The 133,737-nt window shown below is 37.1% G+C and overlaps 12 protein-coding genes, 1 non-coding gene and 1 pseudogene across 14 annotated transcripts; 9 read left to right on the forward strand and 5 right to left on the reverse strand.

The window, feature by feature from the left end:
• Nucleotides 1–266: 266 nt before the first annotated feature.
• Nucleotides 267–686, forward strand: LOC133860597 (uncharacterized). The gene has a single exon (XM_062296175.1). The coding sequence runs from the start codon at nt 267–269 to the stop codon at nt 684–686; it is 420 nt and encodes a 139-aa protein (XP_062152159.1).
• A 2,350-nt stretch (nt 687–3,036) lies between these two features.
• On the forward strand, nt 3,037–9,296 carry LOC133860931 (pentatricopeptide repeat-containing protein At4g35850, mitochondrial). The gene is made up of 13 exons (XM_062296603.1): nt 3,037–3,161; nt 3,246–3,381; nt 3,516–3,678; nt 4,492–4,557; nt 4,666–4,763; nt 4,882–4,999; nt 5,082–5,291; nt 6,346–6,422; nt 7,161–7,254; nt 7,823–7,888; nt 7,982–8,059; nt 8,234–8,335; nt 8,970–9,296. Exons 1-13 carry the CDS (start codon nt 3,134–3,136, stop codon nt 9,054–9,056), a joined length of 1,323 nt encoding a protein of 440 aa, XP_062152587.1. The 5' UTR covers nt 3,037–3,133; the 3' UTR covers nt 9,057–9,296.
• A 1,472-nt stretch (nt 9,297–10,768) lies between these two features.
• On the forward strand, nt 10,769–15,771 carry LOC133859931 (uncharacterized). 2 transcript variants are annotated; one of them, XM_062295522.1, is made up of 8 exons: nt 10,769–11,300; nt 12,440–12,933; nt 13,036–13,099; nt 13,211–13,278; nt 13,639–13,728; nt 13,813–13,943; nt 15,318–15,470; nt 15,553–15,771. In XM_062295522.1, exons 2-8 carry the CDS (start codon nt 12,441–12,443, stop codon nt 15,568–15,570), a joined length of 1,017 nt encoding a protein of 338 aa, XP_062151506.1. In that variant the 5' UTR covers nt 10,769–11,300; nt 12,440; the 3' UTR covers nt 15,571–15,771. The 2 variants fall into 2 exon arrangements, with proteins under 2 accessions (XP_062151506.1, XP_062151505.1); XM_062295521.1 differs by having other exon boundaries at nt 10,770–11,300; nt 12,436–12,933.
• A 1,349-nt stretch (nt 15,772–17,120) lies between these two features.
• On the reverse strand, nt 17,121–20,302 carry LOC133859933 (ras-related protein RABB1b). Its single transcript, XM_062295524.1, has 6 exons — nt 20,084–20,302; nt 19,845–19,984; nt 18,885–18,967; nt 17,993–18,197; nt 17,797–17,865; nt 17,121–17,454 (listed from the first exon to the last, which is right to left on the reverse strand). Exons 1-6 carry the CDS (start codon nt 20,127–20,129, stop codon nt 17,362–17,364), a joined length of 636 nt encoding a protein of 211 aa, XP_062151508.1. The 5' UTR covers nt 20,130–20,302; the 3' UTR covers nt 17,121–17,361.
• A 1,726-nt stretch (nt 20,303–22,028) lies between these two features.
• LOC133859932 (proteasome subunit beta type-7-B) lies at nt 22,029–25,619 on the reverse strand. The gene is made up of 9 exons (XM_062295523.1): nt 25,481–25,619; nt 24,873–25,036; nt 23,921–24,062; nt 23,675–23,771; nt 23,520–23,589; nt 23,328–23,432; nt 22,856–22,954; nt 22,648–22,735; nt 22,029–22,295 (listed from the first exon to the last, which is right to left on the reverse strand). The coding sequence occupies exons 2-9, from the start codon at nt 25,014–25,016 to the stop codon at nt 22,219–22,221; spliced, it is 822 nt and encodes a 273-aa protein (XP_062151507.1). The 5' UTR covers nt 25,017–25,036; nt 25,481–25,619; the 3' UTR covers nt 22,029–22,218.
• A 3,451-nt stretch (nt 25,620–29,070) lies between these two features.
• Nucleotides 29,071–33,078, reverse strand: LOC133861314 (cytochrome P450 724B1). Its single transcript, XM_062297064.1, has 9 exons — nt 32,786–33,078; nt 32,333–32,657; nt 32,079–32,231; nt 31,759–32,004; nt 31,552–31,638; nt 31,309–31,387; nt 31,094–31,200; nt 30,638–30,756; nt 29,071–29,576 (listed from the first exon to the last, which is right to left on the reverse strand). The coding sequence occupies exons 1-9, from the start codon at nt 32,986–32,988 to the stop codon at nt 29,483–29,485; spliced, it is 1,413 nt and encodes a 470-aa protein (XP_062153048.1). The 5' UTR covers nt 32,989–33,078; the 3' UTR covers nt 29,071–29,482.
• A 4,213-nt stretch (nt 33,079–37,291) lies between these two features.
• On the forward strand, nt 37,292–40,478 carry LOC133861163 (uncharacterized). Its single transcript, XM_062296887.1, has 2 exons — nt 37,292–37,892; nt 39,967–40,478. The coding sequence occupies exons 1-2, from the start codon at nt 37,344–37,346 to the stop codon at nt 40,282–40,284; spliced, it is 867 nt and encodes a 288-aa protein (XP_062152871.1). The 5' UTR covers nt 37,292–37,343; the 3' UTR covers nt 40,285–40,478.
• Nucleotides 40,479–43,095: 2,617 nt separating this feature from the next.
• Nucleotides 43,096–45,855, forward strand: LOC133859935 (28 kDa ribonucleoprotein, chloroplastic-like). The gene is made up of 4 exons (XM_062295525.1): nt 43,096–43,781; nt 43,892–43,993; nt 44,739–45,017; nt 45,567–45,855. The coding sequence occupies exons 1-4, from the start codon at nt 43,281–43,283 to the stop codon at nt 45,636–45,638; spliced, it is 954 nt and encodes a 317-aa protein (XP_062151509.1). The 5' UTR covers nt 43,096–43,280; the 3' UTR covers nt 45,639–45,855.
• Nucleotides 45,856–46,589: 734 nt separating this feature from the next.
• LOC133859936 (uncharacterized) lies at nt 46,590–55,624 on the reverse strand. The gene is made up of 9 exons (XM_062295526.1): nt 55,512–55,624; nt 51,564–51,901; nt 50,534–50,659; nt 49,645–49,689; nt 49,480–49,533; nt 48,816–48,905; nt 48,596–48,654; nt 47,571–47,721; nt 46,590–47,499 (listed from the first exon to the last, which is right to left on the reverse strand). Exons 2-9 carry the CDS (start codon nt 51,882–51,884, stop codon nt 47,428–47,430), a joined length of 918 nt encoding a protein of 305 aa, XP_062151510.1. The 5' UTR covers nt 51,885–51,901; nt 55,512–55,624; the 3' UTR covers nt 46,590–47,427.
• A 6,368-nt stretch (nt 55,625–61,992) lies between these two features.
• LOC133860126 (uncharacterized mitochondrial protein AtMg00810-like) lies at nt 61,993–63,263 on the reverse strand. The gene has a single exon (XM_062295789.1). The coding sequence runs from the start codon at nt 63,222–63,224 to the stop codon at nt 62,019–62,021; it is 1,206 nt and encodes a 401-aa protein (XP_062151773.1). The 5' UTR covers nt 63,225–63,263; the 3' UTR covers nt 61,993–62,018.
• A 5,760-nt stretch (nt 63,264–69,023) lies between these two features.
• Nucleotides 69,024–72,656, forward strand: LOC133859937 (protein SIEVE ELEMENT OCCLUSION B-like). The gene is made up of 7 exons (XM_062295527.1): nt 69,024–69,809; nt 69,913–70,017; nt 70,155–70,603; nt 70,687–70,799; nt 70,916–71,058; nt 71,167–71,658; nt 71,746–72,656. The coding sequence occupies exons 1-7, from the start codon at nt 69,120–69,122 to the stop codon at nt 72,394–72,396; spliced, it is 2,643 nt and encodes an 880-aa protein (XP_062151511.1). The 5' UTR covers nt 69,024–69,119; the 3' UTR covers nt 72,397–72,656.
• A 3,658-nt stretch (nt 72,657–76,314) lies between these two features.
• Nucleotides 76,315–79,916, forward strand: LOC133859938 (protein SIEVE ELEMENT OCCLUSION B-like). Its single transcript, XM_062295528.1, has 7 exons — nt 76,315–77,029; nt 77,144–77,248; nt 77,353–77,804; nt 77,966–78,075; nt 78,190–78,332; nt 78,434–78,928; nt 79,013–79,916. The coding sequence occupies exons 1-7, from the start codon at nt 76,514–76,516 to the stop codon at nt 79,661–79,663; spliced, it is 2,472 nt and encodes an 823-aa protein (XP_062151512.1). The 5' UTR covers nt 76,315–76,513; the 3' UTR covers nt 79,664–79,916.
• A 13,452-nt stretch (nt 79,917–93,368) lies between these two features.
• On the forward strand, nt 93,369–103,602 carry LOC133861728 (protein SIEVE ELEMENT OCCLUSION B-like; annotated as a pseudogene).
• Nucleotides 103,603–125,742: 22,140 nt separating this feature from the next.
• On the forward strand, nt 125,743–125,814 carry TRNAT-UGU (transfer RNA threonine (anticodon UGU)). Its single transcript has one exon. It is a non-coding gene; the product is annotated as a tRNA-Thr (tRNA).
• The last annotated feature ends 7,923 nt before the right edge of the window (nt 125,815–133,737 follow it).

The raw sequence follows: 133,737 nt of genomic DNA on the forward strand, positions 1-133,737 counted from the left end.
TGAGGTGGTTTGTCAATTGCCACTCCCCTTATCATTAAATAAAAAACAGAGAAGAATAATAGTGATAATAATAATAAGGATCAGTACACCACTGCTCACCAGCTTCCTTGTCCCACATTTAATGCACTCAACAGTTTCTGCAAACCAACCACTTCCTTACCTGCAGTATTTGTAGATCGATCAGAAAATCAACAACGATCGAGGGAGTATTACTATTAGCTCTAGCTCCTCAGAATCTTTATCTTTACTTCTAAATTAATAGCGCCATGTCTGTTTCTGAGATTGCCTTAGTTCCCAAGTTTCCTTACCAGAGGCTTGGACATGATCAAGAAGGCGGCTTTGATGATTACGATGAAGAAGGATATCACAGAGACATGGTTGTGAGATCGAGGAACAGCTGGTACAGCAGGTCCAAAAGGGTGCCTTCAAGGAGGAGATCATTCAGGCTTAAGGTCCCAAGCTTGAGGAGATTCTTGAGGAGGAAAGTTAGGCTGCTGTCTTCCGTCAGAGTTTCTTGGGGTAGGATGTTGAAGAGATTGAAGGAGAGTCAGGCTCACTTTGGTGATCTTTTCGTTGGAAACTATCTCTTCATTCAGGTTAACCCTACTCCATTGAAGTACCTTAAGAAGGATCATCATCACCTCAATGGTTTGTCCTCAAGGTACTCTCTTCCAAGAGTTGCTTAATGGCTCATCTAGCTAGCTATCTTCATATATATATATATATATATATGTGCTCTTGTAATGTTACAATTGTAAGTTCGTATGTAATTCGTCTATGAACACTTCTCTGGCTTTTTCGCTTAATTATATTGTCTATTTTCTTTTCCATGAACTTTAATAATTGTTGGTAGAAGGTTTAGGAATCAATGTAGATATGAACCTTCTTCAAGATTTGGAATAAAAATGAAATCTTATTAATTTCCTGGAATCCAATTAGGTAGTTGAAATATATTACTTGTACCAAATATGATTTTGGAACTGTCAAATTAATGGAGAAGCATCAGCATTTGTTAGGGAAAGAGAGGAGAGCATATGCAATTATTTTGAGCGAACACAAACAAAAACTTTGCTTGATCCTGGCTCGAGCAAACACAAAACAGAAAATTCGCTCGATTATAATGTGACGAATAGTTCGAATAAATACGAAACAAAAACTTTGCTTGAGCCTTGCGCAATGGTTGCTCGAACGAGCGCATGCAACAGTTACATTTTTTTTTTTATTCTAGTTGGGTAGCGTTATGCGTTTAAAATATTAATTAAATAATTTTATTTTTATCAAAATAATAATTAATCTAACGTAATATTAAAATAAAGGTATTCAAATCGAACCATATCTCTATAATTTACAACTTTCTTCAATTAAGAATTTTACACGATTAAATGAAGCCACAAAATTAATAATTAAGCACTATCATGCACATGCATTAATGACACAACACAAATAAATGGAAGGTACATGTCACCGACAATTTAACTCTGGCAAGTCTAAAGCATTAATGTCCTCGAACCGTAAGTGAACTCACGTGGGTTTCATATATATTGGCTATAACATGATCTGTGGTATATGGATCTCAGTAAAAATGCTGGAGAAAGTTTTTCTTTAAATTAGGCTGAAGAATTATTTTCAACTTAATTTATTAAATTAATTAAAATATATGTGATTTTACCTGCATTTTTAATATAGTACATGATTCTCACATGTGTTTTGAATATATGTCGGTGTGATAGATTGTGTTGAAAGTCGTATAGATCTTTCCACTTCAATCTGGTAAATTAAATTGATATATGTCCAAAATGAATGTAATTCTTATATATATTTTTAATAAAAATACGTAATTCTCATATGCATTTTGAATACATGTTAATTTATTAGATTGGGTTAGCTGAAACTCTGAAAGTGGTAAGGATCTTTATAAAAAGGATCGACAAAGTTTTTATTTATGCTGGGTTTAAAGAATTTTCTTTAATCTAGTCTATTAAATTGACATTCCACATTAATTTTTAATAGTGCATTTTGAATACATATCAGTTTAATAGATTGTGTTGCAAAAAATTATTTTAACCCAATTTAAAAGAAAAAAATTTGTCAAAAAAGAGTAATGCTATTTAGTAGACAGCTATACAACTTAACGAGGTGACAATAAAAATCAACATTTGGATCAGCATTTGTAAGATAATAATGCTATATATCACACCTCCATTTTACTGGGCATCAACCTTTGTGTTTTTTTTTTTTTTAAAAAAAAAAAAGCCAAGAGTTGATGGTTACAACCACAACAGTCCAGTGAGATGTGGGTTTTGTATAGGGCTACACATGCAGATGCAGATGCCGTTATGAACAATATCTGCATTTACATAATGCGATTATCACTTTTAGGTAACCCCATTCGCATTATGCGATTACTAACCGATATCCACATGGCTATTGAATGTGGTTATTAACCACTATCCGCATATCAATTAATGATCATTTTTTGACCTTATTTGAGTTTATATTATAGCCTATTTTAAACGATTTTTATAATAGTTTGGGCTTATTTTTAGTTTTGGGTATATTTCGGTGTTTTTTTTTAGTCCTAGTATTTTAAATGAAATTTATGTCCTTGCAAGAGGAAGACGATAGTGGCTTCACAAAGTGAGTGTGAGTTTGTGAGATATGAGATGATAAAATAAAATAAAAAAACCATTATACCAAATTAAAAATGATGTCATTTTGATAAATTTGTTTATATATTAATTTTCAATTGTACGACATTTGTACTGCAGTAAACTAAATAACATTAAAAAAGAAAAAAGAAAGAAAGAAAGAGTAAACTCATGAACTTGCACATAAACAACTATTTATGTGGCAAAGCCTAATGCAATGTATATACGGCAAATGAGGACCAAAAAGTGCCCCACACACACACACAAAAAAAAAAAAAAAAAAAAAAAAAAGGGACCAAAAAGTGATGCAGCAAGCTCAGCCCATCCTTCCATTGGGCCTAATACGACATAAACAAACGGACCAAAACGGTGCTCTTAATAACACCCAAAAAAAAAACCCAAAGCAAAGTGACTGAGCTACAGTCGCAGAGCGCAGGGTTTTGCTGTGAGAGAAACCCCCCATACACAAACACAGAGTGATCCGAATGAAGCTCCTGCTCCAATCTCTCAATGGTACACCATCCTCCATTTCCCATTCCCAAGCTTCCCATTTTTTCAATTTCAAATTTTGTTTATTAAATTATATATATTTTTCAGGGCACTACAGGTCAGTGGCTCGAGTTCTGGGACGCCGGTACTTCGCGGCGTCCACTGAAGAATACGCCAAGCGAAACTATGCCAACAATGCCTCCGAGTACGACACTGTAGTCGGCGCCCTCACCGCCCAGAGAAGGTCACCATTTTTTTTTGTTAACAGATTTTGTTGGGAAGAAAAAGCTAATTTTTATAGTATATGACTCTGTGCGTGTGTCTCTCCTCTCTGTCTTTTTTTGTTGGTGTGTGTGTGTGTGTGTGTGTGTGTGGTAGGTATTTCTTGTTGAGGGATGTGTACGATGACATGATGCTGGACGGGGTGCAGCCCACGAGGGACGTGTTCCACTCGCTGATAGTGGGGGCAATGAAAGGCGTGCGCTTGGAGGATGGTTTCTACTTTAGGGACCAAATGAAAGTCATGGGTTTGCTTCCTGATGTATGTTTCTTTGTTCTTTACGATGGGTCGTGTGGTTTTTATGAAAGATATTTACTTGAATTGGATAATTGAGGCTGTGTATGGGATTTAGGTGGTGATAAAAATATATTGTATTTGTAGATAACAAGTTGCTTAATTGTGATCCTTATTGAGGAATTGAAGAAACCCTTTTTTTTTTCTTTTTTTTTTAATGCGAAGGTCGTGTTTGACTGCTGTCGTGAATGAGAAAATGAATTGGTAAGAAAATTCTGAACCTTTTATTTTCCTGTTTAGAATCTTGCAAGAAGGAGAAACTTGCCGATTTGATGTTTGTTTTGTGCTATAGTTTCTCCTATATGACCCAAGAATACGGGGTTTGGTTGATTGAACTTTTGAATAGTAGTGTGAATTAGGTTGTGCATACTCGTGCTTTATTGGATCTGCTAGACTTTTGAGGGCATTGTGTTTGAATATGATGTAGTGTGAGCTTATATGGTCAGTGTTAGGGTTTTGCCTGTGCTTGTTCTGTGAATGTGTGTGGAAGCAGGTCCCTGCATTCACCTGTGCCAAATCATAAATTCCTGTCATTTTTAAGTTTCTTTTTCCTGCTGGCAGGGAGACTTATTTTTGTAATGTTGTATTTATGGTATGCTGAATTTTAATATGTTTTTAACTGCATGAATTCCCATTAGTCCAGTAAATAAGTTGATCCAGACTTTGTGTATGTGCTTTGTTTTCTCTCTTCGTGTTGAGGTTTCATATCTGTAAGTCACAATTGTTATTAATCAATTTTTAATTGTAACAACTGTGAATGTGTGTTCATTTATGTTACAGGTTAATTTATACAACATTTTGATCTCATTATGCGGGAAATGCAAAAACTCAGACCATGCAATCCAGGTATGTATGTTGCAGCATCAACTTGTACTGAAGGCCTTATTTCATTTTCATGCCATTAGAAGTTTAATTAGACCAATTTATTAATGAAGTTTGCTACTTGAATAAAAGATGTTGGAGGAAATGAAGAAATCTGAAGTAAAGCCAAATGCGCAAACTTTTATCTGTTTACTCAATGCATGTGCAGCAGCAGGCCGATTAGATCGAGTGTATGCTACTTCTTGCTATGAGTTGTCTTATTAAGTTCAGTGGATTGTCTTATTAACCCATCTAGGTGCATTTTGGCAAAAAATACTCTTAATTATAGTCTGCACTTTGGTGTGACAGGTATGCAATTGTCCGTGATATGACTGCTGCTGGTGTTGGGTTGAACAAGTTCTGCTATGCAGGACTTATAGCTGCACACAAGAACAAGACACCTGTAGCAGATGATTTCGCCACCAAAGTAGTTATCAAATATGTTTCTCTGCTTTAATTAGTTTATATTGTTTCATTTTTAGAGTTTCCTTAATATTAAGCTTTTGTAGGTCATTGAGTTTGTTGAGCGGTCCAAGGATTTTTTACCAGTTGATAAAACAAGGGTCACTGCTGAAAATTTGATGATGGGGATTTCAGAAGAGGAGTTTTATAATATACCCACTGCTGAATATGTTCATAGGCGTGGACTTTTTTTAAATTGGCAACTAACTGTTTATCATGTTGCACTTCATGCTTGTGCAGACCTCAAGAACGTAGAGGTACTAGCTCACATCTCTGATTATGTCTTGATTTCACATGTTAAGCAAGACTGAAACCTTCTAGCTCCTATGTGTCTGTCTGTTCTTGCATATTTGGATGCTGACAATATGAATTTTGTCTGACAAGGTAGGTGCCATGTTTGTGATGATGAACCAATGCAAGATCATTGATTTCTATTGAGAATTGTTGCTTTACCTATGGTTATACAGAATCTTTACTCGGGAAACTCCAGTTGTGGAATTAGCTGAAACTTCACAGTGACATGTTACTTACCTAGACCTATTTCAAACATTTATTAGCTTAGTTGACATTCTTGTTGCTCTAGTATATTTTGAACTTTTTTCCCCCTTTTCACATATATCTTTTATTCATCCATGATGATATTTTGAGGACCGAGAGGACTCTGGAGGATATTGCGTCCTTGTTTTTCAAAACTTTGTATATTTGGACTTTTGTTTATGTATCTCCTTTGTCGATTAGTTATAGTGATTTCCTTGTTCTTTTTGCTCCTTCTAGCTAGGTGTTTCATTTTGTGTACTTCCTATGTTTTTACGGGTGCTTTTATGCTTTTAATGATATTTTCCGATTACTTCTCAAAAAAATCTTTTATTTATCCATGAAACAAAAAAAGAAATTTTTTACATCATTTTGAAAGGTGTTGTTATCATGGCTGCAACTGAGTTGGCTTAATCCTTCATTTTTACTGGACAATATGATTTCACGACTTTCTGTTGCATGTTGCATTCTGCAGTTTGTATCTATAATTCTAAACAGAGGACAAACAGAAACCCAGACAAACATTGTAGATTTTTTTTTTAATGAATAAACGTTGTAGATTTGAAATGTAAGTATGGAATTTCCTTGGTTATCAATAATAAACTTTTCTGTATAATTTTGGGCTTAGTGATTTATGATAACCTGAAACTATAATTTTGTTAATTTCATTTTTTTTCTTTCTGTTTTGTTGGTATTAAAGATTTTTTTTTTTTTGTTGAATGCTGCATAAAGTAATTTTCTGTTCATACATGTGTGCTTTGTTAACGTTCGTGGCAGTTGATGGAAACTCTGTTGGAAATGCTAAAGAATGATGGAAAAACTCCTGATGTCTTCATCGTGATGCAAGCTATGAGGTAATAAAGTAATTATTGCTAAAATGATCTGTGGACTTCCATAGATGCAGAAAGGTCTCATGCACATGTCTAAGTACACGTTTATTTGTACAATAAATAGATAATTAAGGGTATGATTTAAGGTTCATTTCTTAATCCATGTGTACTTTTTATGTTGTGGTTAATACTTGCATGGTTAAGTGAGCTTTCTCTCAGTTTAGCTGATCTGTTCATCTTTGTGCATGCTCTTTTCTATGTTGTTATATTATTACTTCTGTGCAACCCTGGCATAAAAGTGAAAAATATATGAGAAGAAAACATTTGCATGTGAACTATTAGGAGATTCAGCTGTCCTAGATGCACAAACTCCGGCTAAAAAGGTTTAGAATCTCAATTTCCTTGATCTTCCTGATAACTGCTCAATATGGGTATCCTTGCCATGGAACATTTGGTGCAGAGCCTACTTTAATCTCTAACCCAATTCTGATGTTAGTGAGATGATATTCTCTTGTTGGGTGGATTGGATGAATTTTGTAGAATGCAACAGTTCATATTCCTAAACTAGTCAATACATATGATGCGTGTGTCTCTTATTTAATTATGTTAGGGTGTCCTTGTGGGTTTCCCTGTGTGGGTGGTTGGGTCTACGCACCCTCTGGTGCTCTTGATGCTGCTTTTACCATATGTTACTGTTTCTTTGTTGTTGGCCATCTCATGGCAAATATATGTATATTGTCTTCAACTACCATTTATATGCAGGTGCTATCTACAGTCTGGAGACATTGATCGTGGTCTTAAAACTTTTGAAGACTACATCAATTCAGGGAAGCCTCATTCAATAGAACTATATGTGGTAAGTTTTTTAACAAATACAATTTCTGCTCTATGCTTAGACTTTCATTCTTCTCTATATCTGAATGCTTTTACATTTTTAAATGTTGACAAAGATGAGGATTTACGTTGTGCTTTGTTTTTATTATTATTATTATCATTATTATTATTATTTACTTATCAAAAAAACATTGTGCATGGTTTTAGACAACCTGATGTCTAACATGACTTTGCTGTTGATACTGCATTAATTTATCTGAGTAATTTGTGTGAAGATCACTTTTTTCTTCTAGATATAGAACACAACTTGTTAGAACGTTGCCACCCTTTTGTAAATTTCCTCCATCCCATGATTGTTTGTTACAATGTAGAATTGTCTAGATGCCGCAATGAATCTGCAATTGACCATTTCCTGGAGTAAAAATATAATTTTGTAACTTAATATTTTAATCTACATTGCTTTTCCTCCTGTCTGTTCCTATAATTTGGTTTCTTGCCTGTGAAAAGCTGATTTTTATATTTTATGTAATGTGCAATCAATTTGAGATGATTGTATGGAAGTTAAATCACTGTAACTTATGTGGTTGTAGATACTTGTCGAGGGAGCCATGGTTGGGTATACACCCAAGGGACTGCAACTTGCTCAAGACACACTGGTCGGTTGAGTTGATGTAGCTTCTTAATTGAGTCCTGATTATGATCATTATATTGATCTTTATTATTCAACTAGTTTCCATGCTCTAATGCAGGTAAAAATGAATTCCAGGGGATTCTTCTTGAGCCCAAAAATGGGGAGTGATCTCCTCCTTGCAGCTTCTGGAGAAAAGGTTCGGAAATGCTTTGTCTAATTATTTGATTATAACCCTGTGGTTGGTTGCTAGGGAGGAGGAGGGATTGTGTTCTTTGTCCTGGTTCTACATATTCTCTATCATTCTTCCTAGCGTATATAGTTTGGTTTATACTGTATATTTTAAACTTCAAGTACTAATATTTCTCTGCAGACTGGTGGATATACTATTGCCAACTATATATGGGATATGATGCAAGCTCACAAAATTCCCCTTTCATTTCCTGCCGTGGAAGCATATTACAAGGGCTTAAGAGTGAGTTTCTTGCCTAAAGAATCCATAACAAATTTTAGTTTCTCGTCGGTGGTTTTTTTTAGAACGGCTTTTTTACCCCACACCCCCCTCCTCCCCTCCCCTTTTCAAAGAAATTAGACTTAGCTGGTAAACTGCAAATTACTCTGGATTTTAATTAAGATATCTCTAGTGTTAAGTATTGTTTGAAAAGGTAATTGAAATCTTTAACTTATCAAAAAAAAGAAAAGGTAATTGAAATCTTTAACTAAAAAGAGCTAAAAATTGTTGTTTGAGTGGGAGGGGAACATTAAGTTTATATTACTAATGCTAATGCTTAAGCTAGAAGTATTGGTTGAGCGTTGAAGAGTTAGCCAAAAGAGGGCATAGACATCATTTCCTGTCATGTGTGTGAGGCATTTTCCATAAATGCAAAATGTGAGTAATATGAACATAGATTGTTTTCACCACAACATGATTAGAACTTGAAATGTTTCACAGGAGAAAGCTAAATTTGTTCCTTGGTCTTCTGAATGCATCCAAATGCTGCCTGTTGCTTCCATGTCTGGCCATGCTGACCCTCACAAATCAGAACATCTCTTAATATTTTAGTTATGTGCATATTAATATCTGTTTCCGTTTTGTTTCTGAAATTCAGGATCGTGAGATACCCGAAGACGATCCGCGACTGTTAGTAGTCTCTCGGACTTACAACAACCTTCGCCCGAGAGCCGGACGACCTTAGTTGGATGATAAGAAAAGATCCTTTTGGATTATTTCAGATGGAATCCAAGGAAAGATTTGTGCTGGCCCAACCTCTGTTGTATTAAGGATCTTGTTGAATACGTTGGCATGTGGCACTTTGAAATTGTTCTTAGCCTCATACACTGATTTGTTCAAATTTTAGAAGAGAAACATGTTTCAATGACATGTGATCTCGATGTCTAATCTTTAATATTTAATAAGAAAATAATTGCATGCAGAAGCTAGACCCTAGACAAACTCTTGAAGGAGTGATGAGTACCAGTAAGTTAATGACTATTGATAGTTGTAACGTAGATTGAATATGATGAAAACAACGTAGTAATTGGATTGGTTATCAATTTAAGTAATAACATAAAGCTTAAGATTTTACTCAACCAACTATTTGTATGGAGAAATGATTCTCCAACCTACCTTTAACCCATCTTGGTACAGTGGATGGGGGTGATTATCATTAGATTTGTAGGACTCACATTTGGGTCCTATAAATTCAATGATGAATTTGCAAAACGAATGGTTGAGAAATGGGATGGATAATTAAGTATAACATGGCTCATTTGTATGTGAAATCCTAATGATATTCACTTTAGAGCAATATTATTTAGTAAATTATTGTTATATGATTGTCATGCAATTTGATGATGTGACAGTGAAAATTACTTTTTATTAAAAAAGAAAAATTAAGGATTAGTTTTCACTGTCACGTCATCTCAGCTCTATAGTAATTTACAAAATTACATTAATTTTCACTGTCACGTCATCTTAATAACCTTTAATTATTATTATTTTATAAACATGGGTGGATCCAAGGGTTAATTGGCACTATTACGACAATAGAGAGATAAAAAATGTAGTTTTGAATTTTCAAACTATCCAATTCGGTCCTTATTGAGATATGTTAACTGCGTAATAATTTTGCACAACGATGCTGATGTGTCTAGTATTTTTTTTAATTTTTTTAATTTAATTTTTTTAAAAAAATGTTAGGCACATCAATATTATTATGTAAGAATTGTTTAAATAACATATCTCTTAATAAAAACCATTAGACAATGTCATAGCCAATCAAATAGTGACACATCACATTATCACATCAAAAAGTTCTAAAAGTGACAGGTAAGCATCACGTTAGCATTCTGTCAAAAAAATTGAGTAATGATTCACTACCACCTAAATATACAACTTTCCATCACCTTGTCTATGTGGCAAGGTGGTCCCCCACTTTAATTTATTTTTAAAAAATAAAAAAATTCAAAAAGTAGTGGGGGACCACCTTGCCACATAGGCAAGGTGGTGAAAAGTTGTATATTTAGGTGGCATTGAATCATTATTCAAAAAAATTTACATGTTATTTATTTAGAGTAATGATTGAATACCACCCAAAAATACAACTTTTCACCACCTTGTCTATGTATCAAGGTGGTCCCCCACTACTTTTTGAATTTTTTTATTTTTTAAAAATAAATTAAGGTAGGAGACCACCTTGCCACATTGGCAAGGTGGTGAAAAGTTGTATCTTTGGGTGGTATTCAATCATTACTCATTTATTTATGAGGGTAATTATTAAACAATTAAATTTGCGGGTTAAAATTTGGTGGTCAATACTTTTTGTCTATATTATGCCACGTGGCATTCAAGTGGGCTGCCAACAATAGAACCGACTGGTGAACAAAACCCTAAAAATTCTCAGATCTCCACCATACACGAGCCTTTTGACCGTTGGGTTCTTCAATCAACCAGTTATTCTTCAGATAGATTGCAACATTGGGTTTTAGAGTATTCATTCATTGTTAATGAATCCGCTTATTTTTGTTCGAGTTGTTGTGATCTGGTGCACAACACGATTGTAGAATATTTGCATAAAACACAATCTTTTCCCACCACAAAAGTATTATTGTGTTGCACAAAAATATTTTCCCTTTTTGTTCACTTTCTCTATTCCTGCGCAGCACCTCTCTCCCAGACTCCCAGTACCTGTAAAATAAAAGCAAGAGAGGACTGAAAATCCCCTAATCTCCAAAACATCCCCAGAACGCAGACGACAAAGCTCCCCCTTTGATTTACTCTTCAAAAGTCTTTGCTTTCAAGACAAAATCTAAGTCGGCCTAAATTTCTATTACTGCAATACCCATAAACCAGACCCTTTTCCAGTCTTGCTAGAACAGGACCTTTTCTGGGTTGATGAGGAGCTAGAACGCAGGTGCAGTGAAAGCCTCCTCAAGCAACGGTGGGTTTGTTTCTTTTCTTTTCTTTTCTTTATGCAGATATGGGTTTGTTTTTTTAAATATAATGAACTGAACGGTGAATTTTTGCACGGGTATTAAGACCTCCAGTAAATGAGAGCTCTTTCCTTTTGATTTATTTCTTTCTTTCTTCTTTTTTCCATTTGATTGAATTCTGTACAATGATTGTTGGTTTGGATTTGTGGGTCTCTTTTTGGGAGATGTGTTCCACGTTGTGTAGCCGATGCGTTTGATGATTTTCCGCTGCGGTTTTTTTTTTTTTTTTAAAAAAAAAAATTTTTATTTAGGGTTGCTGGGTTTGGAATTGAATGGTGATGGCCAGGTTGCCTTTTTAGGAACCATGTTATTCAAATGACAAAATCGATGAACAAAAATAAAGGTCTTTTCTTTTTGGGGTCTTCCCTTTTTTTTTTGTTGGTCTAGAGTTATTTGTTTCAGGCACAAGGATTACAAAGAAAGCAAACTAAGAGTTCTCTAACATTAGTGAAGACATCTCTGTATGGACTTTGTGAATTGCTCTGTTTTTTTTTTTGTTAGCTTTGTACCCTTTGCTTTACCTTTTCTTTTTTATCGTTGTGACATTGTCCTTGTTTCATGTGGTTTTGGAGGTAATTTTGGTCATTTATGTGTGCAATGTGGCTTGATTGAACTGTACCCATTTGTTGATATTCTGCTAATCATGGATTGGGTTTCAGAAACTAGTTCTAGGATGTGAGATCTGTAGGTTTTTCCAAGAAAGGAAATTTACTGAGAAATAGGTTTTCTAATGAAAAAGAAAATTGTTGAAAGGGAGTGGTTAATGTGGACGCTTGCTTCAATTATATGTTGGGAGGGTGTTTGTGCTGTTATGGGGATTGGATTGTGTAAACCATGGTTGAGTATGATTGATAGGATACTTGTGACTTGTCATGAGCTAAACTCAACTTCGTAGCTCATGACAAGTCATATACTGGTTCAACAACTTTACCTGTTAAATTCACCAACAACCAACAACCAAATACGTAAATACACACACATATATAATATGTCCGTGTGTGCGCGTTTTCTGGTTGTGTTTTTATGTTACCTTTTTGAACCGTGATCATTTAATTCTGATTGTTTGTTTTGTTTTTTTTTTAGCTAGAATGGCTGGGGAAGAACATGAATTTAACATTCCAAAATCCAAAAAGGAAAGGCCAACAGAACATAAAAACAAAAAGAAGCGATTATTAGATGAAAAAGAAGAGGTTTTCAAAGAGAGGTCCCCAGCGGATGTGAATCCAAAATCCAATGATGCAAGCACAATAAAAGAAAGAAAGAAAAAGCAAAGGCGTTTATTGGTAGAATCTAGGAAGGTTGAGGATGCACAAGAAGTTAACAGAGAGAGTCCTCATGAGGAAGAAGAACAAGAGGTTGATAGAATAGGAGTGGCAGTTGATGGGAATTTAGAACTGAATGGTGAAATTGCCGATATTAGGAAAAATAAAAGGAAGAATAAGTTATTGAAGGAAGCCGCGGAGGCTGACAAGCGCGGCATTTGTTACTTGAGTCAGATTCCTCCTCACATGGATCCTTTGAAGCTTCGGCAGATTCTCTCTCAGTATGGTGAAATACAACGGATTTATCTCACACCTAAAAGTAAGCAATCAATTGAATTTTTCAGATGGTTTGTGTTTGTTTGTTTTTTATTTTCCGGCAATGCCTTTTTTATACATGTTTGAATTTTGATTTATATAACAGAACCTTCTACTCAAGCACATCGTAAGCGAGCTGGTAAGTTTCAACATCAACTATTTTCAGAAGGGTATGTGTGATTGATATCTCTTCAATATCTCTCATTTTGGTTAATAAAGTTTTTTCTGTATTGTTATTGGCAGCATCCAATTATTTGATAATTGTTTTTTGCACTGTGTAGATGGGTTGAATTTAAAGATAAAAGGGTTGCTAAGATGGTCCCTAAGATGTTAAATGGTGAACAAATTGGTATGTATTTGAACAGGAATGTTCCACTGCTCTTTCCTCTTTCTATTAAATTCTTTATATTTTAGGATTAGTTGTCCCTTTTTTTCTCCATATATTTTGAACAACGAATTGACATTAGCTCTATTGTGTGAGCAACCTTCAAAGTGGGTTATATATAGAACACAAACCATCTGTAAAGACTTAAACAAGGCCTCAGAAAATTTATTGAGGCATTGTTTAAGTCTTTCTGTGTTCCTTATAGAGCACAGTTTAGAGAATCTATTTGTTTGAGTTTGCTCGTGCATATTATTTATACTTTATAGTAAGAGCATTTTCTCTTGTAATTGAGGATCAACTTTTTACTTGTTTTGTTCTGTTTAGGCGGGAGGAAGAGGTCATCCTTCTATTATGATCTTTGGAATATCAAGTATTTGAGTAAATTCAAGTGGGATGATCTTACTGCAGAGACTGGTATTCACCTCTATGAATTGTGTTGTGATATGTATCATAGTGCTTAAGCAATTTATCTGACTTGAGATGTTCTTCTTATTGCAGCTTACAAGAGTACCATTCGGGAGCAGAAACTAGCTCTAGAGATTTCTGCTGCCAAAAAGGAACGGGATTTCTATCTCTCTAAAGTTGATCAAGCCCGTGCTTTGAGTGCTATAGAAGAACGATTAGAGAAGGTATAATGTCTTTTGTCCAAACTAATATGGTCGCTTGATCATTATATTACTGTCTTTATGTTCACTTCCAAATTATTTTAACGGCCTAAGGTTCATGCTTTGGAAGTATTTGACCAGACTATTTGCTGATTGACATGGTTATTGTGAATATTCAGCTTTGGATGCCCTTCTTTTTTCAGGATTTTTTTTTTTTTTTAAGTCTTCTACACTTGTGCAGTATTACTTCTTTTTTTTTTTTTTTTTTCTTTTTCTTCTCATAGACTTGAATACTAAATAGAATATCCATGTTGCTAAACTTGCTAGCAGGCATGATCTTTGAATAGCTTTTGGCAGAATTTTACATGTTTTAATAAACAAGGGTTGGAGAGTTAGGTCTCTAGATCAATGGGTGTGGGAGTTGTGTTTCCTATAGAAAAACTCATGTTTGTTAAAGTTTTTGAAAAAAAAACAAAAAACCAATTTTTTTTTTGGGCCTGTCCGGCTGGCCTTCACGGGTGGCGGCTGACACTCCTTGTTTCTAAGGGGTGGAGCCAAATAGATTCGGTGGCTGCCAAACGGATCCGTGGCCACTACAGTGGCTGCTATGCTGGATTGTCATGCAAAACTAACGGGTTAGACATATCTAACATTGGTTCCTATTTTTTGTTTTTTAAAACTAGTTTTCAGACCAGTTACCGAAACCATGAAAAGTGTCTTCTGTTTTGAGAAGTGTTTCGAAAACGAAAATTGAAAATTTTTTTTTTGTGGGGGTTACACATCAAAAAACTCATTTGGATAACTATTGTATCTTAGGTTTCATGTGGGTTTTGGGTGTTGTGGGTATGTAGTTTCTTATGGGTTTTTCATGTGGGCTAGCTGAGTTGCTTCTGTATATACTTCCTGTGTATTTAAGGGCGCCTTACGCTTTTTTAATGAAATTTTCTTACTTATCAATTTTTTTTTTTTGTCAAAACACCCCCTATGAATTTGACCAAGCTTTTGCCAGAATTTTGCATTTTATTCGTTCTTTAGATTATCCAAAATGTTTTGGTATCATTGATATATTTGAGTTCAATTAAGCTAATAAACTTCTCATCATTATATTGTATTGTCAAACAAAAAATGTGTTTAATTTTCATTAATGAATTTTGCTATCTCTTCTTTTTGAAGAATCTATTGGGAGTTTGCCAGTTCAAGCTTATGCTGCAATTGGTGGCAGTTATATATTCTTATGTGGAATTGCTCAATCATTTTGACTTGTACATTTTGCTTATTAAGCATAGTATTTTTAGACAGAAAGTCCGCTTAAACGTGGGACATTCAGTTTATGCATTTTCTTGGTTTAAGAAATCGTACTTCAGTTCCACATGATCTTTGTTTATCTGCTATTCACAGAAGCGAAAGGTCCAACAGGAGTCGGGAATGAATTCTGAGCTCCCTGTTAGCCAGCAGGTACGGAAGGTGATTAGGCAATTTCCACAAAAACAACCGGTTGCAGATAATGCAGGACAAGCCAAACCTCGACTTTCTATGGACGTCCTTGCTGGGGTGAGTGTCAGTTTGTTTTCAATTTCATTCTATTTTAACGTATGATCTTCTCGTTTATGTTTGCCCTTGATTCTCTTTGCAGGCATTTGGTGATTTTTAGTCCCAAGTTCAAAAATCAAGTTATGCAGTCGAATGCCAAGTAGAAGAATTAATATCATTTTTGGTTTTTTGTTGTTTTCTTTTTATTAATGCCCTGACCATTTGCAGAGAGAAGAACAAATACAATCATACTTTTAATGATGTTGGGCTTCAAACGATCGAGTTTAAACATCTCATTGAATTATTGAAACATTTGGTTTCATTTTTTTTTTTTTTTCCCTATCTCTTTGTCCATTTCCGTATAAAAGATGCACAAATTTATTATTGAATATGTGGGATTTCGTATAGGTTTTACGGATTTAATGGAATAATAAATTTGTAAAAGAGATATATGTAAGAGTATGACACTAGGAGAAACAACCTTGTATGGATTTAGATCCCCTCCCCCCGACATCACCCAAAGCCTATTGGAGGCTGTTGAGTGGAAACACCACCTTCGTTTACCGATTACGAACGTTAGCTCCAAATCGACCGGAGGAATTTGGGGTAAGAATAATCTCCAACGGCGAACAATTATGGGAATATCAAGCAAGCATACTCGTTTTCCAAAATACATAAGAATTACATGTACTTTTTCAAACTAACTTTCAATTAGCAATCCCCTTCAAAATAAATATTGCATAAATTTCCTTTTCAAACTGTCAAAAATTTGTAATGTTCTCCTAATGACAACAAATATTTTTAATAAGAAATTAAATTAAAAATTGAAAAAAAAATGACAGACCCATGGCAGCCATGGGTCTTCACACCTCACTCACTTCGTTTTTAAAAAAAAAATAAAAAAAATTCTAAGAGTATTTTTGTCTTATTAAAAAAATGAAAAATTTCACTTGATCCTCTTTTAACTTTCATCATTTTTGCAATTTCTTTCCAAAATTTAAAAACTCTCAATTTAATGTATCGAAGTTTCAATTTTTTGCAATCTCACCATTCCGTTAAGATTTTTTCATTAAATTCTAATGGAAGCCTTAGAAATTTCCAAAATATCCATTTTCTTTTTTTAAAAAATAATTATTTAATTAAGGAAGGTTAAATCCTATCGAACGCTTGGACATTTTCAAAATACCCATTTTTTTTCTAAAAATAATAATAATTTAATTAAGTTTATTTTATAAAGTTTATGGAGGTATAAAGGTCATTTTACCTTTTGACCATCTGCTTTAACCCAAAACTCTAACTAGAGAAGTGAAATTGCAAAAAAATTAAAAGTTCGATTCATTAAATTGAAAATTTTTAAGCTTTTGCGGGATAATTGTAAAAAGATGTGTTATTTGTATGGACATTGTATACACTCACATTTAGTGTGAGACCCATACATGTGAATGAGAGTTCTACACCAAATATGAGTACAAAAAAATGTGTACAAATATCGTTTACAAATTGTAAAAGGGACAAGTTAAGGAGGGTTAAATGAAGTTATAAAAAAAAAAAAAATAAACAAAGCGCATCTTGTCTTTTTGTGAGACAAAAATGACGCATTGCAAAATTAAAGCAATCTTTAGTGCGGGAGATATTGAAAATTAAGTGTTAGTTTGAGAAGGATATATATGATTTTCTCAACATAATAAGAAGATAGCATTGACCAATTTTGTAATGGTGCGCTAGAAAAGAGTTGATTTACTAACAGAACCAAATCTGTCCAAAGGAAAAGGACAGTTGAAACCAAATCTATACATCATAATGTTCTCCATAAGTCACGTGACAGTTGCAAGAGCGTGTTTGTAGCAGGAATGAAGAAAAGAAGAAATTAATTGCACAACAAGGTAAAATACAGAAGCAATCTCTGTTTCAATTAGCCGCAACATCCACCTCTCTGAGCAACTGCTCCATCTCTTGCCCCTGATGGACCTTGGGGGCGCCCATACCCAACCTTGATGCCAGATGACTGCAGTTATTGACAAAAGGGTATCAATACAGGATAATATCAAATATGGGGGAGGTTGTAAACTCAAAAATTTTACTGCCCCAACCATCTAATCACATGTTTTGCAATTCTTAAAGTGCCTATACCAACACAAAACCACAAGAGAACAAACTTAAATAGCCTAGTTAATACAAAACCACTCGTTATGCATTCATCGTCTTTTCCATTATTTCTGTCAAGAAGGGGTAGAACTTTAATACTGTTATGTAAAATTAGGGCAAGAAGAAATAGAAGGGATTCAAGATAATGTCCCAACTCCCAATTGCCTAACATTTCCCTCCAGCAGCAGGACATAAGAATTACCTCATTGGATACATCAAATACACCTTCCTGAATATTCTGAAGGATTTTTGCAGCAGTCCTTATGAAAGCCTGAAAGATATGCGCTATATTAGATTAAAGCTATCGAAAAAAGTTGACAGTTTAACTTGTGCTGCTATAAACCGTAGTATAACACCATGAAGTAGAGGCCTTTTTAAAAAAAAATTGGTTACATCACCTCTTCAACATTTTGAGCTGTTCTTGCAGATGCTTCCAAGAATAGAAGTCCATTTTCCTTTGCAAATTGTTCCCCTTCCTCTTTGCTGACAGCCCTCCGATGTGCAAGATCACTCTTGTTCCCTATGAGCATGATTGTCATGTTGGGATTTGCATGCTGCCGAGCATCCTCTAGCCAGCTTGCAAGATGATTAAATGTCTCTCTCCTGGGCAAGAGACCAAATTTATGGTTTTAGTTGAAGGTAATCAAAATTGTCTTGAGAACAGGGGATTGGAGGCAGAACAAATATAACCTCATGGGTTAACCATCAGAACATTGGCATGAGTGATTTCACATATGGGGCATAGGAATAATTAGAAGTCCACCTGAGCATGTACTATATTTTTGGAGAGGGGTTCCTCACCCTCCTGCAAGATGCCTCTCATAACAAAACAACCCTCCCCCCAATGCCGGGGGACAGAAAACCAAAAACTAAAAGGTGGGCTCTGCCACCCATCCCAATAAAGCTTTCCAAAGGAAATATCTAGTTTGAATCCGGCAAAATTGGAACTATTTGGACTTCGGACCAAGAGATTATCTGCTGTAGCAGTTGCTCTAGAAACTCAAAAGGCATAAAACTACAACAACATGGACACCAAATATATCTCCAAGCCATCACCAAACTCCAACAACTTCCAAATAAATACCACATTATTCTATGGCAACCCATTACTATTTTAGACAAATTTCCCAAAGCTTTTCACTGCTCACCAAAGACTCTGCTAACAGCAAGCATGCAGATGCTACAGTGCATTTCCTACTAAGGAAGGATACATGAATATACTTACCAAAAAAGTATATGTAAATCTAAATTTTTTGGCCAAAAATTATACGTCTTTGCTCTCACACACACCTGGTTATGTCATATACCAGAAGTGCTCCAGCTGCTCCTCTGTAGTAAGATCTAGTGATGGACCGGAAAGATTCTTGCCCAGCCTGAAAGAAAAACCACAAGTTCCTTGGCTTATGACTACAATCAGCATGCCGCTAAAGCACAGCAATTAATTAAAATAAATTATGTCCTTGATTAAATATACGAGCTTAAAACTTAACAATCTCATATACAAACTGGTGAGAAAACATTCTACCAAAAGACGACATACAAAAAAAAAAAAAAAAAAAAAAAGACCGGCTAAATTGTCTTAAATGTCCAAAAGGACAGAGCAATCTGGCCCTGATTCCTTTCCTGATTACAACACCTTCAAGGCTAATACATACGGGCCAAGTAACATAATTCTCAAATCAAACCACATAAAGTATCAATAAATTCCAAGATATTGCATTAACCTTAAATCCTTTTCAATCAAATGCTTGTTTAAATGTTTCTTTAACCTCCCTAATTTGGGTTTTTTTTTTTGTTTACTTCCTATGTACTTGGTTGCACTTTTAATGAGGCTGATTTTCTTATAATAAAAAAAAAAATGCTTGTTGAAGATCCAACCAATTGAATCGATTGGGTCCGAAAAATAATGAAAACAACACAATTTTGTGGAAAACACTTTCTTGGTGGTTAAGAAATGCAAAATAGAGACCAAATTAAACTCTAAAAATACCCTTTCCAATCAAATAACCACATGACTCGAACTTAATCGTAACAATTCAACAAAAACCCAAAAAACCCACCTCGCAGCACAACCACCCACTAAGCTTTACTTGCCCCTATGCATGCCAAACCTTGTAAGATTTTCTAATTGCTGCTAAGTTAATTTCTGATAGTATTTTTTTCAACTTAAAAAATAAAATAAAAACTGAAAATTTAACTAAGCCAAAAAAGAAAAAAAAAAAAAAAAAAAAGCTTAAAACAAAGGCTTACGGTGTCCCAAATCTGGAGCTTGATGGGACGGCCGTCGATGGTGACCATGCGAGCGCCGAATTCAACACCAATGGTGAGATCATGCACAGGCTGGAACCTCTTGTCCGTGAATTGCAAGAGCAGGCACGATTTCCCTACGCCTGCACCACACCCAATCACACCCCTTTATCATCCCCCCCCCCCCCAACCAAAAAGAGAAAAACATAAGAGTTAGGTTTTTAAAGGAGAAGACCTCAGACCTGTGTCGCCGATGATGATGTACTTGAAGAGGTAGTCGTAGGACATGGCTGCCTTCTACCGATACTACACGACGTCGCGGCGATGAAGAGCCTCTTCGCTCGGAGTTTTGGTTGACAGCCTGAAGATACTTTCGACTTTCGACCTTCGACAGAAAAGAGAAGGGAACGGAACGGAACGTTAAATGTTTGTGTTTGCAATGTAATTAATAGGAGAGCCCAGGAAGACACGGTGGCGTTTTGGTTACATAGCCGGTAGCCCGACACGCTAAGGTTTGCTTCACCCTTCTGGACAGCGCATATGATTAGGACTCCGCTTACATAGTAATGGCATAAAGTTGGATTTTTGTTATTTTTTACCTGTTAAAAAGTTTATACTTCGTAATTATATTTGAGACGGTTACTATTAGATTTTGATTAACGGTGATATATTTAAAAGCCACGTCATCGGTAAGAGATAAAAGCCTTAATTACTTCGAGCATTACTAATGCTTAGACGGGTGTAGTTTTGTAATTTTAAAATGTAAAATTTAAAAAGTGGTGATTTTAAAAATGCAATTAAGTTTTTGACGAAAACTTGGTTTGGCCTTTAGAATCGTGCGCAATTCAAACAATAAATTTTAAGGAATTCCGATTTGTCAATTGATATTATGCAATTTATTTAAATAAACAGTTTGAATTGAACCACATAAGTGTGAGTAGATCACCTCTTTGAGGTGGTTGGCCTTTGAGATTACTGTTTTACCCTTTGAATGTTGACGATAAAATATTGTTTTGTTATATTATGGTTGTGGATTGCTTGGCGTCGAAGATTTTGGTCTTTTTATCTTTTATGAATCATAAATTGATATAAACTCTCTCCTATTGTAGGTATAATTTATGAAAAGACAAAATTCTCATTTAATTAATAGAATGATTATCATAATAGATATCTTGTTTACTCATTTAATTAAAACAGTATCAAATTTTGAGAAGGATTAGGATTCTCATTTCAAAAAGCAACTCGTATTGTATTTGTGACGATGACCCTTTTTTTTTTTTTTTTTTCTCTCTTTCGGCTTGCTTGCTTGCTTCAGACACAGGCCACGTATCGCTTTTAGGACTCTGAATTCGACGTTCAAGGGAGGTCAATATGTGTCCGTTGATAGGACTTCTTGAAGTTAAGTGACTCCGAAGAATGGTATATTCTTCCTGTTATCTTATTTTTATCTTTATCTTTATTTTTGTTCTATTTTTCTATTCAATGCTGGAAAGGGGGGAATCTTATCTGTATCTTTATCAGCACACTATTGACTATACTACTAGCTTTGGCAGCAAAAATATTTTCACACAATTATATGTTGGAAGCACCCTTATGTATACTACCCCAAAAAAATTACCCATAACTCAAGGCGGGCGGAGAGATTTGACATGATTAGTCAAATGAATCGGTATCGTGACAGTGTGACATATCTATGACTCGACACGACCATGAATCTGAGTTGCCACTCTTAAGAACTAGATCTAGTTTTTCCCTAATTGGCATGGTTATCGTGGTTTTATCAGTGAGCCCTATTACCCTAACTGGTGAAATCATGAATAAAATAATCATGTTGTAAGGTTATCATAGGAATCATCCTGCACCATCTGCCCTAGACCTTCATACTTGAATCTGCCTTAACGTTCTTGATCAACAAAAATCACATCTTCAAGAAAAAGCTAATATCTTTTGGATTTGAATTAGATGCGGTAGTTTTTTCAACGGTCTAGATTTAATTTCTCTCTTTTTCATAGAAAACTTGAAATTAAATCTAAACCGTTAAAAAAACTATAGCACATACTGTAGTTTTTTTACAGCACCTATGCCAAATTCATATCTTTTAACTAGAGATTACTCAAATGTAATTTAAAGTTGCTGTCAAGTATGAACAAAAGGCACAATTTAAGTGACAAGATCCAAGACCAAAACAGTTAAACGCACCCGCATGTGAGTTTGGAAAAAATTGAAATCCAAGATAAGTTTTAATGTCTGGACTCTGGACCTATTGAGATTTTGAAACTGGAAACTGAAAACAATATCATTGATCCACTTAATACAAAGATTATAATGTAAGTTGGAAAAACAACTCAAACCCATATTGCCGACTGCATGATGATTTTCACTCTTCCATTGCATCACCTCCTTCAATCACTTCCACCTTCTCCTTCAATGGAGTAATCTTCGTTAAGAGAACTTCTGTAACAACATTAAACACAACATGACCAAATAATCAAAAGAGTAAGCATCATATTTCTTCAAAAGTGGTAAAAATAACATAAGGGACTAAATATGTAAATCTCAGTCTTCGAATAAATAAAAGAATGCAAATAAAAAATAAAGCTTCCTAGCAAAGAGTTTAAGATGTACCGTCTGAAAAAATGTTACTTAAATGACATTAACAAGTAAAATTATGCTAGTTTAATCGTACAATTTTCAGTTGTCTGATAACCAAGACCAATCAGCCATTAAATAGAGCAAATGATTTCTATGCTAGGAATGTTGCCATGTAATTGTATAATAAATAAAATTTGGGGAGTATGTCACTGACCAATCTTCTTAGGAAAAGTAAAGCCTTTTGGATTGACATAGGTACGTGGATTTGGCGTGAGATGGTTTCTAAGGTACTCCTTGTGCCCCTGTGCCAGCAGTTCATGATTAGGAGAAACTTGCACCAAAATTAAATTATGAATTACTTTTCCCAGAAAAAAAAAAAGAAAAAAAGAAAAAGTGGTGGAAACTTGTAAGGAACAACAAACCTTGGTTATCACACAAACATCAACATTGCTTCCACTTCCCAAATCATTAAATATACCAGAGCATATAGCTTCAACAACAAGATTTATTCCTTCATCCCTCTGTAAGCAAAAAAATAAAAATAAAAAGATTTAAGAGAAAATGTACGCATTTCAGATTCAATCAAGAATGTTGAAGCAGAAAGCAGGTCTTGATAAAACCATGTCTAACTTCTTCTTTGTTGATGAGTAAAACCATGTCTAACTTCGTTAAGTTATTAGTTGTTTGATATACCATATTAACCATCTTGGCCACTGAAATGGGCATTCGACCATCTAAGTACATACATCAAATTTGAAGATGGAAAGGTACTCCTCATTGTAATAGATGATAATGAAATGTAAGATGTACCAAGGTTGTCTATATCTTTATACTACTGCATCGTACTGCTAGTCAACTTGTTACAAACTTTACAAATGCAAAACACTAACTTACAGTCAGGCCTTCTCTGTACTTGGACTCGAACATGGCCATAGCAGCAAGTGAACCAGATCCCATCGTTGCAAATGGCAGTGTGTCAGTTGATCCATGGGGGTATATCTGCAAAATTGGATAGTTGCAATCATAAGTAATCAACCAATTCAAATAAAGTTAATGCCAAATCTAAATGCTTGAAACCATACTCACAGTATGTAGATGAGGTCCAGTAACATCAACTCCACCAAGAACCAAAGCAGCTTGGACATGTCCTTGGTAGCTGGAAAACATATTGGGCAGTTAGAATCAAACAATGATTATTTAGAGATAACTTTGAGAAGTTTTAGAAACAGATGAAACTTAACTTGAAAAGGTGTTTCTTAAGAAGGGTCAGAGCCGTAATAACCCTTGATTCTCGACCAGTATGGTAGCGATGCAGTTGCAGCTGTGAGCTGACCATGTCTAAAGTACACAAACACCAAAGCAGCGCATTAGCCATGGTCATACAAAGATGGTAAAACAATTTTCTATTCTCCATGTTCCAAGCAGCCATGAGGAGTATAAGAACAAGAGTGCAACGTCACCACATTGAACTTCGACCTAACAAATACCTGTTACTGCCTCTGTATCAGCAGCAGTTCCTGCTCCACAGCAATATATGTTTGGTGCCATATAATGAATCTTTTCACAGTTCTTATCACAAACTATGGGTCCTTCAGTGGCTCTTGTATCTGCTCCAAGAATGACGCCATCCTGAACAAATTGTTGAAAAAGAGCAAAATATAAGTATATAAATCCTGGAAAGAGTTTCTACCAGAATACAATAGCTAAAACAAACAAATAACTATACAGTTCGAGCAAACTTGGAACACATGAACATGGATGATGTGTATCTCATAACAAAGTCTTCCAATACTTTTATTTAATTATTTATTTTTCTATTTTACCAGTTCTAACTAATGCCCCGTGATTAAAGAAAAGAAACAAGTACAGTCAACATCCAAATGCTTATAAGAAATGAATGTGTTCAAATGTACCACAATTCTTATATGTCATATACATGCATTTGAATGTGTTCTCAATAGTCTGACAAACAAAAAAAGTCTTCTCAATAGCAAATATTTCAAATTCTAGAACAAGATTATAGTAATTCTACATTTATTGTGAAACACAAATTAGATAATGTAAATTGTGAATGATAAAACATGCAATTAAATCCTTGCAGAAGCAATCCATATCTTTGCATGTGCTTATGATCAGTATATTTGAAAATATAGACTTTATCTACATTATCCACTTCTTATTTAGTTCCTTCATCTACCTGCCAACTCGCCAACCAATTAATATCTATTCATAAACTTTTACTTTGTGAATCTAACATTAATATCATTAGCTTGAAAGTCTGGAAATATTTTCTGTGAATAATATGACTCAATCCCTCCACTCCCCCACCAAAACTCCAAAAAAAAAACTCAATTGACAAGCCATTAACTAATTTCCAGCATCAATATTTCAACATTTAAATAAAAAATAGCTGATCGATTGTACATCAAACTGTCCTACCTGGAAAATTAAACCAACAATTGTAGTTCCCGTCTTCCGAAAAGACGGTGGCTGAACTCCCTTCTTAGCGAGCATATCATTTCTTCTGCAAAGATCGAAACTAAATCCACCCTTGGGAGAAACATCTATACCCGAGTTAGACATGTTAAAACTTTGAAATTAACCTGCACATAGACAGCGAAAGACTTATCACACCCTACACACCATAAAAAACCGATCACTACAACAAAAAAATAAACAAAGAGCAAAGTTTACAGCCCAACTACAAAATATTTGCATTGAGTTCCAACGAGTAAGATTCTGATGCAGCATTTCACCGGTCCAAAATAACTAAAACCCTAAAATCTACCTCAAAATCTCCTAAGCAACCAAATGGGCCATATCAGATTCTGATTTTCAGAAACCCCCCAAATAGGTCATATCCTAGAAGTTTCTTTAAGTTAATAACCTAGAAGAAACAGGATCTGGGTTAACGATTTATAAGTTTAATCTAATCGTAAATCAAACCAAAAGGGCAAAAGTCGCAGTAGAAATCGGAAAAGATCGAAATTTCGGAGCCTAGGCTAACGAAAAACAACAAGGGAGTAGAAGAAGAGGAATCCGCTAACCTGCGGTTGAGATTTCCACGGATACAGAGCAAAAGCTACGCCACTGAATGTATACTGAATAGGAGAAGAGAAGGAATTACAGCTTTTTCGGCTTTGCCTCTCTTTATTTTTTATTTTTTAAAAGGCTCGCCGTGACACGCAAAAAAAAAAAAAAATTAATTAATTGCCCTGATGCTCGATACTTTTATAATTAGGGGATTTGATTCTTACACTACACTATTATAACAACTGCACAACAACCCCTCACATGAGGGTGGGCTCCAGTATATGGGGTCCACCCTCATGTGAGAGGTTGTTGTGCAGTTGTTGTATTGGTGTTATAAATCTAACATTTTTCTATAATTATATCCTTGGAGTTGGAAAAGTTGTAATATCAAAATTTTATATGACTTTTAGTTTTGTAAAATATATAAGTAGAGAGAGGGGGAGATTTATAACCAAAAAAATAAAATTGATTCAGAAATATGGGCAATAGGGCAAGGTTAATTTAGTCCCCAAGAGATAGCTCAATCGATTGAAGACCACCCCTCATGAAGCGGAGGTCACTAGTTCAAATCACTCTTCCTCCTCTTGTATGAACATGTTAAAAACAAAAATTAAGGGTTAGTTGACTTCGTTTTATAGAGAGAAAAAGAGTGTTTATTTTGAATGCTGCTTTGCCAGGGGAGGGAGGCTATACGCCTCCATCCTCAAGGTGGTTTTTACCTCTTAGCCCCTTAGGACTATGGAGTATTTTTTTGTCCTTTTTTGGTGATAACCAGTGGAGGTTAGGTTTTTTCTAGTCATTAGGACTGTGAAGTTTGTTCCCCCCGGTAGCTATGGTGGTGGCTAATCTTCTCATAGTTCTCTCAGGGCAATGGTGGTTTGTGTTTTCTTGTTTTCTTTTTCTTTGCTTTCGTTCAGGCACGAAGACTCTCTTCGAGATGTCAGGTGGTGGAGAGTTGTTCTGGTTCGTGTTGTCAGCGGGTGCATGGCTGAATTTTCATCCACTTTTTATTTTTTGAAGCCAGATCTACACATTTCTGTCGACTTTTGAGAGACACGCGCCCCTCAGTCGTGATCACTGTTGTCCTCTGGTCCTGCCACCGAAAGCTACGGTCGTGTGATTCACCAGTGACCAACGCGTGGTCATCACGTGCTTGAGAGTCTTCTTTTCAGACCGTGCAAGGTGGCGCCCGGGGATTATGGAGTCCGATTTGCTACAGGGTGATTCCGGGGATGGCGCGTGTTCTACACGCGCCGTTTTCCGGAGAAGACAACCCATGCTGCTAGTTTGAGTTGGGTTTTTCTGTTTTGCTATGTTTGTGTATTTACCTTATTTATTCGGTCACAGTCTGTCTGTATATTACTTAAATTTTACTGAAAGATTTTTTGGCTTGTATCTAGATAGGCCATCTTTTTTTTTTAGAGTGTGCGTTATTGTAAAGAGAGACTCAAATGTTGTTTTTATAAAGTTTATGTTCTGCTTAGACAGCTGTTTTTTAAGTCAGATCTTTCTGACTTAGAGTGTAGGGATCATGCTCTTATGCCTTTGGACTTTTCAACAATATATGGTAGCATATATTACATGTTCTTTTAAAAAAAAGGGTTAGTTGACTTCGTGATTTTTAGAGGATAAATGCCCCTATTTAAATAAAATCGTGAGAAATATTCTTGTTTCGAAATGAGTTTGAAAAAAGAAAATTGGCAAACGTGAAAAATATTTTATGTTTTCAAACTACAAGCAATGAGATGCATTTTAAAAAAGGCACAATTTTAAATATTGAACTACAATTTTAATAAACACTGAATTATATTTTTTTAAAAATCATATTTTTATTAAATATATTTTAAAATTACTATTTTTTTTAAACGGTACATTTTGAAGTTGTTAAACCCAATGGTCACTAAATAGCTTTTAGGTTAGCAGTAATTGGAGGGGCCCATAAAAAAGTGGTCTTAGAGGACCTTTCGAGCTTCCACCTAAAAATGAAAAAAACGATATAGTTTTGAAATTATGTTGAGTATTATGGCGATATTGTTTCGTGTACAATTTAAAAAAGAGCAATGTTACATATCTTTATTTTTTTATTTTTTTTATTTTTAAATTTTGGCTTTTAAATGATGTGTCATAATCTCATGTGATCAGAAAAATGTGTATTCATTTTATGAGATTGTGACACATCATTTGAAAACTAAATTTTAAAATTATTTTTTTGAAAAGTCTAGCATTTCTATTTAGAAAATGGATCGTATCAATTTTAAAGTTGATGTATCTAATGCTACATTATCTAAATTTTTTAAAGGAAAATTTTCGTTTACCACCCTTGATATTTCATAATTTTTTTGCAATCATATTCTTAAACTTTAAAAAGTATCAATTTAGTGTATTCATCTTTCAATTTGTTTTCAATTCATCAATCTGTTACAATTTTTCGTTAAATCATATCAAAATTCTCAAAATACTCGTCTTTTGTTTTTTTTTAAAAAAAGCAAAACAAAAATATGAAAAAATTTAAAAGATTCAACGGTATTTTTACAAATTTTGTTAAATCATGATCGACGCCTAAATTTTTACAATTTTTTTTCCTCCTAAAAAAATGAGGGGTATTTTAAAAATTTTAACACATTTTCTTTAGGATTTAACGAAAAATTATAACATATTTGTGAAATTAAAAAAAGAAAAAGAAAAAAAAAAGAAAGGATGGAACGCCTTTTTTAACATCAACAACAAAAGAAGACTAAAAAGGCGCCGTTGCAGCTTCAGATACAACCTGCTTACTTTTGTGATGTCGTTTAAAAAGGCGAAAATGAATCGCCGTAATAACTTTAACAAACGACTTTATGGATTTTCTTATGTATTCAATTAAATTTCTTCCTCCTTTCCCATCCACGAGTTAAGAGCTTTTGTTTTGTCTTTGTTTTTTGTTTTTTTGCTTCATGACTCATCAGGCTTTCGAAAATGAATTAATGAAATATTCAAATGATTTTATTTTTATTTTTATTTTATTATTGTTCACATATTGTATTTTCATGTAAATATGCGGAAAAATGTTATTTAGTAGACTGTTATACGATTGTCATACAACTAAAATGACGTGGTAGTGAAAAATAAACTATCGATTTTTTTTTTTTTTTACAAGCTCTTGTTGATCCAAATGCTAGTTTTTATTACCATGTCATTCTAGTTGTTTAACAGTCGTAAAGCAATCAACTAAATATCATTACTCTTACGAAGGATGGTTCAATCCGATACAATCCAAATAAACGTTAAAATACTAGTGTAGACCAAGTAAATCTATAATATAGATAGAAACACTCTTAGTTGGAGCGATTATGAGAACACTCAATGGGTTAGTATGAGAAATATACAAAGGATTACGTACGGAAAATATTGAAATTGGGTGTGTTTGGTAACCAACACACGATTTCCTTCTCTTATTTTCACTTCTTCCAAAAACAGTCAAATTTTAAACATTATAACTTTTGTTTCACTCTTTATATCATGCACATAAATAATTTTTTTATTACTATTCAAATAAAAAAAATTCACTACAATACAAATATATATATATATATATATATTTTTTTTCATTTTTTCATACAAATTCTTTCTACTTTATATTACATCAATCACTTCTTACTACTACTCAAAAAAAAAAAAAAAAAAAATCAACTAAATAATCTTTACCAAACACACCCAATAGTATTGTAGCTTTTTTTTTTTTTTTTTTTTTTTTTTTTTGGGTGGCTTTTGTTTTTGTTGTTGGAACTACGCGATTTGGTTCTTCAACAAGAAGTGAGTTATTTATCGGCCAAGCATTTTTCTTAGAGAAATACTATATACCACAATTTATATCACTTTACTGATATGATACTACCAATCAATCATTTTTTTTAAATCACATCAGCAACGTGAGATAAAATTATAGTATATAACATTAATCGTCCTCTTATGACTAGATCCAATCATCTCTTGGTCCATGCTGAAAATCCAATGAAGGTTCCATTGAGCCACAATGATCATCCTTGTAGGTTAGTCAACTCCAGTAGCAAGCCTCTCCGGAACAACACATAAGGGTGAGCAAGTGGGCAGTCATCTGCTTTTATTTTCCACCTGTTGCAATAACACATATATAAGATGATACCAAAAACAGTACCAATTAAGTCACACATAAATTGATTCCTAGAGCTAGCTGCTTTAATAATTAATTTAAAGATAAAGTTTTTCTTTAACCCAGTTTATTAAAATAACACGTGTCTAAAATAGATACGATTCTCACATATATTTTTAATAAATTATATAATTTTCACGTACATATAATTTTAAAAGCACATACGGGCATACGGTATTTTTTAGATACAAATCAGTTTAATATATTGGACTGAAAGAAATTATTTCAACTTAATTTAAAGAAAAAAATTATTCTTAATTAATTTAACTCTATTATTGTGCCCTGCTGACTATATATAAGTCGGGCTAATTCCATCTTAACCATGACCTCCTATATATGCACCTCCCAATGCTATGTACTAATGTCTATAATAAAATGCTTGTTGGGAAATTAACATACGGCAAGCTCAATTTACACATACTAGTAAGGATATAAATTAACTATATTAATGTGACAGTGTCATTTAATTATTAAATTTAAATAGTGATTTAAAAGCTAAATTGTGATTTTAAAGGGTAAATTATAATTTTATCAAACATTAATTAATTACATTTTTAAATCACTATTTTAAAATTTTGAAATTACAAATTCAAACAGATCGTTACACAAATTTCTAAATGTTATTCAATAGGTCACTATCTAGCTTAAGTTACCTAGTGCCATCCATAATCTATGTACAGTTGTGCATGAGATATATTAATTAAATTACTATCATATGTTATTTCATGATTAATTATAAATTATCTATGTTTTATAGGTAATTGAGGCTTAATTCGTTTGCTAATGGGGCTTTATCCGAGGCATGATGATGAACTCCAACTCAAGTGGGCTGAAGCCAATTACCCAAATTAGAAAACCTATATATAACTATAAGATGTGGTTAATATGAATTTTATTAATTGAAAAAAAAAATCGAATTTAATTTAAATATTCGAAATTGAGAGTCCTTCGGACGTGTAAATGTTTTGACCACATGCCATGTTTAGGTTAGTGAAATTTTTACCTATAATTAAGGACAAAATGATGAAGGAAGTAAGCAGTCTCTACTTTTGCTAGTTCTGCACCTGGACACAGCCGTGGTCCTCCGCCAAAAGGTGCCACTTTCTTGCTCGTCGCTTCATCCTGCCAATGGGGACAAATATTGAAATTGGAATTTAGGAGGTTAATTAAGATCGAGGAGAATGTCACAAGCAGAGCTGATTTTTACCATAATTAGGTTACCAAAAATGTAAAACATTTTAGTTTAAATTCTTGAATTAAGTACTAATTAATGATCTTGAAATGTTTATTATTTTGTTCAAAGCTTAATTAGTTGTAATTTAATTACCTGACTTTTCTGAAGCTATTCTAATTTTATAAAAATTTGATGAGCCGTCTAATAATAGGCGAAGGTGATCCGATATATGCAATTGAGTTGGCTGGATTAATTGGTTAGAGCTAGGGAAGAATTGATACGTACAAACCATCTCCAAGGATTAAATTCTGAGGGATTTTCATGAAGGGTTGCATCAAAATGTGCTGCACTAATGATGGGAAAAACCTTCCATCCCGAGGGTATGAGAAAGCCTGCAACAGTGTAAATCACGATCTCCATTAAGTAATTAAGAAGGCTAGCTAATATAAGTATATTCTGTAAATTAAACAGCAGTACTAGTTGATGAAAAGAATATTAACCTTTAAATTTAACATCTTGAAGAGCTTTTCTGTGCACAAATTTGACCACATTCCCACATCTCATAGCTTCACATATAACCTATATATATATATATATATATATATATATATATATATATATATATATATATATATATATATATATGGTTAATTAGTTCAATATCTATATATATATATATATATATATATAATCATTCAGAAAAGTACACGTACGTAGATGCTGTGGAAAAATTAATAACGTACATTGTAAGTGAACTCCATTTTCTTGTAATCGTCCCAGTTCAAAGGTTCCCCATCCTCTTTGCTTTTCCTTATCCCTTGGTGTTCCTCCTTTACACATGTTTAATAAAAAAAAACACCCTCTTTAATTAACATAACATATGTTATCATTTTCTGCAGGCACTGATCGATGACACACATAGAGAGATCGAGAGAGAGAGGAATTTTAACCTCTAGTTTTTGTAAAGCATTTGGTGAATGGCCAAGAAAGTAGACAATCAAAGACATAAGCGTTGCGGTTGTCTCGTAGCCCCCTAACATGAGGTCCAGAACAAGGCTCACAATCTCGTCACGGTTTAGTAGGCACCGCTTTGACAAAATGACATCCAAGAAGTCTCCTCCTTTTACTGGCCCGACCTTCCTTTTTTCCCTCTCTTGTATGATTTCTTCAACAGTGGACGTAAGCCTTGCTCTAGCCTAAAAAGAAGCCAATAAAGGAGACAATTAAGGCATAGTTTTAGCACAGAGATAATTAATTATGAATGGTGTACCTTCACAGCGTTGGCATATCCGGTCCCAGGGATATTTATTGGCAAAGACACAAACCCCCTCATGAAGGTTTCGAAGTTCTCTAACATCTTTGAGGCTAGTGGCTCCTCTGGTTTAATGCTCAAGAGCTGCTTCATCATTGTATTGAGTGCAAACTGTGTTCAAACATCACCAAAAAAAAAGAGAGGTTAATTTAAATTAAATCAAAGATGAAATTAAATATTCAAGTACTCTACCATTTTTCTTGTAACTGTACCGCTTTAGCTTCTTTGTAAAACGAAACTTGTTTGCAGTTTCTCCATGAACCTATCATTGAGACCGACAGATTCTCCACAAAATGAAGGAATTCTGGGGATGACTTGGACGTGGAGATGAAGCTGACAGCAAATCCTCTGAACTTCTTGTGAAGGTCTCCGGACACCATAAGCAAATTATACTTCCCAAGAATGTCATGCATGGCCTTGGGGTAACTGACCTGGAATAGCTTCTCCTCGTTCTGAAGAACAAACATGTTGAACTCATGATCGCAGGAAACTATGGTTGGTGAACCAAGTAGATGGGATTTGAATATCCTCCCATACCTGAATCCAAAGTACTCATGAATATCCCCATTAATTATATAATTAGAAACATACATATTGAAGAGCTGAGGGAGAAAGCGAAATCAAAAGTGAAGGAACTAACTTGAAGGTAGATTAAATTAAATTACCTAGAGCAATGTTCTTGCAGAAAGCTCCCCATGCAGTTTGATTTATGGGGTTTGAGGAACCCAATAGTCTCTCCGAAAAGGAACCATCCCATGTTCCCAGGAGGTAAGTTTGGAGGCACTCGTTTCGCAGAGAAGGGAAGGAGAAGAAAAGCCAAACAGAGTCCTAACCAGAGAGCTAATAAAATAGGCAAAAACACAACCATTGTGCCGTGCCAGCTGCAGCTAGCTGATATATCTCTTGCTGAAGAAATTCACGTGCTTGTCTTGTTTGTTGTCTCTCTAACCTTTGGTAAATTTAAATGGGCGCGCAGACCTTATCGGCCACTCTTTTTTTTTTTTTTAATTAATTAATTAATTTTTTTATTACTAATTGAACGGTGAGAAAAGGGCTACACGGGGTGTCTTTTCCACTATTGATTCGGACGGAAAAGTGGATGAAAAACTTAATGAAAATGCTTAGAAACATAAGTGAGAAGCTGCTCATAACTTACCTAAAGCATGTATTCTAAAAGAGAAATGATCCCTACACTCATTTCTCACAATAATCCCATAACAAGCTGATGTGGTTAGTAATATTTTATTATTTTTTTTGTTTTCTTTTGTTTTCTTTTTGTAAAAAAGTAACAAAATATTACCAGCCACGTCAGCTTGTTGTGGGGCTATTGTGAGAAATAAGTGTAGGGATCATTTCTCATTCTAAAATTAGCACCACCGGAAACTTTCAGCATAGTAACATTCACCTAAAATGACAAATGGTTTGTTAATGCTTTCTAGGATAATTCGAGTGTTTGGTGAGTATTTTGTATTTTAGTTAGTTTGTTAATATATATATATATATTATATATATTTTCTGTTTTTTGAAAGAGAAAACAAAAAGGAGAAGAAAAATTAGTTTTAACAAAGCATGTTTTGTTTGTTAATTAATGTTTTATGGAGTTACTTTTTTTTTTTTGAAAAAATAATATGGTGTGGCATAAATGTAAAAATAGTTTTGAGTGTTATGTATTTTAAGTTGGTTGTTAATCCTTTTGTTTTGAAAACAGAAAATAAAAGTAAAAAAGATAATGGTTTAACGGACAAAGCCTTTTTAACCCTTTTTTTTTTTTATTTTTTTTTTATTTTTTTATCTTAATTTGGTAAAATTTCTTGGCCTTCCTAGTTGGAATAATGTAGTATCAAAAACAAATTCCTCGACCGGCCTAATGTTTGGTTGAGGAACAATTTAAGTGCTCGGAATTTACCAATACGTTAACATAGTATAATCTTGTGCTTTACGTTAACATAGTATATATATATATATATAAAATGAACCTCTAATGATTGGATATTTTTGAGTTTGGATGTGCATGCCCTAATTTATTAACTTCAAATTATGTATGGTATTAATGTTGTTTAAAGTATATATGGAATTAAATAGCAAAAGTCCATAAAGGTGCAATCATCATCATCATATAGTCTCCCCTCAAAATATTAAATAGAAGAGAAGAATATAACAATTGGCAGAAGGAGGCTCACCTAACCCTCCCTCGACCAAAAAGCCTTAACAATTTGCTTTAAATGTCAAACATTATTCTAGTATGCCCTACCTAGAACAAAAAGCCCTCCATCTCAAATGTTTTTTTCAATGTTTATGTGCGCTTATTACAAACACTAGAGGAAGTTGTAGTGAGAGGCTTCAACACGTATAAAAAAATGACAATATGTTCCCCATAGGAGAGCAAATGGGGAACATACTTGGGTGAAATTCAACCTCTTTTGTAACCTATAGAGAACAAATGTTTGGAAACCTTCGATAAGTGATGTCCCTTTATGTGTCGTGTTGATGTCGATGTTAGTGACAAAGTTTTCCTCCATGCATTTTAATGAAAATACTAACAAACAACTTCAAATACAAAATACTCACAAAACATCTAAGACTGTTTTCATCTTTATGTTGTACGTGTCAAAACAATGTCTCAAACAAAAAACAAAAGGCATTAACAAATGAAGCCATAGTGATTCTCACGTGCATTTTTAAAATGCCAGTCTAATAACACGCTTTGAAGGAAAACTTTTTCGATCAATTTTGCATAATGAAGGAGAGTATTTGGGCTTTATGTGAGATCCAAGAGAACATAAAGTGAGAGGCATGATAAGAAGTAGGGAGGCAAGGAAAGGGACATTGGTTCACTTTGTCTGTTCTTTTAACACTGCATGGTGCACGTGCAATGGGGTTTGGGACCCCCAGCGCTGGAGGCTTGCTTGGCATCTAGAAGTTCTAATTAGCTGGAAATCAATTCATATTGCAATCATGGCTTCCATGCCTTTCCAATTTTCAGTTTCTCACCTTGAGGGTGTATGAACAATGTTTTCTTTTTGGACTGTACATGAACATGCATGCACTAGAAAAATCAAAGAAATTGTATAAATAACTAGGGCCATTTCCTGCCTTCCATCTGGATATGAACTATAGCCTACGTGAATCAATAGAAAGAGTTCGTTTGGTCTTGCAATTTCGTATGCTAAATAGGTGCTTTTACACAAAAGTGCAAGAAGGTATTTCATTTAAGAGTGTGTTTGAAGAAAATGACGGTTTTAAAAACGTGAAATTTTACGGTTTTATCTGTTAAAACTTTTTTCTAATTTTTTATTCTGTTTTCTCTTTTCAAAACAAAAATATTAATAAACTAACTAAAATACAAAACACCCAAAACTATTTTTATCTGTATGTCATATCAGAACACCTTTTTTTTTTTTTTCCCAACAAAACCATAAACAAAAAGCATTAACAAATAGACATTTTCAAACTGCAAAGCAAAAAAACACACGATTTTAAAGGTCGAACCGTAAATTTATCAAACATTTAAAAAAAAAAAATACATTCTCATTAACTATATATGTTTTGAAATAACTAATTTTTGAAACCGTAATTCCATCTAAATTAGGAATAATTAATGTTTGGAAAAATTACCACCCTCTTAGTTCGAACAACAATTTTGAAATCCAGTACAGAAAAATCAGTCTTCTTTTAATAAAATGCAACATTGACACCTGTAATAAATCATGTAATAAACTACCACAATATTTCTTGAGTTTTCTATCCGACCACGTTGCACGTTCGAGCAGACAAGTCATGATTAGTGCTGTCTTTTAGTTGGGGATTTGGTGTAATTAATTGAGCTACATTCTATCCCTAGAGGGACAAAATGACTGATTGTCTTTGGTTAAAAGAAAAACCTACACATAGTGATCAAGGCATGGATTGATTTTGTCTTACCAAAGCCGAAAGAGTGGCGGAGGGTGTGACTTTAAACAACAAACTAACAAAAATACTCGAGTACTACAATTTTCACTTTTTTTAAACCGATGACGTACGTTACCCTACCATTCTCTTCCATTTTAAGATCTTGCCACTTTCAACCGGCCGCTGTCGTACCACCACCGAGATCTACTGCCGCACGATAATATATATATATGCCACCATTTGTTTTCACAATTGCATCACCACTGACGTGCAACTAGTACCGCACTAATGTTAGAACCCCCTACACTCACTCGGAAGGTTTTTAGGAGTGGTTTGGCCACCCTTATAGCTACAGAGAATTCGGCTAACTTCAGCGGCCGGTTATGGGGTGATTGAATTACTCCCAATTAATGATCCATTTTGGGGTGGCCAAACGAGCTCTTTAAAGGGGACAAGAATCCTCTCCATTTCATTTGGAAATGAGTAATATCAATTTTATTGTCCGGATATAAAGTTTGCATATCTAACAATGTATATGATGTCATAATATTTTTAAATTTTTAAAAGACGTGTCGACATTGATATCATGTACATGTTGGAAGCTCCAACTTTAAATCTTGGCAACGAAATGAATGCTGCCAATTTCCTTTACAATAGGGAGGATTATATTCTCATAATTAAAAATGTGTCACATGAATAACCCCGTCAATTTATAAAATATTTATAATAAAAATTATAATACCCTAAAAGCACTCGAACAAATATATTAAAGTGACCCATTAATTCTAGTGGGCCACGGGCAAGTGGATCATCTAGCCCCTTTAAATGGAGAGGATCCAAATGCCTTTGATGGACCTCTAGCTCCAATTGAGCTCACGTATAACCACACACAAATAGATAATTGTGGGCCAGAAGCCTAGGCTTGGTACAGCCAAACAAGCAAATGAACCAACATGATCCAATGAATTTAACCGTTAGGAGTCCGTTTGAATTTGTAATTTTAAAAAATGTAATTTAAAAATAAAGTTAAAAGTTTGGCAAAATTATAGCTTGACTTTTAAAATTGTAATTTAACTTTTAAAATTATGCGTTTAAAAAAAAAAAACATTTCATTACCTACAATTTGAAAAGATAAATTTTCTGCATTTTTCAAATCGTAATTTTAAACGTTTCATTCTCTGCGTGTTGGTTTAAAATCAGTCTAAAAATCACGATCGCAAACGCACCCTAAAGAGGAAGCTACAATTTCTCACAACCATTAACAAGTTATCTCCTACAATACAATATGCATCTTCCAAACACAAACAGTAAAGTCTATTTTGATGAACTTTACACATGCTCACCTTTCATCCAAACCCCAAGCCATGGCACCCATATGTTCCAACCAACGCACAGATTACCTTCTCTTCTGTGCTATTCAAAACCAAAATTCTTCCGTCCAAAATAGAGAACACTTTGAATGAAGAGGGCAAGCAAAGTAAACAGTCCTCAGCAGGAAAAATCAAACGCCTTGTTCTCACCCAGGAAGGCAGAGCAAAACTAAACACCTTCCCGGACAGAGAGTTCTATGCTTATCCGCGCTTTGTGACCCATGTTGATGATGGCTTTATATCCGCATTGACCAATCTCTACAGAGAAAAGTTGAGACCTGGGTGGGAAATTCTTGACCTCATGAGCTCATGGGTTAGCCACTTACCAGAAGAAGTGACATACAAAAGAGTGGTGGGACATGGACTGAATGCACAAGAGCTTGCAAAGAACCCCCGGCTGGACTATTTCTTTGTGAAGGATCTCAATCAGGATCAACACCTTGAATTGGAGAGCTGTAGTTTCGATGCGGTGATATGCACCGTGAGTGTACAGTATCTTCAACAGCCAGAGAAGGTCTGATTTATACTTTGATGGAGTCTTTTTGTATTGTTCTAATTATAGCCAGACAAGCATGCCATGCACTAAATAAGGCTTTGATCACTGTCAACGTTAATGCACTTCTCCGCCACTACTGATCTGAAATGTTTAATGGGCTTCTCATTTACAAGAGAAACATGTTCTTCACCTTTTACAGGTAAGCAATTGGAGATGTAAACCCAAAATTTCTACTGTCACTAGCTGATAGGGTTCTACTGATGTAGATGATGGTTTGTGAGTGAATTGTAAAAATAGAAATGGGATTGTTATTTATGGTATTCCACTTAAGGTTGCAGTTCACCAGTACACCAAATGTTTGATCAAATATCTCAATGATCCTTCACTCATTCTGCCTACTCGATTATATAGAGACTCTACTACTCGTGATAACTACAAAGAAACCTACTGATAAACATACTCAAAGCTGATAAACATAACCCATAACCATAGACCCGAAAGTGATAAATGACAAGATAATCTCCACCCCTTATCTCTTATTCCCATCAACGATGATAGAGCTAATCCAAGTATTTAGGATTAGGTCTCCTACTCCTGCGGCTACTATCCCTATCACTGGCACCACAAATATTGTAAAACTACCTTAGACCGCACATACTATTATAGATGATTGATCAGTCCTTCCATGTAACTAAGTTAAAATGATAGTTTCCGTTGACTTATTTTTACTACTATGTATAATTGAGACTGGTTGTGTCTACTCTTTCAACCATAATAGCAATGGCAGAGCCTGATTAGGATGTTTGTTTGTTGCCATAGCATTGCCTAGATCTTCCAAGGCTAGAATATAAGCTTCAACAGCTTTACTCCGCAAGGAAATGCTACAGCACTGGCTGCACAAATCACCATACTCATTCATTAAGAAGATATCCTTTGGGTGCAAGCTTCAAGAATATGGGGTGCTTTCTTTTGTCAAATTGCTCAATTTCTATATCCCAATCTATGGCTTATCTGCGCAGACTCCCAATCCCTGCCCAAAATGAAAAACTGTTGTTTATCTTTGGACCTTCGTCACCTTTTCCCTCACTTGGAATAACATTCTGCTGTTCTGCACATATATCTATCTCTTCCCCCCCACCCCCCCGACCCCACCTCCAAAAAGTATTAGTCTTCTAATTAACCCGGCACATTTCAGTTTCTGGTTGAGTTACACTTTCCCTCATTCTTCAATCTCTGCTGTGGTGACAATGAAATAAGAGTCTTACAGAAAGCTTGGTGCCATTTCATTCTAGCATTTGCTAGGAGATTTCTCCAGGCAACTTTCCCTCTTGTTTACACTAGAGCAGTAAAGCCTCAATCATCTCGAATTGTCTTCTCAGGGGTATCTCAGTCAATCCAAATTTTCAAAGACCTCAATCCAATAGAAATTGGACAAAGTCCTCACGCCTGCATAATCAGATATCTACAGAAGAAAGACCCCTGTAGGCGACAGAAGAAAACTTTCCTTATTTCTCTTAGTTTTCCAGCTTTAGGTGATTTCTCCATCTTTAGGTTGCTAGCGTTAATTAGATTTTCTGTAATTGAGAAATTTCCATGTTCATATTAACTCTAGCAATTAGTTTATTTCCTTTTGAAGCTTTGTAGTTACTATTATAAAAGAGTGGTGAATGTAACGAAAAAATAAACTTTGTGAATCCACTCAAAAAAAACTTTGAGAATGAAATGTTGAGTATTATTGGAATTTTCGGTTTCTTGGTGTTTCTAAGCTAAATGTTAGCTTGTTAATTTTATAAATTTGAAGCCGCTGTACTTCTTTTCTTTTATCAAACGCTTCCGCTACGTCAAATGAAATGTTACTGGAACTGCTCATAAATCACTAGACCCATTTTCTTGAGGGCATTCTTCAGGGCCTAACTTTCAAGAATTTTAAACTGCTTTGCTCTGTCAAGTTGCTCAATCTACATCTTAAGCTACATCTTGGTCCTCACCTGCTTAGCCTGCCCAAGTGCCCAACCCTCTTATCCTTTGGAAGCAATGCCTTCATCATCTTATTTTCCATCCTTTGAAAACTAATTGACTAACCTCTATGCAGGTATTTGCAGAGGTGTTTCGGGTGCTAAGGCCAGGAGGGATGTTGGTTGTGAGCTTTAGCAATCGATTGTTCTATGAGAAAGCCATAAGCACATGGAGAGATGGAACTGCTTATAGCAGGGTGCAATTGGTAGTGCAGTACTTCCAATGTGTGGAAGGATTCACACAACCAGAAACCATTCGAAAGGTACCAGCTCCTGCTGCTCGAGAGGACAAATCACCATTCAGTTGGATCATGAGGCTGCTGGGATTGTTGTCTGGATCAGATCCTTTCTATGCAGTGATAGCTTACAAGAACTTCAAACCAATATATGAATGAACATGAGATTAGCCTCTTTATATGGAAGAACATGGTGCATCGATGCATGTACTATAACTTTGTGGCTTTTATACCCATGTACTCTCCATTTTTTTATTTCTTTGGCTCTTAGTTTACATATTGACATGTCTTCTGCAATAAAAACATAAGAAATAGCTTTTTATTCTAGAAATATATCTTCATAGTTCATATTAGATTAGGTAACATATTTAGTGGTGTATATGTTGCCGTATCATTTAATGACTTTAAAATAGATCTTCTGCATTTCATTTGAAATAAAGACCGATCTCTATTAGAAAATTAGATGCAGTTTCTACATACAATATGATCTCTACATTCTACATTCAATAGATCCTCTCCATTCTACTTCTACAAGAAATTGCAGAAGATATAATTGCTGAATGTGACATTGGACCATCTTAACTGACATTTCACCAATTTTTACCAAATGGATCGATCACATTAATTCCATGATGTAGGCCAGTTTTCAAGCAGGTCAATTATAATAATAATAATAAAAACATAGTTTGAGATTTCAATATTGGATAAAGACAATCTTGGTGGTATTAAAAAGCTTATTCAAAGGACTACAAATTCATATTTCATGAAGATTTTCCCATTCCAACATTTACGTGGTCAAAATGGACTATCAAGAGAAATACAAAAACTATTCCCGAGAGCCTCCGTTGGAGTCTCAATTTTAGTCATTGTATGAACGAGATGTTGCAATATCTTCAATACCTATTTCTGAGGCATCCGGTCAAAGGCCCAATCGGAACTCATCTAGGCAAGAGTTTTTGTAGAGTTATATATCGCATTTCTTGTCCGAACAGGAAAAAAAAAAAAAAACTAAAAAAAACTCGTTCAAATGAGATCGCAACTGTGTTTTAATTTTGTGTTTTACTAGGTTTATGACTTTTTTTTTTTCTTTTTTCTTTTTTCTATATAAACTCAATAAGGACGACTTAAGCCACAATTTATGTGTTATTTTAATCAATTTTCAATAAGAAATTCCTTGAGATCGAGTTCTCTTCAATTTTCCCCTAATTCCTTGATTCTTCTTGATTTTGAAAAGAGTTGTGACACTTTTGTTTATTTGATTTTGCAATCCACCGTATCCACGTGGATAAGGATTTTCAACAATTTGAGCCATACATGTGAGCGCTTACATGAAGAGATTTGATTCTTGTACAACACCAATACAACAACTGTACAAAAATCCTTCACATGAGGGTGGGCCCCAGTATGTAGGACCCACCCTCATGTGAGGGATTGTTGTACAGTTGTTGTATTGGTGTTGTAAATCTAACATTTTTCTTACATGAAACCCACCTGCCCGAGTAGATAATAAGACAATCCAAAATTTTATTTGGGCATGTGAATCTCATATGAAATCTCTGACAATGTACTGTGTAAATTATCAACAATTTGAACAACTAATTGCTAGAGATTCCAATCTTATCCGAGCTCCATATCACATGGGTAGAAAGTGCATGAGAATCACATGTGCACTGTTCATAACAAATTGCCACGTACAATTTTGTCGATCACTAACCAAACTTGTCTATAAAACTAAGCAGACTACTCTCCATGAAGCACAGTATGCTTATGAAACCTCCCTCCCTCAGTCCCTCTCCTCTCCCAGAAGACTGTATTTTTCTCCTCCGGCAATATTATTGTTTCGTGCTATTTTTTTTATTGATTCAATGAAGATTTTTTATTTTATTTTAATGGAGATAAAAGCTATATGGAATATATTCATATATTCATAACATTGCACTTAAAAGATGATAAACATGTTCAAGTCCAATGTTTGGATTCTTACTTCCCTTCCGCGCTACTCGATCTTATTATCATTCTTCTTTTCATTATTTCATTTATTTCTGTTTTGAAATAAATGAATTGAGAAATTACAAAATAAAATAATAATAGTAGAATTAAGGGAAGTGAATTGACAAATTCAAACGAAGAAACTGTTTATCATCTTAATTAAGTGTATTAATGTTACAAATGTATTCTGTATAAGCTTTTATTTTCATTACAAAAAGTCTTGATCGAATCAATAAAAAGAAATATCACGAAACTGTGTTATTTTTATTTCTTTTGACTAATTAGTTGAATTTATTATCGATAATTAAATTTCTGGTCCTCTTCTTCTTTTGCTCGTAGTATATGACAGAGTCACAATACGTACATGTAGAGGGATTACTTGGCAGGGCCAATCGTTTGATCAGATTAGAGTGACATGGCTCATCATTTACATGTAACATGCTGTTCTTTAGATCAGATTAATGTTCTATAAATGTTTTTCAGTTTAACTTGATATAAATGTGAGAAAGTGTTTTTTTTTTAATGAAGTTTACATTTAAACTGTATTTTGTGTTTTAAATTGTTTGTTAATAATTTTGAAAAAGAAAAAAAGAAGACAGAAAATGAACCATATTGCTCTACAAATACGATTTTAAAACGTTATTTTTTAAAATGTAGTCGAGTGTTTGTTAAAATTATGATTTGACCTTTAAAATTACAATTTATTTTTAAAATTACGTATTTTTTAAAACACATCTCTTTATTTGCAATTTAAATTTTTCTATATTTTCAAAACTTTATTTTTTAATTTTATTTAAAATCACATTTTTAACCTACCAAATCGCCGGCCAAATGGACTAAAAAACAAAACACAAAAATAATTTTCACAAAAAAATATTTCACTTCAGAAAAACAATACCCACGGATTAGGCACGATTTTTTATTGTCCATGTATCGCGTGTGAGTTTTTGCATTATCTAAACCCTAATTCCGGAATTTTGATAAAATTATCTCCATCTGCAAATCCTAGGCCGAACTTTGGACCATACCAAGCTGAATGTGACATTGTCACCCGAACAACCTCTTCCCACTTCTTTCCCACAACTCCTTATCTTCTCCCTCTCTCTCTCTCTCTCTCTCTCTCTCTCTCTATTTCTCCAGCCACCGCTCTCCTTAAGCCATTATCAATGGCTGAAAGCTGTTTAATCTCTACACCAGCACTCTTCACCACCAAAAAACAAAACCCATTTCTTTCACTTCCCTCAAAACCCATCAAGCTCTCACCCATCTCGTTCTTATCCTCACCATCTTTCTATTCATGGGTCTCCCTCAAATACAAGTCTTCACCTTTCCATGTTGTCCCACGTGTGGCTCAGACCTCAGACTGGGCTCAACAAGAGGAAGAAGAAGGTGAGCAGAAACAAGTTGCAGAGGACGGAGAAGAGGGTTTGAGTTGGAAGAGTCAAGGGTTGGGGGAGACAGTAGCTAGTGTTGCTTCTGATGGTGGTGGTGATGGTTGGGGAGGTGGAGAAGAGAGTTCTGGAGAAGGGGTTTTGGGTGGGGGTGAAGAATTTTATCCTGAGCCACCTGAAGAGGCCAAACTCTTTGTGGGTAATTTGCCGTATGATATGGACAGTGAGAAACTAGCCGAGGTCTTTAATGAAGCTGGAGTTGTTGAGATTGCTGAGGTAAAGTTTGCATTTTTGTTGGTTTTGTGTGTGTGACAGTGAGAGAGTAAAACTGGAAGATGGGGAATTTTCTGACATGGAATTATGTTAAATTACTGATTTTTTTATAGGTGATTTACAATAGGGAAACAGATCGGAGTAGAGGGTTTGGGTTTGTCACTATGAGTACTGTTGAAGAAGCTGAGAAGGCTGTGGAGTTGTTCAACCGTTATGTGAGTTGCTCTTCTTTTGATGTTGAAAACTTAGTTTATTGCATGAACTATGTTAGCTTTGGAAAATCAAATTCTAAGCGAGTAAATAGCAAATGCTGGCATGTTGTTCTTCATTAGAATTTGCAAGCATGACCTTATGAGTTCAAAGCACCGGCTCTAGCTTGATTTGATGTCTGTCACATTTCATGGGTTCCTTCTATGTGTCTTTGTGCCACCATTTGACTTATTAATCCTTTGCATTTTATAGCCTCGATAGTATTATTACTATGCAAATGTTATTGAGGACACTTGTTTAAATAGCTTAATCTGCGAGTTTGCATGCTCTCATGCACTTGCTTTGAGTTTGGGGAGTGAGATACAATCAAGGGCAACGTATATAACTGTGTCGCCAGTGGTGTAACCGCAATCTAATAGCACACTAGCAGATCATGCTTAATATAAAACAGTGGTACTCTTTTCACTCAAATGGTCTAAGTTAGTGCGTTGCTACCTGCCGAGATGTGTCTCCTTAAAGACGTTTGTAAGAGCCATGTAATGTGGGTGCATGGGAACCAATAGGTGAGTGAAATATGTCAGATTTCTCAAAATCGGAGGCTTATATTCTGAAACTGATAGTTCAACCAATCTTGTTATGTGAGTAGCCTGCAGATCTGGAAGAGCTTCTTATTATTGCCATACTTGCTGAATATCAAATGTTATAATTGTAATATCCAAGTACCTGAGTTCTGCATGCATTGCTAAACAGGATATAAACGGAAGGGTTCTAACTGTAAACAAGGCTGCTCCTAGAGGATCACGGCCAGAACGACCTCGAGTGAATGAACCTTCTTTCAGAATCTATGTTGGTAACCTACCATGGCAAGTGGATGATGCTCGTCTGGAGCAAGTTTTTAGTGAACATGGGAAGGTGGTTAATGCCAGGGTAGTTTTCGACCAGGAAACAGGCCGTTCACGTGGGTTTGGCTTTGTTACAATGTCTAGTGAGACAGAATTGCAAGATGCCATTGCTGCTCTTGATGGACAGGTTACTTCTATACCCTGTTTCATTCTAAAGTTGAATTATATTTTCTGGTGCAACAAAATGAAATCCCCCAAGATTTGAGGTCAATAGTCATATGCTTATTTCAAAATCTTTGTCTGTTATCTTAAAGCTATTATTCAGGCGATCGATCTAATGCTTATCATTTGCATTTTTATGCACCATCTGAACATCTTTGAGTAGTCAAGGATATTCATAGTTAACTTCAGTATAATTTTATTTGGGACATGGCTAACTAGTAGGGAGATCTATCTACGGATGAGTTGTTTCTTTTTTTCTTTCTTGGGTAAGAGATGGATGTCAGTATGTACAAATTCAAGTGCATAGTACACACTGGAATATAGAACTGTATGTTCCCACGCAAAGCTTTTGTTCTGTTTGTTTGTTTCTTTCTTTCTTTTTACCAGGCTTGTGTTTATTATTATCACTATTTTTCTAAAGCATGCCTTTTTCGCATCTGTGGCAAAAATTTAGCTTCTTGTTAAATGTTTTTCTTGATGACAAACAACCTGATAAGTTTCACTGGGGGTGCAGAATTTGGATGGCAGAGCGATCAGGGTAAATGTTGCCGAAGAACGACCAAGGCGTCGTTCATTTTCGATTTGAAAGGATTGCAAGTCAAGACTTAGCCTTACCTCTTCAAGCTTAGTATAATACTTTTGGCAGATGGAATTCCATCATTTTTTTTTTTAATTGTTTCCTTTTCAAGGAGAGTGAGGAAAGCTTTATGTTAGAAGTTTGAAGTTCCCTTTTGCCTGTCTGTTTTGTCACTGAATTGATCTCCGTATTCTCTTGGTAATTACAGCTTATCAGTCCACAATAATTGTCTCTTTATACTCATTTGGTCATTTTTCCCTTGCGAAAAATCATAGTATTCCCGATCTCATGGGAACTGTGATAAGCCGACTTTCATATGGGGTGTTCTGTATCTGTGTGAAGAATTAATTTTACAAAAGTGAATCGAATTATAAGGTGTTTTCGGATAAGGGTACTGAACTAGTAAATGTTTCAAACTGAAGAATTTACGTTTCTAAAAGTTTCACTTAAAGGTACTCTATTAGGATTTCTTGTTAAATTCTAATGGAGTATCCAAAAAAAAAAAAAATTCTAAGATTTAGATATTGGTCAAAATTTAACGAAATTTACAAAAATACTCAAGTATCTAAATTTTTGAAAAAATTTATATAATTTTTTTTAAAAAAAATAAAATAAAAAATACTAGGGTATTTTGACAAAATTTATCAGTAAATCTTAATGGAGTACTCTTAAGTGAGACGTTGAAAAATGTGAATATCTCAATTTGAGACATTTGTTAGTCCAATACCATTATGTGTATAATTTCACCTTCATATAATTGTTCCTTCTCTTCACTCTCTTGCAAGTTGTAATCAGCTCTCTTTGTTCTCCACGCTTTCAGATATATGACCATTCAAAAAAAATTCAACCGGTTATGTTTTACCTAAACATAGTTGTGTTAAATTAGAAGAAAAATAAATCCCCAGACAAGGCCCTCACTGTTCAAATATTGATCAAGTGTTTGGATAATTTGAAACACAGTGGAATAATTTCTTCTTCCATATTGCATAATCATAATTCTTCCAAATGTTTTACTCTGTTGCACAATCAATGAGGAAATGAGAAGACATCCCAGAAAGAAATGCGTTTCCTTTTGCTGGGAAGGCAAACTGCAGTCCAATGGTTACATTTCTGATCATCAAACCATAGTATCCCTAAATGGCCAAAGTTAGGATGTAAAATGAAGCCCTAGCAAACGAAAAAGAAACGGATGCAAATGAATGGGTGTTACAATTGCCAGTCAATACCACTTCGGGCATTTGATAACTAACTCATCATTCCGCAAAATAAACGTGTTATATGCAGCGACTTGTATTCTTCTCACACTTGCTGGTGGTCATGCTCATGTCAGAGCCTGTCCAAGCCTCACCTGCTTGAGCTGCCCATACACTTATCCGAGTAAGTAAAGCATGTGCAGGCTCTCACGTGGACTGTCCTATTGCAGTGCAACAAGATCGAAACCTGCTGGGCATAGATGTTCAACAAATCAAGGCATTTGCCCGCTCTTGGTGCTCAAATTACGCAATTTTGTATGTTTACCAAAAACCTAGTCAGTGTGGAGACTTGTTAGCCTTACTAAAAGTCTCTAAAAAGATAATTCTGATGAGCCATTATGACTGTTAATGCCTTCGCAGATTTTTCGTGGCATGAAGAAGATCTGATCTCTATTGAATATGATTTTACAAACAGAATGTGTTTCGTCTCAAAAAAGGTATGCGCTCTGCTTCGTTGAGATTAAGCTACACTGTGCTGTGTGCGCATTATGTGAATTCACGTGTCGGGCTTCCGAGACTTACGAAAAAAAATGAGAAAGATTGAGCTACAACGAGAGCACTCTAGCCTTTTCAACTGCTTCAATGTAGTAGTACAGTCTCCAAAGTGTTCTATTATCCTGTAGAACATTATTTGAAGAATTAGAAATTCTAAATAAAATCCATATAGTATATGAACATTTTTATTTACCTCTTTTTCGAGGTCGACAACAAACTCATCACGAGATTGTGCTTCTGTCAGCTTGCCATGTTGGATGATTTCCACAACGCGGTCAAGGTTTTTTGGTGGTAGGTTCTGGATCAGTTTACGGAGCTGTTGCTTCTCAGTAAGAGTCATAGGCCTGTAAATTGAAGTTGAAAGTTTGAGGCGAGTATTACATATTGAAGTTGCAACGTTTTATTCATTTTCTGAGGTTATGCACCACGGGTTCGTTTTGGGGGAGGATTCACATTCTGCAACAATTTCTTTCTTGTTCTTGCACAGTCAACAAATAAGAGAGAGAGAGAGAGAGAGAGAGAGAGAGAGGCACATATGGCCTAAGCTGCAAAAAGCATTCAGAACCACAAAATATATAGTTCTTTTTCCTGTTTTTTTTCTTTCTTTCTTTTTTCTTTTTTTTCAAACATAAGCCAGAAATAACATAAGTTAACACTTCAGCTTATATAGCGTGTATTTTGTAACCAGCTTATAATAGTATTATAACCAGAAAGAGATATTACTACATTATTCTAGATCCCATCTATTATGACATTGTGAATGAAGAGAAAATTTCAGTTATGTTTATAAAAGTGCATAGCATACAAGGTTGGAGGGAGACAGAAATCACCTCTAATCTATCAATTATCTTTTTAAGGATAAAAATATGGTCTTAACACTATTAAAAAGAAGGGAAGTGAACATATACTTACTATCAAGTACCCACGCGCACACAACCATCTAAGTTTGTCCTACTGAACTCAACATCCCTCTAGATACACATTAGGATTAGAGTGGTTTTACAAAACCATCCAAACAGTTCCCTAGTCTAATTCTCAACTATTCAAAAACACCTCATAATCCTTGAGGCCAAACATCTTCACAGAGTATTTGAGATGGAATCAAATGCTGCAGTAGCTGAGAGAAATTAAAAAAAAAAAAAAAAAAAAAGAAAAGAAAAAGAGAACAATAATTAAACAACCTTTTTCCCTTAACCCATTAAATGGAACACAACATACCTGCAACTAGACATGACAGTATCAAGAAGCTTCTCAAGCTGCTGCTCCATGTGCCTTAACTAAAAAACAAACAGTAACCTCAACTCAGCTATTATTGAACATAATTTGAATTCAATGTCAAATCCCCAATTTAAAAGTGCTGGTTACATAACCATTATGTAACCATGATTTCAAGAATATGCCTTGCTTTGTACTCTAGAGAAGGATTTCAGAAAAATACTGTTTCAGATAGTTCATCAGAATATTTCTTCACTATCTCCTCAAACTCCAAGCTATCATTCTCTAGAAAGAACTGCAAAACATTATCCACCTGCAAAAAAAGGCATAAAAACTTAATAAAACATGAAACCAATTCATCAAGTTGCTGAACCCCACATCCGCATCCCACACCTAACCACGTGAGCAAATCTTTTACTCTTTCTTCTTCTTCTTTTTTAATACAAGTAAAGTCCTGTTGCATTTTTACTTAAATATCTAAATAAAGGATCTTTTTTAAGCAATGAAGTCCAAGAAAAAGAGTGAAACTCAAATTCTACAATATCCAACCACTAACGCGAAATAGAAGCATATTTAAAATTGCACAAAATAAGTTTGACCTAACAAGTATACAAACATCAAGTTGAACTTAAAGTGTGTACATGGTATATGAATGTGTATGAGTGCCGCGTCTGTGTGTGTGTGTGTGTGTGTGTGTGTGTGTGTGTGTGTGTGTGTGTGTGTGTGTGTGTGTGTGTGTGTGTGTGTGTGAGAGAGAGAGAGAGAGAGAGATCGTGCATTTCCTATCCAATTCTCTCAACCAGATGTAATATATCACTTTAATAGAACATAACATTCCACAGCCAGCAATTTACTCTAAAACTGGACATCAAAGTAAGTGTTGTCACCTCTCCATTGTCATCCTCAGAGCCTATGTTTGATTCCAAATGAGACTCCTTTCCCTGTTTATAAATAATGGTAAAGTCTTACACAGAGCACCAAAATTAATATATATGGGTGTGCATGTCCGACCTTATAGGAGATAAAAGACTTAAAAGGAGAATAATAGTCACCTTAGGCTCCTCCAGAGAAGCTCTCTCCCTAGGGCCTTCTGTAGTCTGGAAACGCAAATCAAGAATAAGCAATCAATACAACTAATTTTTCGTGGGAAACAGAAATCATTAGAACAGAGTAAAAAGAATAAGAAAAAATCTTCCTAAAATAAAAGAAAGCATAGGCAACAAAAACAAGAAATCATGGATAAGTTTGTGATGAAGCATTATTTCCACAAACAAGTCTTTTTATCTTAACTAATTCGAGTATTCAGCCTCTTTGATACTCTTGAAATACAGTAGATCTGTTTGGTATATACATCTTCTATCTCAACAGCAATTCACAACACCTCTGGATTCCCGTGGTCACCCATGAGGGTAGCTATGGAACAATACCTTAAACAATGAACTTCCCAAAACCAATCTCCCTCAACATCCTTCACGCCAAATCTATCTTCCTACTATGATAGTTGATAACATAAACAAATGAATCAGGTAATGATTATTTGGAGTCCCAGCGGGCAAGAAGTTCCAGGTATATAATGCTTCTTAACAAAATCACACCATACCTCTATTGACTTCTCAATAGTCTCCAGACAAAATATAAAGCAAATCATAACGCTAGAGTTCTGACCCCCTTCTAATAATAGTCCCAAGCTAGAATCATTTAGATTTGCAGACTTAGCATGTCTCAAGAACTACCGTAACATTTCAAGAGCATAAATACATGATTGTTTTCATTAAGCAGTTCCCACCATATTTAAGTATAAAAAGGTAGAATCAATACCAAAAAGAAAAATATAAACTACAAGACCAACATATTAAGATAGAGTACAAACTCACGACTAGACCTGTGATTGACAGGACCAACATGCACAGGGAGGCTGATCTAAGAGGAAGAAGAGAAAACCTTTAGTTTCTTATGCAGAACCTGCCCTGCATCACCATCATATGCTGCACCTGTATGACTTGATGGATGCTTTCTTCCTCTTACTTGGGAATGTAACTGGACAAGAGATAGAATAGGATCCAGCATCTGCATTTGCATTTGCATTGCATAGTTATTGCAAAGTTCTACAAAACAACATCTCTACTTGACAGGGCTTTTTGGTATCAAGGGTAGATAAATCCAGTGTGAGAAACAAATGCAATTAAAAAAACCTTTCACCGTTCCAAGTATTACATGATCTACAGAAAATACAGAGCTCAATAATTTTTATAAATACATTGATATCTCTTGCATCTTAAGGAATGAAATCTTGCGTGCCAGGGTCATTATCATCTCAATGAATAAATTTGGAACTTCAAATACATAACACACTCTCTCTTTCATTCAGATGCTTCCACTTAACTTTCTTTCAAATGAACAACAATAAAACTAAATTAGGATAATCATTAAGATTGATGGGGCCCTAACTCACTATCACAAAATATGGTGAGACCTTTATGAAGCCAAACCATTAAATGAGCATACAAATTATAAAGGTGAACATCTTCCCAATTCTGCTTGAATAAATGGAGTACAATAATTTATATGTTTACTTCTATGTGAATAGGTTTTGCATCAATGATCTAGAAAACAATGTTCTCTCTCTATCTCCCTTTTTTTTTAACGAAAAGAAGCATTCAGTTATACTTTTGACCTCATTATCTCTCCTACAAGAGGCCCAATCTATTAAAAAGCACACATTGTTATAAATCCCCACCCTCGTAATTTATGATCAGTGAGACCCTATCAATCTTAATAAGGTGCTACCCATCATAGGTTATCCAAACTAAATTATAACAACTCAAGAACCCAAGCAACATATGACTTGGCGATTGTTCTCAGACATCATTGTACAAAGTCCAAGTTTTTACAGAATCATTTAGTTTAAAGTAGCTGGTCCTTTTCCATCTTTCTTCAATTTACACAAAGTGGAGTAGGAATCCTAACATACCTCATCAACTTGTGGTGACAGAACAATCACACCCTGCCGCAGCAATACCTTCAATCTTTCTTTTTTGAAGTCTGAAAGTCCAGTTCCTATGCTGTTACTAAATAAAGAACCAGAAACATTCGTCCTGGGCTCAGTTGTATCATTCCCTATGACCTCCCCACATGCTTTTCCAGATAAGTCAGATGTTTGGGAAGCAAAAGGCAGAAAATCATCATCATGTGATAAGAGCCCCACTACTTGACCTATATAGTAACCAAAGTAATCTGGTCCTAAATTAGTGTGTTCAGCTCCAGCAAGCATCCCCCTTGAAGCTTCTGACATAACAAGAAAAGCCACTGCTGCACAAGACAACTAGAGTTTAAAGGGAAACTAAATGATGATTGGTCAGGAAAGGGCTCAATGAAAGTCCCTTATACATACATGAAAAAGGAAAAACGCATGAATATAACAAATTTAAAGGAAAATTGCAACACCTTACAATTTATGTCACAGTAATACTCCTACTCAGCAAATATTTTTCTCTGCCAATAACAAACACATACGCATTTCTTACACCCTTTTACAGCACAGACTCTTATGTCGTAATGATGCTCTGTCGAGCACCTGATATCTGCTTCAAAAAATTTACCAATGCTATTTGGTGTCCTCATTACTGGTTAGTGCCAGAATTAATTGCACACTAGAAGTAAACGGTTCACTAGTGATACAGGAGGCAAAAACAGAAAATGAAACTCACACTCAACTTGTACGAGTCATTCTATTAAGCCAGAAAAACATTTTTTTTTACAAGTAATTCAATCTCATTAAAAGCGCAAAGGGGCGTAACCTAATACAAGAAGTATACAAGAGAAACCCTCTAATAAGAAGAAGAAGAAGAAGAAAAAAACCAAAAATTCAGGAAAACTAGAAAAATATGGACTATTATACGCCACTATCAATAAATAAAGAGATTTGAATATGACATTCTTTAGCTCTTCCACCGAAGCCTCACGATCTTCCAAAGCTCCTTGCATTCCACTCTCTCCACATGCACCACATTAAGCACAAAGGTGTCATCCTCCAAGCTAATAAAATGTTATGACTTTCCAACTGACCTCTTCAACATGCTAACAACTCTATTACCCTTCCTTCTAGGCATGACCCATTCTACACCAAAGAGGCGGAAAAATGAAGCCCATAATTCTCTTGCCACTTCACAATGAAGAAGAAGACGATCTATGGACTCCTCACTCCTCTTACATATACAACACTAATTCACCACTAAGACTTTCTTCTTCCTCAAGTTATCCAAAGTCAATATCTTCTATAGTACCATCATCCACACAAAGAACATCACTCTTGAAAGAGCTTTAACTCTCCATATACTCTTTCAAGGAAATGAGGAACCAACATGATAAGACAACGCATGATAGTTCGACCTTACTTCAAACTTCCACCTCTTGGATGGGATACAATATATTTTATCCTCACCACCTGGTCTTAATCTAAGAGAGTAGAGTATATCAAAGAACGCACTAACCAGGTCCACCTCCCAATCCTACATTGGTCTAATAAAAGATATATTCCATTGAAGATTTCTATTAAAAAACTACATATGATCCGTCGCTCACGCCTCCTTACAATGCGCAATACTAAACAATTATGTAATAGTTTCCTTCAGGGACTGGTCCCCACCCACAAATTATGCCAAAACCTGATCTTAATCTCATCTCCCACTTCATAACTAACAAAACTCAAAAAAAACTCCCCACCCCCTCCTTATAGATTTCCACACTCCCCCTCCAAAGGGTTCCACTACCTCCTTAGAACACCAACCTCCGCTCGTGCTATCATATTTGGTTTCCACCACCAATCTTCACAAAGCCTCCCTCTCCGTAGCATAATGCCATAATCATTTTCCCATGAGAGCTCAATTAAAATGAATAAGATTACTTACCCCCAAACCACCAGTTAGCATCAGAGAACAAATCTTCAACCCATTGACGAAATGAAACTTAAACTCATCACCAATTCCACCCCACAAAAAGTCTATATGAAGTTTTTCAATCATTTTAGCCACACCAACGGGAATAGGGGAAATGGACAAATAATTAGGCAAATTGAAAAGAGTGCTTTTAATCAAAGTCAACCTGCCTCCCTTTGACAAACAAAGCCTCTTCCAACCAGCCAAACGGCGTTCTATTTTTTTCAACAATTTCATTCCAAATAGATGTAGACTTACACGATGCCTCCAAAAGAATCCCAAATACTTCATCGGCGAAAAAGCCACCCTAGACCCAAGAATACTAGCCAAACCTTCTACATTGTCCACATCTCCAATTAGAACCATCTTTGATTTAGATAAGTTAACCTACAACCCCGAAACCACTTCGAAACATAAGAAAAGACAATGCAAATGACAGAGTTGTTCATGATTAGCCTAAAAAAAAAATGAAAGTATCTTCTGCAAACAAAATATGAGACACTAGAAGTTCGTCATTATTCCTTGACCCCATTAAAAAAAGCTGATAAAAGTCCCCTATCCACTGTGGCATACATTCATCCTACACAAAAACAATAGAGGAGATAAAAGATCTACTTTCTCAATCCATGAGAACTATTAAAGAATCTAGGGAGAGCACCATTAATAAGAATAGAGAACCGCACCGTAGAATAACAATGAGCTATCCAAACTCTCCATTTTGTTGTTGAAGAACAAGTTTAACAAAGGTGACAACTATTTAACGAAGCTGTCGTCTATATAACAAAGTTGTTAACAGGAAGGCTACAAAGGTAGCATTCAACCTCCCTCAAAATACTATATTTGAAAAACAAAACAACAATAGATGAACAAACAAACAAAAAAGAAAAAAGAAAAAGGAAAGGGAACCTTCTGCATCCAAAGAGTTGTTCTCTACCCATTCCCTCCATCCAAGGGCGGAACTAGCTTAGAGCTTGGGGGGGCTACAACCCACCCCCCCCCCCCCCCCAAAAAAAAAAAAAAATTTCTTTTTAGTTTTGCACTCCAAACACTAAAATTCCTGGTTGCGCCCCAGCCTCCATAAATTAGCATATCTCCAAGTGCTTGATAGTTAAAACTCCAAACATAATGAAAGATTCAACCAGCTAAACTTTTACTTCTCATCAATGAATTTCCATGTAAACGACAAACAATTTCAATTCAATTTCTGCATCTCTAATAAACTATGAGGAAGGTGATTGAAGCTGATGTGTGCCTAATATCTAAGCATATAATCTACTCAACTGCTCACAAAAATAAATAAATAAATCACCGAATCACTAGTACTCAAAATTCTAGCTCTGAAAATTCGCATAACCCTCCATTACTGAACTATCCATGTTCTTCTTGACCCTGTACTGTCATAGTAGAGTTCATACTTCAATTCTTCTCTAACAACAGCCACTCCACACGCACAAAAAATAAATAAAATAAAAAAATCCAACAAATTGAGAAGAAGATGCAAATATCGATAAACCCCATATGACAAAACATTTCATGAAGTTAAACTACAAATTAACTAGCGTTTCTAGGACTTGATAGTGCTCAAAAGACGCAAGCGAGAAAGAGATCAACAAGAAATTAGGGTTTATTGGAGAACACATTTAATGCAGTAATATGCATTAAAAAAAAAAAAAAAAAAAAAGGAGTACCCGAACATGCACATATTCATACCCTCGTGAGCCCTAACTCTCCGTTTGGTTGCTCAGAAAATGCAGGAAACATGAGATAGCCTAACACTTTGTTCAACGTGAGAAAATCAATTTATTCATCCCAAAAACAAAATCAATTCAAAAGACAAAAAGTAAACCAAAAAAAAGGAAACAGAAACTCTTCTAAATTTTAGTTCACTAGAAGCCATTTTTCTCGGCAACCAAGAAGAACTTCAGCTGAGAAAAAAATCACCCAATCCAAACCAAAACATATAACGGAGAGAGAGTTTACGTGACCGGAAATGTTAACGGAGAGTTTGGCCAACGGAGACACGAGCGAAGTTCTGGCCTCTGGGTTAACGGAACGGAGTTCGGTGCCTCTGACCTCTGTCTCACAAAAGCGTACGGGATTTCAAATTTTCCCAGTAGTACTTATAGTAAGGGAAATGAATTTATCATTGGACGACAGGCCGTATTGTACAAGTAAAAAAATTAACCGACAGTAACCGCTACTCTGAAAAAAAATAAATAAATAAAGATAACTGCCGCAAAAAGAGTAAAGAGAAAATTGTGACAAATCATATAAGGGGACTTTCGATGGATTATGGATTTACAACTTTAAGATAGAATAGATAACAAAAGTATTAAAAAGAGACTTCATCAGCTTATGTATTCAAATTCTATAATAGATTTTTCTTAATTTCATAAATAGTACAACTCTATAAGTAGAATTATACTATTAATTTATCTATTTTTTTTATTCTTTATCTCCACCTTTTTAGCTTTCTTTTTTTTCCTTTTTCCCTCCACCACTCCACATTCTTCCTTTATATTAAAAATTTAAGGGAAAGTGTGTAAAGTAGTGGAGGTATCAAGCGGGACCCACGTGAAAGAAAAATACTATAATGAAAAAAATTAATGAAAAATAATAAAAAAAATAAGAATAGATAATCGGATATATAGTGTATTTTAAAACTCATTAGTTAAACTAGATAAAATGGATTTTGATTAGCTATTCTACATTGAAAAATACATAAGCCATTGGGAGTGCTCTAAGAGCATTCCTAGTAACCTCACCAAATTTTACTCACCAAAATAACTAAAAATTACTTTTTTCTATTCTGGTAAGCCACTTTATTAAAATTTTCCCAGCAGCCTCACCATTTTAACTAGTCAATATACTATTCCATTTAAATAATAATTTTTTCATATTTATTTATTTTTTTCTCTATATAATATTTTTACAAAAAATCATTCATATCCATGAAATAAGGACATTATCGTGTGAGAGATGGGAGATGGGAGAAGAAAATGAGAGAAAAAAGAAAAAAAGTGTAGCGCCCCAGTTTTTAAAACATATTTTTAATAAGATTAAATAATAAAAATGATTATTTATGTGAGTAAATAATCATTTGATTTATAAATTGTTTTATAAATGTTTTCAATTGATTTAATGAACTGCGTTTTAATAAAACTGATAATTATTTTATATCCGAAAATTACTGAGTTAATAAATAGACAAAATAACTAATCATTAGATTAATTAGCTTTATTTTTAATTGTGCAAAATATTATTTGACAATTTATTATTTAGTGTAATAATAATATGTTTATTAATGTTCATAATAAAATATCTTGATTTATGAAACGAACTAGACTCAAAACGGATTTAAAATTACACTCTAATGAATTATTATTGATAAAGACCTAGTGTAAAAATACCTGCTGATTAACTTAATCTGGAGGAGATTCAAAGCCTTATTTCTGCTAAATAATTCAACCCAACTCGTCCTCCACTGATTTTATTAAACCTTCAGCCCACCTCACCAACTTCCCCACTCTGCTTAAATTAAACCCATCTAGTCCCTCCACTCATCACCCTCACACTTTAATAATGACTCAGTGCCTCCAACCTACCGCATCTTCTTCAATAATACATATATATAATTGCAATTAGTTTACTTTTATATTCCATTTTTATAATATATATTTATATGTAGTGGCCAACTTGCCCGTTAGACATCATTATGTTGTTCATTTTCTTTATTTTTTTTCATCCTTTCTTTTTTCCAGCACTTGCTTCTTTTTTAATTATTGTTTTCTTCTTCTCTTTCTCCCTATATTCTCCCTTCTTCTGTTCTCCTTCTTCACCGAGGCAGAGAGACACAGAGATTGTCAGATGTTAAGAGAGAAAGAGTGAGATGTGAGGAAGAGAGGCAAATAGGGAGAGAGATCGGTTGTGAGATTGAAGAGAGAAACAGAGTGAGTGAGAAGGTGTTAGAGATGAGAGCTAAGGGAGATTGTAGAGTGAGTCAGAAAAGGAGAAACCCGGAGGACCCCGACCCAAGCCCAGACCCAGAATTCCAGCCGAACCCGTAGCCGCGTGACCCAGACCCCAGCAAGCCCGGACCCGGATTCCAGCCGGACCCGTAGCTGCGTGACCCAGGCAGGACCCGTCAACACCGTGACCCAGACCCCAGCAAGCATGAACCCAGTGACCGAACCCAGACCGTGCGTGCATAAAACCGTGACCCAGACCCAGAAACGGTGCAAACCCGATCGATCCGTGGACTGGAGACCCGAACCAGTGGCCTGAACAGTCGATCCGCCAACGCCGTGAAGCCAGGACCCGAACCAGCAACCCGGAACCCACGAACCCGAACCGTGAAGACCCCAATTCAGAAACCCATCCCAGTTGTAATTCGGACCCGACCCGTGAGGACCCGTGAACCTCGGCCCAACCCAGACGACCCAGCTGAACCCGTGAGCTCGAACCCAATCCGGGAGGACCCGTAGCAGACCCGTAAGGCACGAACCCAGAGGCCAGAACCCCGTGCTGGATGGCATTTTCCGGCGACAAACCCGACCACTTCAGGGTATTAATTATTGTGAATTAAATAATGTGAGTGGAATAATATGAATTAAATAATGTGAGTGTGTGAATTAAATAATGTGAGTGGATTGATATAGATTAAATAATGTGAGTGTGTGCAGCCAGCCCGACCCGGCAGCAACCCGATCCGTCAACCTGCGACCCGAACCCGGAAATCCAACCCGGTAGTGACCCGTTTCCGGCAGCGAATATCCGGCAACTTCCCGTGACCGAACTCACTGTTTTCACTGGATTTTCTAGTAAAAATCCTTTATATGATGAACTGAGAAACTGTACAAAAAGGACTGTGAGTATTTCTTACTCACTCAGAGTAATACACGTAGAGCTTTCCATAATGTTTTGATATCTGCTTTATTTAATAGTATGCAACTTGTTTGGAGCATATTGTTTGTAATATGACATGTTTTAGTATTAAGGCATAGAGACAGATAGGAAGCTCTGAGAGGGATAGACAACCCAGTTGGTGGGTTTGAAGCTCTGAGGGATAGACATTCTTAGATTTAGGAGAGATAGACATCCTCGATTTTGAAGCTCTGAGAGAGATAGACAACCCAGTTGGTGGGTTTGAGGCTCTGAGAGAGATAGACATCCATGGATTTAGGAAAGATACACATCCTCGGTTTTGAAGCTCTGAGAGAGATAGACAACCCAGTTGGTGGGTTTGAGGCTCTGAGAGAGATAGACATCCATGGAGTTTTGTGGGATTTGAGGCCCTGTGAGAGAATAGACAACCCTAGTATGTGGGTTTGGTACTCTGAGAGGGATAGACAACCCAGGACTGAGGCCTTAAGAAAGGACCCTCAGTGAAAAGCCCGTAGAAAGGATAGTGATTTTTGGGTTTGGATCCTTGGCGTTATGTGTTTATAACTGTCATCATATTATGGCATTTTGTTGCATCGCATATATTTAATTAAGTCAGTAATCTTATTATTATTGAAAGCAGTTGACTGACCCATATTTTTATATGGGCGGTTTAGCCTATTATGCAGGTACGAAAGTATATAGAGCTCAAGGATTGGATTTTGTTAGCACTGAAGAGTTAGAACGGCTAATTAATGTAGATAAAGATTACATTGGCTTATTGTATTCAGTTTGGAATGTAATATATTATTTACATTTGTCTTTCAATAAACTCTAATGTATCTTTTAAAATAAACAAAAAAATATTCCGCTGCGAGAGTTTATCTCTGATGTAGTAATGTCACGTGGAAACTGGAGGTTTCTGCTTACGAATTTGCAGGCTCAAATTCGGGGCGTTACAAAAAGTGTGCTAATCATGTGAGAGAGAAAGGTGAAACAAAATTTGGTGAGTGGGTTGTTGAATGAAAATGTCTCATCTTGGTTAGTAATTTCAGTCATCAAATTTTTTTGGTTAAAATGGTGAGGCTACTGGGAGTGGTTTTTCAGGATTTTCATCAAATTGGTTCACCAAAATAACTAAAAAACTATTTTTGTGAGGCTACTAGGAATGCTCTAATATAGTTGAGTAATTTTAGACGTCATACTCATATCTATATCTATTTTTTATTGAATTTTGATCAAATAGTGATTTTAAAAATTATATTATTATTAGATAAACACGTACGAGAGGGACATGAATATGACATCTATAATTACTCGATATAGCGTGCTTTGATTTCGGGGAAAAATATAAAATTAGTCCGAGTTCTTTTTGGGGTTTAAAAAGTGAAAATACTTTATAAGTTAAATAAGATAATTAAAAAAAATTGTTTTTGTTGTTATGATGTACCACATCAAGTCTTAAAATAAAAATGTGTTACATCAATACCAATTATATTGTGACACGTATTACTTACAATAATAATAAAATAAAATAAAAAACTAAAAAAAAAAAACCAGCTACCCCCTTTGACCAAATAAGGGGTGCCCGTGTTAGAGAATATATTTCCTATATTACATTTTGTAGGATTTATTGCAATCGGGTTTGATAGTAATAAAATCTCATTAATTTGATTATTATACTTATTTGTATTAATTATTTTATAAATATGAGTCTTTTGTATTGTAAATAATCAAGAAAAATAATAACATAATATAGTTATTTGGGCTTTACTCATGTGGACGTATGTCATAGACAGAACCACATAAAATCTATTGTCTGATTGCCTCTATTTTATTATTCCGCTATTTGTTTTTATTTTTTCTTTCAATTATGTTTTCTTTCAACCCGAACCACCCCTTCTTTATATATATATATATATATATATATATATATATATATATATATATATATATTATATTTGGTTTTAATTTTTTTTTTTATTGTAAGTAAAACGTGTCACAATATGTTTGGTGTTGATGTAGCACATTAACAGATTTTGTCAACTTTTCTAACGGTAATGACCTTTTTTTTTTCTTACCCCAATGTGTTTTCTTTTTCTTTTTCTTTTATTTATTTATTTATTTCTTTCTTTCTCTCTCTCTCTCTCTCTCTCTCTCTTTTTTTTTTTTTTTTTTTTTTCACTTTTTAACCCCAAATAACTATTTGTCAAAACCCTAAACTATAGGGACCAATTTAGCGTTTTTCTTTATTATAGAGAAATGTTATACACCACATCAATATCTCATAAATATTTTACTATGATGACATGATTTGGTACATTGACCCTTGTATCAACCCTTACTAAAATGTATATATATCCAATAACTATTAGATTCAATTCTGTCACATCTGCATAAAGAGATATTAGTGTAATATTATATTACAACAATTATAAGTCTTTATTTTAAAACATTGTGTTATAATCATCGTGACCTTGGGGAAGGCTTTTGGCTAAGGCCGGGTTTTTGAATTGAATAATTTTAGACTTATAATTGTTGTAGAATTATTTTATAACTTGTTTACATATGTCAATGACTGAAATTGTAAACCAGTTTTTGATCTAACATTATTCTTTCAAATAGTGTGTAAAATAATCGTTAATTCTCCATTATATGCTCGTTGATATATAAAGGTTGGAACGTGTTGCCTCCATGTGCTACGTGTGCTACATGTACGTTGAGTTGGTTGGGACTAGCCAGGAGTACGTTGTTTACGGTTATCACCATCAAAGCAAAAGAATTTGGTCAATGAAAATCAAATTTGACTTGGGCCCAATTATTTTAGTTGTAGGAATTTCAATGGATCTAATTAATCCTAACTAAAATCTATATCCAAGTGGAAAAAAATCTACCCCATGACATTAACCATAATTAGAGACGGAACTAAGGGCACCAGCCCCACCTCTAAAATAAAATTTTAAAATTTTAAATTTATTACAAAAATATTTTTCTTCTTCTTCTTATTGTATCCCTATTTTTTTAAAAAGTTCAAATCTCTTAAAATTGAACTTCTATTTTCGTCTCAAAAAAATCGAAGGCGGAGCCACATTAGGGCTAGTGGCGCCGCGAGTGGCCCTCACAATCCCTTTTGAAAAAAAAAATAAAAATATTAAAGGAAATTTTGAAGTGGCCCTGCATACTTGCTAATTTTTTATTTTTATTTTTTTAAAAAAAAGCTTTTAATAAAGTTTATATTACTCATGAACCATCTTCTTTAATGGTGAGTTATACTGTTTTGGCTTCATTAAGCATTATTTGTTATTTTGAGAATAATATAAGATAAATATAAAATTAATTTCTAAAAATTTCAAGAGATATAAGTATAAAGAAAAAAGTTGGAAAGTAATACTACATGTATATTTTTATTCCACAATAATGATACGACAGTCTCAACTAACCATTGAATATATATATAATAAGTGTTGAGAGAAATAATATATATTGAATCACAACACAATACTGTACATGAGAGGCCTATATATAGGCTAGTACATAAAGGACAAATATACAACGTAGCCCATGTGGGACAATGGGACAATACGAATATAATCTAACACCCCCCCTCAAACTCAAGGTGGAGTGCAAGAGACCATCTTGAGGTTGGACACAAGATCGCGGAACCGCCCTGGAGGATGAGACTTTGTGAAGAGGTCCGCGAACTGATCATGAGACGTGACAGAATGAAGTTGTAGAGAGCCCTGAAGAAGGTGATGACGGACAAAGTGACAATCAATCTCAATATGTTTGGTCCGTTCATGAAAGACATCATTATGGGCAATCTGAATAGCACTTCTATTATCACAGTAGACAGGAGTAGCAGAAGAAAAAGTGACACCCATATCCTGCAATAGCCATCGCAACCAAAGGAGCTCCGAGGTGGTGTCAGCTAAAGCACGATATTCTGCCTCAGTGCTAGAGCGAGCAACAACAGACTGCTTCTTACTACGCCAAGAAATAAGAGAAGTGCCAAGTAGAAAACAATAACCAGTGGTAGAGCGACGATCTGTAGGATCACCTGCCCAATCAGCATTAGTATAAGCATACAACTCAAGAGGAGACAGAGAGGAGAAGTGGAGCCCATGAAATAAAGTCCCCTTGAGGTAGCGAAGGATGCGAAGGACAGCAGAGAAATGAGTAGAACGGGAAGCAGCCATAAACTGACTCACCTGATGTACAGCATATGAGATATCAGGTCTAGTAACAGTAAGATAAACAAGGCTACCAACCAAATGCCGATAGAGAGAGGGATCACGGAGAGGCTCGCCATCCTGTAGATTGAGGCGGATATTGAGCTCAGTCGGTGTGTCGACGATCTTACAGTCTGTGAGATTGGCCCGTGAAAGCAGATCAGATATATACTTGGCCTGTGTCAAATATAGACCATCAGAAGAAGAAGAAATCTCAAGACCAAGAAAATAGCTGAGAGTGCCAAGATCCTTCATCTCAAAATGCTGACTGAGAAACTGTTTGAGCTTCAGAATACCAAGAGAATCATCGCCAGTGATAATCATATCATCAACATATAACAACAGAAGAATGATGCCTCGATCTGTGCGACGAATAAACAAGGCAGAGTCATACGAGCTGATGGAGTAGCCAAGACCAGAGACAGTGGCGCTAAACTTAGCAAACCATGCCCGTGGAGCTTGCTTTAGACCATAGAGAGCCCGGCGAAGACGACAGACCTTGTTCGGAGGAGAAGAGAGGCCAGGAGGTGGCTGCATATAGACTTCTTCACTGAGATCGCCATTAAGGAAGGCATTTTTGACATCCATTTGAGAAAGTGACCAATGGCGAGAAGCGGCAACAGCCAAAAGAGCACGCACAGAAGAGAGGCGAGCAACAGGAGCAAAAGTCTCCTCATAATCCACACCATACTCTTGTGTAAAACCTCTGGCCACAAGACGAGCCTTGTATCTGTCAACAGAACCATCAGAACAAGTCTTGATTTTGTAGACCCACTTACACCCAACAACAGACTTTCCTCGAGGCAAGTCAACCAGATCCCATGTATGGTTCTTGTGTAATGCATCAAGTTCCTCTTTCATCGCGTCCTGCCAAAGAGGGTTAGTGGAAGCCTCACGATAGGAGTGAGGTTCATGTAAGGCAGCTAAGGCATGAAAACAATGAAAGTCTTGGAGATGAGATGGAAGAGACTTTACCTGAGTGGATCGGCGAAGAGCAGGTGGGGAGGCAGGAGCCGGAGCCTCAGATGGAACAGAATCTTGAGACTCAAGCGTAGCGACATCATGAGCATTTGAAGACTGCGGCTCAAGTGAGGAAGACTCGGGACAAATTTCACCAGAGGTAGAGTGAGAGAGAGGCGTCTCGAAAAATGTGGTAAAGGGAGGAAAATAGGGCATGCAAAATTTCCCAACGTCGTGAAATAACTTATGCTCCCAGAAGACCACATGACGGGAGATGCGAAGGCGGTGTAACACGGGATCATAACACCGATAACCCTTTTGTTCTACCCCATATCCAAGAAAGCAACATAATCGAGAACGAGGCTCGAGTTTGGTACGTTCATGAGGTTGGAGCAAAACAAAACAGGCGGAACCAAACACACGGAGTTGATGGTAAGTGGGAGAAGAGCCAAACAACCGCTCGTGAGGGGTACAATTTGCAAGGAGAGGGGTAGGCAACCTGTTGATAGTGTAGACAGCTGTGAGAGTGGCTTCACCCCAAAAAGGAGTAGGAACCAAAGAGGAAAGAAGAAGAGCACGAACAGTGTCTAGAATGTGCCGAAGTTTACGTTCAACTCTTCCGTTTTGCTGTGAGGTGCCTGGACAAGACAAGTGAGGAACAGTGCCATAGTGTTTTAAAATATTTTGAAAAGCTTGTTGAGTATATTCTAAGGCATTATCAGAACGAAAAGCTTTAATGTGTTTAGAAAACTGGGTCTCAACCATTTTTGCAAAATTGCGATAGATATCCAATAATTCAGAGCGTGATTTCATTAAAAACACCCAAGTATAACGAGAAAAATCATCCACAAAAATCACAAAATAGCGTGAGCCACTCATACTAGGAACAGGGGAAGGTCCCCAAACATCAGAATGAATTAAATCAAAAGAAGTAGATGCAATAGACTCACTATTATTAAAAGGCAAAGCTGGTTGTTTCCCAAGTTGACAAGAAATACAATCAAAAGACTTATTGGACACTGAACCTAAGAAACCCTTAGAAGCTAAAATCTGTACCCGAGACAGAGATGCATGACCAAGACGCGAATGCCAAAGAGCAAGAGATGGCGACGATGAAGTGACAGCAGCAGAGACACCGGGGATGGAAAGGTGTAAGGAGGAAAGCTCAAACAATCGCCCAATTCTACGCCCGGTCCCAAGTGTCTGGTCCGTCCGAGGATCCTGCACATACACACCGGAGGAGTCAAAAACAAGTCTATAGCCCAATTCACACAATTGCCCAACAGATAAGAGATTAAAGGATAATTTAGGCACATGAAAGACATCAGGGACAGAAAGGAAAGGCGTATGAACAGTGCCTAAGGATTGAACCGTCATAGAAGAGCCATCAGCTGTGTGAATTAAAGATGTATGTGGGGGAGGGACAGAAGTGGTAAATGAAGAGGCATATGGCGTCATATGGTTGCAGCAGGCGGAGTCAAAAAGCCAAGAGGAAGATTTACCTGGCAAAACGGAGAGGACAGAGGAAGATGCATTACCAGAACGAGCGAGGACCTGGTTGATAATTGCCTCAAAGTCAGCTGAAGATAAAGTGATAGTAGATCCGGTAGAGTCGCCAGAGGGAGCAGCTGGGGCAGCCGAAGAAGAAGCACTCTCAGTAGTGGTAACAGCTGCAGCATGTGTAGAAGATTTGGCCTTGCGCCAACATTTGTCAATGGTATGCCCACGACGGCGACAATAGCGACAAAAAGGATTGTCACGATTCTTGGAGGGTCCATGAACAGACTTGTCAGAGTGCTCGGTCTGAGGAGATGGAGCAGCTAATACAGGATGACTATGCAGAGTGTGCTGAGAGCGCAAAGTAGACAATCTGGTCTCCTCTCGAACAAGCTCACAGACAGCCTGGTCCAAAGTGGGAAGAGGAGAGCGATGCAAAAGTTGCCCACGAACAGGCTCAAAATCATCCCGCAGAGCCATCAGAAACCGATAGAGACGATGCTGGTCCCTGCGGGCAGCATACATCTGAGCATCGGTAGGGTCCCTCCAAGCAGGATCAGAAAGAGCCAACTGATCCCATAAGAACTGCATGTGAGCAAAGAAATCCGTAATAGTCTGATTTGATTCTTGCTTCAGGCGATAGAGATCAAGAATAATCTGGTACTCGCGAGAACCATCAATCGACGAGTAGCGAGAAGCAAGCATATCCCAAGCACCCTGTGCATCATCAAAACTGCCAAATAAAGCCGCAATAGAGGGAATGGTGGAGGCACGGAACCACGTAAGAATCTGATGATGTTTGCTGTCCCAATCAATAAGACGAGTGTGGAAGGCAGCATCAGTTTCGGCATCGACTTTAGTAGGCTTGGGGATATCCCCAGTCACATAAAGCCAGAGCTTGCGGCCTTTAAGAAAGCTCCTCATAGATTGGGACCAAACAATGTAGTTGGTGCCATCCAATGTAGCATGAATATGAGTAAGAATCTCGTTTTGTGCCATCTGGAGATGCCAAAAGCAGAAATAGACCAGAAAAATGAAATCAGAACGAGAAAATAAGTAGAAAACACCTGGTCAGCCAAGTCAACGGTCAAAGTCAACGGCCAAGTCAACGGCCAAAGTCAACGGCCAACGGTCAACGGTCAACGATGACGTGGCACCAGGCTGACGTGGCGCTAGGGTTGACGTGGCACTATGGCTGACGTGGCGCTAGGGCTGACGTGGCACTGCAGAGGTTGGCGCGTGAATGACACGCGCGATGGGTGGCGGCGCGTGGGCGCGTGAACCAGCGTGCTGCAGTCTTCTAGTGGCGCGTGGCGGCGCGTGGACCGTCAGATTTGGACAAAAGAGGTGTCCCCGAGCAGCTAGGCGGCTTGTCTAGGGATCTGTGCTGAAATCGGAACGATCGAACGGCTGGATCGTCTGATGGCGGAGCGGCAGCAGAGGCTGGCGGCGGCAGAAACTTCAGGCGGCGCGTGGAGGCGCGTGAATGGGCAGATATGGCTGTTCTCGACGGCTCTGGCACGGTGGTCTCCCAAGGTTTCGATTGGTATATGAACCAAGTTGAAACAGGGACTGGAAGACAGAGAACCGAGGAAGACAGAGTGATGAGGTACGGCGGAAGCAGCGGCGGCGGCGCCGGAAAATTTCCGAGAAGAGGCCAAAGAAAAAGAATAATAAAATAAATAGGTGATTCAGAACCTGTGCTCTGATACCATGTTGAGAGAAATAATATATATTGAATCACAACACAATACTGTACATGAGAGGCCTATATATAGGCTAGTACATAAAGGACAAATATACAACGTAGCCCATGTGGGACAATGGGACAATACGAATATAATCTAACAATAAGGATCAATCTAAGACTTGACGTGCTTATTAACATTACTCGTGTATATATATATATATAAAAGTTATAACATAACATGCCTACAATGCCTTCCCTCACAATTTCTCTCTTTTGCCTTTATTTTTTATTTTTAATTTTTGTAGTTAATCTAGATATGACAATATCGAAACCGATTTACCAATTTTTTTACAATAATTTATACTAACTTTTTTCTTGTTATGAGCAACATTTTATACTAATATTTTTTATTTTCACAACATATTATACTATCCAAATATTTTTCATAAGTACATGCATGAGCGGGCTCCTAGGCAAGTTTGGTATATTTGACATTGCGATTTTGTAGATAGAAAGTACAATTTTAAATTAAATCGTTAAAAAAATGAGTAGTTTAGAATTGTAATTTTTAAAAGATTACGATTTGAAAACTCAAAAAAAATATGTTTTTTCAAATTTTAAATAATGAGTTTTTTTTTTTTTTTTTGAAACATACAATTTGTTAAATGCTTAATTATGTTTTGAAAAACACGTTTTTAAATCAATATTTTTAAATCGCACTTTTAAAAATCTCAAATCAAAGTGGTCCGTTTTTCTCCTCCTCCTCGAATGGGTTTAGGGGTGTGACTTTCTTCTTCTTCTCGAGCCGGTTTGAAAACCGGTCGGAATTTCAACTCGACTTTTGACAAAATTCATGTAGCTCTTCCTATCAACGATCCAACCTTGATTGGAAGCAGACAATTCAATTGAAAGCGGCGGGTCAAAAGTTCGGATATGCGGATATTTGAACCCCAGCCTAAATTATATTTTAATAAAAGAGAATTTAATAAAATTCCAGAGTTTTCGCTGTGCGACAGATAAGAACCTAAATTTATAATTTTGACAATAAAAGATCTTAGTTTTGGCCATTTGACAAACAGATCATTCTGTCCTATTCTCTGTCCAATTGGTTTAATCGAAAAAGTGCCAATTAATCGTCTTTTTTTTTTTTTTTTCATGCAATTAAGCACAATAAAAACTCAGAGTGTATCAAAACAAAATTATTACTATGCCCATTTTTTATTTTTTATTTGAAAAAAAAGAAAAAGAAAAAGAAAAAGAAAAAGCAAAACAATCCGTAGTTAAACTAATTTGCTTTACATACACATGAAACAGAAATCATGGAATCAAATCCTTCTTTCTCCCTGTTCACGTTTGGTCTGAGAGCTGAGGGACAAAAATTCTCAACTACCATTACAAGCAAAAGAAAGAATCAAGTAAGGAATTGCGAAACACATGCAGCATCGTCCTTCAACCTGTCTCTCTCACTGCTTACAATTGACGGCCGTGATCATTTGAATCCAGTGATACTGTATATTCTACCTAGCTTCAGGGACCATATTGCCCAGTGCTTCTCAAATAAGATAAAGCTAGGGATAAAATGCATGGGCCAAATTAAACCCGACCCACATCCAACATACAACCCCAAGGTTCTGAACCCGCATATATATATATATATATATATATACTTCAATTTAATTCATCCCTCCCTAACGTACGCGCGGTAACTAAATTGGTTAATTTCCATTGATCACAACAACATCATACTTAGAATTAAGTTTACAGTGTTACAATTAAAAGCTTAAAGTGATGTCTAATTAATTACCTGAAATATATATTTAACTGAAATGAAATAAGACGCGGTGTTAAAGTTCAAATCGAAGACTACTATATATTATACTATAATCATGTTAAAAAGGTAAATTTAATATATAATTTAATTAATATAAGCAAACACATGCATGCATGAATTAATTTAGATTTTACCTAGTTATATATGTACGTTCCTGAGCCAACAAAGACCTTGGATCCAGATTTAGATCCTTCTCCAAGCAATAGTACGTACGTACACTAGCTAGTAAAGCTAGCTTCAGGATCCAGGACAAAGATGCCGTGAGACAGGGGGGCCACAAAGGCTAGGCCAGGCTTCCAATTAACGCTCCATGGTTAAACTACAACGGAAGCAAGGAATTAAGTGAATGCAGCTGGGCTTTATTCCATCTGTTTCTGATGGTTATCTATAAATTGGGTAGCCAATGGAAGACGATACAAGCCATCTTCTTCTTCTATCTCCTCTACCCTGAACCTTGACTACTTTCTATAACCTTCGTTTTCGCACTTTTTCTTGCACTACTACCATGGAGAGCAAGTTGGGAGCCGGTGCTTTGCAGCAACCCAATGTTTCCAGCTCTGTTCAGCAACCCTCCCGAGCCAACAATGTGCTGCAGCAATCAAGCCAGGTAGGTTCTTTGCAGCAACCTTCTCAACTGGGTCCGTTGCAGCCGTCAAGCCAGCTGGGTAATCTACAGCAACCCACCCAACTGGGTTCTTACCAGCCATCAAGCCAGCTGGGTGCCCTCCAGCAACCGACCCAACTGGGTTCTTATCCGCAATCAAGCCAGCTGCTGGGATCTCAGCAGCAACCGACCCAACTGGGTTCTTACCCGCAATCAAGCCAGCAGCTGGGATCTCTGCAGCAACCCACCCAACTGGGTCCTTACCAGCAACCCAGCCTGGGCAGCAATGTGTTGCAAGCTGGTCCATTGCAGCAACCAAGCCAGCTGGGTTCTTTGATCCAGCCCACCCAACAACTGGGTTCTTTCCAGCAACCCAGCCTGGGCAGCAAATTGTCACCGAGTTCTATGCAGCAACTGATCAGAAGTGACCGAGGCAGCATGCTAACATTGTCCGATGACAATGTGATGGTGAAGCAAATTCAGGGCACCCATGCTCCAGATGGCCGAGAAGTTGATGTCAGACCCCTTCTCTTTATTGCTGAGGACATTCTTAATCGCGCCACTCTGAATCCTGATGGCCTCCTTGTAGCGGTATAATACTAATTAACCCTTAACTACTAATTATAATAAACAAGAAGCATGATGCAGTATATTGTTTTCATTTCTAATTATTACTGCTTGTATTTTACTGCAGGGCACCCAAGCACAAATTGAGAGCTTGGAGCAGAGGGTCCAACAAGCTGGTTTCCTTTCCTTGTTGGATGCCCTGTCATTTACAATTGACCGAATTTCCCGCGAGGTTACGACAAATGATGATTGCAAATTAAAATCTTCATATATATCCCACACACACACACATATATAGATAGATAGATAGATATATGTATGTATATTAATTAGTACATTAACACTTTTGAAACAATATATGAATTTCAGATATCATACAAGGCTATGGGTGGCACGGATGCACACCAAACGACACTCTCAATATTTAACCTAGTATCATCGTATTCATGGGATGCTAAGTTGGTGCTGACCCTAGCGGCTTTTGCTTTGAATTATGGAGAATTCTGGCTCCTTGCCCAGATTTACTCAACAAACCAACTTGCCAAAGCAATGGCGCTCCTGAGGCAGGTGCCTGGCCTAATTGAGCGTGCAGTCTTACTGAAACCCCGGTTCGATGCACTTAACGATCTACTGAGGGAGACAATGGAAGTGACCCGGAGTGTGGTTGAGTTTAGAGAGCTACCATCCATGTATATCACACCGGACGTACCTGCATTATCCACAGCCATGGCCGTCATTCCAACTGCTGTCTATTGGACCATCAGGAGCATCGTCGCCTGCTCAACTCAGATTAATAGCTTCTCTAGCATGGGTTTCGAGTATATATGTTTTTCCCTCCATCAAATCCTTAAAATATGAGAAATATTTAACAGCTTTTAATTACCATTGGTGATTCCTGCAGGTTTGCGATTTCCGCCACAGAAGCACATTGGGAGTTATCCACCCTGGCTCACAAGCTCAAAAACATACGTGAACTTCTTAAGACGAACCTGGAAAAGTGCCTCCAATACATAGGTAATTAATTAGTCGTTTTTATGCTTTGCAATTAATTAATGCCATTAAATTAAGTAACCGCGTAATTAAGAAGCTAGCATTAATTGAACATATATATATATATGCCTTTCGAGCAGAGGAGAGGATGGACGGTGAATCTTATCAGATTCTTATCAATCTCTTCGAGACGATTCACCTTGACAATATGAAGGTTCTCAAGGCCCTGATTTACCCTAGGGATGATCTGCAGCCGCTTGTTGACGGTTCCTCCAAGAAAAGGGTTCGTTCTTCGATCTGAACGCATGATTAATTAATACTGTTATTACTAGTTGCTTATAAATTGGAAGTTTCTAATTAATTTTCTGTAATTGTCTTTGGAAAAAACCAGGTTAACATAGAAGTTCTTAGGAGGAAGAACGTGTTATTGCTGATTTCAGGCCTGGACGTCTCCCAAGACGAGCTTTCTATTCTTGAACAGATTTATAATGAGTCCAGGATGCACTCGACGAGGCTCGAAAGTCTGTATGAGCTTGTGTGGATTCCGCTTATCGACCGTTCGGTCCAGTGGAGTGACCCCATGCAAAAACAATTTGAGACCGTGCGGTCTGCAATGCCGTGGTACACGGTGCATCACCCTTCGTTGATAGGAAAGCCAGTGGTCAGGTTCATCAAGGAGAAGTGGCACTTCAGGAATAAACCTATCCTTGTGGTGCTCGACCCTCAAGGAAAGGTGGTGTCCCCCAATGCAATTCACATGATGTGGATTTGGGGAAGCAATGCCTTTCCTTTCACCACTTTGAGAGAAGAACAGCTCTGGAGGGACGAGACTTGGAGGCTTGAGCTGCTGGTGGATGGCATTGACCAAACAATACTCAACTGGGTAAGTAATATTGTAGACAATTAATATTGCTCAAATCCATATATATTTACTTAATTAATTATATATTTTGTTGATTTGTGTTAACAGATTAAAGAGGGAAAATACATTTTCTTGTATGGAGGGGACGACACTGAATGGGTTCGGAAATTTACAAACGAAGCACGCGCAGTTGCAGCGGCGGCACGCATACCCTTAGAGATGTTCTATGTGGGAAAGGGCAGCAAAAGGGAGCAAGTCCGGCGAGTGATAAATACCATCACGCTGGAGAAGCTGAGTTCGTCCTACTGGCAAGACCCAGCCATGATATGGTTCTTCTGGACCCGGCTTGAGAGCATGCTGTTCTCGAAGATTCAACTAGGCAAGTCTGACGACCACGCGGCCGACCCGGTGATGCAAGAGATAAAGAGGCTGCTTAGCTACGACAGAGAGGGCGGATGGGCTGTGCTGAGCAAAGGGTCTAGCATTGTGGTGAATGGGCATGGAAACACGGTTTGGACCACCTTGTTGGAGTATGAGATGTGGAAGGCGAATGTGGCGCTGCAGGGTTTTGACGTGGCTTTCAAGAACCACCATGACCTGCGTCATGGTGAGAAATACCCCTGCTGCCGGTTCGAGTTCTCGCACAATGCCGGAAGGATCCCGGAGCGCATGAAGTGCCCTCAGTGTCACCGCAACATGGAGGAATTTACCACTTTCCTCTGCTGCCACGAGGAAGGCGTTCCAACCATACTATACTAAGCAAACCCCACCTACACTGCATTTCCTTATAGCTTAATTAGCTAGCTAGCAGCCATATGTACGTCCGTATGAGTACAATGCATGCTAGCTAGTTCTAAATAATCACAATTGTGTGCATTTTTCTTTTTCTTCTTTTCCTATTTTTTGTGTAGCGAGATTCGAGTGTGAGATCGAGATCGATCATGTGATCTCAGCAGCCACTTTCTGGCCGCTTATGTTTGCCATTTTATGCTATAAATAAAAGTATTAATGTTATTGTACGTATGATGTGTAATCATCCCTATGAATGAAATACATCAAAGGATTTTTACTATATATGAATGATATATATATATTATGATTTATATAAAAGGCTAGCTGTTTACTTTGAATGTTACGGGATCAACACCTTTCGAGAGCTATGATATGGTGATCAAAGGCCAAATATCTCTGCAATTTATAGCATGCACAGGACTGCTACAATTAATATATGTTGCTATAGTACTGTTGCATGCTATATTGCTACATTAGATGATTTGTAGCAAGCAAGGGGCAGATGATAAGCATGTATATATATATATATATAAACATGGCCAACCTCTCACCCTTGGTGCATATTTTCTTAATTGAGTTTTCATTAGTTTTGGGTTTTGGTTTTGGTTTGTTAAAACAGGTTGGACATGTAGTACTCTATAATGACATGCTTACTGATGAGATTAACTTTGTGCACCTTAATTAATTAATTGTATAGGAATATATACGTCCTAAATTAAATTAAACCATATGTAGGACATATATATTCTACTCGGTGTACCTCGTATCGAGGAAACCATATGAATTATGATATTCTTGTATGTGATTGTTTTGTATTATTTATCATTATTGTAGTATATTGCAATAATTGCACAACAAGTATTACCCGTGCTAAGGATAAGTATTTGGTAGCCCTTATAGTACTTTGCGTTATGTGTAGGCCGGTTTCCAATTATTTTTATAAAACGTCTTTGAAAATAATAGAAAAAAAAACTCTACATTAAAGAACGAAAAACAATCATAAAAAATGCACCCAAAATATGAAACTCTCGAAAAGTTTTATCATATTTGACGCTGATTATTGTCATTATAATATTTAAGCTTAAGAAGGTCCTTTAGCTTTCAACTTAACTATTCATCTTCCGATTGTTGCGCTTCTTTTCAATGACTACATTATAATTTATTTATTTATTTTTTGTGAAAGCATGTTAAAAAATAATAATAAAAATATAAATAATAATAATGAAAAATAAAAAAGAAAAGAAAGGTTAGACGAGTTCATTAAATTTAAACAACAGTTGATTTCTATCCTATGGTGACATTTGGGTGGATCGAATCAAATCAACATTAAACAATATAAAACCATCATAATTAAAATGCTATCTGTCACATATTTAACCATTCTAAAACTATTTTATATATTAAACTTTGATTCTTTTTCAACTTACTTTTTATTAACCATTGTTACTAAAAACTTTACACATCTATTTAACATATATGCACCCAAGTATGAAACTACTGGAAAGTTTTAACCTATTTAACAATTTTAACCATCCTAAGATCATTTAAAATATTAAATTTTAGTTAATGGAAGTGTAATATTATTATTTTTAGTACATTATTTAACATATTTTTCTTTAGTACTAACCCTTGTTATTATTATTATTATTATTTTTTTGTAGGTGCCAAACCTTGTAACTGCCATTAGAATATTTGGACTTAAGAAAGAAAAAAAAAAAATAGCTTTCAACTTAACTATTATTTTTCCAATTGTCACACTTCTTGGAATGAGATATTGGCAAAACATGATGAAGTGTGACTAATTAGAGCATTCCCAATGGCTTAGCCATTTTTACTTTTAGGCTAAAATGGTTAATCAATTCACTAAAAAGTCTCTTCATTCGATTATGCAAATCAGATGCAAAATGCATTTGTGATGCATGTAGAGTTGTACTATTCACACATGCATCTCTTTTTTTATTTGTTTCTCTTTCTTTCTTTCTCTCTCTCTCTCTCTCCCCTCTCTCTCTCATCAAAACTCATTTACGCCATGACAATATTCTAATATATCTCTGAATGAGAAATTGTACTTTAGAGTATGTCACACTTATGCAAACCACTTCAGATGAGAACAAAAATTTAACGACTTTATAGCAAATGAATATTCAAAAAAAAAAATAAAAATTACCATGTTAAAAGAAAAAACGACTTATTTGAAAAAAATGTCTTAGAATTAAAATAAAGAAAGATAAGGAGTGCACATCAATGTTGGAAGCAATTGTGTTTATTTTTTATTTTAAACGAAATGCTATTTAGTATTCTTTTAACATTATTTTAGCATTTTTTTAATTGGCTATACATGGCCAATCAATTGTTGATTTATTATTATTATTTTTTCATTTTTAATTAAGATTGATATAACAGTAGATTGAACATGTTACATCAATTAATGTACTGTAAACGTTAAAAAAATGCCAGGAGAATGTTAAATAGAAGAGAATACTTTTTATAAGGATGAGCTGTAAATCTCTTATTTTACAGCAACCAATTATAAGTGAACAAATCATCAAAAACTAAAAAATTGAAATAAACATGAAAACACCTGATACCATCGAATAAAAATTTAAGAAAAATTGCGGCTAATTTTATTAAGATGCATGATATGTTGCCATTGACACATTAACTTTTTTTTTTTTTTTTTTTTATTAAACAAAAAATCACAAAATCATGTAATGGGTCGGAGTCTAGTTTTGTGTTTTTTATATATATATTTTTTTTAAAAAAAGAAATAAGAAAGGTCAACAGTTATGTCTTTGGATGGCAAAATATCATTTATCAATTTTATAACATACTCCTGATGCTTATATGGCATGATTTTCCATAAAATTTAGTGCACGAGAATTCATATTTTAATTGGAATATCACGCCACGAAGGGCCTGGATATGCAACAAATACGTCTGAAGGATTAATTGTAGACTATTTTGTTATAATTGTAGCCTATTTTTTATTATTAGGTTAATTTTAGGCCAATTTTAATAGATAGTTAATTACTTAAGCTATGACGTCATATATTGCCCGAGTATGGAAATGAGTATGTGCTTATATGTATATGCGCATCCTTTTTGACACAGCGCATTTTAAAGTCGTGATGGCCATGAACCTATCAGAATTTCGCAGTTAAGCGTACTTCTGCGAGAGTAGTATCAGAATAGGTAACCTCTCAAGAAGTCTAATTCGAGAGAGCTAAAAAAAAAAAAAATATTGTGTCATTGAGAATAGTCCTTTACACATACCCAATGGAATTGAATTGTATAAATCTCCATAAGTACTGTATGGACCTAGCTAGTACCTGCTATGGTAGAAGCTATCATTGGAGAGTGACTGTCTCTCGAATCTAGACATTCGTTCAATTCATCCAATATTTTTCCTTGGTCACATACTCACAAATCCAAATTACAATCACAAATCAGACAGGTTTAGTACAGGGTAATAGGGTATATATGACCAAAAAGCATATCAGTTTGACATGATTAATGACTATCCCTTTGGTCCTTTTTATTTGGACCAGGTGTACGTTAAAGGGTTAATTAATCTCGTTTATTCCTCTGTAATCTTGCTTTTAGTACTGCTAAACTAAATATCTCCAGTTTAATTACAAAGCACAAGACAGAAGCAAGGAATCAAATCCTTCTTCTTTTTCCCTTTTCACGTTTTGTCTCAAGAGACAAAAATTCTCAACTAGCTAGCATTACAAGTAAAAGTAGGAATCAAGTAAGGAAGCCAACCACAGCATAGGCCTTCAACATATATGTTAATTTCTCACGATCATTTGAGTCTATTGATACTGTATATAGTACTAGTAGTACTGCTTCAGGATCCTGGACAAAGAATCTAGCTAGATAGCCGTGAGACATGGGGACCTCCAAAGCCAAGCTTCTAATTAACGTCGACCAATGGTTTTAACTGCAATGGAAGCAAGGAAGTTGATGCCTTTCTGATGGTTATATATATAGAACAGCCAAACTGCAACAAAAACACAAGCTATCCATATATCTTCTCCTCCTCTAGTACCCTAAACCCTTTGAGTTTTCTTAATTAACCAACATGGAAAGCAAGGTGGGAGCCGGTTCTTTGCAGCAACCCATCGTTCCCAGCTCTGTGCAGCAACCCAGCCCGGGCAGCAATGTGTTGCAAGGTTCGTCCCAACTGGATTCTTTGCAGCAATCAAGCCAGCAGCTGGGTTCTCAGCAGCAACCCACCCAACTGGGTTCTTACCCGCTATCAAGCCAGCAGCTGGTTCCTTACCAGAAACCGACCCAACTGGGCTCTTACCAGCAACCCAGCCTGAGCAGCAATATTGCATTGCAGCAACCAAGCCAGCTGGGTCCTTTGCAGCCCGCCCACCAACTGGGCAGCAAAATGACTCCGCTTTCTACTCAGCAACTGATCAAAAGTGACCGAGGCAGCATGCTAACATTGTCCGATGACAATTGGATGGTGAAGCAAATTCAGGCCACCCATGCTCCAGATGGCCGACAAGTTGATATCAGATCCCTTCTCTATGTTGTTGAGGACATTCTTAATCGTGCCACTCTGAATCCTGACGTCGTCATTAAAGCGGTATAATGATGTATTCTGCATATGTAATTTATTTGATTGAATCCATGATGGCCTAGCCTCGTTGCTTTCTTTTCTAATTACTTATTATTACTGCTGTTGTTTAATTTACTGCAGGATACCCAAGCACAGATTGAAAGCTTGGAGGAAAGGATCCACCAAGGTGGTTTCCTTGCCATGCTTGATGCCCTGTCATATACAATTGATCGAATTTCCTGCGAGGTTGTTATAACAAATGCCATTTCTGATACATGACTATAATATATACTTTTTTTTTTTTCACAGATTAGAACGCTTTCAAATAATGTGTCATGAATGAATTGCAGATATCATACAAGGCTATGGGTGGCACGGATGCACACCAAACGACACTGTCGATATTTAATAGCATGCTATCATCGTATGCATGGGATGCTAAGTTGGTGCTGACCCTAGCGGCTTTTGCTTTGAATTATGGAGAATTCTGGCTTCTTGCCCAGATTTACTCAACGAACCAACTTGCCAAATCAATGGCGCTCCTGAGGCAGGTGCCTGGCATAATTGAGCACGCAGGCACACTGAAACCCCGCTTCGATGCACTTAACGATCTAATCAGGGCGATATTGGAAGTGACCCGGTGTGTAGTTGATTTTACAGAACTACCATCCATTTATATCACACCGGAGGTACCTGCATTATCCACAGCCTTGAACGTTATTCCAACCGCTGTCTATTGGGCCGTCAGGAGCATCGTCGCCTGCGCAACTCAGATTACTAGCTTCACTGGCATGGGTTACGAGTATGTTTTTCCCTCCATCCCAATATTATGCCGTCCTCAAATCCTTAAAATTACTACATAATTAGTAATTAATTTACAAAGAAACTAACCAAAATTCTTTATTATTAGCTTTTACGCACCATTGCAGCAGAGTGGTTAATATTGGCTAGTGATTGCTGCAGGTTTGTGGCCGCCACAGAAGCACATTGGGAGTTATCCACCCTGGCTCACAAGCTCAAAAACATGCGTGACCATCTTAAGAAGCAGCTGGAAATTTGCTACCAATACATAGGTAAGTGATTTTTATGCTGTGTACGTGTGTTACAAACCATGCATGGCTGCATGCCATAAAAATAACTAGATAATTAATTGAGAAGCATTCATCAACATCTGCCGTTCGATGCAGAGGGGAAGAGGGATGAGGAATCTTACCAAATGCTTGTAAATCTCTTCGAGATGATCCACATTGATAACATGAGGGTTCTCAGGACCCTGATTTATCCTGGGGATGATCTGCAGCCGCTTGTTGATGGTTCCACCAAGAAAAGGGTTGGCTCTTCTAAACATACCACTATCAATCTATCATTAGTGTTGCTTGAAGATTCAATTTAAGTTTCTGATGATTTTCTATAATTGTTTTGCAAAACCAGGTTAACATAGACGTTCTTAGGAGGAAGAACGTGTTGTTACTCATTTCAACCCTGGACATCTCCCAAGACGAGCTTTCTATTCTTGAACAGATTTATAATGAGTCCAGGATGCACTCGACTAGGCTCGAAAGTCTGTATGAGCTTGTGTGGATTCCGGTTGTGGACCGCTCGATCCAGTACTGGACTGACCCCTTGCAAAATAAATTTGAGACCGTGCGGTCTACAATGCCGTGGTATACGTTGCACGACCCTTTGTTGATAGGAAAGCCAGCGGTCAGGTTCATCAAGGAGAAGTGGCACTTCAGGAATAAGCCTATCCTTGTGGTGCTCGACCCTCAAGGAAAGGTGGTGTCCCCCAATGCAATTCACATGATGTGGATTTGGGGAAGCAATGCCTTTCCTTTCACCACTTTGAGAGAAGAACAGCTCTGGAGGGACGAAACTTGGAGGCTTGAACTGCTGGTGGATGGCATTGACCAAACAATACTCAACTGGGTGAGTAATATTGTAGACAATTAATATTGCTCAATCCATATATATCTACTTAATTAATTATATATTTTGTTGATTTGTTAACAGATTAAAGAAGGAAAATACATTTTCTTGTATGGAGGGGACGACAGTGAGTGGGTTCGGAAATTTACAAACGAAGCACGCAAAGTTGCAGCGGCGGCACGCATACCCTTAGAGATGTTCTATGTGGGAAAGGGCAGCAAAAGGGAGCAAGTCCGGCGAGTGATAAATACCATAACGCTTGAGAAGCTGAGTTCGTCCTACTGGCAAGATCCAGCCATGATATGGTTCTTCTGGACCCGGCTTGAGAGCATGCTGTTCTCGAAGATTCAACTAGGCAAGTCTGACGACCACGGGGCTGACCCGGTAATGCAAGAGATAAAGAGGCTGCTTAGCTACGACAGAGAGGGCGGATGGGCTGTGCTGAGCAAAGGGTCTAGCATTGTGGTGAATGGGCATGGAAACACGGTTTGGACTACCTTATCGGAGTATGAGACGTGGAAGGAGAATGTGGCGCTGCAGGGTTTTGATGTGGCTTTCAAGAACCACCATGACCTGCGTCATGGTGAGAAATACCCCTGCTGCCGCTTCGAGTTCTCGCACAATGCCGGAAGGATCCCGGAGCGCATGAGGTGCCCTCAGTGTCACCGCAACATGGAGGAATTTACCACTTTCCTCTGCTGCCACGAGGAAGGCGTTCCAACCATACTCTACTAAGTAAACCCCACCTGCACTGCATTTCCTTACAGCATAATTAGCTAGCAGCCATGTGTACGTACGTATGAGTACAATGCATGCTAGCTAGTTCTAAATAATCACAATTGTGTGCATTTTTCTTTTTCTTCTTTTCCTATTTTTTTTTTTGGTCGTGAGATTCGAGTGTGAGAGATCGATCATGTGATCTCAGCAGCCACTTTCTGGCCGCTAATGTTTGACATTTTATGCTATAAATAAAAGTAATTTTACTGTACGTATGATGTATAATCATCCCTGATGATTATATCAAAAGCATTTTACTATGAATGATATATTATGATTATATAAAAGGCTGTTTATATAATATTTTCGGCCAGATCGATCTTCATTGATTGTTATATACGTACCCAGCCGTGCAACACTTATATACCAAATTAAGGAGTCTCCAACCGTCCAACGTGACCATCACAGCAGCTACCAACTAAGCTTTCCTTGTAGAAGAGATTTAATTTATGACTTCCACGATTCCTTGATAGCCAAGTCTTTCCTTATTGTATTTCTTTTCATAGTCTTGTTATATATGTAAAGAATTAATCTTTACGTATTACGTATCATGTAAAGGTTGTACTCTCCATTATATAATCCACGTTATACTCTCAATAGAATTCAAAGGAGCATTCAATTCTTTCAATAAAGAAATGGCAATATGGGTAACTGGGTATAAATGTTGAAGACACTACTGATGGAATTAGATTGCAAATTGTCTTGCTTAGCATTTCATTTGCTCTACAAAAAAACAAGGGATTCGCCACGAGATTCAGTAGCAATTATTGTATCCACATGGCTATATAACGTGTCTTCCAAAACACATTGCTATATGTAGGAGAAAAACCGAGGTAAGTATTTGGCCACGTATAATTTGTACACATATTAATATGGCCGTGTGTAATTATTCCACGTGGCCATGTGGTCACGCGTAATAATTATGTGTGGCCACATGGCCACGTGTACAAATTACACATGGCTATTTTTCAAATTTTTTTTTTTAAAGATTTAAAATTTTAGTCACATGTTTTATTTGCCACATTGCCAACAGGCCATGTGGCTTATTGCCACATGGCTAAAATATAAATATTTTTTCTAATTTTTTTTTAAGAATTAATTAATTAATTACTTTTTTTTTTTTTTTAAGATTTAAAATTTTAGTCATGTATTCTATAGGCCACGTCGCCAATTAGCCACATGTATAATTTCCGTGTCGCCAATTAGCCACGTGGCAAATAAGACATGTGGCCAAAATATTCATATATTTTTTTTTCAAATTTTTTCTAAATTTTTTTTAGGTTTGAAATTTTAGCCACATGGTTTAATTTATTGGCCACGTGACACATAAACCACGTGGCTAAAGTAATTCCCTCAAATCCATTTCTATTTTCCCTCCTTTCCCTTTAACTTTTCATTTCCCCCACCCCTTTAACTTTTCATTTTCTCCTCTTTTTTTTTCATTTCCTCACGCCCCTTTTGACTTTCCTCTTCTTTTTTTATCCTTCTTTCTCCTTTTCCCTTGTATAGACGCCTTTCCTCCTCTCTCTCTTTTTTTTTTCCCCTCCTTTTCTTCACACAGACATGGAGATGGAAAGGGAGACTGAGAAAACTGGAGCGATTCTGAGAGAGAGCCGTGGTCGACGACGGCGCCGGAGTCCGAAAGGTCATGGCCCGACGCCAGTGAAGCCAAGGGGGTGTTTTTCTGGCGTTTTTTGAGTTTTTTTTTTCCTTTTGTTTCTTTGAGTTCTCTTATCAGAAAGTTTGTGATTTTTGGTTTTTGTTGTTGATTTATGGTGATTGTTGGTATTTTTTTGGTGTTTTGTTGGTATTTTTTGGTAATATGGGTCGACAGAGGATTTTTGGTGATTTTTAGGGGATTTCCTGCATTAGATTTCATGGGGGAATGAAGGCAATTTTTTGGTATTTTGTTGGAGATTTTTTGGTATTTTGTTGGTATTTTTTGGTAATGTGGTCGACGGAGAATTTTTGGGGGATTTTCTGAATTGGATTTTATTGGGAAGTTTTGTAGTGATTTGGCCGGCCTTACAGAAATTTTCGGTGAGGGAAAAAAAATTACGAAAAATGTTTTTGGCAAGGGAACTGGTGAAAAAAAAAAAGAGGAAGAAGAACATAAATTAATTTATGTTCTTCTTCCTTTTTGTTTTTTTTTTTTTTTTTTGTTTTTTTTTTAAAAAAATGTGACGTCCCACATTGTTTGGGTATGAGGATGTGCTTATATGTATAAATGCACCCTTTTTGACACAACGTGTTTTAAAGCCGTGATGACGATGAACCTATCAGAACTCCGTTCTTAAGCGTGTTTCTGCGATAGCAGCACCAGGATGGGTGACCTCCTGGGAAGTTTGGTTCGGGGGAGCCAAAAGCAGACAATATTGTGTCATTGTGGGTGGGTCGTTACAAAAAATATGGTGGTTAGCAACGTGTGTTAGTTCCATGTGGATAAAAGTGCCTAATTTTTTTTTTTTCCAAAAATAAAATGCATTTATCCACGTGTGAGTGGCACGTGGCTAAAATCCATGTGGCTAAGTAACTATGTGTATAAAAATACACGTTGCTAAGTGACATTTAACAACAACCAGATTAACTACGCGGGACCCACGTGGCTAACAGTTAGCAATGTGGATGAGCCTCATCCACGTGGCTAATTGCATGTGGCTAAATACCAATATTTTTATAGTGTCAGTACACTAATTATATATATGGTTTGTACATGATGTAAAGCTAAATAAGGAGACTAAGAGCATTCACAGCGGTTTATGGGAATTTTGAGCCAAAATAGATAAGCAAAACCTCTTTTTGCTATCTTAGCTAATCAATTTTCAGAACCCCATCCATCGGCTTCTCTAAAATTTCCTCTACTTTATTAAAATAATCATTTTTGAAGACAGGACCAACTGCCAAGAATTCGCAAATCCCTAGCGGGAGCCGAACGATGGTGGAGACCCAGCCGGCCTCCTCAAGCCACCCGCCTTTCCTCCGTGTGCACGCGATCCACGCACTCCCACTTGGGCACTGCCACCGATCCCAAGCCCAAGATTGCCTTCCTCTTCCTCACAAACTCCGACCTCTCTTTCGCTCCCTTTCTCGAGAAATTCTTCTATGGCAACCAACCGGTGAATCAAAATCAAAATCAACCAACCAGTGAATCAAAATCAAAATTAACCAACCGGTGAATCAAAATCAATCAACCCACCGGAAAATCAAAATCAAAATCAAACTACGGTGAATCATCTTCGTCGGCGGCCCATGGTTTCCACCGACCCCACAGCCACTCTAAGCTCTGACGACGACGACGAAACGCCCAGTTCCTCGACGACGACGACGAAACCCTCGTCTTGTCTCGGAACGTACTGGGTCTTCTACCTAACCCGACCTGGACTCCCCAGCCCGAAACCGCTTCCTTCTATCCCCGCCAGCCTCTTACACGACCGCCCCGTGACCGATCCAGGGCGTCGATCTCTCCGCTCCAATCTCTCAAAATCCCCATTTTCACGCTACCCTTCGTTTGACCGATCCGGCAGCAGATGCTTCAACCGTTCAATGAAGATGATGGAAAGGTAGAGGCTGGCGTCTAGCGTCGGTAGGGAAATGAAAAGGAACAAAAAGAAGGAGAAAGCAGAGAATGAGAGAGAAATGTGCAGACTTTTAATAATAGAATATTCATACATGTGTGAACAGTGCGACTCCACATGTGGCGTCGCACTGTTCACCAATGTCCATCAAATCTATTTTACATATGAAGTAGCGAATCTGATGGAGGAGGTTTTTTCAATTATGTTATGTATTATAGATATACAGTGGGTTATACATAACCCACTGTGAATGCTCTAATACTTATGGTAGCTAAAATGCTAAAACACGTTAATTACAAGAGAGGAAATGTAGAAAATTCAGGAGGCAGAGCATACCCTATGTTTTCTATTGATAGCAGTTTCTGGAGGTGAGTGTTCTGAAAATCTGGGCCAGATCAAGCTCCATGTTTCATGTTGAGAGCCATTGTGATTTTCCTTGAAGTCAGCAAAGGTGGTTTTCTGTGAGATTCAGTCACGTACGTGCAGGGTTGTGGTGAGAGGAGTTCGTTGACACTGGGAATATGATTCTCTCCATTAATTCAAATGAAATAGATGCTATCAATTTTATGGTTAGTATTTAAAGTTAATACATCTAATGGTGTACATGATTTCACATTATTTAAAATTTTAAAAGACGTGTTAACATTAACTTCATATACATCATTATATGCGCCAACTTTAAATTCTGACATTTCATTTAAAATGAATAGTATCAATTTCATTAAATGAAATAAAGAGGATCATATTCCGAGTAACTCTTGGTGCTAAAGTATTTACCATTAATTATTTGTTACTACATGAACTAAAAAATGCAAGAAATCACTCTTCTCTTTATCCCATCTTAGAATTTTGGTTCGCACCAAATTCTAAGAATCATCATTATTAATTTGGGAAAACTTCACAAAACCCATCTGATCGAACTTTCACTCATTCTGAAACTACTCTTAAAGTTTAAAAACTTTCAATTTCAACTGTACCATTAAACTTCTAATTTGATGTAATGTCTCATCTCGTTAGGGTTTTGGAGTTAAATCAGAAGGCAAAAGGGGTGGAATGACCTTTATGCCCTTGAATTTTTTTGTAAAATTTCAAATTTATCCTTAACTTCAAATTAAAAATTAAAAAACTTATTATTATTATCATTATTATTTTTAAAAAAAGTTGACGCACGGGTCTCATTTTTTTTTATTAAATGAAAACAAAAACAAAAAAATAAGAGCATTTTCAAGGCATTTGTAAGGATTTAACGTTAAACCCTAATGGAAGTGGGACATTGTATCAAATTAAAAAGTTTAATGGTTGAAATTGAGAGTTTTTAAACTTTACGAAATAATTTCAAAATGAGTAAAAGTTTACGAGGATTTTGTGAAGTTTACTCTTAGTATTTTTTGTGCGGGCCAAAGAAGATATATAATTAATTATATGATCAGATGATTCTCTTCTAAAGTAGATAGAAAAAAGAAAATGCATATAATATTGAATGGAAATTTTTTATATATGCTTGTTTTGATGATATTGTTTGCAAGGATTTAACGCTGTATTCGTTTTATATTGTACGTGATAAGTAGGTAAAGTGGCCAGTTGGATTTTGCTTAAGCAATAGAAAAATGATTTATCTCCCATATATGCATCCTCCCACTTTTAAAAATTAATATTACTTTTGTTAACAAGATATTATATGTATATATATTATTGCTTTTGAGGTAATTAACTAGCCAACGTACGTAATAAATTAACATGGTTAATTAAAGAAGGCCAGGAACAAACATATATATATATATATATATATATATATATATATATATATATATATATATATATATATATATATATATATATATATATATATATATATATATATATATATATATATGATCATGCCACTCAGGGCTTGTACGTACGTACGTTAACTACTATTTTCTGTTATTTTCAAAATTTTAAAAAATGAAAATGAAAAACAGGAATCACTTTTTGGCCGGATGCATTGACCAAAATTTGATACCTTTCGTAAATTAATTAGCTAGTATAATTTTGCTTTAACGAAATCTGATACCTTGCTTTCGCTAGGGCTTCATGAAAGTTGAAATTGAAGGCTTTTAAAGGATCGTCGGAAATCTGATACCTTGCTTTCGTACCGGCTACTAATATTATTGCTTTGCTACCTAGGACTTGAATTTGAAGGCACTAAGGCCTCGTTTGGTTTGCGGATTAGACCCATGGAAAGGAATAACTATTCCTACTGAATAGCTATTCCTTTGTTTGGTTGTATATTATTTAAGGGAATAGTTATTCCAACGGAATAGCTATTCCCTTACGAAGAGGAATAGGTATTCCACTCAAAAAGGAGTGGAATACCTATTCCTTTCCTGTGGGAATAAATAAAATTCGTCTTTTGCCCAAAAACCCCAACTCTCTCAACATCCAAGTCTCTTATCTCTCTCTCTCTCTGTTTCTCAACTCATGGTGTATTTCGATACGAAATTTTGAAAATAAAATATAATTCTAATTCTACTTTTTTCAAAAATAAATCATATTTTATTCAAGTTTTTCAAAAACAAATCATATTTTATTCAACTTTTTATAAACAAATCATATTTTATTCAATTTTTTTTTCTTCTAAAAAGTCAAATCTCAAAATTCGCAAACAGAGTAAGAATTTAATTCTGATTTCAAAAATTCATTACTCAAATGCATCATCAATATCTCTCTCCATCTCTGCAATTATATTCTCATCCCCCTCTCTCTGTTTCTCAATCCAACTTAATTTGTTGTGGGTTAGTCTTTTTTTTTCTTTTTCTTTTTTTCTCCTATGATTTAGCCTACAGAATGCACTTAGACGTAGCAAAACGAGTATCTCTTAATATCGGGAGGACTCCAATTGCCTGGCGGATGTTTGAGAAAAACTTTGTAAGCAATGAACGAATGTTTGTTGCTGAAAAATAAATAAAAAATAATAAAATAAAAAGGGCTTTGCAGATGATTTATTTTTTTATGCTGATTATGTTTTTTTTTTTTTCTTATAAATCATTTTACTTTGTAAGCAAAGAATGAATGTTTGTTGCTGGAAAACAAATAAAAAAGAATAAAATAAAAAGGGCTTTGCAGATGATCTTTTTTTTTTCTTTTTATTTTTTTATGATGGTGATATGATGATTATGTGTGTGTGTGTGTATTTTTTTTTTCTCCTTACAAATCATTTTGTAGCGTAATTGTATATGAAAAAAAAAAAAAAAAAAGCCATGAACTCTATGAAATTAAGAAAACAAAAAAAAAAGGTCATAGTATGATTGTTTATGTTTCAAAAATAAAGAAAAAAAATGTCCTTAAGAATATAAATTATATTTTTATTATAAGGGTGTTTTAGGAAATTTGATTATAATATGATTCCATTTACCAATATATTGCACTGTACCAAACAAAAGAATACATATGCAATGTTCTATTCCACCGTTACAACCAAACAAAAGAATATGAATAGTTATTCCATTCCACCTTCATCTATTCCCAGGAATAGTTATTCCTTTTCCTAATGGAATAGACATTCCGCAAACCAAACGAGGCCTAATAGTAATATATTCTCTGATAAACATATGACGTGGCATGCATGCATGCTGCTTGCTGAATCTACCCTTAAGTTTTAATTTATTTTTATTTAAGACTGATATAAATTAAGGAGGATTGAACATGCTACGTACCATCCAGCCATACCATTTTGTATTCTAGCTCTCCCTCTCACTAGAAAATAGAAATATAAGACTTGATGATCATAATTAACTCCCACAAGCTAGGCCACAAATTGCTCTCTCACTCTCCCAATTCGCAGTTTATCCGTCCGTCCAGCGCGCGCGCTAGCGTTTTGATCTAAGTGGCCGGGTGAGTTGTCCACACGTACATGCAATTAATTAAGTTTCTATTTCTTCTTCTTTGATCTTTTAATATATGCTTACATATATTTAATGCTGCTCATCTTTTCAGCCTGCGTTCCCTACCTATATACATTACAAATTTACAATTAATATTAATCAGTGAGAAAAAATGTCGATGGCTTACGAAAAAAGTGAAAACCTAGCGGGGCAACTGCAGGCGCCCTACCGGATCCAATTCCTTCACCCACACCCTCTTACCCTAGAGCCAAACTACGGCTTTAGCTGTTGTGCTTGTCATTCAAACCAACGCGAGGGCCTCGTGTTGCGCTGCCATGAGTGCGACTTCAACCTTCATCTTGAATGCGCTTTTATAAATAAGGACGAGCAACTCCGTACGCGTTCTACCCACCAGCATCCATTGATGCGCTTCATTAACGTGCCTAAAGATAGCATTCACTGCCGCTGTTGTGGAAAATACTGCTCGGAACCAACCTATGCTTGCTTCCCATGTAACCTTTTTCTGCATCCATCGTACGTGTTATGACCCAAACTTTCCGCCAGTGATCAAACACTTTTATCATAAGTGCCCTCTCTCCTTGTACGCTTATTACCCAGATCAATCTCATCCTTGCATTTGCAGAGCTTGTTACCAACCCTTGCACACGGGAATCTTATCTTATGGCTGTAGTCGGTGTGGTTTTGAGATGCATCAAGATTGTACTTTATGGGAGCCCACCGGCAAATCATCTCAAGAACATTTCCTCCACGGACATCCATTAATGCCACTACTCTCTATGACTATGAATATGATCAAGGATGGTGACAGTCATGACACTAATGTTAATTGCTATGCATGTAAGAAACGCTGCACCGATGTTCCTACCTACGCTTGTTTCCATCCTTCCTGCAAAAAGGTTTACATTTGCAAAACATGCCTTGAGTTGCCGAAAGAGATTTGCCATCCCTTTCATCCATACCACACTCTCACTCTGCTTCAGCAGTACCGCCCTGATCTCCGACAGATAGACTGGACAGCTCCTATTCCCGGGAGCATATGCAATGCCTGTCGCAAAGATACCAACATTGTCGTCTACATTTGTCAGAGTGATCATAATTGCAATTTCCGCTTGCACGTTGGATGTAGTGAGGCAAGGGCTGCTATACAGTACGAGGGTCACAATCACCTTCTACACGTCAAGGAGATTAATATAGAAGATGGTCATAAACTACTCAAGAACTGTAGTGCTTGCAATTATTACATCGTCCGGGATTCATATGCCTTCAGTTGTCTGAATTGTGAGACGTTCAATCTCCATCTTACGTGTGGTCCAATACCACATACCATTAAACACAAATGCCACATAGATCAGCTTATGCTGACGCATTCTCTTGCTACATATGAAGATGAGACAGAAGATGAATTCTATTGTGATGCTTGCGAGGAAGAAAGAGATCCACTATTGCCCATTTATCAGTGCGTGGAATGTAAGTTCGCTTCTCATGTTCAATGCGTCATCTCTGAGGTAATTGAGCTCATCGATATCCTCTTATTTCATGCTGCGCTTAATTTACTCTTTTTGACCCATTAATCTTTGGTTGGTTTCTAGGTAATACCGTCGCTAAAGGCAGAGCGTGGAGATGTAGAGTTGATAACTCCTAATGGACAGCTTGTTAGGATGATTACCAAAGAGGCAGCAAAACAGATGGTGCAAGAGAAAGAAAAGCAATTGCAACTCGAACCTAATTTGATTTTGTATAAAATTTTAAAATCTTTGAGTGAAGCTGAGAAAAAGGAGTTGGGTACTGTTTTAGAGGCTATAGAAAGGGAAACAGCTACTGCTAAAGAGATATTATTTTATGACCCTGATGAAGCTGTCCTATTTTCTGACAAGGCGTATACACAATTTATCGAGTTTCTTGATCATGACACACAGAATATTCCTACAGATCAATATGATCAGGGCAGTTTTCTGGATTTGATTGAGCAGTTTTCAGAAAAGTTGGATCATAAAGAAGAGGCTGTTAATGTTGGAGATTACGTAGTTACTCAGAAGTTGGCCCCTATCCTCAAGAACTTACTTTCTGAAGGGGATATTAGCGCCGAGTCCTTATTAAGTCGGAGGGTAAAAGTGTTTCTCTTTCACATGTTATGCGAGTGCATATATAGCATGAAAAACATCAGGGTTGTGGATATCACCCCTGAGTTTCTTCTCAAATGGTCGATAGTTTTGAAAACCTTGCAAAGAGCAGGGTTTAGTATTCAATTTGTTGTCGATCATTTCAAGAGAGTCTCATGTGCTAGCATCGGCCTTTATGTTAGAAAGGAAAGAAAAAATGCTCTTGATCAAATCAATAGAGATATTGAGGCACTTAAAGTGAAACGCGAGCGCATAATATCTGCAGAATCCACAAAATCCACTTTTATCAAGGAATGCTTGAGAGAGGTATCGCCACTAAAGCGATGGAAAGCGGGTACTGGACTGCCATAAATGTACGTACGTGCGTGAAGATTCAAACATCTATCAGCACCCAGGTATATATATATATATATATATGTACGTACATTCGTTTCTTTCGTATTAGCTAGTTAGCCTTGTTTATGTATGTATGAGAATGTGAGTGGGTACTCCCTGTGCTGTTTTGTGTATTCAATCCTAGCGCGCCCTTCATTTGCCTTAAATAGAACCCAGGGCTGAAGCAATTTTCACTTCATTCCTTCACTCTTCACCAAAATTCTATAAGCTTTTAGATCGAGAGCGAAGCTCTCACAACCTAGAGAGAGGAAGTGAGTTAGGAAGAGAAGAAAACATCCATATGGCTTAGGATCTTGTTTCATAATCTTCAGTTATTTGATCTTGGTTCTTGGTTAAAGTGTTTAAAGCTTTGTTTCCAATTAATTACCATAGCGACATTGTGATACCCAAATTCAATTAGATATTCCATAATAGTACTGTCATGATGCCCGTTTTTGTATAAAATATATTAGGCTTTGGCTATATTAATGTTGTTGTTGCGCTGCCCATTTTATTTCAAACGTTATTAAGCATTAGCTATATTAATGTCATTATTCTGCTTGTTTTTATATAAAATATATTATGCATTGACTATACTAATTAATGCCATTATTCTGCACATTTTTATATAAAATGTATTAGGCATTGGTTGTATTAATGCCATTACTCTAATTGTTTTTATATTATTAGTATCACACATTAACTACACTAACACCGCCGTAATGCAAGTTTTTCTTCAAAATATATTAGGCATTAACTATATAAATGCCGTAATAATAGCCGTATAAAAATACATGAAAATCAAAATGCTACCTATCTATTTTTAAATATGCCTTCATAATATTTAAGCGATATTATTATGTTTTAAAAGGCTAAAAATGTCAAGAGTTATATTGAGCTTTGCGATAATATTAGACTAACACACCATTACACATGTATGCGATTATGTTGCAATGGACATTGTGTGGAGAATCCTTTTTTTGACTCAAGAATGAAGTTTGTATGTGTGTATAAATTACTTATTAAGACATGATATTGGTTTTAATAAGAATATTACTTATTGTGTTATTTTATGAAGGTTTAGTAAATGTGAAATTTTTTGAGAAATAATGTTGGTTCCATAATATAATGATTGTTGGTTTATTCATCAACTGCTTTAAATGTGTGCAAATAAATATGATAATGCATATTGTGCCTTAATGATAAAACTAAATAATGAATTGATAAAAAGCTGAAAAGTTGTACCTATCGGTGGGCTAGAAAGTTGTAGCTGCCAAGCACGAATAATAATAATAAGTTAGAAAGTTGTAGTTGCTAGTGGATTGAAAAGTTGTAACGACCCATCCCAACGACACAATATTGTCTGTTTTTGGTTCTCTTAAACCAGACTTTCTAAGATGTCACTTATCATGGTACTACTATCACAGAAGCACGCTTAACTGTGGAGTTCTGATAGGTTCATGACCATCAAGACTTTAAAACGCGTTGTGTCAAGAAGACTGCGTTTATACATATAAGCGCATCCTCATTCTCAGGCGATATAGGATGTTACAATCACCCCCCCTCTTGGGATCCAACGTCTCCGTTGGTGACCCTCATGAGATCATCCCATTCTGAGTGTCTCAGCAAGTGCCCCTGGCGACCCTCATGGGCTTGTGTATGTTCCCCCCATCTCAGGCTGGGGAATGATTTTGATACCATTTGTAACGACCCACTCCAACGACACAATATTGTCTGCTTTTGGTTTCCCCAAACCAAATTTCTAAGAAGGTCACCCGTCCTGCTACTACGCTCGCAAAAGCATGCTTAATCGCGAAGTTCTGATAAGTTCATGGCCATTACGGCTTTAAAACACGTTATGTCAAGAAGGGTGTGTTTGTACATATAAGCACTTTCCCATTCTCAGGCAATGTAGGATGTCACAAAAGTTATAGCTGCTAATGCCATAAAATGTGAGGATGATAAATAATAATAAGATAAACAATGATTTAATGGCCTTCGAACGAGAGTATATAAATAAATAATAATTTGCAATTATAAGATTGTTTTTATATTGCATATGAATGTACTAATAATAACCTATATGTCATTACTGATACCATAAGAATTCGATGACCTTTATACGTATGAAACAGTGGACTCACTTATTTGTCTATGTTAATGTGGTAACCCCACATTTACATAGACTATGATGCAGGTTTGGCAGAAGAGGATAAGGATCCTTTCACTAGTTTTAATCATCTTGGATGAGGCTACTTATTGCCTCCTTTTGTTGGATTGCTATGTTTAACTTGTCTTTATTATACTGCTTCTTGTTGATATGTAAATGCTTTCTTTGTTATATGTGTATGAACACTTTTATTTATATTTGTTAATGTGCTGCATGTGGCACTTATGTTTAATATTAATGCACTATTGTGTATTTGAAATGTAAGAACATAATATTTTTATTTATTTAATTGAGGTTTATACAACAATTCTCATGTACCATTATATGCGGGTTACCTTTTAAAAGAAAAATATTCTGTTGCCAGATTTATTATCTTTGATGTATGAAGTAAAATAAAATACTTTCACTTTTGGCTTTGTTAATTAAAAGTTGGAGCATTACCGATACCATATTAAATAATCTCTTATTTCTAAAAAAAAAAAAAAAAAAGAAGAAGAAGCAGCTAATACAAAAGTGTGAATTTAATCATTTAATTATATTCTAAAATATCACGTCACTTGGAAAACCAATGAATTTATCCTACCATTTTACCTATTTGTCAAAAGAGTAATTAATGCTATAAATTAAATTTTTATTTTACAATTATTGTACAGAGTAATGTAAGTTAGAAATTATATTTTTTATCCTATAATTACCCTCACTAGCTCACATTATAAGAAAGTACTGTTAACCAATCTTTGGATCAATTATTTTAAAAAAAAAAACTTACACTTTTGGTTGGAAGTGCTACCTTGGCATTATGGAATAATTAAAAAAAAAAAAAAAAAAAAGCCAAAAAAAGAAAGAAAGTAGTTTTTAACATTAGTATTTTATCTGATCACAATATTTACTTGGTTGTTCCACAATGTTATATCTCATAATTATTTTACAATATTAGCGTGTTAATCTTCTCTGGAACATGGAGCTAACCAACAAGAGAGGTGATTCCCGTATATCGCATGTACAACAAGTGTACAACACCCCTCTCACATGGGGTGGGCCCTACAGTGTGTAGAGCCCACCCCATGTGAGAGGGGTGTTGTATACTTGTTGTACATGTGATGTACATTTATCATTTTCCAACCAACAAAGGGGTGGGGACCCGGAGATTTTTAGGATCTACGGCAAGGACTTATACTAGTGCTTCAGGCTAGGATCCTGGACAAAGAAGCTAGCTAGCTAGCTAGCTGTGAGACATATGGGACCTCCAAAAAGCCAGGCTTGTAATGTTTTTAACTGCATTGGAAGCAAGGAATTTGATGCAGCTTGGACTTTATTCCCTTTCTCGATGGTTATATGTATAGGGAAATGATAAATATACAACTCCATCACAACTTTGGCACAACTCCCACTCACAATGAGGTGAAGCCCACGTGTATGGACCCCACCTCATTATGAGTGGGTTGTGCTAAAGTTGTACAAAGGGGTTGTACCCCAATCATCCCCCATATGTATATACACCCAAACTGCAATAAAAACACACAAGCCAAGCTTCCCATCTTCTCCTCCGATCATCCCTCTACGTACCCTAAACCTTGAGTTTCTAATCTTCGATCATTTGCTTTTGTCTTGAACGACGACATGGAAAGCAAGGTGGGAGCCGGTTCTTTGCAGCAACCCAACGTTTCCAGCTCTGCCCAGCTGATCGAAAATGTCCGAAGCAGCATGCTATCATTGTCCGATGAAGACATGAAGCAAATTCAGGCCACCCATGCTCCAGATGGCCGAGAAGTTGACATCAAACCCCTTCTCTATATTGTTGATGACATTCTTAATCGTGCTACTCCAAACCTTGATGCCCTCATTACAACGGTATAGTATAATACTAACTAATTAATCCTTCTAATATGTATTTTATTTGACTGAAGCCATTCCGATACAACTTTGATCAATCCATCCTCGTACGTTGTTTTCTTTTCTAAATATTACTGCTCTTGTTTTACTGCAGGGTACCCAAGCACACACTGAAAGCTTGGAGGAAAGGACCCACCAAGATAGTCTCCTTGCCATTCCTGATGCCCTGTCATATACAATGGATCGAATTTCCGTCGAGGTAATTATAACGAACGATGATTAATATGAAATTTTCATTAATACTACATACAAAATGACATTTCTGATACCTGATCTATAATATATATAGTACTTTAATTTTCCACAGATTTAATTAATTAGCACTACGTACATCAACGCTTTCAAATAATGCATATATGTATGAATTGCAGATATCATACAAGGCTCTGAGTGACACGGATGCACACCAAAAAACGCTGTCGGTATTTAATATGATATCACACTATGCATGGGATGATAAGTTGGTGCTGACGCTAGCTGCTTTTGCTTTGCACTATGGAGAATTCTGGCTCCTTGCCCAGATTTACTCAACAAACCAACTTGCCAAAGACATGACGACCCTGAGGCACATAACACTTGTTAATGATCTAATCAGGGCAATATTGGAAGTGACCCGCTGTTTGGTTGGGTTTAGAGAATTACCATCCAACTATATCACACCGGAGGTACGTACATTATCCACAGCCGTGGTCGCTAATATTCCAACCATTCTCTTTTGGACCATCAGGAGCATCGTCACTTGCGCAACTCATATTACTAGCTTCACTAGCATGGGTTTCGAGTATGTTTTTCCTGAAATTAATTATTATATATACTTAGTAATTAACTTACAAAAATTATTTATTAGAAGAGCTGGCTAGTGTATATATAGTTATTGGGACAAGAGTTACAAAAAGTGTACAAGCACTCAAGATGGAGACAAGAGTTATAGGATGATAAATTAAATTTATTGTTGTTAATGTAGAAGTATAAGAGACCTGTAACATTCAGACTCTTTCTTTATAAATAAAGTCTTTTATACGATCAAATGAATAAAGTAAATATATAGATAAGAAAAGATTTTGATGTGTGGACATAGACTATATATTGGCTGAACCACCTTAATTCTATGTGTCTCTATTTCTTATTCTCAAATCTAACCTAAATTATGAGCTTTTACAATAGTAAAGGCTTTATATATATACCATTAATGCAGCTGTAGTGGTTAATGCATGTGGCTAATGATTGCTCCAGGTTTGTGACCGCCACAAAGGCGCATTGGGATGATCAGTTATCCACCCTTCCTCACAAGCTCAAAAACATACGTGACTATCTTAAGAAGCAGCTGGATATGTGCTACCAATACATAGGTAATTAGTGATTTTTATGCTGCATGTACGTGTACGTGTACGTGTATGTGTGTTACAAACCGTGCAATTAATGCCATAAAAATAACTAGAGCATTAAATATCTGCCATTCGATGCAGAGGGAAAGAGGGAGGATGAATCTTTCCAAATGCTTGTCGATCTCTTCAAGATTACCCACATTGATAACAAGAGGGTTCTCAAGGCCCTGATTTACTCTAGGGATGATCGTCTGCAGCCACTTGTTGATGGTTACAACAGGCCTAGGACAAGGGTACGTTGGCTCTTCTAAACGTACGTATACGTACATGATTGCGTACTGTTATTACTTACTGTTGCTTGAAGCTTTAATTCAAGTAGAAGTTTCTATTAATTTTCTGTACCTAATTGTTTGGAAAACCCAGGTTTACATGGACGTTCTTTGGAGGAAGAAAGTGTTATTGCTGATTTCAGGCCTGGACATCTTGTTAGAAATAATCAACATATTATTTAATCTAACATGCGCAGCGGAAAACGAATAAACAAGATTCAGGCTTACCTCTAGCCATGTTTGCTCAAGCGTCTCCACGATCCATCTGAAGAACAAGAAAGATTATTTGAGGGATCTTCTAACCTATGCCTATTGCTTGATGGCTGTACTGATGGTGTACACAGGCACTCTATTTATAGGCTAAGTTAGGGACCCTCAAAATGGTAAACACCGTATTTGTTTCCTTCCATCAAGGAAACAATATCGTTAATTGATTTTAAAATCAATTAACCGATTCCATATTTACGGTAATCTAAATTAATAGAAATAACCATAATACCGATTCCATATTTACGGTAATCTAAATTAATGGAAATATCCATAATGCCGTATATGTTTATTGAAAAAATAATAAACATAGTAAATACCGTAAATGTGATATAAAGGCCACAACCAAAAAGGAATAATATATTACATTCTCCCACTTGGACTTTATAACACATGACCATATGGTATTAAGTTCTTTAGTTTTGGCCAATCTTTTATGGAATCCTCCAACTCAGTTAAGAAATGTTTCACACGAATCATGGCGGTAAAACCATTATAAAATTAGGTCGTCCCTTCCATGTATCACGATGTAAAACACTCCTTACATGAGTACCTTATGGATAATCAAGCTTTATGAATGAACTTCCTATAAGTCATTCGGGTCCAACTTTATTTATCCTCATGGATAAAATAACAAATGTGCACAAAAAATCTTTATTACAATAACTTTATGTCTATAGACCAAAAAGAGACAAACCAAGCGAAAATGAATTAATGAGTCTCATATATTCCGCATGACTTTATTCTTTCTTTACCGGTAAACTTTAAGTCATGGGATCCGCAATCATTAATTCAGTACTTATATGCTCAATAGACCCTTTATGTCTCTTAATGTTATCTCTCGTACTGAGATACTTAATGTCGATTTACTTCTGCTTCTACTCTTTATTCTTATAAAAGAAGATTATAGTAGAATTACCACAGAGTATCTTTATGGTCTAACTGTAAAATCGACAAGATTGAGACTTTTAACAAATGTCTCAACCATCATGCCTGTGTACCAAATTCATAGCACGCTAGACTTTTAGCTTTCTTGGTAGACGTAGCAACTATAGTCTGCAAACTGCATCTCTAGGATCTATCCTTCAATAAAAAGATATATACCTTAGAGTAGACTTTCTACTATCTACACAATCAGCAAACTCAAATCTAAACAACTAACCACCTTCAAATGGAAAGTGTATCCTTAGGTTAAGTTGTTCTTCTTGGTTCCTTGCATATCCCGCAAGGCTTTATTTGCAGCACTTTATTGACTCAATATACTTATTGTCAGTCATATGGTTATGTATAATGCAGACGCTTAAAACTTTTCATCTGCCCTTATTCCAATACCTTTTGGGACATTAATCTGTATTTAATTAATCCCTCTTAATTGCTACTGAAGGTGCAAATCCTTCATTCTAAATTTTTTCCAAAACTTTTTTCAATGTAGGCCTTCCGAGACAATGTTAATATTCTTTATGTCTCTGTGAATCTCTATGTCAAAAGACATAAGAGGTTTCACCCAAATCCTTCATTTCAAAGTTTTGTGAACTTTATGTAGCAAACCTAAATCACCACTTGCAAATATAGGACTAGAAAGATTACTGTACTCCCACTGACCTTAAGGTATATATACTAATCAACAAGGTTTTCTATAAACAATAACCTTGTAAAAAGTATCTTACCATTGAGAGATCTATCACAGCCCATAAATAGAATTCTTTAATTTGCAAGCTTTCTGACTGTTATTTATAAAACCTTTTGATTGTTTCATGTAAACCTCGTCCTTAAGATCCCTATTCAGAAAAGTTGTTTTCGCATCCACTTGATGTAGCTCTGGATCAAAAATAAGCTACTAATGCTATGATCATCTTGATGAACCATCCTTAGACACTGGAGAGAATGTTTCACGATAATCAATGCCTTCCTTATGAGTAAAACCATTGGCTACGAGTCTAGCTCGACCCTTCAGCCATGGACTTAGCTCTCACTTCATGGCACTGAATCTCAATGAGGAGTTTTCTCCATTCATAGCATGTGAAAACAAATTTGGATCATCTTTATGTCCAACGTCAACATCAGACTCTGGGAGATATACAACATAATCACTAAGAATTGTTAATCTACTTATTCTATAGGATTTTCTTAATTCTACTTCCTCTGCATTTTGCAATGGGAGAATAGATTTTGAACCTGTTCTGTATGAGTTGGTTGTTCTAGAAGTGATTGTGGCTCAGGATAATCAATCTGATTTTCCTGAATACAATCAATCATCCTCTATGAGGAGGAGATTTGGCCAACTCTAGTGCTTTCTCAAATTCCAATTTATGTGAATGAGCACTCCCACTAGGTTCCGTATCCTCTAGAAATTTTACAATCAACAACTCTAGGCTTATATGAAGGATAATAAAACAGTAAAACCCTTTAAAGTTTACTAGATAGCTTATAAAAGATCCGCTGATTGTCCTTGAATCTAATTTCCTTAGGCGAGGATTATAAATCCTCTCTTTAGCAAGGCAACCCCATATGTGTAAATAATTTAAACTAAGCTTCCATCTATTTCATACTTTAAAAGGTGTCTTATGGACAACCTTAGATGGAATACTATTTAACATATACACAATGGTCTTCAAAGCTTTACTCTATAAGGGTAATAGCAGATTAGTATTACTAATCATTTCCCTTTGTGTGTACCTACCTTAATACTCTATGCCTATATTAGATCTTATGATCTTCATATTGTTTCTCTTCTTCTTCCTTATAGATATTGAAAGCATTCAATACCCCAGCTTTAATATTTAGAAGATAGACATACATAAACTTTATATGGTCATCACTGAAAGAGATAAAAATATCTCTGACCATTTAGGCAATGAGTATGGAAAGGTTAACATATTTCAATGTACATGATCTCAAGAATTTTAAAAGGCTCTCTTTGGCACCTCTAATGGTCTTGTTGGTATGCTTTCCCTTATGCAATCCACACAAGTACCAAAGTCAGTAAATCACCGACTTTTATTTTCTGTATGGAGATATATTTTAATCTCCAAAGCCATAACAAGAGCATTTTTAAATTCTTAAAGACTCTACTTTACGTCAACATCACTATGCAGAAATAAACAAATAATTTTGTTTCAAAAATTGGGACGTAGGTCAATTTTAAATAGACTTTAAATAAACCCCAACCAATATTCCACCAAAAAATAAGAAAAATTTCAAGTTTAAAATAAAATTGAAATTTTTAATAAGCCAAACTAGAAAATAGATTTCAAAAAGATTATGGAATATAAATCATTTTTTGAGGTCAAAATTATAACTGAATTTTAAAATTAACCTATAGATCCCAACAAGCTCAAATTATAAACACGTGTTATCCATTTTAAAAAGGACTCTGCATTTGTGTTGACAATGTGGATTGTTAAACCATAATCAATCCACAATATATTTGATTGAGTCACTAAAAGAGATTCACGACATACTAGATATGGAGATTATCTTTATTTTAAGTCATTTCTTATACTTCATGCAATCTTTCTTTATATGCCCTTAATTTTCCTTATTTCATGAGAAATATGTATCTTGATTGCCATAATACTTTATTGGCACCTTATTCTCATGCTTTAAGTGTTGGACATGATTGCATTTATTGGTCCTTCCTTTGACATGAATAATCATGTGAACACTTTATAAATTCTCTCATATCCTTGAACACACATGGTTAGAAGTTTATTTACTAACCATTTATCCTTACGTGTGTTACAAGATAAAATTCTACACTTAGAAGAGAGAATTCAAAAAATTGAAATAGACCAACAATGACTCAAAAATCTCAATCTTTAGGGACTTAAGCTAATCTATAATATCCTTCATTCCCATAATGGGATTATAAACACTTCAGAAACTGTAAAACGTTTGTCTTTAAAGCTTTTTCTATTAGGGTGCTGGCCAAGTTTTGTTTGAACTTACTAAATGTTCATAAACAACCTTTATAAAACTTTGGCTCTAAAACATTCAGGAATAAATCCCTGATGACTTTAGTGACATGAGATTTCATGAACATCTAACTTAAGTGATTAAATCACTCCCACCGTTCATGCTTAATAATCTCACGTGGCGTACTTAATTCCGCGGACGTGGCGTACTTAATTCCGCGGGAGTAGGTGGTTTGTCCACACGGAGTACCAAAATTTTTAACACCCCAAATGAAAAAGCATATCAATCATTTTTCCAGTCAAAAAAATATTATCATAATGTATTGGAATATAAAACCACCAAAAGGTAGAGTAACAGGAATAGCTGCAATAACCCAAAATTAAAATAAATACTTTAATGCTATGAATTAACTTTATTTTAAATTAGCCAATGCCAATTTAAATAGTAAATTTCAACCTACCTTTGGGCAAAGGTTGCATCACGCATGAAATTTACTCTTTATTGATAAGACTAATAAATTTAAATATTAATAAATAAAATTCTTCGTACCTTTGGGCAACCGAAAGAAATTTTACTTTTAATACTAAATTTGTTATCTCATTCTAATTAAGTCATAAAAATAAAAACTTCCCTTTGGGGATAGGTAATTAAATTTATGAGTTAATTACAATACGATGTTAATTTTTCTATATGAAGTTCATGTGTACGATCCTTATGCAATTATTACAAAATTAGGATGCTTTGGCTCTCCCAAAATCATAATAATCACGCTGTAATTCATGAACATCTAATAAATCTTTATGAGGTTCATGCGTGTGATCCTGATGTAATTATCATACAAAAATGGGATGCTTTGGCTCTCCCATAATTATTATGATAATTACGTGTGTGTAATCTTGATGCAATTGTCATTCAAAATTGGGATGCTGTGGCTCTCCCAAAATTATCATGATAATTGCTACTTCATTAACATCTAACAACTTTATAGATGCCCCCTTAATGGCCTTAGGAATATAACAAACCAATACTTAAATGGGGTAAACAGCATTTTCCAAGGTGCAAGCAGATGAGCTCCCAGGAAAGTGAGGGGGGTCACACCGGACACACTTAAATCCCAAGACTTTCCTTGCCAGAACTTTCCCCGACATTGCATTCTTAGATATTACTGTAAACACACCAGTATATATGGTATTGTTAATTATTCTTAGGTTTAGGCATCAAACAATTTATATTTAAACAATATAAATTTAAAATATATATTCCTCAATTCATGTATTAAATAAACAATAATTTTAATACACAGTACTGTAAATAATAAAGGGAATAAAACTTTAATATGAGGACATAATAAAACACATGGCCTAATGGTTTAGTAAGTGGCCAAGGCTCTTTACACCTGGTGAACCCAGGTTCTAAACACCATAAGGCCTAAATTCCCCTTTTAAAAAGAACTTGATGGGTTACTGAAAAAGGGTTGCTGTATTGGGCTGACCCAATTGGGTTAACCCACTTAATTTGGGTTGGGTATCTGTATTGGGCTACTATATTGGGTTGGGCTTTTGGATCACAAGACTCCAAATGGGCTACTGTATTTGGCAATTAGGTCAACCCACTTAATCGGGTCAGGCCTCTGGGTCTATGTATAGTGCTGGCCCAAACTAGGTCAGCCCACTTAAATGGCCCAAAACTGCATGGGTTTTAAAAAACCCTACCCGAAAATATATCAAACCCAAAAACTTTAATGGGTCGAAACCCTACCCAGTCACCAACCAACCCGACCCGTAATGTTCCAGATGGGTTGAAAACCCTAAAAAATGAAACCCTAGCCGCCACCCCTTTATGAAAATACCCATATCAAGATTACAACAACTCAAAATTAGGCAGTATATCACAATACACAGAATAGTGATAAAACAAAAAATAGTTATATCAAATTTATGGGTTTTCACAAACAGTACGTGAACAACAAATATTCACAAAATAATCGCTAATGCGTTTCTATCATGTCACAAAAGACGAAATATTGCTCAAACAATATTGACAAACAGAAGTGAACAATACCAAATAGAATATACTTGATTCAATATTGATAACCAATAAAAAATACTTGATTCAATATTGATAACGCATAGTAAAATTATATGCTGAGCAAAATAGCACAGAGGCTGGCTCTGATACCACATGTTAGAAATAATCAACATATTATTTAATCTAACATGCGCAGCGGAAAACGAATAAACAAGATTCAGGCTTACCTCTAGCCATGTTTGCTCAAGCGTCTCCACGATCCATCTGAAGAACAAGAAAGATTATTTGAGGGATCTTCTAACCTATGCCTATTGCTTGATGGCTGTACTGATGGTGTACACAGGCACTCTATTTATAGGCTAAGTTAGGGACCCTCAAAATGGTAAACACCGTATTTGTTTCCTTCCATCAAGGAAACAATATCGTTAATTGATTTTAAAATCAATTAACCGATTCCATATTTACGGTAATCTAAATTAATAGAAATAACCATAATACCGATTCCATATTTACGGTAATCTAAATTAATGGAAATATCCATAATGCCGTATATGTTTATTGAAAAAATAATAAACATAGTAAATACCGTAAATGTGATATAAAGGCCACAACCAAAAAGGAATAATATATTACACATCTCCCAAGAAGAGCTTGCTATTCTTGAACATATTTATATGGAGTCCAGGATGCACTCGACGAGGCTCGAAAGTCCGTATGAGCTTGTGTGGATTCCGCTTGTGGACCGTTCGGTCCAGTGGAGTAACCCCCTGGAAAAACAATTTGAGACCGTGCAATCTAGAATGCCGTGGTACACGGTGCACCACCCTTCGTTGATAGGAAAGCCAGTGGTCAGGTTCATCAAGGAGAAGTGGCACTTCAGGAATAAGCCTATCCTTGTGGTGCTCGACCCTCAAGGAAAGGTGGTGTCCCCCAATGCAATTCACATGATGTGCATTTGGGGAAGCATTGCCTTTCCTTTCACCAGTTTGAGAGAAGAACAGCTCTGGAGGGACGAGATTTGGAGGCTTGAGCTGCTGGTGGATGGCATTGACCAAACAATACTCAACTGGGTGAGTAATATTATTGTAGATAATTAATATTGCTCAATCCATATATATCTACTTAATTAATTATATATTTTGTTGATTTGTTAACAGATTAAAGAAGGAAAATACATTTTCTTGTATGGAGGGGACGACACTGAGTGGGTTCGGAAATTTACAAACTCAGCACGCGAAGTCGCAAGGGCGGCACGCATACCCATTGAGATGTTCTATGTTGGAAAAAGCAGCAACAAAGAGCAAGTCCAGCGAGTCATAGCGACCATCGTGGAGGAGAAGTTGAGTTCGTCCTACTTGCAAGACCCAGCCATAATGATATGGTTCTTCTGGACCCGGATTGAGAGCATGCTGTTCTCGAAGATTCAACTAGGCAAGGCTGACGGCCATGTGGACCTGGTGATGCAAGAGATAAAGAGGCTGCTTAGCTACGACAGAGAGGGCGGATGGGCTTTGCTTAGCAAAGGGTCTAGCATTGTGGTGAATGGGCATGGAAACACGGTTTGGACCACCTTGTTGGAGTATGAGATATGGAAGGAGAATGTGGTGCTGCAGGGTTTTGATGTGGCTTTCAAGAACCACCATGACCTGCGTCATGGTGAGAAATACCCCCCTGCTGCCGCTTCGAGTTCTCGCACAATGCCGGAAGGATTCCAGAGCGCATGAGGTGTCCTTAGTGTCACCGCAACATGGAGGAATTTACCACTTTCCTCTAGCTGCCTGCTGCAACGAGGAAGGCGTTCCCAGCATACTATACTATGGAAATCGGCCACTTCTTAATTAGCGAGCAGTCATATGTACGTATGAGTACAATGCAAGCTAGTGTGCAATTTGTGCAATTTTTTATTTTTATTTTTGTGTAATGAGATTTGAGTGTGAGATCATGTGATCTCATCAGCCACTTTCTGGTCGCTTGTGTTTGACATTTTATGCTATAAATAAAAGTAATGTTACTGTACGTATGATGTATAATTATCCCTGATGATTATATCAAAGGCATGTTACCATGAATGATATATTTGTTAGAAGATAAAATCAGCACCTCAACACTAGCTTGAAAATCAGCAAAGGAGAGCCTTCTTACAGCAACAGCTACTTGTCAGACCAGCAGCCGGCAGCCTCCTTTCCCCTGGATTCCTGCTCCATGTCTTCCGGATTTGCTCCTCAAACTCAGCACAAGCCTCTTTCCTCTTTCCTGACTTGCTCTCTCACAGCAGCTGACAACAGGAGCATGCAGCAGCCTAGTCACCTGGATTCCTGCTACAAGCTGAAGCTCCATGTTTCCCGGATCACTTTCTGCTCATTAACACAGCACACACTCTAGTCGTAGCGTTTCCCTTTTCTGCATTCTTTGATTTTTCTGTTTCTGTAAACCTAGTACAATCACTTCTTACTCCTGTAAATGACTTTATAAATACAAGACACTGCACTGGTGGTTTTGGTAAGTTAACCAAACCAGTTCTTCTCCTAAATCTTTCATGGTATCAGAGCCCTTTGGCCAACGCCCTACGATCTGGTTGTTCTTCTTTTTCATTTGACTGCAACACAGCCCGTGTGAGCTATGCTCACACGGGCTGACACTAGCTTGAAAATCAGCAAAGGAGAGCCTTCTTACAGCAACAGCTACTTGTCAGACCAGCAGCTTGCAGCCTCCTTTCCCCTGGATTCCTGCTCCATGTCTTCCGGATCTGCTCCTCAAACTCAGCACAAGCCTTTTTCCTCTTTCCTGACTTGCTCTCTCACAGCAGCTGACAACAGGAGCATGCAGCAGCCTAGTCACCTGGATTCCTGCTACAAGCTGAAGCTCCATGTTTCCCGGATCACTTTCTGCTCATTAACACAGCACACACTCTAGTCGTAGCGTTTCCCTTTTCTGCATTCTTTGATTTTTCTGTTTCTGTAAACCTAGTACAATCACTTCTTACTCCTGTAAATGACTTTATAAATACAAGACACTGCACTGGTGGTTTTGGTAAGTTAACCAAACCAGTTCTTCTCCTAAATCTTTCAATATTATGATTATATAAAAGGCTGCTTACTTTGAATGTTACTGGATCAACACCTTTTGAGAGCTATGGTGGTGATCAAGGCAAAAGCTCTCTGCAATTTATAGCAGAACTGCTGCGATATATATGTTGCAGTCTGCACATTGACTTGGGTGTCGCAGTGCCTTTAGTCTCTGGATCAAAGGCAAGCTGATGACCCCCTTTCCTGTCTTGCAAGTGGTTTACCGCCAAATCCATACATGCATGCACGAATTTTGGATCTAAGAACACCAATAAAATCTGGTAATAAAATTGATGACAAACTATATGAAATGAAAGTAAATGAGAAGATTCGGGAAAGAATCATAGTGGTCCCACAACAATATCAATTGCAGCAACGTGATTCTAATTAGGGGTGGGCAAAATTATCTGCCTACCATTTACTTATCGCTTATCAAACCGAACCGTCATCGACCATCTGTTGACTAATTTTCAATTCGGTAGTCGGCATAAATTTTGTTCCGAAAACTGGTTCAGTAACTAAACCGAGCTGAGCCACCTTTTAATTGGTAATTGAACGGAACCACCTTTATTCCGACTGATTAACCGAACCAACATAAAACGACACGGCGTCGTTTTAGTAAGAACAAAACGTTTGATTTTTTTTTTAATATAAAAAATCAAAAATCAAAAAAAAAAATATCAAAACAACATCGTTTCATACCCATGATAACTGAATGTCGTTAACCGATTTAACCAACTGCCTATTAACTAAATTAATTGACTTAACTGACCGCCTATTAACCAATTTAATCGACTTAACCGACCGCTTATTAATTTTTTAACCGACTTAACTGACCGCCTATTAACCGCTTAACCAACTTAATCGAAATAGATTCACCGACTGCATTCCGACAAAAGTCGGTTAACCGACCGAATTAACCGACTTAACCACCTACCGAACCGATATCCACCTCATTTCTAATTTCCTTGCATTCATTTAGCTGATTCCCTTCTTTCCTACAATATTTTCCAGATCTTCATTGATTAATTGTTGCCCAGCTGTGCAACACATATATACCAAGGAGTCTCCAGCGTGAACCTCACAGCAGCTACTAACTAAGCTTTCCTTGTAGAAGATATTTATGCCCTCTACGTACGATTCCTTGATAGCCAAGTCTTTCCTTTTCGTATTTCTTTTCATAGTCTTGTTATGTAAAGAATCTGTACATTACACTCCCAAAAGATTGAATTCAAGGGATCCGAGCATTCAATTCTTTCAATGAAGAAATGGCAATATGGATATAACTGTTGGTGATAAAGTATTTACCATTAATTATTTGTTACTATAATATCTCATATTTTAAGATATTAAAATATCTTAAAATCTGATTTATGGTCTAGCTAATAAACTCAATATGAATATTTACAGGACATGTTTAAAGAGATCAAATACTTAGTAATAATATATTTAGAGTTTGAAACGGATTGGGATCAATTCTAGCTAAGTTGTAAAGATCAAGAAAAATTAATAAGAATTTAGCATTTAATAAATTGTATTTATTAAATTATGGGACTAATAATTATATTTTACGTGATAGTATTTATGTTAAGAAAATAAAATAGTGGAATTAAAATAATTATTATAGTGGGTCCTAGTTGAATAAAGAGTCAATTACATTAATTAAAGTGTAGTTAAAAATATGTGGGGGTTAAATGTTAATTATTAAAAGATAGGATTCTAATAAATAAGGCCCTGCTATAATTTGTTGTAGTTAGGGGTTTTAAAAACAAGGAAATATCTCCCTGCCACGTGTCGGCATCTGGTTGGCTGGGAGAGGATTGTCTCATCTTCCCCCAACCACCCACATAGTAACACGTCACCCTATCTCTTCTCTTTTCTTTTCTTTTCTTTCTTTTCCTCTCCCTCTCTCCCTCACGCTCGGATCCGTCTCTCTCCCCCTCACCCTTTCTTTTCTCTTCTTTCTCTTTTCTCTCCCTCTTTGTTATGAGCCTAAATCGTTGAAATTGAAATGGATAGAAATAAAGCAGTAAATTGACACTTCAAGGTGCCAGGCCTCCTTTCTTTACTTCTTAACTTTTTTGATACTCATTCCATAATCTGAATCTGTTAAAATACAAGTCGACAATAACAGAAAACAACCCACTACCTACGTGCATCAACAACGCATCTTGTTGTTGCACCCACTACACACAAACTCACTAACACACGACAACATAACTGAACACACAACTCTGCAACTACCTCCTTACTTCTTAGGAGAAGTTGGTTGTGATAACACTGTTTTAGGGAATTCAAATAAGAGACTACAGACAAATAACAAACACACAACAACTACAACTTAAAGTAACATACGTGCACCATAAACTGAAGTGGCACCTAGTTGTCTTCATTGTCCAGCTCTTCAGTCGACAACCACCCATGTGTCCCATGTTGAAGTCTCCTAAATCATCTAGACACTAAGACATCACCAAGTCCTTGTCTACTGCCACACTCGGGATCCTCTTCTTGCACTATCTCCTATACCCTTATTTCTTCTTGTTCACCCAACACAATTCTTTTCAGCAAGAAGAGCCTAGGTTGGCTACATCTATGGCCAGGCTGGAACTTTTCATTAGGGGTGTAAATCCGGACCGGATATAACCGGCTGGGAAACCGGATCGGGGCATTAACCGGCTCCGGAAAACCGGGAAACTGGAAAATTCGGGTGGTACCCGAGTAGCCGGAGCAGGAGCCTGGTATTTATTTCAAAAAATCTCGGATATACCTGGGTACCCGGCTCCGGGTAGATTATTTAATTAAAAAAAGAAAAATTACCTTTTGCCCTTTATCCTAATACTACACAGCTTACTATGGGCTTAAGAAGGGTGATGAGCATTTTGTCATTTTCTTAACAATTTTGTTGCCCTATCATTGTCAAGTATCAAAACTCAAAAGAGTCAAAGACCCTTCAATTTCCTCATTGCCGCCGCTCACTTCTCTGCATCACTTCAAAAATCCATTCAAAAATCAAAACTCTGCATCACTTCTCTGAATCATCTCCTTCTCTCCATCACAATTTCCTCACTGTGCCTCGTTCACGACATTCAGCCCACTGATCCTTTACCGAACCCTTACGCCTCCGTGCCACCCTTCACCTCCGGCTATTTTCCCTCTGATTGCTCCGTTTATCCCTCCACGTACCCTCCGTTTTCTCGAAATCCCGATCCTGTCCCTACCACTGCTCCTCCCCCTCCAATTGCTCCTTCGTACACCCTAACCACAAACCCCAATCTGCCCTGTTCGTTCCCTCCTTTCGAGTCCCACGTGCCCTACCAACGTCTCAATCAGCAGCAGTCCTATTATCCACCGAACGATCAGCATCAGACTGCTCCGAATTATGCCCCTCCTTCAACCTCGATCCTCCCAAAACCCTTCCCCAATTCCGAATCCCTACTCGGCTCTGTACAGCCACGCCAACGCTTCGACCCCTCCCGTATACGATAACCCCTACGAGAGTTCTGTGAAATTCGATTCCACAAGTTTTAATTTTTTTTAAAAAAAAATATACCACCCGGACCGGATAACCGGGATACCCGGGTCCGGGGCCAGGTGTTGAATATAAAAAACCCTGGTACCCGTAGCCGGTTCCTGGTTTTCACCCAATACCCGGGAACCCACTCCGAATTTACACCCCTACTTTTCATCACAATTGTAACAAAGTCCTTTTGCCCTCCTTTCCTACATTTGGGCTGGGTTTAATTTCTTAATGGGTATGCTAGGCCTCTTGTTGAAATTGGTAGGGTATGGAGGGTTGGTGTTTCGGGTCTCAGGGGCTAGATTTGGGGCTGTAATGAGAGGTTGATTAGGCAGATCAGGAGTTGTAGCTAGCTTGGTGTACTCCTGGGAATCGGTTACCCAAGCTTGGTATGTGTGACCTCGACTTCTCATCTTCACTTCTTCTTCTTGCAACCTTGCTAATCCAAAGATTCTGGTTAAGTCCTTTGGTTTGTGTTGGTTTGTGCATGGTAACAGTAATCCTAATCTCTTTTTTTAGGCCACTAAGAAAAGTACTCACCTTGAAATCCTCATTGAGCCCTTGGATTCTACATAGGAATTACATATAAGTTTGTTGGTACAGTTTCCGGTATGGTGACATGTCGCCTAAAGATTCGCTGCTGATTTCTACCGAATACCTCAATCCTGCAAAAAGAACAAACAACTCGTCGGGGGTGCCGACCACGCCCACTCCGATGCCTAAGTCAGTCTAAATCAGTTTTCTGCAGAGTATTCTGAATCTTAATCTCAAGAGCTTAGAGAATTCGTGTCTTTATACCTGGTGTGACGGTCTTTATTTATAGGCCGGACCTTCTTGACACCTAGTTGGATTAGGAATTTGAGTCCTAGCCTGGTTGAACTTTAACTATATCTTCAGGGAATTCGAGTAGGAGTGTGAAGTCCGTAGTTGATCGCGTTTGTACTTCTTTAAACTTGATTCCGTGTCAATAACCATTTTATCCCATAAATTATGGATCTGTAGTTTATCCCTGATCTTCTGGGATTTTATCCTTATCGCACTCTAAGACGAGTGTGGCGCATGGCACCTTTTAGAAGACTGTTGCACATTTCAGCCAACCTCCGAGGCGATGATATCCGAGATGTGTTCGCTCCGACCTGGAGATCTCGGGATATATCCGTACCACAACGGGGTTGTGTAAGTCCGAGATGTTTATACTCCGAGATGTTGACACATCCAATAGATATCACCCCGACTCGATATCACACCGACTCGATATCACACCGAGGCGTTATTACTCTGAGACACAAATATCCGAGATATGCTCGCTCCATTCAGACTAGGAGATCTCGGGATGTTCCACATACCGTAACCTGGAGTGTTAAGACCGAGGTGTCGTTATGCCTCCGAGATGTATTTGCACCGAGACGTCGTTATACCTCCGAGATATATTTATACCTAGGCAATCTTTTCTTTACTGGCCGAAATAAATGTCCGAGGCATAGATCCGAGATGTTTCTGAATCCACGTATTTCTAGGGTTAATTTTATCCCTAACAGTTACCCCCCTAATTCTCTGATTTCAGAGATAAGGGAAATAAGGGAATTACTCTTCGTCTGCCACTCTGTACTTGCTACTGTGAAGGGCGCGTCTTTTCAACAGTTCAAACATTTAAATCTTACCGCTTCTTTTTCCAATGACGACGTCAGCTCTGTACCGCCGCCCTTTTGTCATCATGAAACGGTATTGTCGAGGCAGTGCATTTAATCCTGGAATACGGAAGGCGCGCCTTTTCACCTTCGAAAATTTTGAATCGACAGCGCCTTTTGGTATTTCAGACACGTAGGGGAGGGGGTATTTAAAGTTTTGAACAGTTTACTGTTCATTCCTCGTCACTTACCTACTTTCTCTCTCGATCCCCATTGTTGAACTTTCCTTTCTCTGTATTTTCTGTTTCCACCCTTCTTCTTTCTTCTATGGCTCCCAAGAAGACTGTCTCAACTGCTGCCGCCTCATCTCGGGCTCGGACAAAGAGGTCCGACGGCTCTGTGGATCTTTCTCCTTTGGAGAGCAGGGTCGACACCATCATCTTTGCAAAGCATGAGGGTGTCCTTCGTTCAAACTATGAAATTTCTCCAACAGTGAAGTTGTTTTATCAGGCGCCTGGAGCTCGAATCATCAACGGTGGCGACGTTACCCTGTATGAGAGAATGTTTCTTGCCGGGCTCCGATTACCATTTCCGGAGATTGCTCGTGACTTCGTCCTTTTTCTAATGATCGCACCCAGTCAAATAATGCCCAATGCTTGGCGGTATCTGTTTGCCTCTTACATCCTTTGGAGGCTTGTGTTGAAGAAGGAGATGAAAATCCGGCAATTTTTCAATATCTACAGACCGAGGCAGACTTCAGAGGGGATGATTGAACTCTGTGTTCGTCACCCGCCTGTCTTCATCAAGCTCAAGAGTGGGCTAACGAACAACAAATTCTGGGAGATGCAATTTTTCAGAGTTTTCGGGGAGTGGGAATGCCCCGAAGGCACTCTTCTTCCTGAAGACCGTATGATGCCTCGGACTTGGCAATTGCTACGACCTGACCGAAGCGACCCCCCTTCACTCAGTGTATCCGAACTGGAGGATGTCAAAGAGATAAGTGGGTGGTCGGCTGCTAGGGTCAAGGCCGAAAGGTTTGAAGAAGTCGATTTTGACAGTCTTGTTACTGAGGAGAATTTAAGGCAATTTCTCGGATACGACATCCCGAGAGACAAACAGCTCATTACTAAGAGGGGAGCTATTAAGAAGAGGAATGACGCTCCTCCATCTCCGAGGCCTGCTACTAAGAAGAGGTCGTTCAAAAATTCCGAAGAAGTTCTCGGGGATGTTCCTGTGCAAAAGAAACAGAAAATTCCTTTGGCTGCCTTGGGTGCAAGGAGAACTCCTCATTCGGCTCCGTCGTCTGGAGCGAACGTTGAAGAGGGATCTGCAAGCTTTCGGGGTTTCATTCCCGAGGTTTCTCTCACACCCGAGGTTAGTCCTGCTCCGTCCTTTGTTCTACGGGATGAGTCTGGCTCCGAGGCCTCGTTCCAGGGTGAACAATGTGCGGAAACTTCTTTTGCTGAACCTCCTCTCGGGACTTCGACAACGGATGCCCCGGAACCCGAGTCGACAACGGACGCCCCGGAACCCGAAAGGTCTGGAGAAGGAGATTGGAATGTACCTGAGGCCCGAGACATTCCCGTCGCGCGCAGGGTGAAGCATCCAGCCAGGAAGCGGAAGTTCACAGCCCAGGATCGAATCGCTGAAAAGCTTTTGGAGGCCGAGCGGATGTGGGGCAAGGCGGTTATAAGACCTTCTGATGCCGAGGAAGTGCGCCAAGAGCCTATCGCTTCAAGTGATGAATCTCTAGAAGAGATGGGTGAAGAAGTGGGCACCCCCCGAGCTGAGCCTCTTGTTGAGGAGTTTGAAGTTGAAGGTATTCCCCGAACTCCTTCTTCGGAACGTCCAGAAACACCACCGCTTCCCGAGGAAAACCTTGAAACGGGGCCTGCCACCCCCCAAGCGTCTGTGCAGCTTGGAACTCATAACGGAGTACCTGAGGCTGACAATGTCGAAGAGCCTAGCCCCTCTCGGGAAGTGGTTGATTAGGAGGTGCCGTGCTCTGCTTCTGAAGCTCAAGATGCGGGTCAACCCGAAGTGACTCCCCATCTCGGAGTGCCTGAGGGGTCTCGGATCGGCTCTGAGAGTGTCCTTCCTGAAGCTGGTGTGCTTCCCGAGACTTCGACTAGGAGCGAGTCTAGATTAAGATCTGATGGGTCCGAAGCGGCTCCAAGTGTAGGGACTGTACCTAATGTGGGTCCTAGCTCTTCCTCTAGGGTCTCGGCCGGTTTCGAAGTTTTAGGCAGGGGTCTTCTGGGTCATCCGATGGAGGCTATAAAGAACCTAATCCCCGAAGGGTATCTGGGAAATGCAGGGGCGTCTTCTCCCGAGAAGATCGCTCAAGGCATTCTTATCTCCCATTATCAAGTAAGTTTCTGGAGCTAGGCCTTTTCATTCTGTTTGCATCTTGCTTCTGACTTTGCTTACTTTTCTCTACGTAGCTCCTTGTGAAGATGACCGCCCTCTGGCAGAAGTATGAGAATCGTCTTGCGCCCCCGCCTACTCCTGCCCCCGAAGTGCAAGCTCGTATCTCGGGTTTAGAGAACGAAGTCGCGACGCTGAAGTCTCTTCTTCAGTCCAAGGACGAGGAACTCGCCTCTCGGGACTCGATCATATCCGAGATGCGTTCTGCCAATGCTCGTTTGAGGAACGAAGTACTGGAGGCCAATGATCGGTACACGCGTTCTGTTGCAAGTCTTTCTTCCGAGCTGGATCTCGCAGATCAATTGTCTATCCGTTTGTCGGCCGTGCAGAACGAATGCTCTGAGGCGTGCAAAAATGCTTTGAGCACCGAAGCCGAAAAGGACAAGCTCAAAGATGAAGTTGAAAGACTTGCGGCCGAGAGAGATAAAGCTGTTAAGGCGCAGGATCACTCGGAGAGTCTCTTAATTCGGCTTAGGGCTAGATATGACGCCGATCGGGCAAAGCTCAAGCGTTATTTGAAGCAGTTGAGCTATGCACCACATCTTCGGGATCAGAGTTGGGCTCGGGGTTGCCATTGGGGTTTCAAAAATTTTCGAACCTTGGTGACAAATCCCCAATATAAATTTGACCCCAAGACGGTTGGACCGATGCTTGTGGGTTTTCCTGAAGAAGCCATCCAGGAGATGGAGGAGTTCGGTAAGGACTTCATGCCTGATGTTCCGAATTGGGGTCTTGACGCGCCAGATCCCCGAGAAGATCCTCTTGATGATCCTGCCCGCTAGAAGCTGTGCCTTGTCCTGAACTCTTCCTTCTTTTTTTTTTCTTTTTTTTTTTTTAACCTATACAAAACTTTGAATATGAAATTTTTTGAATGAAACTTTTACCTTTTAATTCTTTCTTTTCTGATTGTGGCATTCGAAGAAGCCTTTTACTTAGGCGTTTTTCTTTTATGTAGTCTTTTCGTATCCTCTGAGGAATAGAATATCTTTTTCTGTTCTCGGTGTTGGACTAGCCGAGAGACTTTTCCTGCTCTCGGTGTTGACGAACCGAGAGACTTTTCCTGCTCTCGGTGTTGACGAACCGAGAGACTTTTCCTGCTCTCGGTGTTGAAGGACCGAGAGACTTTTCCTGCTCTCGGTGTTGAATGACCGAGAGACTTTTCCTGCTCTCGGTGTTGACGAACCGAGAGACTTTTCCTGCTCTCGGTGTTGACGAACCGAGAGATTTTTCCTGCTCTCGGTGTTGACAAACCGAGAGACTTTTCCTGCTCTCGGTGTTGAAGGACCGAGAGACTTTTCCTATGTATGAATCGGATTGATTCTTGGATTTCTACGATTGTCAATAGATACTGGAAGTAGACATTCTTTATTGAATATGAAATTGTTTGTAAAAAGCTGAAAAAGAAAACAATAAATTACATAAAATATTTCTTCAGGTGCTCGGCATTCCATGATCTCGGAAGTATCTTCCCTCTTTCGGTCATCAAGGGATAAGCTCCCTTCTGATGGCATCCTATTACCTTGTAGGGACCTTCCCATACGGGTCCCATTTTGCCTTCCATTGGATCTTTCGTCATTAAGCTCACCTTCCTGAGTACCCAATCACCGAGCTGGAACTTTCTGGGCACCACCTGCTTGTTAAAGTACCGAGCCGTTCGATTCTGATACGCCGCCCATGTGACATGAGCGTCGTCTCTTTTCTCCTGCAACAGATCCAGGTGTACTTTAGCACTCTCATCGTTGAGTCCTGGATTGTAGTGAGCCACACGAAAGCTTGGAGATCCTACTTCCACAGGTATTACCGCCTCGGTTCCATACGTAAGTGAGAATGGTGTCTCGCCCGTTGGAGTTCTTCTGGTGGTTCGGTACGACCACAACACCTCTGGAACGTATTCAACCCATGCTCCTTTCTTCTTATCAAGCTTTTTCTTCAGGATCTTTACCAGGGTCTTGTTCGTCGCCTCTACCTGACCGTTCGCCTTTGGGTATTGTACCGAAGCATAATGGTTTCCGATACGGAGCTCTGAACACCACTTCCGAAATGGTTCACAGTCAAACTGCTTCCCATTATCTGTGACGAAAGCATGAGGAATCCCAAACCGGCATACCACTGACTTCCAGAGGAAAGTTATGGCGTTCGCTGTAGTTATAGCTGCTAATGCTTCTGCTTCGGCCCATTTAGTAAAGTAGTCTACAGCTACAATCAAGAACTTCCGTCCACCTTTTCCTATCGGCATTGGACCAACTATATCCACTCCCCATTTCGCAAATGGCCACGGAGAAGTGAAGGGGGTGAGCTTCTTGGGACTAGCTTTCATGATTCTTGCGAATCTCTGGCATTTGTCACAGGTCTTGACGAGAAGAGCTGAATCTTTCTTGATCGTAGGCCAATAGTAACCTGCTCGGATGGTTTTTTGTGCCAGCATCCTTCCTCCTGAGTGGTCTTCGCACACACCTTCATGAATTTCCCTGAGAACATAATTCGACTCGGCCTTGGAGAGGCATTTGAGAAGGGGTTCGGAATATCCTCTTTTGTACAGTATCTCCCCGAGAAGGCAAAACCGTGCTGCTTGTATCTTCACCCTCCGAGCCGCAACTTTATCTTCGGGCAGCAACCCATGTCTGAGGAACTGGATAATGTCCCTTGCCCACTCTGGCTCCTCTGGTGCTGAGTCTACTTCCATAACCTTGGTCCTCGGGGCTATCGAAGGTTCGGTCAGAACAATAATTTGCCTTCTTGATGCTTCAATCTCTTCCTCTGTTCCTGACGCGATCTTTGAGAATTCATCGGCTCGGATGTTTTCCTCCCGAGGTATTTTTGTGATGACGAACCTTTCGAAATAGGATTAGAATCACCGTACCTCTTCCAAATACCTAGCCATTCTATCTTCTTGTGCTTCGAATTGCCCTTGGACTTGGCCTACGACCACCTGAGAGTCACTCCGGATTTCAACATTAGTTGCCTCCATCTCTCGGGATAATGCTAATCCTGCTATCACCGCTTCGTACTCAGCTTCATTGTTCGTCGTAACGAAATCCAGTTTTACAGCAAAACCGAACTCTTGCCCTTCGGGATTCCTGAGGAGAACTCCTACTCCGCTTCTGCTCTGTGTAGAAGAGCCATCTACAAACACAACCCAGGTTGACTCCTTGGGAAGTTCTTCTGCTTCAGGAATGTTGCAGAATTCTGCCAGGAAATCTGCTAGAACCTGTCCTTTGATAGCCGTCCGAGGATGAAACTCGATATCAAATTGTCCGAGTTCCACCGCCCAGTTGACTAATCTTCCCGAGAGGTCAGGTTTTTGCAACACCTTCTTCATCGGATACTCGGTTAAAACTCTGATAGCGTGAGCCTGAAAGTATGGCCTCAATCTTCTGGCTGAGATGATCAAGGCGAACGCCAACTTCTCAATTCGAGGATACCTCCCCTCCGCGCCATGCAGTGCTTTACTTGTAAAGTAAACCGGTCTCTGAACCTCTGAATCTTCTCGGACCAGCACCGAGCTTACTGCTGAGGGAGAGACTGCCAGATAGAGATAAAGAATCTCCCCTTCGGTTGGGCGGCTCAACAGTGGTGGGTTGGCCAGATATTCTTTCAACTTTTTGAAAGCTTCCTCACACTCCTCACTCCATATAAATGCTTTTCGTAAAATTTTAAAGAAGGGAAGGCACTTATCTGTCGACCGTGATATGAAACGGTTCAAGGCCGCAATCCTTCCTGTCAGCCGTTGGAGTTGTTTTGTTGTTCTCGGGGCTTCCATCTCGAGGACAGCTCTGACCTTCTCTGGATTAGCTTCAATGCCCCTTTGTGACACCATAAACCCCAGAAACTTGCCTGAAGAAACTCCGAAGGCACACTTCACGGGGTTGAGCTTCATGTTGTATTTTCTTAGAGTCTGAAAAGTTTCTCGGAGGTCTTCTATGTGTCTGTTTGCCCGAACACTTTTAACCAGCAGGTCATCTACGTATGCCTCAACGTTTCGGCCAATTTGACTTTGAAACATCCGGTTCACAAGTCTTTGATATGTAGCTCCAGCATTCTTCAGTCCGAAGGGCATCATCTTATAGCAGTAAAGTCCTCGGTCTGTGATGAAAGCAGTTTTATCCTGGTCTGTTTCTTCCATGCAGATCTGATTGTACCCCGAGAAGGCATCCATGAAGCTTAAGAGCTCATGTCCGGCTGTCGAATCCACCAATAAATCTATCCGAGGCAGGGGAAAGCTATCCTTCGGACATGCTTTATTCAGGTCGGTGAAATCTACACACATCCTCCACTTCCCGTTTGACTTCTTCACCAGTACTACATTGGCCAGCCATTCGGGATAATCCACCTCTCGGATGAATCCAGCTTTCAGCAACTTCTCTACTTCTTCAGCAACAGCCATGTTTCGTTCGGCAGCAAAAGCTCTTCTTCTCTGCTTCACAGGGCGATAATTGGGATCCACATTCAGCTTATGGACAATAACCGAGGGATCAATCCCCGGCATATCTTCATGGCTCCAGGCAAATACATCTTTGTTGCGCCTCAAGAACGCCACCAGATCTTCCTTCATGGGTTGAGGGAGTTGTGAGCCTATATGAACTTTCTTTCTCGAGTCGCCTATCTCGAACTCCTCCAAGGCTTCCACAGGCTCCCCCAACGGTGATTGCTATTTTCCATCCTCCTTAGTTTTCTCTCCCCGACCGTGCTGCCTCGGGGTATCTTTCAAGGACAGATTGTAGCATCTCCTAGCTTCCTTCTGGTCTCCTTTTACCTCTCCAACTCCTTCTTCTGTTGGAAACTTCATGCTGAGATGCGGTGTTGAAGTCACCGCTTTGAAGTCGTTAAGAGCCGTACGTCCTATAATGGCATTGTAGGCCGAGACCTTATCAACTATTAGGAATTTCACCATAATGACTTTCTGCCTTGGATAAGTCCCGGCTGTCACAGGTAAATCGATAGAACCGAGAGGCAACACCTTCTCTCCAGCAAAACCCTGTAGCTGGCACGAGACTGGAACCAGCTTTTCTGATGGAACACCCATGTGATCGAAAGCTGATTTAAAAAGAATATCAGCCGAGCTCCCAGTATCAATGAGGATCCGCCGGGTCTGATAATTTGCTATGGTCAAGGTGACCACAAGGGCGTCTGTGTGCGGAAGCGAGACTCCAGCATAATCATCATCAGAAAACCCTATAACCAGAGGGTCATATTTCCGAGACTTTGGGGGCTTCTGGACTGAGTAAACTTCGAAATCATCTAGCTGCCTGGCATACGCTTTTCGAGCCGAGTTGGACTCACCTCCTCCTCCGAATCCTCCCGAGATGGTGTGAATGATAGGGAGATTGCCTTGCTGCGCCCCCCGAGGCCTGCTTCTACTTCTCCCTCTTCTTTCATCCCTCCGAGGCCGAGGTGCTGGCTCTCGGCTTCTTTCTCTTCTTTCATCTTGTCTCGGTTGATAGTTTCTTCTATTATCCCGATCCTCTTCCCTCCTAGGCCTCGGATAGTGATCTCGCTCCTGTTGATTCCTCTCATTGACGAGGAATCGGACTAGCTTCCCATTCTCAATGAATTTCTCGATCAACTGCCTCAACGAGACACACTGCTCGGTCAGATGACCGCGTGAATTGTGGAAGGCACAGTACTTGTGAGCCAAGTGCGGAGGGGGATTTCCTTGAATGGGCCTCGGTCTCTGGTAATTCGGATCTTTCTTGAGTTCCATGAGCACCTCGGTGATGGAGGTGTTCAACGGTGTCCACTTGTAATCTCCGAAATTTTTCTTCGCCTTCTTATACTCTGCGGGACCAGCATTCTGTATGGGCTCAGGATTCTTCTTTTTCTTAGGCTTCTTGGTGGACGGCTGTTGTTGTTGCTGGGAATTATTGAGGAGGGCTCGGAGCGTTTCTTCCTGGTTGATGTACCTGTCCATCTTCACCATAAAGGTTTGAAGATCTTTCGGCGGTTTCAACGCCAATTCTGCCATCAGAGGTCCATCTTTTTTCAAACCTTGAAAAATCGCACCGTAAATGAAGTCGTCTGGTGCACTCTCTGTGTCCAGCTTCTCCTGGTTGAACCTCCACAGATAGTCTTTTAGAGACTCATTCGGTCCCTGCTGTACAGAGAGTAAGTATCCTCGGGGTTTTCTTCTAGCTCTCCCAGATACGAACTGGGCCAGGAATTTTCTTCCAAGGGTGTCGAAGCAATCAATCGACCTTGGTGTGAGATTCCTGAGCCAGTCTCGGGCCTTTCCTGACAAGGTGAGAGGAAAAGCTCGGCATGCCACAGCATCTGGTGTCTTGTGCAGGGAGACATGGGACCGGAAATTGTCCAAGTGCTCCACTGGATCTTCACTGCCTGAGAAGACAGGAATGTCAGGTACCTTGAATTTTCCAGGTAAGTCGCAATTGGACACTTCCTCGGTGAATATGGACTCCTTATGCTGGAAGAGGTTGTCAACAAGGGACTCCTTCCCATCACGCTTCTGGTCAATCGTCTTTGACAGCACGTCATATTTTGCGCCTAGATCCTGGACCATCTTCTGCAACCTCCTTTCTGCCTCCGTGGGTGGAACCGGATTGATGGGCTCTCCATGGTTCTTGTTCCGCCCGTCTCTCTTTCCATGATTCTCATTCCGCCCGTCTCTCTCTTCATGATTCTCGTTCCGCCCGTCTCTCTCTTCATGATTTTCGTTCCCCCCGTCTCTCTCTCCTGACCCTTCGAGGTTTCCCTCAAGGTTTGTCCCATCGGCTGCATCATGATTGAACGGCGGCGGAGTTCGTGCGGCTAGGAGCACAGCATTCTGAGCTAGCAAATCCTCCACATTCTTCTGCGCCTGGGCCAACTGCTGACTCAGTTGGGCTATCCGGGCCTCTGGTCCTGCAGATTCTGCTTCTCCACGAGCATCGTCTCGGCTGGTAGGCGGTACGTCGTTTTGGATCGACTTGGAACGTCTTGTCGTCACCATCGCAGATTTGTTTTTCGTAAGAACAATTGATCGTTCCCACAGACGGCGCCAAACTGTTGGTACAGTTTCCGGTATGGTGACGTGTTGCCTAAAGATTCGCTGCTGATTTCTACCGAATACCTCAATCCTGCAAAAAGAACAAACAACTCGTCGGGGGTGCCGACCACGCCCACTCCGATGCCTAAGTCAGTCTAAATCAGTTTTCTGCAGAGTATTCTGAATCTTAATCTCAAGAGCTTAGAGAATTCGTGTCTTTATACCTGGTGTGACGGTCTTTATTTATAGGCCGGACCTTCTTGACACCTAGTTGGATTAGGAATTTGAGTCCTAGCCTGGTTGAACTTTAACTATATCTTCAGGGAATTCGAGTAGGAGTGTGAAGTCCGTAGTTGATCGCGTTTGTACTTCTTTAAACTTGATTCCGTGTCAATAACCATTTTATCCCATAAATTATGGATCTGTAGTTTATCCCTGATCTTCTGGAATTTTATCCTTATCGCACTCTAAGACGAGTGTGGCGCATGGCACCTTTTAGAAGACTGTTGCACATTTCAGCCAACCTCCGAGGCGATGATATCCGAGATGTGTTCGCTCCGACCTGGAGATCTCGGGATATATCCGTACCACAACGGGGTTGTGTAAGTCCGAGATGTTTATACTCCGAGATGTTGACACATCCAATAGATATCACCCCGACTCGATATCACACCGACTCGATATCACACCGACTCGATATCATACCGAGGCGTTATTACTCTGAGACACAAATATCCGAGATATGCTCGCTCCATTCAGACTAGGAGATCTCGGGATGTTCCACATACCGTAACCTGGAGTGTTAAGACCGAGGTGTCGTTATGCCTCCGAGATGTATTTGCACCGAGACGTCGTTATACCTCCGAGATATATTTATACCTAGGCAATCTTTTCTTTACTGGCCGAAATAAATGTCCGAGGCATAGATCCGAGATGTTTCTGAATCCACGTGTCTCTAGGGTTAATTTTATCCCTAACAAAGTTATTTGAGATGTAAATGAATTGAGTTAATGTGAAGAAGTTAGAATGATCATTTATATCCTATAAATACTCATGTAATTAAGTTATTTTTAATCAAGTTGAATAAAAGAATACAAAGTCCTTTATCAATTTCTTATATTTCTTCCTTGTCATTCTCTCTCTTAGTGTGTGTGGTTTCCAATTTCCAACATTTTTATGATCCTATTATGTATGTAATAATATATATTCGAATGAGAAATGTGATCTCAGTGGCCACTTCCTAGCTAGCTGCTGGTGTTTGCCATGTCAACAATATTTTATTTCTTGGTTTATTCTCTTTCCCTAATTTACTAGGTTTATTTGTTTACCACTCATAACTTCAACATACAAGTCAATATAATTAAGCGTACTTTGGCTCTCTCTCTCTCTCCTCTCTTTCTCTCTCTTTTTTTTTTTTTTTAATTGATTAAGAAAATGGTTACAATGGAAGATCTAACAATAAAATATGGGGTACGCTTCCCAACAATAGACTCAAAATAAACTAAAACAATGTAAAAATAATTACAAATAGTAAAAAATGGATCCAATAGGTAGGCATGTATACGAGCCGAGCTCGGGCGAGTAGTGGTTGCCCAAGCTCGACTCGTTCATAATTTTCACGAGCTCGAGCTCGGCTCGAGCTCGTGACGGGTTTTGATAATGGAGCTTGGCTCGGCTCGGCAAATGTAAAATCATGTCCAGGCTCGAGCTCGAGCTCACTTTTTTGACGAGTCGAGTGTCTTATCGGGCACTCGACTCGCTCGGCTCGTGAGGAAATATCAGTTATAGACCATGTGCCATTGTGAGTAAAAAGAGGGATACATGAAGAACAAAGAGAGACAGAGCACGCAACTATTTTTCTATGGAAACAAGATCTGCAAAGCGCAAGAAGCTTTTCCTCATTGCTGAAACTGAAGCAGAAAATAGCATCGCACCATACTCGCTGTCCTCCACCATACTCTCTTCCTTCTACCCATCAAATCCATCGCACAAACCAGTCGATCTCTTGTCCAAGCGATGGAGATCTCTTTGGTCCTCCTTCCCTGATCTTGACTTCACCACCATTAATCTATATGGCATATTGGCATGCATTTCTTCAAAAACCTCGTATAGTTGGGCTGCTACGGGAATGGACTTCATAACCCAGCTGGCTTTGATTTAGAAGAAGAGGACCTTCCCAACTCGGAAGGTGTCAGAGGAAGAAAAAGTAAAGAAGCAAAATATAATAGAAAGAAGGAGAAGGAAAGATCAGAAGAAGAAAGAAACGTGCGTGAAGTGGATTGAAGACAGCTGGCTTGATTTAGAGGAGTCTAGAGACTTAAGGAAACGCACCGTTTAAGTGCATAAAACGCACAATTTTGTAGGAGTATAATTGTTCATTTGTTTGCATATTTTTAGACATTTTTAATTTAAAAAAAAAAAAATCAAACATTTGAAATTGTGATTATTTTACTGAGACTGGCAGGCATTGGGAGGAGCGACTATGTAGCCTGCCAGCTTGACCATGATCCTATGGTCGATAATAAATCAAAATTTTGGATTTTCCTTGGTAATGTGCAGGCAGCAGGCCTGATGCAAGTCACTGTCATTGAAAAGTAGAGTACGGAGACTCGGAGTTGTTCACCTTTCTGGCGTTTCACCTTCACACCATGCTTCAAGTTCACGCAATCACGCGACAGGCGATTTTATTAATAGCAAAAAAAAAAAAATCTTGTGCTTCATTTAGACGTAGGTCTTGGTAATGGGTATGTATGATCAGATCCAACCGCATGATACACCAATCCTGGGCGTCAATTCTGATGTATACTGTGCGTGCGAAACACTGAATAATTTCCGGTGTTAATCGTACTGTACAGCTAAATTGCACCTTAGCCAATAGACATCCAATTACTCACATTTATTCACATATTTAAATCTGACTGTCTTTAACATAATGATTCAAATTTCAAAAAAAAATAAAAATAAAAACTTAAATTTGACTCATTTAAGCATACAAATTATTAATTATTATTATATTTAAACTATAAATCTAACAGTCTTTACTCTTAATTATTAAATCTGACCGTCCTTGATTATTAATATAAAAAAAATCTTGTGATTAAATTTTATCATTAAATTATATATTATATAGATACTTATAGATATAATTATATGTTGTATCAATTAAAAGCCTACAAATTATTAATTATATTTAAACAATAACAATAATAATAATAATAATTAATCATTATTTTATACATAACCTATAAATGTCAAGTATGTATCAAAATTATCTAAATAACTAAATATTTAATCATTATAATTTATATTAGTTACTTGATGTGAGTTATGATTATGTAGTTATGTAGTTATATTGTTATAAGTTAATGTTACGATTTATGTGACTATGTCATTATGTGGCTATAATAATTTATTGTTATAGCTTAATTTTTAATTATATATAATTATTAATTATGATTAATATCATATGATATAAAATTATTTGTAATATGATATGAAAATTATGAATGTTGCTTAATTACTTATGTATTACTTATCCTAACTTCCTTATGCCTCGTTTGGTTTGCGGAATGACTATTCTATTAAGAGAATAAATAGTTATTCCTATGAATAGAAAGTGGTGGAATTGAATGGTTATTCTTAATATTTAGTTTGGTAACAACTCATATACATTAATCGGGATACAATTAAAATTACTAAAAAAACCCCACATTATATATTTTTTTAAAATTAAAAAAATTAAAAAAAAAAAACTTAAATTATAAAATAAAATAAAATAAATTTGAAAACCATAAGGTGGCCGACCACCCCACCCCGAAATATCACGGCCACCCCCGAGTGACTCTGGGGGTGGCCTGTGCCACCCCCAAATCGCCTCAGGGGTGGTCGCACCACCCCCAGAAATCCTCAGGAGTCCACCACGAGGCTTTCCACGGGTGGTGCGACCACCCCCGGAGTCATATGTGGTTGGCTGACCACCCATTGGGGTGGTCAGCCAGCCACTATTAAGAGGGGTGGGGTTTCAATTTTTCCTTCTTTTTTTTTTTTGAAAAAAAAAATTGAAAGAAAATAAAAAATAATAATGTTTTTTTCTGAATAATCTAGTCTATTCTCATTGGAATAATTATTCCTCTCATTTTTTAGAGGAATATGTATTCCTCTTCATAAGGGAATATGTATTCCAATGGGAATAACTATTCCAAGGAATAGATCCATACCAAGCATAAGAATGACTATTCCTATCATTCCATTCCAATGGTCTATTCCACAAATCAAATGAGCCCTTAATAACATTTATACGATTATTATGATACAATTTAACTATATAAGCATTATCATTATAATTAAGATACATAGGAGATATGACCATAAGATTATTATATTCTATAATACCTAGGAGATACAAAATAAGTATTGTTGATATGATTATTATATTATACATTGTTCCATATAACATGAGATTCAATATCATATAAATTGTTAGATCATACTTAAATTTAATCAAATTAATTGTTAGATCACATCACCTATTGTTATTAGATCATAGTACATTGTTAGAACTTTGATCACACTTAATTATACAATGATACAAAATAAGTATTGTTAATATCATTATTACATTATATAATAAAGATATAACGTGCTATATCACGTAAGATTTAATATTATATAAATTGTTAGATCATAAGCATTTCATATAAATTCTAGTGATAATACATATGATCATATGTATTTGCGGAGCAAGCCTTTTCTGAATGATTTTTTATAAAAGATCTATGATTTCTCAAAATATATATATATATATATATATATATATATATATATATATATATATATATATATTATATGAATTATAACAATTATACTTAATTTGTGATTATAAGAAACACATTGTTGATTTTAATGCTAATCAATTGATTTGGGATTATACCAATTACATTGTCATTGTATATGATATGATTATTTGAATAATACGATTAAGTATCAAGATTTTCATTAAATTATATGATTAACAATTTATTGTTAATTCAACAATTATTAGATATTTAATTATTAGATTTAGAGTCTTAGTCTCTTAGATCATATAAGATATAATCATATTAGTTATCTTTTATAATTAAATTATATATTATATAGATACTTATAAGATATAACTAATAATTATATATTGTATAACAATAATTAATTATTGTTAATTAATAAGTGATATACTAAATAGTGTATTTTATTCAATATATATGTATATATTTATTAATAAATATGTATATTAATAAATATATACGAGTCGAGCTAATAAGCGAGCCGAGCCTTTTTACGAGTATGTTCGCGAACTTTAAACGAGCGAGCCGGGTTTTATACGGGTATGTATCGTTTAATAATCGAATATAGTTTTGTGTCCACGAGTAGCTCATTTAATAATTGAGTCGCGCACGAGCCGAGCCTTATCGAGCCGAGCCCGAGCGAGCTCACGGGTAGCTTTGCTTCGTTTACATCCCTACCAATAGGTGATATTCTCCTCATCATATATTATATATTTCTAAATGCAATTTAATGGATACTATATAAATATATAAAAGTTACATGTGATGTATAACTTATATATTATCCTCCTTTGATAATCAATGGCATTTACTAATTATACATATGAATGATACTATGATCATATATATATATATATATATATATATATATATATATATATATATAGTTAACCAATTCTATGATCATATTAAACGCGGTTTACTTTGAATGTTAGAGCATCTATCAACGCCTTTTCAATTCATTTCCAATATATGGCACTTTTGGTATATCTAATAATTATTTTGTTATTTGGTTGCGTAGCTGTTGAATTAATAGTTATTCCGTAAAAGTAGTTACTCTCTTAAAGTAAGAGATAGATATCCCTCTGAATAAGTAAAATAGATATTCTCCCGAAATGAAATAGTTCAAAAAATTACATTCCAAGAAAAATCTTTTTATTTTTTTGGACAAAAAAATTGTATTCAATCGTCTTATCCTCTATAGGTGGCTAACAACTCTTTAGAGTTGTCGTCCAATTGAACTTCCAAAGGTGGTTGCAATCGAACCTCCGACCACCTTAGAGATTTGGTTGTCATGGCTAGTGATCAAATGATGGATGAATACAAATGGTTTTAATTGTATAGATTAATGAAAAAAAATAAACAATCACGGCATTTAAATCCTAGATGAATCATTATTAAATTTTAAATTCAATAATAATTTTTATTGTCACATCAAGGAGTTTGTACTTAAGAGTGTATGTGAGAGTGAAAGTATGCATACATTTCTTATATAATAGATAAGTTAATTGAATAACTCGTAAATAAATTCAAGTTTGTTTGAGAAATAAACAAAAGAAAGTTTGAATAGATTATTTAGCTTGATAATAAATTTGAATTAAGCTCATGGCCCGTGTTCCACAAAAATTAGAGAAACCAAACTTAAATATCGAGTAGGGTGGTGGTTTTAATGAATTAGTATTATCTTTCTATTAAAGGTAGAGTCGGACAAGCACCATTAGCCCCTATAGCTCAGTGGTAGAGCGTCAGTCTTGTAAACTGAAGGTCTGTAGTTCGATCCTGCATGGGGGCATTTTGTTTGTTTTGAATTGTTTTTTGTACCATCTTTTCACGTTTGAAAATTATCATTGATATATGTAAGGAAGGACAGTCATTTCTCTTGCGTAAGCAGATGTGCTATAAAATATTTGTCGAGTTTCTTCCATCATTTCACCTTTGGAAAATTACCATTAAATTAGGTCGATATAAAAGAGATCCGCATAAACCCATAGTAATTTTCAAAAGTAGGTCCATGTAAGCCTTACCCTTACCCTGGTTAAGGATTTTGGTGACCGAGAAAAGAATAGTCAAATCCCCATTGACAAACACTTCCTTGGCCCTAATCCGAAAAGAAACGTCGTCGCCGTAGGTTGCTGCTTCGACTTTCGATGGCTTCGGCGCTCCACAGGCTACTCAGAAAATCGCCAGCCACGAGAATCATCGCCGCTCTACAGAATCCACAAGCCTCAAATCCCGCAGCACCTCTTGTTTTCCACCAAACCCATCTCGTCGAACCCAACAATGCTAGCCCGTGTCTGGGTTCAGTCAAAGCAGAGAACTTGAACCATTCCCAGTTCTCACAGATTTACCCGAGCTTTCCATTTGGGTTTTACTTGAACCCGATTTGCTCTACTTGGTCAGTCCCGTCGGAGGCGGAGGATGCGGCGTTGCATGATTGGCGGACGGTGTGGGCGGACAGTGTGAAGAAGAAGAGGAAGAGGAAGATGAACAAGCACAAGTACAAGAAGCTGAGGAAGCGTCTCAGGAGGCAGACTTAGGTGGCTTTCTTAGGTGAGAGTGGATGATGTTTTGGGGAATGTATCAGATTTGGTAATCTGTTTAATTTGAAAGTTAGCTGTTTTGAAATGAAAATTCCCCACCTTAATTATTCTTTTTGCAATGATGGTGGAAGAGATTGTTTAAAGCCTAAATGGGGTTATATTGTATTGTCACTTTTCCTTTTTGGCAATAAGAAGAATTTTTGGAGTTCATTTTACTGATAACTATGGTTTATGTGCAGCTGTTTTGGAGCATATTAGTATTTGTTGGTTGTGGAATAGGATGCATGTAATTGGGGTTTATGCTCTTGAATGCCTGCATGTATGTGCAAAACTATGTATTTTAGTGGGGATTGTAGCATATGTTTGTGTAGCAATTCTAGTATGTTTTCCTTATGGTGTACTGTTAATGCAAGCTTCGGGCCTTTTGCTACTTTGATAATGGACTTGGTTTACTTGTCAATAAGCACAACTTGGATCATCTTTTGGGAGTGTGGGTATTGCATGGTGAGACAGGTCTCCCAAACTTACATTTTTGATCAGTTAATAGGAAAGAGTGGTATTATTTCAGTTGGCTTATTTGTTGATTTAATTGTTAATGAGAGGAATTAATTATTGGGTATTTGTGCTTGAGAAACCCTGCTTTCTATGATAAAGTCATCTCGTTGAGCTGTTACACTTTTCTTTTTGGGCCTTTTTTTTGTGGACTGTTGGTTATTTTGTGGCACTCTTAAGATGTCTGCTTATTTTTGTTCTTTGGCCTCTCTTCCATCATTAGTTATTGAAATTGTGGGTTCTCCGTTTTCCAAATTAGTAATTTATAATTTAAAAACTCAAATGTATTATCTGAGGAGGGTATGGGAAACATTTCATTCGCATATATGATGAAATGATGGCAGCATATGTATGTATATCTAAATGCATTTGTTTGTTGATGACCTAAATGATTTTGTTGTGATCCAAGTTCAGCTAAAAACAATAATAAATTTGGAGTCTTGAAAATTTATTAAAAATTAGGACCTTAGCAAATGAGTTGGATTCTAGATCTGCAGCTTTTTTCATTTTACCAATATGAAGATTACAATTGGCAGTTTAAAAAGATATAGTTGCTTCATTTACTAAGGCTTGGACAAAGATGTTGAATCATGAAATATCAACAATAGGATACTCTGAAGAATTATTATGAAAAGGATGAAACTGCCCACTATACAATAAACTTCAGAAATGCCAGTAAGCCAGGTCGTTGAGCAGGATGTTGGCGATGTTAGTTTAGATTTGAATCCTTGGATTTTCAGTCTATTATATTAAGGTATTACCATAGATCTTAGTTATATGGGAAATATGTCCGGAGAAATGCTAGACATCCCAACACTTTTTCCAGAATTTGGTTCCAAACTGATGTGTCACAATCCTATGAGATTGTGGCACACTTCTCAAAATGATAGATCTCATGGGATTGTGACACATCAGTTTGAAATTAAATTCTGGAAACAAGTGTTTGGATGCCTAGCATTCCTCATATGTCCGACATATGGCTGCAAGTTTTATGGTTATTTAGTGGGTTAAGTTGGGGGAAAATTAAAGTTTCATATCTTTTGGAGATCAACGTTGCTGGGAACAAAAACTGCCTTTTGTAGATGAATTAACATTTGTTAGTGCTTTTTTGGTTAGAATTGGTCAGTTTATTCACAACTTCTAAATTTATTGAGTGGCAGAATCGTATGTAGTGTTTGCGAACTCTAGTTTATAGTTCTGTTATTCGATTAGTGTTTTGCAAATTCTAGTTTTAGGATATAGAAGACTGCTTATCTATGGACTGCATCTTTGGTAAAAGTAGGAATGGAAATGAAAGAGTTGTAAATTTATTAACTGGCATCTTCTGGAATTGCGGATGAAATTTCAGCAATGAGAAAAAAGGTGTTGGCGGTTGGCAGCAGGGATTTAGATGACTTTGCCTAAATGAAGTCAGAAGTTCTTCTCGTCTGTCGATGAATACATGGAAAATTTGCATCAAAATTTATAAGATGGCTTTGTGGGGGATGCTACCAAATGAGTGTTGTATAACAGAAGGACTAGAAATGTCTTACTTCCTAGAAGATCTTTTCATTTGTTAATAGATTGGTGTCGTAGTAGTTCTTTGCAAATATAATAAATGGGAGCTGTGAATCATCTTCTTCTCTATTGTGAGGTTGTGAAGGCCTTATAAGATGTTCTCTTCAATCAATTTGGGTTGTCTTGGGTTATGTCTAGACGAGTAGTCGATTTATATGCGTGTTGGTGGATTGTTGGTAGTGCTTGGAGTGCTGTTGTGTGTGAAAGATGGTGCCTTCGTGCCTGTTGTGGTGTTTATGGAGGAGAATAAGGCTTTATTTTTTTACACACTCTATCTTTGGATAGCCACTTTTGTTTTTTCTTTGGTGATTAGTTATCATGAGTTCCTTGTTCTCTGTTCTCTTTTTAGCTAAATGTTTTCTCATGTATATTTCTTGTGTACATGGGGGCGCCTACATTTTTAATAACATCTTGATTACTTTCAAAAAAAAAAAAAAAGGTAGGGGAGCTATGTCAATAAACTCTAGGAGCATTCATTGCCACCTTTGCCCTAGATGTGAGTTTCTAATCACTCTAGGTTGTTTGTCATGTTTACAATCGTAGTGAATGTATTCTCACTATGTTGCTTTCAAACATTTCTCATATTGTGTGACGGCCTATTATTTCTTTTTCCTCTGCTTCATATTCTTTTACCCATGCTTTTGCCGATAACAAGCACAGCTTGATTTTTATGGTTTTCTTCTGATAAATAGATGCTCGAATAACATCAAACTATATCATTTCTGCAAGAATTTCAAGTTTGACCCCAATACATTTAGGTTATTCTTCCTGATTATAAATTTTTTTTGTTCCTTTTCTTTTTCTTCTGGCTTTTCTTTTGGTGTAGTAATCAATCTCACACCATGTCATAACACCTGGAAGATACGTTGTTCAGGATGTGTGAGGCAATTGTGGTTGAAATGATCCAAATGTTTCATGTAACCTCATCCAAATTAAAGTTTGTCTTTGTGCGCTCGGCTGCTCATGTTTTCAACTGTTGTGGCACCCACTGATCTTGATGGAGCGGACAACCCCTCTCGGCTCTTGTCATTGACCAAGTCAAATTAGATGTGCTTACTGCTGACCAGCGCCACCCTAAAATTATTGGGTGCTCCTGCCATAATAAACTGGACATGGCAGAGAAAATTTTGAACTTTGCCTTGTGTTTAGAACACCTCTCAGTTTTTGGTGCTAAATATTTTTTCCGAACACGCATGCTCATGTTGCATCATACATGTTAATGTTATTGGGTACAAGACCACCCAGTGCAGGTTTTTGAAGTGTTAATCTGGTGCTGAGCCCAGACGATTAGCAAAGGACAAAGTTTTTATCTAAATTGATCGAGTTGGAGGAATTTTCTTTAACCCAGTTCTCACATGCATTTTTGGCACGTCAGTTTAACAAACTGGGTTGGAATAGTAAAACGTTGTAATGGTTATCTTTTGCTCTAGTAAGATTAAGTTGTGTGATATGTTTTCTAAAATGATATAAAATAACCATAAGGAAGCAGCCAAAAATGTAATGTAATGTAAACCCTAGCTGTGAGGCATTTTCAACAGTAGTGGTTCAGGCAAGGGACATGTCTCTTCATCCAAACACGATGACAAGAAGATAGGGTTAAGGTGAGTGAGACCCACCGGCCACCAGTGGTTTCTTTTGATTTATATCATGGACCCCATGACAACACAGGCATCCCTTTATTCAGGCAGGCACTGGGCTACCTTCCCAGCCACCCTTCAATTATATATATTAGTTGTTATTAAGTCATTTTTCACCCATAAGATTAGTGCTTGTCTTGTGGCATTGATTCCAAGCACAGTCCTGAAATTAGGGTCCATGAGGTGTGGCTATTATCATGATTTGTTGCATATTTGTATCGGGGTCCTACACGATATTGGTAGAGACCAGAAAATCAACGGGATTAGTTTTGACTAAATCACACTATCATACGTGCAAATCTCATTTTTTTAACTTTTCCTTGGGTGCTGTCTTGGGATACCAAGTATGGGAAAGGTCGATGTGATTTTCTTTGGAGCAATCTTTATTGGGTTGGGAAATCATCCAACAGGCTAGGGTCCCAATTATGCCGTGAATGGCAAATTTTGTTTGTTAAATTTTTTGTTTTTTATCTTTTGTTTTTGTTGTTTTTTGTTTTTTTTTTTTCCTCGAAAGATAAACATTAATAAACAATTCAAACATAAAATAACTCTAAAAACACAAAAGTTTTTTTTTATTTTTATGTCACGTCATAACGCTTTCAACCGAAAACAAAAAATACTTTGGAAAAAGTACACATGTCTTTCTTAAACTACCACACAATTGTCAATGTGTTCCCAAAACTATCAATTGTGTTAATGTACTTTCTTAAACTACCAAACAATGTCAATGAGCCCCACAATAATAAAAATACCCTTCATAAAATTATAAAATTCTTAAAAACAAAAAAAAATTAAAATAATAATAATAAAAAAACTGAAAAATTATCTTTTAGATGTTGTTTTATATCATTTCAGTTTGGGCCACCCCTTAAATTTTCATTTTTTTTTTAAATTTTAAATTGTCTTTTTTTTTTTCAATCTTTCAAACAAAAAATCTTTTTTTTTTTTTTTAATTTAAAAAAATATATAATTTTTTTAGTTTTAGTTTTAGTATTTTTTTTTTGAATTTATAAGGATATATTTGTCTTATTGAAACTTTTTTAGGGTTATTTTTGTCTTTTTGTTGACTTTAGGGGGACATTAACATTTTTTTGATAGTTTAAGGAGGTATATTGACACAATTGGTAACTTGATGACACATTAACAATAGAGTGATAGTTTGAGGAGGATATGCATAATTTTTTTAAATACTTTCTAAAACACATTAATGAACATAGCCTAAACCTTTTCGTTAACGCCATGATTCTCGTATGAATTCGATCTCTAATTAGCTGGCTAAAAAGGGTCGATTCATCTGCGCATAACCTTGCTAAATAAGCTGCTTCCTCTTCCGTTATGTGAAGCTTTCCGACCTCTTTCTCCTCCCTCGACAATGGTTGTCCTTCTGAGTATATCCTCTTCCTTCGTTTGTTGGTCTTGTTCTTTATTTGTATTTACTTTTTGTTTGTTGTTGTACTTCGTAATACTACATTGGCCTGGTAATTATATTTTCAATCAACCTAGACTGTGGAATCAAAATGGTCGAGACCTTTCGGGGCCCTTTGGCCTTTGCTATGAGGCCTGGCTAAAAGCTCAAAAAGAGCTTCACCATTTCATAACATTTTTTTTTCTTCCAAAGTTTAAAAAGAGGTGGCTGGCAAGCCGAGCTTGTGGTGGTGGGGAGATGGCCTTGCTAATTTGGTAGGGAAACCAATGTAAAGACTAGGAGAAAAAGATTGATAAAAACAGCAAGGAAGGAGGGGAGACGAAAACGGGAGGATGGGAGAAGGGAGGTGACTAAGTCCATCTCTTTTATCCCGGAAGACGCGTTGGCCGGAGGCGGTGGAAAACTTCACAAGGAGGAAAATCTAAGAGATGGATGAAAGCCTCTTCTCTCACAAAAACAAAAAATCGAGAGAGAGGAGTGGTTTGTGCGTGGATTGACTTCATTTCATTTCATGAAGTCAATCCATGCAAGCACAAACCACTTCTCTCTATTTTTTAGTGAGAGAAGCTCTAATCCATCTCTTAAATTTAAAACACTAATAATATACTAGTATTTGGCATGGAAATTGAGAAACAGAGGAGTGGGGTACATTTAACAAAGAATGGAAAAGATATGTTAAGGTTTTACCATTACCACTGTCCACTGAGGGACTGACAAGATCCCCATGTCACTTTCCTTGGGTACGTCCGTAAGGTTCTCTTAGGTCCAAAGAGTAGTGTTGTTAAGTTACTATCAATTTTATTACATTCTCTTATGAATTGACGTGGCACTGACACATTGGTACTGCCATGTCAACCACATAGTCAAAATTCTCTTTTTTACATTAGCGGGTCCGTCCATCTCACCTCCTAAGAAGGTTGGCAATTTTTACACCAACCTGCGAATTTGGCACGAACATGACACAAATATATAGGATTTTGATTTAGGCTATAACTCATTTATGACCCGTCAACCTGTTTATAATATATTTACGACACATTTATGACACATTTTTTACCAGATTAGTTAAATGGATTGACACGCTAACTTGACGGGTTGACTCGCCAATCCGTTTTGCCAAGTCTGCAGCAGCCTGCTTCCTCTATGAACATTTCCGCACTCATACTGCCGATGCCAACCACTTAGTCTCTTCTCCTCTAGCGGAGGGTTGGCTCAAGCACCACACAAAAACTTATGACGAGGTTGTGGGTCTCCACAGTTAGAAACCCATGGTATGGCCATGGGATCATTCACCCTAGCGGTTCGTTTAGAGGGTAACGTGGCTTATGTGGGGTGAGGGCTAACATGAGTGCTTAGTGGACTACCACATCAGTTTTTAGGTCTAAATTTTTTGTTATTAGGCTGTTCGAATTTCACAAAAATTCAGACAACTTAAAAGAGGAAAAAGGTGGATGTGGGCCACGTGCCCTTGAATCCCAATCCCAAAATGGCACCCAAGGTCCGCTTCACCAAAATCCACAACGTTCAGGCTGCTAGAAATTAGAGAAACGCCCAAAGGATTAAGTTTAGGAAATCTCAAAGCTTGATGATGGATTGATGGTTGCTTGCTTGAATTGGGGGGGGTGCAGGTGCAACCGTGCAAAGCTGTCCTCGGTTCCATACAAACCAGCTGGCTGGGCTTAAAAAACCTCGTCTAGTCGTCTAAATGGCCGTAAAAACTAAAAAAAAACCACATAGTCCACATGAAACCACACAAGTGGTCCTTAGCTAGATTATAGGGCTTGTTATTATCCATTCAAGTTTTCATGCCACAGAATATTCACGCAGGCAATACATCTTTTAATTAAGTAATGCTATTGTTCATACTCATTTATCATATTTATTTCATACTGGTTGGCACGATGTATTTTAAATGATTTTTTATTTATTTATTTAGTTTTTAAGTAGCTAACATAAGAAGTCACTTAAAACACGTGACATAACGTCGGCCGGTATAATTAAAG

Source organism: Alnus glutinosa, chromosome 2 (assembly GCF_958979055.1).
Source record: "Alnus glutinosa chromosome 2, dhAlnGlut1.1, whole genome shotgun sequence".
Lineage (NCBI taxonomy): Eukaryota > Viridiplantae > Streptophyta > Magnoliopsida > Fagales > Betulaceae > Alnus > Alnus glutinosa.

Excerpts from the sequence above, each read along its gene's own strand:
- LOC133860597 (XM_062296175.1), top strand. The coding sequence starts at position 267 with ATGTCTGTTTCTGAGATTGCCTTAGTTCCCAAGTTTCCTTACCAGAGG.
- LOC133860931 (XM_062296603.1), top strand. The coding sequence starts at position 3,134 with ATGAAGCTCCTGCTCCAATCTCTCAATG. Across the intron at positions 3,382-3,515 it reads GCCCTCACCGCCCAGAGAAG|GTATTTCTTGTTGAGGGATG; the intron begins GTCACCATTTTT and ends TGTGTGTGGTAG. Across the intron at positions 7,255-7,822 it reads ATTCAATAGAACTATATGTG|ATACTTGTCGAGGGAGCCAT; the intron begins GTAAGTTTTTTA and ends ATGTGGTTGTAG.
- LOC133859931 (XM_062295522.1), top strand. The coding sequence starts at position 12,441 with ATGGCTGGGGAAGAACATGAATTTAACATTCCAAAATCCAAAAAGGAA. Across the intron at positions 12,934-13,035 it reads GATTTATCTCACACCTAAAA|AACCTTCTACTCAAGCACAT; the intron begins GTAAGCAATCAA and ends TTTATATAACAG. Across the intron at positions 13,279-13,638 it reads GTTAAATGGTGAACAAATTG|GCGGGAGGAAGAGGTCATCC; the intron begins GTATGTATTTGA and ends TGTTCTGTTTAG.
- LOC133859933 (XM_062295524.1), bottom strand. The coding sequence starts at position 20,129 with ATGTCCTACGACTACCTCTTCAAGTACATCATCATCGGCGACACAG. Across the intron at positions 18,968-19,844 it reads AGCTCCAGATTTGGGACACC|GCTGGGCAAGAATCTTTCCG; the intron begins GTAAGCCTTTGT and ends TTTTTCTTTCAG. Across the intron at positions 18,198-18,884 it reads CTGGTATATGACATAACCAG|GAGAGAGACATTTAATCATC; the intron begins GTGTGTGTGAGA and ends TCTCTTGCCCAG.
- LOC133859932 (XM_062295523.1), bottom strand. The coding sequence starts at position 25,016 with ATGTCTAACTCGGGTATAGATGTTTCTCCCAAGGGTGGATTTAGTTTC. Across the intron at positions 23,433-23,519 it reads CTGGACCTCATCTACATACT|ATATACCCCCATGGATCAAC; the intron begins GTGAGTATGGTT and ends CCAATTTTGCAG. Across the intron at positions 22,955-23,327 it reads AGTACAGAGAAGGCCTGACT|AGGGATGAAGGAATAAATCT; the intron begins GTAAGTTAGTGT and ends TTTTGCTTACAG.
- LOC133861314 (XM_062297064.1), bottom strand. The coding sequence starts at position 32,988 with ATGGTTGTGTTTTTGCCTATTTTATTAGCTCTCTGGTTAGGACTCTGT. Across the intron at positions 32,658-32,785 it reads CTGCAAGAACATTGCTCTAG|GTATGGGAGGATATTCAAAT; the intron begins GTAATTTAATTT and ends CTTTGGATTCAG. Across the intron at positions 32,232-32,332 it reads TTTACAAAGAAGCTAAAGCG|TTTGCACTCAATACAATGAT; the intron begins GTACAGTTACAA and ends GTTTGAACACAG.
- LOC133861163 (XM_062296887.1), top strand. The coding sequence starts at position 37,344 with ATGCTCACCTTTCATCCAAACCCCAAGCCATGGCACCCATATGTTCCA. Across the intron at positions 37,893-39,966 it reads ATCTTCAACAGCCAGAGAAG|GTATTTGCAGAGGTGTTTCG; the intron begins GTCTGATTTATA and ends ACCTCTATGCAG.
- LOC133859935 (XM_062295525.1), top strand. The coding sequence starts at position 43,281 with ATGGCTGAAAGCTGTTTAATCTCTACACCAGCACTCTTCACCACCAAA. Across the intron at positions 43,994-44,738 it reads TGGAGTTGTTCAACCGTTAT|GATATAAACGGAAGGGTTCT; the intron begins GTGAGTTGCTCT and ends ATTGCTAAACAG. Across the intron at positions 45,018-45,566 it reads TTGCTGCTCTTGATGGACAG|AATTTGGATGGCAGAGCGAT; the intron begins GTTACTTCTATA and ends CTGGGGGTGCAG.
- LOC133859936 (XM_062295526.1), bottom strand. The coding sequence starts at position 51,884 with ATGTCAGAAGCTTCAAGGGGGATGCTTGCTGGAGCTGAACACACTAAT. Across the intron at positions 48,906-49,479 it reads CTGAGGATGACAATGGAGAG|GTGGATAATGTTTTGCAGTT; the intron begins GTGACAACACTT and ends CTTTTTTTGCAG. Across the intron at positions 47,500-47,570 it reads TTGTCGACCTCGAAAAAGAG|GATAATAGAACACTTTGGAG; the intron begins GTAAATAAAAAT and ends AATGTTCTACAG.
- LOC133860126 (XM_062295789.1), bottom strand. The coding sequence starts at position 63,224 with ATGGATGTCAAAAATGCCTTCCTTAATGGCGATCTCAGTGAAGAAGTC.
- LOC133859937 (XM_062295527.1), top strand. The coding sequence starts at position 69,120 with ATGGAGAGCAAGTTGGGAGCCGGTGCTTTGCAGCAACCCAATGTTTCC. Across the intron at positions 70,018-70,154 it reads TTGACCGAATTTCCCGCGAG|ATATCATACAAGGCTATGGG; the intron begins GTTACGACAAAT and ends TATGAATTTCAG. Across the intron at positions 70,604-70,686 it reads TTCTCTAGCATGGGTTTCGA|GTTTGCGATTTCCGCCACAG; the intron begins GTATATATGTTT and ends TGATTCCTGCAG.
- LOC133859938 (XM_062295528.1), top strand. The coding sequence starts at position 76,514 with ATGGAAAGCAAGGTGGGAGCCGGTTCTTTGCAGCAACCCATCGTTCCC. Across the intron at positions 77,249-77,352 it reads TTGATCGAATTTCCTGCGAG|ATATCATACAAGGCTATGGG; the intron begins GTTGTTATAACA and ends AATGAATTGCAG. Across the intron at positions 78,333-78,433 it reads ATGGTTCCACCAAGAAAAGG|GTTAACATAGACGTTCTTAG; the intron begins GTTGGCTCTTCT and ends TTGCAAAACCAG.